The following is a 111951-nucleotide window of genomic DNA, read 5'->3' as shown; positions in this document are numbered from 1 at the left end:
CTGTCCCGCCAAATAAGGGACGCTTGACAGCTATGCACCCCTAACTCGAAGCTGCCTTTAACAGATTCAGGTTAGAAACATGTAGTTAGTTCCCCTTGTTCCTACCCTAATTTACACCATCAGCTATGAATAAGTGCTTGACCTGCAATTCGCCTTGAAATACAGTACAGCATGATTTCTGTTACAAGAATTTTAAGATCATATATAAAAAAATTAAATGTTCATAACTGTATATATAAACCACATGTCTGAAACCACACAGAAAAGGTCCTGAACAAATTGCCCTCAAATATTTCTCTGTGAAGGGACTAAGGTGGCACTGTGGGTAAAAGGCTCAGCCCCTAGGGCTTGCCGATCGAAAGGTCGGCGGTTCGAATCCCCGCGGCGGGGTGCGCTCCCGCTGCTTGGTCCCAGCGCCTGCCAACCTAGCAGTTCGAAAGCACCCTCGGGTGCAAGTAGATAAATAGGGACCGCTTACTAGCAGGAAGGTAAACAGCGTTCCGTGTGCTGTGCTGGCTCGCCAGATGCAGCTTGTCATGCTGGCCACGTGACCTGGAAGTGTCTGCGACAGCGCTGGCTCCTGGCCTATAGAGTGAGATGAGCGCACAACCCTAGAGTCTGTCAAGACTGGCCCGTACGGGCAGGGGTACCTTTACCTTTACCTTTATTTCTCTGCGAGGTCAAAGTGGGAAACCTCCCCATGGTCTCTTTCCTCACAAACCTGCCCTCACAAACCCTGTCTTAAGGGCACATTCAAGATATAAAATAAAAAAATTCCTTCCAGTAGCACCTTAGAGACCAACTAAGTTTGTTATTGGTATGAGCTTTTGTGTGCATGCACACTTCTTCAGATACAAGATATGAATAGGGTGCGAGCTCATACCAAGCTCACACGAAAGCTCATACCAAGAACTGACTTAGTTGGTCTTTAAGGTGCTACTGGAAGGAATTTGTTTTGTTTTGACTATGGCAGACTAACACGGCTACCTATCTGTATCAGGAATTAAGTAGTTATAACAACAAAAGAGTGGCCAAAACCCAGATAATGCAATCAGGTAACTTGCCAGACAGGAGATAAACAATGCACTCAGATTTCTGTTGTAGACCGCCTTTTCTGTGATGTATGTATGATGTTTCTGAGGGTGGTCTTGGACTCCAGGGTGGGCAATTTAAAAATGTCTATATATAGGCTTGCATGCATGGCTCTGGGTCGTCCTCATCTCTCCTGCGTTTGGGGGAGCACCCTGTTGCAACAGTTAATAAATATCAGGCTTACTAGCTGCTTTGCTTCTCAGTATTCTCTGGTTGGCCTCTGTTATTTTCTCCTACCGATAGAGAACTGAAAAAGAGGACTCTATATGGGCTCTTGGGTACCCCATAAGGGAAAAAGAGCAGTTTTTTTCTTATATTATTTCCATCTCCTGAAACACTGCTTGCTCACTCCTTTTCGAACCCGTCAAATATGGCCTCATTTTCTTTCCACTTAGCAGCTTCTCTTCAAGACAACTTAATTGAACCATTTAACTATTCTGGTCTCTCCCTATGCTCCCTATAACCAGCAATGTGTCTGCAGCTCTTTGGGCCAGTTGAGATCCCTGCGCGCTTTTCAAAGGATAGCCCCAAGCACAGCACATTGCAGTAGTCCAAATGGGATGACTAAGGCGTGCGTCACTGGGGCCAGACCAGAAACCCACAGCCCTACTGAGGATTGCAAAGGGCTGTTGCTGCTGGAGGTGCTCATTTCAAGAGTCTGTGGTTGGGAAATCTTTTTATCCTTTACCCCTCCCTTCCCAGGCCTTTCCTTCTTTGGTTCCCTGGGTCTAGTTTGAGCTTGCAAGCCCCCACGGGCTACAGGTTTGCCAAACCAGTTATTCGCAATTTCGCAAAGCACCACATCCATGAATGGGTCTGTAGAAATTAAAGGTGTGGAGGCCTGGGGGGGGGGACTGGGGAAATGGTGGGGGACCTTTTCACCCCCAGATCCATATATATTATTGTATATTTATTTATACCCCACTCTTGCTGTGCTCAGGCCCTGCTTTTGGGCCTTACTGCCATTCTCCATGTTATAAGAATTTAAGGTCTCAAATATATCAATTAAATGTTCATAAATGTACAAGACAAGCAGGTACATAACTATGTAAACCACGTGCCTGAAATAGTACAGGAGAACAATCGGGAAGCCATTTTGACTCTCCCAAATTGATCTCAAATATTTCTCTGTAAGGAGGAAGGAAATGGGAAAAGCCTCCCCGTTGTCTCCTTGCTCACAAATCCTGTCTTAAGGGCGTATCTGTGTATGAATAGGGTGAACCTGTGACCTGGATTCAGGAACTGAGTACAGTGGTACCTCGGGTTACAAACTTGATTCGTTCTGGAGGTCGAGTTAGTAACCTGAAGTGTTTGTAACCCGAGGTACCACAGTATTTACCATCACAAAAGAATGCCCAGGATGCCCAGGTAAAAGCAGTCATTGACCATTATCAGGTATCCTGGCAGACAAGATTTCTGCGGTAGACCACCCCTTCTGTGATGTATGTATGATGCATTGGGGTTTGGCCTTGAGCTACAGGGTTCCAATTTCAAAAGTCTATTTAAGAGCTTGCACATCATTGTTCAGGGTTCCTCCTCCCTCCTGCATGTGACGAGTCAACACCCTGTTGCAACAGTTTAATAAAGATCAGGCTTACGAGCTGCTTTGCTACTCAACATACAGTGGTGCCCCGCAAGACGAACGCCTCGCAAGACGGAAAACCCGCTAGACGAAGGGGTTTTCCGTTTTGGAGGCACTTCGCTAAACGAATTTCTCTATGTGCTTGCTTTGCAAGACAAAAATGTCTTGCGAGTTCCTGCGGGGTTTTTTCCCTCTCCCCCCCTTTTCCTAAGCCGCTAATCAGCTGATCCGCTGATAAGCTGCTTAACAGCTGATCGCTAAAAGCCGCTAAACCGCTAATAGCGCTAATCCGCTAAGCTGTCAATGGGCTTGCTTCGCAAGATGAAAAAACCGCTATACGAAGAGCCTCACGGAACGGATTAATTTCGTCTTGTGAGGCACCACTGTACTTTGGTTGGCCTCTGTTATTTTCTCCTACCAATAGGGAACCCACTTAAGGACTCTACGATCATCTTCCAAAGCAACTACAGTGTACACCCGGGTTGTGAACGTGATCTGTGTGGGATGCACGTTCACAACCCGCAGCATTCGCAACCCGCAGTGGCGTGTCTCTGCACGTGCAGGTTGCAATTTGGTGCTTCTGCGCTTGTGCAAAGTGTGATTTAGTGCTTCCGTTTTGGAGGCACTTCGCTAAACGAATTTCTCTATGTGCTTGCTTTGCAAGACAAAAATGTCTTGCGAGTTCCTGCGGGGTTTTTTCCCTCTCCCCCCCTTTTCCTAAGCCGCTAATCAGCTGATCCGCTGATAAGCTGCTTAACAGCTGATCGCTAAAAGCCGCCAAAAGAATTCTTGCTGCTGTTGTTGCGTACATAAAGAATGTTCTATCTTTCTTTGGAACCATTTGGCCTACCATGCCCAAGAGAAAAGCCTCTGGTTTCTTTACAAATGTCCACTTAAGGATTTTCTTAATTTCATTATAGATCATTTCCCAGTAGGCCTTAATCTTCGGGCAGGTCCACCAAAGATGATAAAAAGTTCCTTCGCATTCATTACACTTCCAGCAATTGTTATTGGGCAGATGATATATCTTTGCAAGCTTGACGCCAGGCACTCCTATCTTCTACTGCCTCCTGCAGTTTGGTCAGGCTCATGTTTGTAGCTTCGAGAACACTGTCCAACCATCTCGTCCTCTGTCATCCCCATCTCCTTGTGCCCTCCATCTTTCTCAACATCAGGGTCTTTTCCAGGGAGTCTTCTCTTCTCATGAGGTGGCCAAAGTCTTGGAGCCTCAGCTTCAGGATCTGTCCTTCCAGTGAGCACTCAGGGCTGATTTCCTTAAGAATGGATACGTTTGATCTTCTTGCAGTCCATGGGACTCTCAAGAGTCTCCTCCAGCACCATAATTCAAAAGCATCCATTCTTCGGCGATCAGCCTTCTTGATGGTCCAGCGCTCACTTCCATACATCACTACTGGGAAAACCAGAGCTTTAACTATACAGACCTTTGTTGGCAAGGTGATGTCTCTGCTTTTTAACATGTAGTATAAACACCAACTGTTCTTAACCTGAAGCACCACTTTAGCTAATGGGGCCTCCTGCCACCACCGCACCACCGTAGCACGATTTCTGTTCTCATCCTGAAGCAAAGTTCTTAACCTGAAGCACTATTTCCGGGTTAGCGGAGTCTGTAACCTGAAGTTTATGTAACCTGAAGCGTATGTAACCTGAGGTACCACTGTACTCTGAACTTAAAATGCTGGTGGTCAACAAAAGAGGTTTAAAGACTGTCTCAAGGCAAATCTGAAAAAATGTAGTATAAACACTGACAACTGGAAAACACTGGCCTGCGAGTGCTCCAGTTGGAGAACAGCCTTTCCCAAAGGTGTCCTGGGCTTTGAAGACGCTCGAACTCAGGACGCAAGGGAGAAACATGCCAAGAGGAAGGCACGCTTGGCAAACCCTCACCGGGATCAACTCCCGCCCGGAAACCAATGTCCCCACTGTGGAAGGACGTGTGGGTCCAGAACTGGCCTCCACACTTACGGACTCATTGTTAAAACCGTGTTTATGGAAGACAATCTTACTCGGCTACGAGGGATCGCAGAAGAAGAAGCACGGGCTCTTGGATACCCCATAAGAGAAAAGGAGCAGTTTTTTCTTTTAGCCCTGCCTTGCAACTTGCCCAGCCTCAAGCCTAACCTACAGGGCTGTTGTGCGAGGATAAAATAGGGAGGAAGAGAACCTTGCGGGAAAGGTGGGACACTATAAATGCAGTTGCAGATAGGTAGCCGTGTTGGTCTGCCATAGTCAAAACAAAATAATAATAAAAAAAAATCTGAAGAAGTGTGCATGCACACGAAAGCTCATACCTAGAACTAACTTAGTTGGTCTTTAAGGTGCTACTGGAAGGAATTTTTTTATTTTGTTTTGACTATAAATGCAATCCATCCATCCATCAATCAATCAATCAAAGAAGCAAGCAAGCAAGCTTTATTATTCATGGTTTTTAGCATCCCTGCAACCAGAGCCATCCCTATTTCTGGGCTCGACTACTTCAGCCTTCAACCGGTACGTACGATTAGGTCTCGAGCGGCTTACGATGCCTTTTCACAGCGCAGCCGAACTCCCTTCGGGGTAGGCGGTAAGCACTGACTTGACTGTGGGGCGGAGCTTTATTCATCTTAGCCAACCAGAAGCGCGACCCGACGGGTCGTTCCGACCAATAGAGCGCAGCGGGGAAGGCATGCGCAGAAGAAGAAAAAGCTTACCTAGAGTGGACCGACGTGAGCAGCTGCAGCGGCCAATGGGATTGGAGGCAGGGAGAGACCATGAAGTAAGTGGGGGGGAGGGGAGACCTGGGAAATACCACTAGGGCAACAGGGAGGGGGGAGTGTTATTGGGGACAGATATAGACTAAGGGGGCATTATTAAAAAGAGGGGCTATTGTCGGGGGGGGAATACCTGGAGGCGTTTGGAAATCATTGCTTGGGTTAAAGGGGGGGCATTTGCTGTGGTCATTGACATGACTAATTCCACACTCTCTGTGGGTGCAATATTTGGGGGGACTTTTTTGGGGGGTGGGGGTGCAAAAGCAACCCTTTTCCACCAGCCAGAGAACCGTGCACCCCCATATCTTTGCATGCAGCCCCCCCTTTCCCATGCATTCATTCCATAACTCTGCCCATCTACCTCAATATTCCCAACACTGACTGGCAGCAGTGGCTCTCGAGGGTTTCAGCCAGGGGGCAGTCCCAACCCCACCTGGAGATGCTGCCTGCGGGGACTGAACCTGGGACACCGCCTGCATGCGAAGCGGGTGCTGCCCCCCTGAGCTGTGGCCCATTAATAATAATAATTATTATTATTTATTATTTATACCCCGCCCATCTGGCTGGGTTTCCCCACCCACTCTGGGAGGCTTCCAACTAAACACTAAAAATACAATAACCTATTAAACATTAAAAGCTTCCCTAAGCAGGGCTGCCTGTTTTTCCCTGCCTGTTTTTCCCTTAAAACAAGCTAAGATTCCCTTAAAACGAGCTAAGATTCCAGTCTTCATGATTCTTTGGAGAAACATATGATTAGATAGGAGCTGGTCTGTAGCAACTTCAATCCTAAAAAAAGCTCAGCAACTTTGGGGTAAATTGTAAAAAAAAAAAAGCTGAACAACTTCAATTTGAAAAATTGAAATGGTCGGCCCTCATGCATGTTCACTTTAAAAAAAAAAAATATTTATTAAAGTTTTGAAACATGCATGTTCACTTTTGATGATTGGTCTGGCCCTCTTTGAAAAAAGTTTTGACACCCCTGTATGGAGTATCTAAGAGCCCATATAGAGTCCTTACGTGGGTTCTCTATTGGTAGGAGAAAAGAACAGAGGCCAACCAGAGAATATTGAGAAGCAAAGCAGCTAGTAAGCCCGATCTTTATAAAACTGTTTCAGCAGGGTTCCCACCACCACATGCAGAGAGGGAGAAGAGGAACCCAGAACATTGGTGTGCAAGATCTTATATAGACTTTTGAAATTGCCCACCCGGTAGCTCAAGATCACCCCCAAAACATCATACATGCATCACAGAAAGAGGTGGTCCCCAGCAGAAATTTGAGTGTGTTGCCTATCTCCTGTCTGCATCCCTCCGAGCATGCCCGCAATTTTTGGCGTCTGTGCAGATGTGATTTTCGGCGTCTGTGCATGCGCCGTGGAACCGAGTCCCTGTGCCGCGCTGCGCCACTTTAGCGCAGCGTGCAAGTGGGCAGCTCAATTCAGGGGCATCTTGGTCATGGGCCTTAGGTTGCTGACCCCTGCCTTATCTGATTGCCTTTTCTGGGTAAATACTTAGTTCCTGAATCTCTTTCGCATCTTGTTAGTGTGCTCATCTTAACCGATACTTGCCAGACTGTATTTACAGGGAGGTGTAAGCCCCCACAATCCAAAGACTAGAATGCTTTTCCCATTTCCTTCCTCCTTGCAGAGAAATATTTGAGGTCAATTTGGGAGAGTCAAAATGGCTTCTGGGTTGTTCTCCTGTACTATTTCAGACACGTAGTTTATATACTTATGTGTGTTTGCCTTGTGCATTTATGTACATTTATATATATATATAAAAGACCTTAGAATTCCTATGGTCCCCTCAGTACTGCCTACACTGACTGGCAGTTCAAAACCTAAGGACTAGGAGCTTGGCTTTGAGTCAAGCACCTCCTTATGGGCAATTCTTTTCCCAGGACATTTCTCTGATGCCTCTCTCTCTTTCCCTTCTTTCAGGCTGAACATAGATGGACTCCTTGTTTATTTCCCCTATGATTACATCTACCCGGAGCAGTATTCTTACATGCTGGAGCTGAAGAGGACATTGGATGCCAAGGTTTGACCAGAGGCTGGGTTTGTTTGGGGTGCCGGTTTAGGAGGAGGAGGTGGGTGTTGCTGCGCTTAACCTCAGTGCAAATCAGTTTCTTGTTTCAAGAGGCGAGGTGGAATAATGTGATGTACCAGCAAAAAAATAGTTGATGCTGTTCTAGGTTTCATCAACAGACGTCTAGAGCATGAGTAGGCAAACTAAGGCCTGGGGGCCGGATCTGGCCCAATCACCTTCTCAATACAGCCCATGCACTGTCCGGGAATCAGTGTGTTTTTACACGAGTAGAATGTGTCCTTTTATTTTAAAATGCACCTCTGGGTTATTTGTGGGGCATAGGAATTCATTCTCCGTCCCCCCCCAAATATAGTCTGGCCCCCCCACAAGGTCTGAGGGACAGTGGACCGGCCCCCTGCTGAAAAAGTTTGCTGACCCCTGGTCTAGAGTCTAGACTTGATAGCAGAGCTTTTACATCACCAGCATCCCAACGATCGAATGGAGAACAGCCTGTTTTAAATTGCGTGAATGCATACTTTTCCCACTTTGAGATTTGATGTAAGCCGCATTGCAGTATTGCCGCTAATTCATACCGTCTCTCCGCTAGGGTCATGGCGTTCTGGAAATGCCATCGGGCACCGGCAAGACAATCTCCCTCCTGTCTCTGATCGTGGCCTACCAACGGGTGAGTCGCCTTGCCTCAGCTTCCATAAAAGATGGCCTGGCTTATTCTGCTGTCAGCCCCTCGTGCAAATAACAACACCTGGCCTACCTTGCAGGCTTGATGTAACGATTGGCGGGAGAACGTGAAACACTTTGAACACCCCAAGGGGCTACATGAAGATGAAGTATTATTCCAGCTGGACTACAGCTCCCTTGATCACCAGAACCATTGGCCATTTGGGCTGATGGGAGTCCAGCAACATTGGGGAGGGGGGCACCGGTTCTGCGGCCTTCCATTAATAGTACTTTGTCTGCAGAAACATCAATAAGAGAACCAGTGGTTAGAGTGTTGGACTAGGACCTGGGAAAGAGCAGGGTTAGAAACCCCACATGGCCATGAAGCTTGCTTGGGTTGATCACTGCCTCTCAGTCTTGTTGTTGTTTAGTTGTTTAGTCATGTCCGACTCTTTGTGACCCCCTGGACCAGAGCATGCCAGGCACTCCTGTCTTCCACTGCCTCCCGCAGTTTGGTCTAGCCTACCTCAAGAGTTTTTGAATTCTGGTGCTGGAGGAGACTCTTGAGAGTCCCATGGACTGCAAGAAGATCCAACCTCTCCATTCTGAAGGAAATCAGCCCTGAGTGCTCACTGGAAGGACAGATCCTGAAGCTGAGGCTCCAAGACTTTGGCCACCTCATGAGAAGAGAAGACTCCCTGGAAAAGACCCTGATGTTGGGAAAGATGGAGGGCGCAAGGAGAAGGGGACGCCAGAGGACGAGATGGTGGGACAGTGTTCTCAAAGCTGCCAGCATGAGTTTGACCAAACTGCGGGAGGCAGTGGAAGACAGGAGTGCCTGGTGTGCTCTGGTCCAGGGGGTCACGAAGAGGCAGACACGACTAAACGACTAAACAACAACAACACCTCAAGAGTTCTTGAGATTAAATACACATATGAATTTAAAATATTCCCCCATTCCCGTGTCCTTATGATTTATTTTCTGTGTACCCCTGAAGAACACAAGCGTCTAGATAGGAAGCTAACTTCTCTCTATCAAACTGGGCACCAAAGTTAATCCCCTAGTAGTACAATAAAATAAAAAATAGATCTATCCTTTAAAACGGGGCGTTGGATGTACTGGTTTCTGTTATCCGTTTGAGCAGAAATTACTGTTTTTTAAAGTGAAAGAACCTGGCTTCCTATTAAAAAAAAAGTAAAGCACCCCTGACAGTTAAGTCCTGTATGACTCTGGGGTTGTGGCGCTCATCTCGCTTTTCAGGCCGAGGGAGCTGGCGTTTGTCCGCAGACAGTTTTTCTTGGTCATGTGGCCAGCAGCTAAATTTAGTCAATTCCTTTATGGCCTGCATTGTAACGAAGATGACTTACGTTAAGCCAGTATAATAAAAGCAAGTGTTTTAAAAATGCAAGATAAAATACATTGCTATGTATATTTACAAATAAAGCTGTATTCGATGGATGAAAGGATATATGATTTTTGACATGACTGAGAATCGCATAGCCAGGGACGGAGAACTTTAAAATGTTAAGATCAGAAGGCGGAAAATATGAGAGCAACGAGAAGAGGCAGGAATGAAGATTTGGAGATATGCTTCAGAGGTCCAGACTATGGGGAGCCCGGAAAAATTAATAATTACAATTTGGACTATAATTTGGTCATTTTTTATTTTAGTTTATTGTTTTTAATTGGAATATGATGCGGATATGTTGATTGGCTGTTTTTATGGAAAATCAATAAAAATGATATTTTAAAAAAGATAAAATATATTGCTTTCTGGACCCCGCCCCCCCCCCCCGTGTGACTGGCCACTCTTCCCATCCCCTCCTGTCAATTGGGCACCTCTTTTGGCCGATGTCCACCCACCCACCCAAAAAGCTCTTTCTAAGTAAACCCGTTTTCCCTTTCCCTACTCAGGCTCATCCCCTGGAAGTGACCAAGCTCATTTACTGCTCCCGAACGGTGCCAGAGATTGAAAAGGTAACTGGGACATGGTTGGGTTTGTTGGAATCCATGATCTGCAGGCAGCTTAGCAAGTTTAGAATCTCCACAGCGTGGGAATACAGAACATGAAAGGAATCTGCCCAGAAATAAGGAGACCCAGCAACAAGCAAGTGATTGGCTGAGTTCCTTATATAGGCATGACCTACCGTATTTTTCGCACCATAGGGCGCACCGGACCATAGGGCGCACCCAGTTTTTAGGGGGGGAAATCAAGAAAAAAAATCCCCCCCCCAGCCCCAAAGAGCAGCGTACAGGCTGCGCGCAACCTCTCCCTGCTGGAGGGGTTGCGCGCGGCTATGGCACAAGCCAAGGCAGCGAACAGGATGGATCCCGCTCACTGTTTTGGCTTCCCCTTTAGCCCCATGCAGCCTCTCCCTCCCGGAAGAGGCTGTGTGGGGCTAAAGACTCCATAGCCCCGTGCAGCCTCTCCTTGCCGGAGAGGCTGCGCAGGGCTTTCCTGGCTTTACTGGGAGGTGGGGGGATTCACCCACCTCCCGCAAAACCGGCAGAAGCCGCGCAACTCCTTTAAAGAGATCGCGGCTTCTCCTGGCTTTTCTGGGAGGTGGGAGAAGGGACTGATGCGGCCAGTCAGTCCCTTCTCCCTCCTGTGGAAAAGCCCGCAAGAGCGCACGGAGCATGTGTGCGGCTCTTGGGGGCTTTTCCCGCCTGCCTCCCCCCTGCATTCGCTCCATAGGACGCACACACATTTTCACTTGCTTTTTAGGAGGGGAAAAGTGCGTCCTATGGTGCGAAAAATATGGTATAACACTGATAGGGACGCGGGTGGCGCTGTGGGTTAAACCATAGAGCCTAGGGCTTGCCGATCAGAAGGTCGGCGGTTCAAATCCCCGCGACGGGGTGAGCTCCCATTGCTATGTCCCTGCTCCTGCCAAACTAGCAGTTCGAAAGCACGTCAAAGTGCAAGTAGATAAATAGGTACCACTCCGGTGGGAAGGTAAATGGCATTTCCGTGCGCTGCTCTGGTTCGCCAGAAGCGGCTTAGTCCTGCTGGCCACATGACCCGGAAGCTGTACGCCGGCTCCCTCGGCCAGTAAAGCGAGATGAGCGCCGCAACCCCAGAGTCGGCCACGACTGGACCTAATGGTCAGGGGTCCCCTTTACCTGTGTGTGTTGGAGACTGTTAGTGTGGTGTGGTTAGTTCTGAGAGTGCGAAGTTGGAGAATGATGGGAACTGGAGTCCAGCCCGCGCCTCTGTCCCTGACCCATCGACTTGCCTCCATCCTCCGTGGCTCGCAGAGAGAGAGAGAGAGGACCAAGGTGTCTTTGGTGTGAGTGCTCTGCTTTTCCCCCAGGTAATCGAGGAACTGCGCAAACTCCTGGATTTCCACGAGAAGCAAACAGGAGACAAGCTGCCTTTCCTGGGCTTGGCGCTCAGCTCCAGGAAGAACCTCTGCATCCACCCGGAGGTTTGCCCGTTGTTTTGATTAGCGCCGTTCTGCCCAATGGGCTTACTTGGGAGTCGCCCACGTCGCTGCCTTTCAGGGCGTTCAGACACCTTGGGGTCAGCCCCTCTGTGCTCACCCACTTGCTGTGGGGGCCCCTTATCCCAGTTTACCCCCAACCTGGCACCAACTGTGGGTGCTGGAGGTGATGGGAGCTGTAGTCCATCGCCCTTGGGGTCTCTGCCAGCTCTACAGTTCTAATAATCGTTATTCCTCCCTGCAGGTGAGCGCCTTTCGCTTCGGGAAGGAGGTGGACGGGAAATGCTTCAGCCTGACTGCTTCCTACGTCCGGGCTCAGCAGCAGCAGGACAGCAGCGTCCCCTCTTGCCGCTTCTTTGAGGTATCGCGATAATAATCGCTGTTTCATTTAGAGTAGGTGTCCCCCAACCTGCGGCCCTCCAGATATTTTGGCCTACAACTCCCATGATCCCTAGCTAACAGGACCAGTGGTCAGGGATGATGGGAATTGTAGTCCAAAACATCTGGAGGGGCAAAGGTTGGGGATGGCTGATTTTTGTTGTTTAGTTGTGTCCGCCTCTTCGTGACCCCCTGGACCAGAGCACGCCAGGCCCTCCTGTTTTCCACTGTCTTCCGCAGTTTGGTTAAACTCATGTTCACAGCTTCAAGAACACTGTCACACCATCTCGTCCTCTGTCGTCCCCTTCTCCTCCATCTTTCCCAACATCAGGGTCTTTTCCAGGGAGTCTTCTCTTCTCATGAGGTGGCCAAAGTATTGGAGCCTCAGCTTCAGGATCTGTCCTTCCAGTGAGCACTCAGGGCTGATTTCCTTCAGAATGGAGAGGTTTGCTCTTCTTGCAGTCCATGGGACTCTCAAGAGTCTCCTCCAGCACCAGAATTCAAAAGCATCCATTCTTCGGCGATCAGCCTTCTTTATGGTCCAGCTCTCACTTCCATACATCACTACTGGGAAAACCATAGCTTTAACTATGTCTGATATAATAATAATAATAATAATAATAATAATAATAATAATAATAATAATAATACCTTTATTGTCAATTTACAACCTGTGTACAATGAAATTAACCGAGCCTCTCTCCCACCCCAAACACCCAATCTCATTGCACTCTGTGCTTGTCGCACAACACACCCACCCCGAAAGTCAATTGCACTATATTCTTTTCCGTTCAGCAGCCTAACAGCCCACGGATAGAAATTGTTTTTTAGCCTGTTGGTATGACTGATTATGGGACGTGGGTGGTGCTGTGGGTTAAACCACAGAGCCTAGGACTTGCCGATCAGAAGGTTTGTGGTTCGAATCCCCACGACGGGGTGAGCTCCCGTTGCTCAGTCCCAGCTCCTGCCAACCTAACAGTTCGAAAGCACGTCAAAGTGTAAGTAGATAAATAGGTACCGCTCCAGCGGGAAGGTAAACGGCGTTTCTGTGCGCTGCTTTGGTTTGCCAGAAGTGGCTTAGTCATGCTGGCCACATGACCCGGAAGCTGTACGCCGGCTCCCTCGGCCAGTAAAGCGAGATGAGCGCCACAACCCCAGAGTCAACTTTATCTGGATTTAACTGTCCAGTTGTCCCTTTACCTATTAGATCCATCATAACTTATTTACACTGTTGAATTTATCTCAACACTGCCAGCGTTTTCAGCTGTACACAGTTGTATCAATACACATTTTCCAATTTTCTCTAGACGTATGTGTGATGTTAACATATATGAGAGAGTGCTGGAGGAGAAATAGTTAAACAGGTTGCACAGTCAGGACCCAGGGGGCTGGAGTGAGTGAGACTATAAAACAAGTTCTGGGAGGAGTCTGTTGGGAGTTGTTGGTGGGTAGTTGGTTGGATTTCATGGGTTGGCTGGTTGGGAAAGGCAGTTGGTAATAGAGAGACAGGGCAGTGGGTTCTTGAGTGTGGGGAGGTAGAAGAGATAGAGGGAGGAAAATAAGACTAAGAAAGTAAAGAGCAACAACGTTTGGAATGCCGTAAAAGTTTGTTTGTGTCTGAAATAAAATACACTCTTCTTTATTAATTGAGAACCTGACTGAGTGATTTTACCAGGGAGGGCCTGGTTGGTGGCAGCGGATTAGTGGTGTACGGGTTAATAGTCCGTGAGACGACCGGGGGCTCCGTATGAACGCCACAGTATATTCTTCTTGTTCTCTTATTCTATATGATAGAACTGACATCAACTTTCTAAGCATCTCGTCTTAGAAAGTGATGTTTTTGTTGTTGTTTAGTCGTTTAGTCGTGTCCGACTCTTCGTGACCCCCTGGACCAGAGGACGCCAGGCACTCCTGTCTTCCACTGCCTCCCACAGTTTGGTCAGACTCATGTTTGTAGCTTCGAGAACACTATCCAACCATCTCGTCCTCTGTCGTCCCCTTCTCCTTGGGCCTTCCATCTTTCCCAACATCAGGGTCTTTTCCAGGGAGTCTTCACTTCCCCTGAGGTGGCCAAAGTCTTGGAGCCTCAGCTTCAGGATCTGTCCTTCCAGTGAGCACTCAGGGCTGATTTCCTTCAGAATGGAGAGGTTTGATCTTCTTGCAGTCCATGGGACTCTCAAGAGTCTCCTCCAGCACCAGAATTCAAAAGCATCAATTCTTCGGCGATCAGCCTTCTTGATGGTCCAGCTCTCACTTCCATACATTTTAGCAGGTGACAAAAATAATAGCTGGGCCTCGAGGGCCCCTGCCAAGTCTGTGATTCAAATTGCAGCTCGCCATGTGCTTTTCCCTTCTTTGGCAGGAATTTGATGCCCACGGCCGGATGGTGCCTCTCCCATACGGCGTGTACAATCTCGACGACCTGAAGGCCTTTGGTCGACAGAAAGGATGGTGCCCCTACTTCCTTGCACGATACTCGGTAATGTGGCTGTGATCACCTAGCTGTCTTTTTTTGTGCATAATAGGTAACAATGTATATTTTGTTTGGGTCCCCTTCCTGTTCTGAAAGGGCTCTGGCTCCGTGTGACTGGCATCATAAATTTCTGGAGCGGGGAAAAAACAGCCCAAATGGCCATGGCATAAAATATAATAAAATTTATACACTGCTTGATTTGAAAAACAAAACAAAACACAAACTAAAGCAGTTTACGAAAGATAAAACAGTAAAATCAAGAAAGATTTGCAGCCCTTTTATAAAACACGCAAAAGTTAATAATAATAATAATAGTAATAATGATAGTGATAGTAATATTAATAATAATAGTAATAGTAATAGTAATAGTAATAATTTATTATTTATACCCCGCCCATGGTGGCGCTGTGGGTAAAACCTCAGCGCCTAGGACTTGCCGATCGTATGGTCGGCGGTTCGAATCCCCGCGGCGGGGTGAGCTCCCGTCGTTTGATCCCTGCCCACCTAGCAGTTCGAAAGCACCCTTAAGTGCAAGTAGATAAATAGGTACCGCTTTATAGCGGGAAGGTAAACGGCGTTTCCGTGTGCTGCGCTGGTGCTGGCTTGCCAGAGCAGCTTCATCACGCTGGCCACGTGACCCGGAAGTGTCTTCGGACAGCGCTGGCTCCCGGCCTCTTAAGCGAGATGGGCGCGCAACCCCAGAGTCGGACACGACTGGCCCATATGGGCAGGGGTACCGTTACCTTTACCTTTACCCCGCCCATCTGGCTGAGTTTCCCCAGCCACTCTGGGTGGCTCCCAACCGAGTGTTAAAAACAATACAGCATTAAATATTGAAAACTTCCCTAATAATACTAATAATCCTAAAACAGATTAAAAATACTGTTCAGCTTCTTAAGAACCTCAATAATAATAATAATAATAATAATAATAATAATAATAATAATTATTTATTTATACCCCGCCAGCCACTCTGGACGGCTTTAAAGGTGCCAAGTTCCTGACCTCATAGCTCAAAGAGTGCAAGGCCTGCTGGAATATCTGAGGCCAGAGAGCCAAGTACAAACTAATGAATGCAAATAATTTTGTTTGAAGCATATTGATGGGCTCTTTAGTTGAAAACCCGCTCAGAAACACAATATCGGCAGCTAGAGATTGCTGCTCCCGGGCTTAGAATGGAAAGGAAACGGCATGCAAGGAAAAAGGGATGGGGAGGGAAGAGGATGGGGGAAGCTCAGGCACCTGTTCTTGAACATTATGGTTCTTCTCATGACCAGCTGGGAGGGAAGCTGGTAGCCTGATGGAACGCCTGCTATGAGGAGAGAGGGTGTCAGAGCTGATGGAGATGAGTCCTGTTTGCTTCTTCCCCTCTGCAGCTGGCATTTTCTGCTTAAATTTCCAATAATTGCGGGGCGGGGGACTTCAGTGCCTTCTCACCACCCATTACTCACTAAATTAGAATAAATGTGCAAAGTAAGGTTGTGTTTGTTTCCCCCCCCCCCAAATTTTTTAATTAGTTTTCCAAGTTTAAAACAGACCACTGTATTCTGCTCTGGTCAGACGTCACCTGGAGTACTGTGTCCAGTTCTGGGCACCACAGTTCAAGAAGGACACTGACAAACTGGAACGTGTCCAGAGGAGGGCAACCAAAATGGTCCAAGGCCTGGAAACGATGCCTTATGAGGAACGGCTAAGGGAGCTGGGCATGTTTAGCCTGGAGAAGAGGAGGTTAAGGGGTGATATGATAGCCATGTTCAAATATATAAAAGGATGTCACATAGAGGAGGGAGAAAGGTTGTTTTCTGCTGCTCCAGAGAAGCGGACACGGAGCAATGGTTCCAAACTACAAGAAAGAAGATTCCACCTAAACATTAGGAAGAACTTCCTGACAGTAAGAGCTGTTGGACAGTGGAATTTGCTGCCAAGGAGTGTGGTGGAGTCTCCTTCTGTGGAGGTCTTTAAGCAGAGGCTTGACAACCATATGTCAGGAGTGCTCTGATGGTGTTTCCTGCTTGGCAGGGGGTTGGACTCAATGGCCCTTGTGGTCTCTTCCAACTCTATGATTCTATTCTATATCAACAAACGTAAAAAGAAAACATCAAAAAACAAGCAAACAAACAAGCATATATCCTAACTGTAGAAAATCCACTTTTGTTAGCATTGTTAAGTGACTTCCTGAAATCTCCCTGGCTGAGTTTCCATATAAATCATTGTAGCAGTTTTCCAAAACTAATTTCACATAAAATTTACATAGTCCTATTGGCATCTTTCTTTCTTTTCATTTTGACTTTTATCCATAGTATTCTACAACATCACATATTTAAATCCTAGGCCAATTTGGTGCTCGCAAGTAATTCTGTTTAAATTATCTTAACATATATAACTAAATATTCTTTAAATTTCCTCCATTCCTCTTGATACTCCTCCACCTTCTGGTCGCGGACTATTCTGGTCAGGTTGGCTAGCTCCAAAAAATCCATCATCTTCACCTGCCATTCCTCTACTGTTGGTACTTCTTGTGATTTCCAATTTTGGGCCAGCAAAATTCTAGCAGCAGTTGTGGCATACAAAAACAATCTAACATCTTTCTTGGGCAATACCAAACCCATTATTCCAAGAAGAAAGGCCTCTGGTTTCTTAACAAATATATATTTCAACATTTTTTTCAATTCATTATAAATCTTTTCCCAAAAGTCTTTCACCTTAGGACAAGTCTACCACATATGAAGTAAGGTTGGGTTTTTGGTTTTTTTTAAGGGTACACCTCAGATTTCATTACCTCCATTCCCTACCTGCCTGAAGTTTTCTGTGTACAGTGGTACCTCGCAAGACGAATGCCTCGCAAGACGAAAAATGCGCAAGACGAAAGAGTTTTCCGTTTTTTGAGTCGTTCCGCAAGATGAATTTCCCTATGGGCTTGCTTCGCAAGACGAAACGTCTTGCGAGTTCTTGCAAGTTTGTTTCCTTTTTCTTAAAGCCGCTAAGCCACTAAGCTGTTAATAGCCGCTAAGCCGCTAATAGCCGTGCTTCGCAAGACGAAAATACTGCAAGACGAAGAGACTCGCAGAACGGATTAATTTTGTCTTGCGAGGCACCACCACTGTAGCTTGAAAGCTTGCACAGGTGCTGTTCCTAATTTTTTTTTTTTTAAGAGCACATCTCTTTACATGTTTTGAGCATCTATGGATACCTTTTAATGTCACTGTCCTTTTGAGAGGGTTCCCCCCTCCCTCCACCCCAAGAGGACTGGAAAACGGATATTACTGGCCCAGCGATGAGAAGGAGATAAAGTTCCTACCAGAGAAGAATACCAGATGAAGTTAGTGGACTGTGCTGAAATGGCTAAAATGACCGGAAGAATCAGAAGTCCGGAAGACCAAAATTTTAATAAGGAGTGGGGGAAATTGATAACTTAGCTTAAAGAACACTGTAAACAGTTAAAATTGTTAATAGGACTGGAATATCACTTGTAGTGATGTAAGATTGATTCTGGACCTAATGGAAGAAGTAAAGGGTTTGGATTATCATAAAAGATGCGGGAGGAACTGATTAATAATAATAATAATAATAATAATAATAATAATTTTTATTATTATTATTATTATTATTATTATTATTATTATTATTATTATTATTATTATTAATTCACACCCCGCCCATCTGGCTGGGCTTCCCCAGCCACCCTGGGCAGCATCCAGCAAAATATCAAAATACAGTAATGCATCAAACATTAAAAGCTTCCCTAAACAGGGCTGCCTTCAGATGTCTTCTCAAAGTCCAGTAGTTGTTGTTCTCTTTGACACCTGGTGGGAGGGCGTTCCACAGGGCGGGTGCCACCACCGAGAAGCCCCTCTGCCTGGTTCCCTGTAACTTGGCTTCTCGCAGTGAGGGAACCGCCAGAAGGCCCTTGGAGCTGGACCTCAGTGTCCGGGCAGAACGATGGAGGTGGGGGACCCACAAAGGGGAGGACAGAAGTCCAGGATATTCCTTGGAATCTGGTTTTTATAATTTGTGTTTGATACATCTCTGTAAAACTTTTAAGTTGAAAAATCAAATGAATTATTTTATTTCATTTTTTCAAAAAAAGGAAAATTAGAGTTCTCTGGATGTGATACCTTGGTCCAATACAGTACAGTGATACCTCGGGTTAAGAACTTAATTCGTTCTGGAGGTCCGTTCTTAACCTGAAACTGTTCTTAACCTGAAGCACCCCTTTAGCTAATGGGGCCTCCCGCTGCCACCACGCCGCCAGAGCACGATTTCTGTTCTCATCCTGAAGCAAAGTTCTTAACCTGAAGCACTATTTCTGGGTTAGCGGAGTCTGTAACCTGAAGCGTATGTAACCTGAGGTACCACTGTACAGATTTTCATGCCACGCGTGTCCTTGTTCTGCTGTTTCTCTCCATGCTGGACCAGATCCTTCACGCCAACATTGTGGTATACAGCTACCACTATCTCCTGGACCCCAAGATCGCTGACCTGGTGTCTAAAGAACTGGCCAAGAAATCCGTCGTCGTCTTCGACGAGGCTCACAATATCGGTATGCAAGAGCACCTCTTGCCTGTCTTGGACATCTGCAAGCACATACCTAGAATCGTAGAATTGTTGAGTTGGGCGGGGACCCAAATGCCATCTAGTCCAACCCCCTGCAATGTGGGGGGGGGGATAATGTGACTGTCCCTTTAGGGCCAAGCGTGGCAGAGGAGCGACTGCCTTTCCTGAGCCAATGGGGTGAGGGTGGTGGTTCACGTAGCGCACGCAGAGCCTGCGGAACTCACCGCTACATGGTGCCGCGATGGTTATCAGCGCAGAGTGCGTTAACGTTCGAGGAGGTGTTGTGAGAAGAAGATACTCTCATGACAAGCGCGGTGGCTCAATAGCAGTTCCAGAAAACTGTCAGTCTGTCTTCACCTGACTAGAAAGTCACATACTCCAGCTGGCCGTCCTCTTCTCCCACAGACAACGTCTGCATCGATTCCATGGGTGTCAACATCACGCGCAAGATGCTGGATCGGTGCCAGGGAAACGTGGCCACGCTCCAAGCCAGCATCCAGAAGTAAGTGAGGAGACCCTCTTATTTCCCCATAATTTTTTAATTAAATTTTCACTTTTACAATATGGAATACAGTGGTGCCCCGCAAGACGAACGCCTCACAAAACGGAAAACCCGCTAGACGAAAGGGTTTTCCGTTTTGGAGGCGCTTCGCAAAACGAATTTCCCTATGGGCTTGCTTCGCAAGACGAAAATTTCTTGTGAGTTCCTGCGGGTTTTTTCCCCTTTCCCCCCCTTTTCCTAAGCCGCTTATCAGCTGATCCGCTAAAAGTCGCTAGACCGCTAATAGCGCTAATCCGCTAAGCTGTCAATGGGCTTGCTTCGCAAGACGAAAAAACCGCTATACGAAGAGCCTCACAGAACGGATTAATTTCGTCTTGCGAGGCACCACTGTATTCATTTAGACAACCTTAAACTATCAGTGACTTCCCTTCTCTTTCCATGGTTCATTTTGCATAGCATAAGTCCCTGCAATTTGTATATAAACTAAACCATTCAGTATTTCATTATTACTTCCATCAAAACTGTTGAATTTATCTGGCCCCCGGTGGAGTATCGGGTCAGGTTTAAGGTGCTGGTTTTGACCTTTAAAGCCCTTTGTGGCTTAGGGCCCTCGTATTTACAGGACCGCCTCTCCTGGTCTGCCCCGCAGAGGACCTTAAGGTCCGTGAATAATCATAGTCTAGAGGTCCCGGGCCCTAAGGAAGTCAGACTATCCTCCACCAGGGCCAGGGCCTTCTCAGTGATGGCTCCGACCTGGTGGAACACTCTGTCCCATGAGACCAGGGCCCTGCAGGATTTAACCTCCTCCCGCTGGGCCTGTAAGACACAGCTATTCTGCCTGGCTTTCAACTTGAATTTAGCCTGATCTTTTATTCCCCTTCCTTCCCTCCACCTCCCCTTTTTATGAAGATTTCCCGCTTTGGGATCCCACAGCTAATTCTCCCCTGGCCTCCTCGCTGGCCCAAGTAGGACTAATTCAGCCAGCTAGCCCTGGTGATCATCTAACGTTTATTGGATGGATTTTCCTCCTAAATTGATTTTTGAATTCTGAATTTATTGTTATTCACGTATTATACTGTATTTTATGCTGTTTTTGTTGCAACAATTAAGTGTTTTAAATCTGTTGTTAGCCACCCTGAGCCCGGTTTTTTGAACCGGGAAGGGCGGGGTATAAAAAAAATTTATTATTATTATTATTATTATTATTATTATGATAAATTAAGATAAGACCCTCTTATTTTCCCACCCGGCAGCCTTGACTCAGCAAATGCCCATGAGCACGATGTGAAAATCCTGAACTAAGATCACCCCCTGATTCTATGGGACGTCCTGCATGCATAATTCCAGTTATAGAATTGTAGAGTTGGAAGGGGACCCTAAGGGTCATCTAGCCCAACCCCCCGCAACTCAGGAATCACAGCTTGTTGGATCATGAAGCGGGTGTGGCAAGGAGCCGCTGGAAAGCCCTGGAGACCCTCCTTGGGGCAGGGGGAGACCTTTTCCAACCACCCTGGCCTTCATGAGAGCTAGAAACTTGGCTTGTATGCTTTTAACAGCTAGAAACTTGGTCCATTTCTAATACTGATAGCTGAAATTCTCAGGGAACTGAATTAGGAACATGGGAAGGTGTTTCCTACTGAGTCAGACTGCCACTGGGATCCACTCTGTACTCTCTGTGGGGGTCGGAGGCGTTCCGTACATGGATGGATTGCTTACCCATTTGTTTGTTTGAGGGCCACATCCTGCAGGTCCCATGCACCCTCCTGGGATTGTGCACAGCCCTGGCTGCTCATGACCCACAGGTATAATAATAATAATAATAATAATAATAATAATAATAATAATATAGTTATAGCCCGCCCATCTGGCTGAGTTTCCCCAGCCACTCTGGGCGGCTTCCAATAAAGTGTTAAAAACAATACAGCATTAAATACTAAAAACTCCCCTAAACAGGGCTGCCTTCAGATGTCTTTTAAAGATAGCTACTTATTTCCTTCACGTCTGAAGGGAGGGTGTTCCACAGGGCGGGCGCCACTACTGAGAAGGCCCTCTGCCTGGTTCCCTGTAGCTTTGCTTCTCGCAGGGAGGGAACCTCCAGAAGGCCCTCAGCGCTGGATCTCAGTGTCCGGGCAGAACGATGGGGGTGGAGATGCTCCTTCAGGTATAGAACCCCCTTCTCCCTGTTTCCTCAAGGATCAAGGAGACGGATGCTCAGAAGCTGAAGGAGGAATACCGGCGCCTGGTGGAAGGTCTGCGGGAGGCGAATGTTGCCCGCGAAACGGACGTCTATTTGGCCAACCCGGTGCTGCCCGACGAAGTCCTCCAAGGTGCTTGGGCCTCTTTCTGCAGCGGGAGGTGGTTAGCCTGTGATGGTTGTCCCCCATTTAAGACAAGACTCCAGGCGAGGTGTTGGGACGCGGGTGGCGCTGTGGGTTAAACCACAGAGCCTAGGGCTTGCCGATCAGAAGGTCGGCAGTTCAAATCCCCGCGACGGGGTGAGCTCCCGTTGCTCAGTCCCTGCTCCTGCCAACCTAGCAGTTCGAAAGCACACCAGTGCAAGTAGATAAATAGGTACCGCTCTGGCGGGAAGGTAAACGACGTTTCCGTGCGCTGTTCTGGTTCGCCAGAAGCGGCTTAGTCCTGCTGGCCACATGACCCGGAAGCTGTACGCCGGCTCCCTCGGCCAATAAAGCGAGATGAGCGCCGCAACCCCAGAGTCGGCCACGACTGGACCTAATGGTCAGGGGTCCCTTTAGCTTTACCTACTCCAGGTGAGGTGCACCCTTGGTTTCATCCAGCATTCACCCATTTCTCATTCTTGAAGAGGGTGGGGAGTGATTTGTTCTCGCTGCCCTGGGGCCTCCTGCAGCTGGACTGGGCTGCCCCACAAAGGTAGCGGCAAAGGCCTGACCTGCCTCTTATCCCCTCTTGGCAGAGGCCGTCCCAGGCAACATCCGGACCGCGGAGCACTTTGTGGGCTTCCTGAAATGCTTCCTGGAGTACTTGAAGTCCCGCTTGCGGGTTCATCACGTGGTCCAGGAAAGCCCCCCCTCTTTTCTGAAGGACATCTTCGAGAAGGTCTGCATTGAGCGCAAGCCCCTTCGGTAAGTGGGGGGTCAGGAAGGAGAATCTCCCACCCCCAAAAGCCAACCCCACCCTTCGTACCCTTGCTTACACCCCAACCTGGGAGTGGCGTTCGACTCCAGGGCAGAGAGGGCGGTGTCTTCAGCTTCTGTTTCCAGTTGTTTTACTGACGATTTGTTAATTCTTTGATACGATTTATGTTTCAACGGTGAAGTTCTGCTGTGCTACTATTTATTGTGTGTAAGCCACCTTGTCGACAAAGGTCCGTATAGTTAAAGCTATGGCTTTCCCAGTAGTGATGTATGGAAGTGAAAGCTGGACCATAAAGAAGGCTGATTGCCAAAGAATGGATGCTTTGAATTCTGGTGCTGGAGGAGACTCTGGAGAGTCCCATGGACTGCAAGAAGATCTAACCTCTCCATTCTGAAGTTAATCAGCTCTGAGTGCTCACTGGAAGGACAGACCCTGAAGCTGAGGCTCCAAGACTTTGGCCACCTCAGGAGAAGAGAAGCCTCCCTGGAAAAGACCCTGATGCTGGGAAAGATAGAGGGCACAAGGGGAAGGGGGCGATAGAGGACGAGATGGTGGGACAGTGTTCAGAGTCTTCCACTGCCTCCCACTGTTTGGTCAAACTCATGCTGGTAGCTTTGAGAACACTTCCTTAAGAATGGATAGGTTTGATCTTCTTGCAGTCCATGGGACTCTCAAGAGTCTCCTCCAGCACCATAATTCAAAAGCATCCATTCTTCGGCGATCAGCCTTCTTTATGGTCCAGCTTTCACTTCCATACATCACTACTGGGAAAGCCATAGCTTTAACTATACGGACCTTTGTTGGCAAGTGATGTCTCTGCTTTTTAAGATGCTGTCTGGGTTTGTCATCGCCTTTCTCCCAAGAAGCAGGCGTCTTTTAATTTCGTGACTGCTGTCCCCATCTGCAGTGATCATGGAGCCCAAGAAAGTAAAATCTCTCACTGCATCCATTTCTTCCCCTTCTATTTGCCAGGAGGTGATGGGCCCAGTGGCCATGATCTTCGTTTTTTTGATGTTGAGCTTCACTTTAAAACTACAAAAAGTTAAAATAGGGACCTGTATGTTTTTACAACACATTTCATTTTTATGATTGTAAGTTGTGTTAAAAAATATTTTTTTTTTAATTGTGTTTTAGTGCTTTGACTCCCCTAGGATCCTAGGGTGAAAATAAAGTAATAATAATAAAAAGCTTTGGCCAATTGTTCTGTATGCTAGGATGGCTTGGCATTCAGCCAGCTGAGGTGGGAAAAGGCCATCCCATTTGTCTCTATAGCAATGAGGCAACCTCTTTGGACATGGAAATGGAGGTACTTAACTGGTTAGCTCGCTTCCCCCCACCCCAGGTATCTGTGAGCATTTGTGAATGGCGGAGACACCCGCTCTCATTCTGATTGCCAAGCAGAAATCCTTCCCCGCCATTGTTCCTTCACACAAACCTTCTCCCCCGAAGGCAACACCTGCCTTACTGCAAACTCGGGGTTTCCTTCCTTTTGCAGATTCTGTGCAGAGCGCCTCCGCTCCCTTCTTCGAACACTGGAAATCGCCGACATCTCCGATTTCTCCCCCATCACGCTGATTTCCAATTTCGCCACTCTGGTTAGCACTTACTCCAAAGGTAAGGGAGACTTTCTGCATCTGAAAGGGTAAAAGGTAAAGGGACCCCTGACCATTAGGTCCAGTCGTGACAGACTCTGGGGTTGCGGCGCTCATCTTGCTTTATTGGCCGAGGGAGCCGGCGTACAGCTTCTGAGTCATGTGGCCAGCATTACTAAGCCGCAACGGAAACACCGTTTACCTTCCCGCCGGATCGGTACCTATTTATCTACTTGCACTTTGACGTGCTTTCAAACTGCTAGATTGGCAGGAGCAGGGACCGAGCAATGGGAGCTCACCCCGTCACGGGGATTCGAACCACCGACTTTCTGATCAGCAAGTCCTAGGCTCTGTGGTTTAACCCACAGCGCCACCCGTGTCCCATCTGATAGGGTAGTTCACGCCTTACAAAAAACCAAAACCCTTAGCTCTCTGGCAGTGGCTGTGTCAGAAAAAGTTAAGAAAGCAGCACAGGCAACAACTGATTTGCGCAAGGCTTATGTTCCAGACCCTTGTGGACGTTTGCGGGGCCTGTGTAAGCCCCTTTTTGTGACTTTTTGAGTCGCTTGGGGGTTTGGCGCATTTCCACAGTCGTGCACAAATCGGCCGCGGCCTGTAGACTAATATTAAAACTCTCATCGACTTTCTAAACAGCTGGACAGGATGACTATGTTTTTGAATATATACAATCTGATATATTTGAACAGGTAATGACGGAGGATACATGGGAAAACAAATGTCAAAAGATTTTGAATAAATGGACAAGTTATAGGAATTGGATAGCACAGGGGGAAGCCAACCCAAGCATCCAAATTACAGTGGTGCCTCGCAAGACGAAATTAATCCGTTCCGCGATTCTCTTCGTCTAGCGGTTTTTTCGTCTTGCGAAGCAAGCCCATTGACAGCTTAGCGGATTAGCGCTATTAGCGGTTTAGCGGCTTATCAGCGATCAGCTGTTAAGCGGCTTATCAGCGGATCAGCTGATAAGTGGCTTAGCGGCTTAGGAAAAGGGGGGAAAGGGGGGGAAAACCCGCGGGAACTCGCAAGACTTTTCGTCTTGCGAAGCAAACCCATAGGGAAATTCGTTTTGTGAAGCGCCTCCAAAACGGAAAACCCTTTCGTCTAGCGGGTTTTCCGTCTTGCGAGGCGTTCGTCTTGCGGGGCACCACTGTAGTATGAATAATCTGTGCACATGGTTAAAGAATTGAAGAGAGAACAAGTTTTGGAGGGAGGGGTTACAGGGGAGGGAGGAAAAAGAAAATTAGGATAAATGAGAAGGGACAAAAGTATATACTGTTATGTATAATTAATAGGAGGAGGATTTTGATGCATGTCATTGTTAGATTTTCGACTGAATGATTTTTTCTGTAAGTTATAGAAGATAAGATAAACTTTATTCGCATTAGCCAACAGCCATAGCAACATAAAACAAGCAATATATACAAATAAAAGATATATAAATAAAAAAGACAGGAAGTGGCCCTTAATCTCATTGCACCCTCGATAAACCTAGCAACCTTTGCTGTTGTCTGATCATTTTGTTTTTTGTGAGTTATTTGGCATCCCTGGATGAAAGTGTGATTATAAAGAATGGGGAAAATAAATATAAAAATAAGTAAGTAAACAAATACGTTCGGCACCAGCCACAGCTTCGGGATCAAGGGCAAGGGAAGTTCCACAGAGAGCGCATTGCACTCATCCAGTCCTGAAGTCACCCGTGCCTGAACTGCTGTATCCAGGCCTTGAAGCCACCAGGGGGCTCTGCTCTGTGCCACAGCCCGGAGGTGCGCTGGAGCCAAGCACGATGGTGCTCTCATGCGCTGAGGACTGCTGCACCATCTCCTCAAGCCGAGAGGAGAAGGGGACGGGCTCCGTGTGTTTGTCTGACGTTGCCACGGCATATAAATACCTCCTAAGTCTCTTAAGTTCTTAGCCCTGAGGATGAGTCAGTCCACCCGCCTTTAAGAAGCTTAATTCTTCCTCCTCGGCTCTCGGAAGGAAAGGTTTCTGGTGTCCTAGAAGCTTGGGCCTCGACCGGCTTGCAGGCCCACGGCAAGAAATATTCCAGCCTGCAACGCTTTCTGCATAAATCATAGATCTGGAAGGGACCCCAAGGGTCATCCAGCCCAACCCCAGGAATCGCAGCTAACCCTGGAGTGTCAGTCACCCCTGGGTTAGATTTTCAGGCTGCTTCTTCTGCAGTGAAAAGCTTAAAACAAAAAAAAACTGAGTAACATACAGTTTGTAAGAACATGGGAGATAAAACAACAGTTCATTTAAAGTAGGTAAAATGAACACTTGAAATTTCAAGCCCGGAAGCCTGAAATATGTTAGCAAAGTACAGTGGTGCCTCGCAAGACGAAATTAATTCGTTCCGCGAGTTGCTTCGCCTTGCGATTTTTTCATCTTGCGGAGCGCGGATTCCCCGGGTATTAACGGCCTTAAGAAAAAGGAAGCAAACCCGACGTTTTCGTCTTGCGAAGCATGCCCATAGGGAAATTCGTCTTGCGAAGCACCTCGAAAAATGGAAAACCCTTTCATCTAGCGAGTTTTTTGTCTTGCAAGGCATCGTCTTGCGGGGCACCACTGTACTGCCTGGCTCTCAAACTCCTCCCTGTAACAACAACAACAACAACAACAACAACAACAACAACAACAAATTTTATTTATACCCCGCCCTCCCCGGCCAGAGCCGGGTTCAGGGTGGCTAACACCAGTAAAATTACAGTAAAAACATAATAGGGGGGAAAAACACAATTTAAAACACGGGATAAAATGCAATTTAAAATGCAGCCTCATTTTAAAAGTAGCCCATAGATCAAAACCATAAAGGGAGGGAAACATAAGGGTCAGACTGAGTCCAAACCAAAGGCCAGGCGGAACAGCTCCGTCTTGCAGGCCCTGCGGAAAGATGTCAAATCCTGCAGGGCCCTGGTCTCTTTGTGACAGAGCATTCCACCAAGTCGGGGCCAGTACTGAAAAGGCCCTGGCCCTAGTTGAAGCCAGCCTAACCACCTTGCGACCTGGGACCTCCAAAATGTTTTCATTTGTGGACCTTAAGGTCCTCCGCGGGGCATACCAGGAGAGGCGGTCCCGTGGGTACGAGGGTCCTAGGCCGCATAGGGCTTTAAAGGTCAAAACCAGCACTTTAAATCTGACTCTGTACTCCACCAGTGCAGTTAGTAAAGCACTGGATGAATGTGATCCCGTGGCAAGGATCCCGTAAGGAGGGCTAGAAGCTTGCATCCCTCCTTTATTCAAAGGAAAGCTGAGCTCTCTCTGGAACGGCCTTAGGGAGATCAGCATCCTGATTTTCTACATACCTGTATTTTTCACTCTATAAGACGCACCTAGTTTTTGGAGGAGGAAAATAAGAAAAAAATATTCTAAATCCCAGAAGCCAGAACAGCAAGAGGGATCGCTGCGCAACGAAAGCAGCTATCCCTCTTGCTGTTCTGGCTTCTGGGATAGCTGCGCAGCCTGCATTCGCTCCATAAGACGCACACACACATTTCCCCTTACTTTTTAGGAGGGAAAAAGTGAGTCTTATAGAGCAAAAAATACAGTATTTTTTTGTTGATGGTGTGGGTGGGTGGGTGTGCTCGTGCCAGATACCCAAACGTCTTTGTTTAATTATCCCACCGCAGGTTTTACTATAATCATTGAACCATTTGATGACCGAACTCCCACCATCACCAACCCCATCCTGCACTTCAGGTGAGGGCACCCCGGGAAATCTAGAGGGCACCCAATTTTGGGGGGGGGGATCCTTGGGTCCCTTTCTTCTCTAAAAAGATGCACAGCTGGAGGAGGGGCAGTGGTCAGTCTTGATGGGTGACAGGGTGACCCCAGGAGCCAACCACCTGTCAGCTGGAAGGTCATATCTATTTAATTTATTTATTTCATAAAATTTGTACACTGCTTGAATATTTCTTTAAAAAACACACCTCAAAGCAGTTTTTAAAGGCAAGACGGCAGAATCTACCTCGTTTCCCTGTCTCAGTTTCTCTTGGAATCTTCCCCAATCCTGCACCTTCCCGAGATGTTCTGAACCAGAACTCCCCGTGCGACGCTGGGGCTGACGGGAGTTATAGAATCCTAGAGTTGGAAGAGACCACAAGGGCCATCGAGTCCAACCCCCTGCCAAGCAGGAAACACCATCAGAGCACTCCTGACATATGGTTGTCAAGCCTCTGCTTAAAGACCTCCAAAGAAGGAGACTCCACCACACTCCTTGGCAGCAAATTCCACTGTCGAACAGCTCTTACTGTCAGGAAGTTCTTCCTAATGTTTAGGTGGAATCTTCTTTCTTGTAGTTTGGAGCCATTGCTCCGTGTCCGCTTCTCTGGAGCAGCAGAAAACAACCTTTCTCCCTCCTCTATATGACATCCTTTTATATATTTGAACATGGCTGTCATATCACACCTTAACCTAGTTTGACAACATCTGGATGGCAGCAGATTGGGGAAGGCTGTAGCATCCTTTCGAGGCCAGAGCTATGTTTGCAAAATGTTGTGTTTTGGGGGGGGGGGCAGGCAGCCTGGGTGTGTTGCGAGGGGGTGGACCAGATGTCCCTTGGGTGTCCCGTCCAACCATTCTGTGATTCTCCCCAGCTGCATGGACGCCTCCATCGCTATCAAGCCGGTCTTTGAGAGGTTCCAGTCAGTCATTATCACCTCAGGAGTAAGTGTGGCCTTTTTACTGGGTCCAGGAGGGTCCTCTTCCTGCAGGCCCAAACTGGTGTGAGTTTGTGTGTGGGAGAGAGAAAAAAGTGTGATTTGTGGCCACATTTTCCACCCCAATTTCCTCCTCATTCGGGCGCAGACCCTTTCGCCGCTGGACATCTACCCCAAAATCCTGGACTTCAGGCCCGTCACCATGGCAACGTTCACCATGACCCTCGCCAGGACCTGTCTTTGCCCGATGGTGAGTGCGAGGAGACAGGGCGGTCGGCAGAGGGCTCTCCCCGCACTGCCAGGGCCACCGAAGTAAAGGGTTGAGAGGCTGGCTGCTTTTTTTAAGGGTGGCAAATGTCAGGACGCAGCCCCTCAACCTCCAAGCCTTCGGGACCGGTCACTGCCTCTCGGCCCAACCTTACAGGGTTGTTGTTGTGAAAAGGGAGGGAGAGCCCCATATGCCCCCTATGAGATCCCTGGAGGAAAAAGCAGGGTACAAAGGCAATAAAATGCCTTTTCGTCGGGCGTTCCACCCCTAAATGATTTTTTTTAGGTTCCCTTTCCTTCTGCAAAAAGAGGGGTGTTTGACTAATCAACCACCCAACTTTTCCCATTTCCTTGCCCCCCTCCAAACGGGCAGTTTCTCCAAATCCCCTTTCCCGTTTCAGATTGTGGGGAGAGGGAACGACCAGGTGACCATCAGCTCCAAGTTCGAGACGCGCGAAGACATTGGTAAGGAGGGGGAGCAGAATATTTGCCTTGCGTGGACTTTTCACCCCACCCCTTCTTGCATAAAATGCAAATGAACACCAAGCATTTTTAAAGGGCTTCAAACAGCCGTGGTTTCACCCCCAAAGCATTCTGGGAATTGTAGTTTGTTAAGGACGCTGAAGCTCAACATCAAAAGAACAAAGATCATGGCCACTGGTCCCATCACTTCCTGGCAAATAGAAGGGGAAGAAATGGATGCAGTGAGAGATTTTACTTTCTTGGGCTCCATGATCACTGCAGATGGTGACAGCAGCCACGAAATTAAAGGACGCCTGCTTCTTGGGAGAAAAGCAATGACAAACTTAGACAGCATCTTAAAAAGCAGAGACATCACTTTCTGACAAAGGTCTGTATAGTTAAAGCTCTGGTTTTCCCAGTAGTGATGTATGGAAGTGAGAGCTGGACCGTAAAGAAGGCTGATCGCCGAAGAATGGATGCTTTTGAATTCTGGTGCTGGAGGAGACACCTGAGAGTCCCATGGACTGCAAGAAGATCTAAGATTCTGAAGGAAATCAGCCCTGAGTGCTCACTGGAAGGACAGATCCTGAAGCTGAGGCTCCAAGACTTTGGCCACCTCATGAGAAGAGAAGACTTCCTGGAAAAGACCCTGATGCTGGGAAAGATGGAGGGCCCAAGGAGAAGGGGACGACAGAGGACGAGATGGTGGGACAGTGTTCTCGAAGCTACCAGCATGAGTTTGACCCAACTGCAGGAGGCAGTAGAAGACAGGAGTGCCTGGCGTGCTCTGGTCCAGGGGGTCACAAAGAGGCGGACACGACTAAACGACTAAACAACAGGGCGCTGTGAGTTCTAAGGCTCCCCTCGCAGAGCTACAGGGTGGTTTTAACAATCCGTCCCCATTCCTCACAGGGAGCTTTGGGAATTGTAGTTCCCAGAGGGTCTCCTAACAAATCTCAGCGCCTTTCGCAAACTACAATTTCCAGGATTCTTTAGGGGAAAGATGCAGCTGTTTAAAGGGCTTTAAATTCCTGGCGCAGGAGCGGCCAGGAGTGAGAACGTGGTTGGGTCATGGGTCTCCTCTACCCTCCTTCGCGGCAGGGGTTGACGGAGGGAAGGCTGCCTTGTGGCTCTCTCCCCAAAACGGTCCTTGATTTTCTCGCAGCCGTAATCCGCAACTACGGGAATCTGCTGCTGGAGATGTCAGCCATCGTCCCAGACGGCATCGTGGCCTTTTTCACTAGCTACCAGTACATGGAGAACATTGTGGCCTCGTGGTATGAGCAGGTACGTGCGAGTGTGCGCACACGCATGTTTGGGGATCGGGTCCGGGTATTTGCTACCGGCTGGGAGGGTCCTGAGAGTGACCTTTAGAGGGTGGTCATTGGAAAATTGGGGGCAGAAAAAAGGAAGGAACTTCTTCACGCAGTGCCAAGTTAAACTGTGGAACTCCCTGCCACAAGGATGGCCTCTGACCGAATCCTCTGTTCAAGCCGTCTCTAGGGCCCTTACAGCTTCTTGTGGGAGGGAGTTCCACAGTCGAACCACCTGCTGTGTGAAGAAGCCTTGTGACTTTTTGAATTTCATGCACCCGCCACCCCCACCCCACCCCCCGGTTTTTCTCTCTGGCCACTGCAGGGGATCCTAGAGAACATCCAGCGCAACAAACTCATCTTCATTGAGACGCAGGACGGAGCGGAGACGAGCATGGCCCTCGAGAAGTACCAGGAGGTGAGCCGCCAGTCGGGACGCGGTGGCAGGTAGTTCCCCTGGTGAACAGTGGGGCAGGGCAAATAAGCAGTGGCCGCAAAGTACTCACCAATACTGAATGAAATCCCCACCCCCACCCCGTTCGTTTTACCAGCCCAGCTTATTTATTTCAAATGTTTGAAAACTTTATTTTTGAAGAAATCTCTGAGCAGTGTAAAACATTAGAACAGTTAACAGTACCGTTAAAATAGGATTCATTGCGGATTAAGTGAATTAAGAAGAATGGAAATACAGGTGTAATTGATGATGGAGTCATCTGTTTTGATTGTAACTTACAGAAAACAACGAATGCCGTAAGGGGAAAAATAAGAGTTAAATTTATTGTGCTTTAAAGAAGTTAATCTGAATCCTGAAATACTGTTCCTGACCAGGGTGTGTTTAGTAATTTACATCAATACTCTAACGAGTGAAACTTTGGGAGCAGAGTTTGGTATGGAATATCTGTCTTACCTAGCTAAACAATATCCTCAAACAAAAATATAAAACCAGTAAAACAGTAATATAAAATCGTATAAAAATGGGGATTGACGAAATCCAATCTTACGGCTAAGGGAAAGTCTGGGCAAGAAGATTCAGGTGTGGCAGAATATTCATTCTGCCTTTATAATAAATTGATTTTTCAGCGTGGCAGGAACCAAACTGTGGAACTCCCTGCTGATGTTAGGCTGGCACCATCACTGAACTGTTTTTGGTGCCTGATATAAACACTGTTTTCGTTCTGGCAAGCCTGCCCAGATATATAGAATGCTGACATAAATCCAGGAGGAAAGTCAGGGCAAAATTATTCCCCCCTCGAGTGATCGCCCCCATGTGGAGGAACTGGCCGGATTCTGCAATGTTGTGTCTTGTCTCTTCCTTGCCAGGCCTGCGAAAACGGACGGGGAGCCATTTTGCTGTCTGTGGCCAGGGGGAAGGTCTCTGAAGGGATCGACTTCGGTGAGTACTTCTGCCTGCCCTCTCCTAATTTTCTCATGCAATTTCTCTCATCTCTGACCCTTTCCTTAAGCATGTGGACTAGAAACTTAGAACATGGGTAGGCAAACTAAGGCCCAGGGGCCAGATCCAGCCCATATCGCCTTCCAAATCCGGCACACGGATGGTCCGGGAATCAGCATGTTTTTACAGGAGTAGAATGTGTGCTTTTATTTAAAATGCATCTCTGGGTTATTTGTGGGGGCTGCCTGGTGTTTTTACAGGAGTAGAATGTGTGCTTTTATTTAAAATGCATCTCTGGGTTATTTGTGGGGCCTGCCTGGTGTTTTTTACAGGAGTAGAATGTGTGCTTTTGTTTCAAATGCATCTCTGGGTTATTTGTGGGGCATAGGAATTCGTTAATTTTTCCCCCCTTCAAAATATAGTCCGGCCCCCCACAAGGTTCGAGGGACAGTGGACTGGCCCCCTGCTGAAAAAGTTTGCTGACCCCTGACTTAGAAGATGACACACACACAGGGAAACACAGCAGATATTAGGTTCAGGGAGGCAAGACGCCACTGTGAGTGTGGTTACTGGGGCCCAACAACCGAAGATGCTTGCTGCCTTCACACCCTCCAGGATGCAGGACCAGATGAGCCAGGGGCCTCATCCAGCAGGGATCTTGTTGGAATCATAGAATTGTATAGTTGTAAGGGACACGGGTAGCGCTGTGGGTTAAACCACAGAGCCTAGGACTTGCCGATCAGAAGGTCGACGGTTCGAATCCCCGCCACGGGGTGAGCTCCCGTTGCTCGGTCCCTGCTCCTGCCAACCTAGCAGTTCGAAAGCACACCAGTGCAAGTAGATAAATAGGTACCACTCTGGCGGGAAGGTAAACGGCGTTTCCATGTGCTGCTCTGGTTCGCCAGAAGCGGCTTAGTCATGCTGGCCACATGACCCGGAAGCTGTACACCGGCTCCCTCGGCCAATAAAGCGAGATGAGCGCTGCAACCCCAGAGTCGGCCACGACTGGACCTGATGGTCAGGGGTCCCTTTACCTTTTAAGGGACCCTAAGGAGTCATCTAGCCCAACCCCACGCAATCAATGACGCAAGAATCGCAGCTAAAGGATCCCTGGCAGGTGGCCGTCTACCTCCCTGCTGTACAACCTCCAAGGGACGATGGAATCATAGCATTGTAGCGTTGGAAGGGACCCCCAGAGCCCATCTAGTCCACACCCCCCCCCGGAATCTCAGCCACTGCATTTCATTCAACCCGGTTTAGATTTGTGTCCTTCTCCGCAGTCCACCACTACGGGAGAGCCGTGATCATGTTTGGCGTGCCCTACGTCTACACCCAGAGCCGAATCCTGAAGGTGAGTCAGCCTTCTCCTCTCTGCCTATGCATCCAGGCTGGGCTCTCTGCCTCCTTCCTCCGTCTTGGCTCCAGAGCAGGTGATTCCCAGGAGCCTCCTCTCGAGGCTGCGGGACTCTCCTGGGGCTCCACCGGCGCAAAACAAACTTTGACGTCTCCTGGATACAGGAAGGGCGAAGAGGATGTCTCTTCCCAGCTCCTCTTCTGCTGAGCTGGAGGTGGGAATTTCTGTACAGCAAGCAAGGAGGGCAAACTGTTGTGAGACACACACACACACACACACACACACACACACACACACAACTTCAGATATGCAGAAAGAACCTTTTATTGAGGGTGAAAGAGGAGAGCGCAAAATATGGTCTGAAGCTCAACATAAAAAAAAACAAAGATCATGGCCACTGGTCCCATCACCTCCTGGCAAATAGAAGGGGAAGAAATGGAGGCAGTTAAGAGATTTTACTTTCTGGGGCTGCATGATCACTGCAGATGGTGACAGCAGCCACGAAATTAAAAGACACCTGCTTCTTGGGAGAAAAGTATTGACAAACCTAGACAGCATCTTAAAAAGCAGAGACATCACCTTACCAACAAAGGTCTGTATAGTTCAAGCCATGGTTTTCCCAGTAGTGATGTATGGAAGTGAGAGCTGGACCGTGAAGAAGGCTGATTGCCGGAGAATGGGTGCTTTTGAATTCTGGTGCTGGAGGAGACTCTTGAGAGTCCCATGGACTGCAAGAAGATCAAACCGATCCATTCTGAAGGAAATCAGCCCTGAGTGCTCACTGGAAGGACAGATCCTGAAGCTGAGGCTCCAATACTTTGGTCACCTCCTAAGAGAAGACTCCCTGGAAAAGATCCTTCAGAATGGAGAGGTTTGATCTTCTTGCAGTCCGTGGGACTCTCAAGAGTCTCCTCCAGCAGCAGAATTCAAAAGCATCCATTCTTCGGCAATCAGCCTTCTTTATGGTCCAGCTCTCACTTCCATACATCACTACGGGGAGAAGCATAACTTTAACTATACAGACCTTTGAACTACATACTGCTTAAAGAAGAGCTTTGAAGGCAGCCTAGACCAGGAAGGGGCTGGTGGGAGTTGTAGTCCGAAAGAGCCAGAGGGTGCCTGGTTGGCAAGGCTGTGTACATGTTGGGATGTTGCCCAGCGCTAAAACGCCTGGCAGAGAGTCTGGGATTTGAACTGGCTTACTTGATCCCAATTAAGTCAGATTAAGGACCTGCCAGCCTGCTTCCAGGAAAGACATAAGCTTTCAGGAGAGACCTAGCGCTGTCAAAATCCCAGCCCAGGATTTTGCTGAATTTTCCTTTGTTGTATTTAAACGGCTTCTTGGAGAAGGGTTAGGCCACTGGTTCACAAAGATTTGGGCGGGACCCTGCCCCCTTGGTTCCATACACTCATCTCCTGTGCCCCCAACGCTGTAAAAATGCACTGGGGATACCAGCAAATGGAGGTGGGGAGAGTAGCTCTTGGGCCTGGATCCTGCTCACTGGTTTTCCATGTTGGGCATCTTCTGGTCGCCCCCCCCCCCCCCGTGAGCACATGATGCTGAACTAATGATAAAATAACAACAACAACAACAACATTTTATTTATACCCCGCCCTCCCCAGCCAAGACCAGGCTCAGGGCGGCTAACACCAGGTATAAAAACAATTGATTAAAATACAGCTTAAAAACAAGATTAAAATGCAGCCTCATTTCAGTAGAAACTCAAATCAAAAACTTTGGGGGGGATGAAATCCAGACTGGTCCTACATGGGCCAGAAAAAAGCCAGGGAAGTCCCCAAATAGGAGTTCCATCACAGAAGGAAAAAGGAAAGAGGGAAAGAGGATCAAGTTGATTCCAAGCCAAAGGCCAGTTGGAACAACTCTGTCTTGCAGGCCTTGCGGAAAGAAATCAGATCCTGCAGGGCCCTGGTTTCATGAGACAGAGCGTTCCACCAGGCCGGAGCCAGTGTTGAAAAGGCCCTGGCTCTGGTTGAGGCTAATCTGACTTCCTTAGGGTCCGGGACCTCTAGGGTGTTGCTATTTATGGACCTTAACGTCCTCTGCGGGGCATACCAGGAGAGGCGGTCCCATAGGTCATTATAACTAGATGGGTCATTGGCTTCTTACAGCTTTATTTAGGTCTGCATGACCTACGAAGGAAGACAACAGCACAGCAAAATTCAAAACCATTGCAATGAGCTGCACTTATATTCTGACGTCAACAAACACCATACAGTGGGCCCTCTGGATAGAAATTTAATTCGTTCCGGGGGTCAATGTGCACCCTGAAAAATCTGTATCCAGAGGCACCGCTTCTGCGCATGCGCAAGCGGCAAAATCTGGAAAAATACTTCCGGGTTTGCCGCTTTCGCAACCCAAAGTTTATGTTACTCGAGAGTAACCTAACCCGAGGGTCTGCTGTACAGCGGAATCTGTTCAACAAGACATGCCACGGTGCCAAGTTTTCAAAGTCTGAAAGTCCTTTGCAGTTCCGGCGCCTCCCCCCCCTGTGTCTTATCAATATCCTTCTTAAATTGTGGCACCTAGAATTGGACACAGTATTCCAGGTGTGAGTCTGACCAAGGTGGAATAGAGCCTATTGCTTTCCTTGACCTGGACACGGATGCAGCCGAGAATAGCTGGATAGTTAGCCATGGTGAAGACCTGATGTTTTCATCCTCCAAAAAGTTTTTGATTTGAGTTTCCATTGAAACGAGGCTGCGTTTTAATGTTGTATTTTAATCAATTTGTTTTTATATCGGTTGTTAGCTGCCCTGAGCCCTGTCTTGGCTGGGGAGGGCAGAGTATAAATTTTATTATTTTATTATTATTATTATTATTACTATTTGCATTAGCGTTCTTTGCTGCTAATTTTCGTGTTCAGATCAGTGGATTTTTGCATGCAGGGAAATGTATTTGTGTGTGTGTGTGTGTGTTTTTCTCACTGGGAGTGGGGAGGAGATCCGAAAAAGGACACACAAACACACACAGAGACCTCCATGGCAGCCCCCTTTCCCCAGGCCCGTCTAGACTACCTGCGGGACCAGTTCCAGATCCGCGAAAACGACTTCCTGACCTTCGACGCCATGCGCCACGCAGCCCAGTGCGTGGGGAGAGCCATTCGCGGCAAGACCGACTACGGCCTGATGGTCTTCGCTGACAAGGTTTGCCGGCTGGTGGGGAAGAAATCCTGAGCAGTGGCGCACTGTTCCGCAGACTAAGAGGGGGGAGGTGGGCGTGTGGGCAATGGCGGGCACCCATTCTCCCCAGGTAACACGCCCCACGACTCTCGGCAGCGCTTTGCGAGGGCGGACAAACGAGGCAAACTCCCCCGCTGGATCCAGGAGCACATCACGGACGCCAACCTCAACTTGACGGTGGACGAGGCCGTGCAGGTGTCAAAGTTCTTCTTGCGACAAATGGCCCAGCCGTTCCGCAAGGTGAGTGGCGGGAGAGGAGGTTCCGGGTTGGCCGACTTTTAACTGGGCTGGAGGAAGGGACTCGGGGAGTGCCAACGGTCCACAGGTTAGCGGGAACAATACTTGCCTTGCCCCGGGTACAGGCAACCCACGCTATGTCACTGCTGGGATAAACGGCATTTCCGTGCGCTGCTCTGGTTCGCCAGATGTGGCTTGGTCATGCTGTACGCCGGCTCCCTCGGCCAATAAAGCGAGATGAGCGCCGCAACCCCAGAGTCGGTCACGACTGGACCTAATGGTCCGGGGTCCCTTTACCTTTTTACCTTAGGACTGGAGGGGGTGGCAGGGATGAGGACGAGCCCTTCCTACTCTTGACCCCAGATCCCGTCTTCTCTTTCGCCAGGAGGACCAGCTGGGTCTGTCTCTCCTCACCTTCGAGCAGCTGCAGTCGGAGGAGACGCTACGCAAGGTGCAGGAAATTGCCCACCAGGTGTGAGGCAAGCAGGAAGAGGAAGCAGAAAGCACAAATTTGGGTTCTCCCCACAGCTCCTGCCTCAGCCTGGCCCACCGGCGGAGACAAAATCAGAGGGGCCAAACTCACATGGATTTCATACCCCCCACACCCAAAAAGACTCTGCTTGCCAGTTCCAGATTTTGGACTCTGGTTGCAATAAAATAGTTTTTTGGTTTTTCTTAAGTGCTGAGTGTTATTCATTCTGCTTTGCTATCCTGCCATAATATATATACCGTGTGTGTGTGTATATTTTATCTGGGCGGCTTCCAACAGAACACTAAAATACAATAACCTATTCAACATTAAAAACTTCCCTAAACAGGGCCGCCTTCAGATGTCTTCTAAAAGTCTGGGAGTTGTTCTTCTCTTTGACATCTGGTGGGAGGGCGTTCCACAGGGAGGGCGCCACCACCGAGAAGGCCCTCTGCCTGGTTCCCTGCAACTTGGCTTCTTGCAGTGAGGGAACCGCCAGAAGGCCCTCGGAGCTGGACCTCAGTGTCCGGGCAGAACGATGGGGGTGGAAATGCTCCTTCAGATATACTGGACCGAGGCCGTTTAGGGCTTTCAAGGTCAGCACCAACACTTTGAATTGTGCTCAGAAACATACTGGGAGCCAATGCAGATCTTTCAAGACTGGTGTTATGTGGTCTCGGCGGCCGCCCCCAGTCACCAGTTTAGTTGCCACATTCTGAATTAGTTGTAGTTTCTGGGTCACCTTCAAAGGTAGCCCCACGTAGAGCGTGTTGCAGTAGTCCAGGCGAGAGATAACTAGAGCATGCACCATTCTGGCAAGACAGTCTGCGGGCAGGGAGGGTCTCATCCTGCATGCCAGATGAAGCTGGTAGATAGCTGCCCTGGACACAGAATGGACCTGTGCCTCCATGGACAGCTGTGAGTCCAGAATGACTCCCAGACGGCACACCTGGTCCTTCAGGGGCACAGTTGCCCCATTCAGGACCAGGGAGTCCTCCACACCCGTCCGCCCCCTGTCCCCCCAAAACAGTACTTCTGTCTTGTCAGGATTCAATCTCAACCTACTAGCCGCCATCCATCCTCCAACCACCTCCAGGCACTCGCACAGGGCTCTTCCCCTTTTCCCCGTCCACTAAATTAATGAAGCAGACAACATTCACCAGTCCCTGGTCCAGTATCCACTTGCAACCATTTATTTGGGACAGAGAGATATGCTTCCTGTTGCATAAATACAATAAATATTGTGACTTTGGCTGGAGGGAAATAGCAGCATTTTTTTTCCACTGGGCGGGGGGGGGGGAGAGGAGTGCAACTTTACCTGGTTGTACGCAAAGAGTTAAGGCAGCAGCAGAGTGGGGGGGCAGACACCCTCCTGTCCAGCTGCTTTGGAAAGGGCCACCCACTGACCCCCCCAAAGGTCCTGAGAAATAACAGCCTGTTTGTCCTGATTGCAGGGGGTCCGGACCTGATCTCCATCCCAGCCCACCTCTTGCAGGGAAGACCCCTCATGCAGCCACACAGGCACCAGGGAACAGGGGCGTTCCAGGTGTGGGATGGGGGGGTCTCCACTTGGTGCAGGACCCCCCCGCCCTGGTTCCAACAGCCCCACAAGCTCAGCTGAAGGCTGGCCGAGGGGAGGAGAGAGAGAGGCTCAAGCTTCGGCCCAGCCTAAAGGCAGCAGCGAGGGAAGTGCGGCAGGAGGAAGGGGCCGGGCCAGGCTTAAGTGGAGCCGCTTTGCATGAGGTCCTGGGAGCTGGAGCTCAGCGTCCGGGCGCCAGTCAGGGTCCTGCTGCTGGGCTGCTGCAAAACAAACAGACAAGGCTACAGCACTGCAGCAAAAGCCAAGTTTCTAGTTCTCATTTCTTTGGTTTTCAACCCCTTCCTTTGAGGCTCTGCCTAAAAGAGCATAAACATAAGAACCCAGTTACAGATAGGTAGCCGTGTTGGTCTGCCATAGTCAAAACAAAAAATTCCTTCCAGTAGCACCTTAAAGACCAACTAAGTTAGTTCTAGGTATGAGCTTTCGCGTGCATGCACACTTCTTCAGATACACTGAAACAGAAGTCACCAGACCCTTCTATATAGTGAGAAGGTGGGGAGGGGTATTACTCAGAAGGGTGGTGGGAATGGGTGATTGGCAGATAGCTGTGATGAGCCTGTTGACGACTTAACACGGACACTGGCACCAGAGCCTGCAATAAACCCAGATGCCAACTTTGCTGCCACATACACCCGGACAACACCATTACTGGCCCCAACAACATCACACATACCATCTCGGGACTATTTAATTGCTCATCGTCTAACATTGTGTATGCCATCAAATGCCAACAGTGTCCTTCAGCTCTCTATATTGGACAAACAGGCCAAACCTTACGCCAAAGGATAAACGGACATAAATCTGACATCAGGAATCACAAGACAGAGAAACCAGTAGGAGAACACTTCAATCTCCCAGGACATTCTATACAAGATCTCAAAGTAGCTGTTCTATTACAAAGGAATTTCAGAAATAGACTGGAAAGAGAAGCTGCTGAATTGCAACTTATTACCAAACTTAAAACCATGGAGAGACCTGGTCTGAACAAAGACATTGGATTCTTATCTCATTATACATGACAAAGCCATTTTTCACCTTTTCACCCCTTGCTTTTTCCTGTAAGACCTATTGCAGTCGTTAAGAGTCGTCAACAGGCTCATCACAGCTATCTGCCAATCACCCATTCCCACCACCCTACTGAGTAATACCCCTCCCCACCTTCTCACTATATAGAAGGGTCTGGTGACTTCTGTTTCAGAACTAACTTAGTTGGTCTTTAAGGTGCTACTGGAAGGAATTTTTTGTTCTGTTTCAGTGTATCTGAAGAAGTGTGCATGCACACGAAAGCTCATACCTAGAACTAACTTAGTTGGTCTTTAAGGTGCTACTGGAAGGAATTATAAGAACCCAGATTCCTGTTCTCACAGCGGCCAACCGGGTGCCCATCACGGAAAACCCACAAGCAGGACCCGAGTGCGAGAGCAACTCTTGCCTGCTGTGGTATCAAGCCACTGGCATTCAGAAGGCCTTTGACCCTAGAGCCCAGCCAGCATGGCTAGTAGCCATGAATTTATCTTTGCAGTTCTTTCTAGGAAGTACCATAATAATCATGATTATTTGTCGGCAGTTTGCAGAAATCAATTATCTCCAAATGTGGCGGCTTTGAATTTAGGGAGCATTTTGGAGACTCTGTAGCTGCCACCTGGGCTCGCTCGTCAACAGTTTGGATCATCAAGTTGTTTCTCTTCCTTAATTTATAACTAGTATCTTGTAAACTTTGGCTTGACTTTGCGTTTGGCACTGCCTAGCAAAGTGCTCAGCACAGCCCAGCTTCACGCAGACTCGCAGTTTAGGGGAGTTAGAACAATAAAACCATGAGATGAAACAATAAATTAAAACAAAAAAAGAAGCACTAAAGAAATAAAATGGAAGAGGATAAAGACAAATGCTAAGAGTTGGTTATAGAGCAGAAACTGGCCTTGGAGCTGGCCTTAGAGCTCAAAACCCCGTTTCAAGCATTCAGCAGCCATCTTAAAACCCTCTATCTCATCCTCATTTAAAGCCACCCAATTTGGGTTTCCTGTGGCAGTGAGTTACACAGATGCACTTCTAAGGGGCTGTACGCCAGTATCTTCCAAACTGACTGGCAGGCCAGCAACGCCAGGAGGCACATGCCAGGGCAGGGAGTGGCAACGCACAGCCTTTGCTAGCTGGGCTGCCAGGGCCCCCTTCCACCAGCCACAAAGGAAACTGACCCCCCCAGGATTTCCTGCATGTGAGGCAGGGCTCTGCCCCCGCAGCCCTGGCACCTTGCCCCTCCTCTCCCCTGCCACAGACTCACCGTCGGGGACGCAGCAGCCGCTCTCTCGCCCACGTGCAAGACGTTCAATGAAGTGGCTCTTTTCATTCTGTCCCAAAAGACAAACGCCTGTCAAGTTTTGATGCACCTGTACATGCCTGGTTTCTGAGCATAATTCAAAGTGTTGGTGCTGACCTTGAAAGCCCTAAACGGCCTCAAAGGCCCTGTATTCCTGAAGGAGTATCTCCACTCCCATCGTTCACTCCCACTGAGGTCCAGCTCCGAGGGCCTTCTGGCGGTTCCCTCCCTCCCTGCGAGAAGTGGGCCTTTTCGGTAGTGGCACCCGCCCTGTGGAATGCCTTCCAGTCAGATGTCAAGGAAATAAACAACTCTCTGACTTTTAGAAGACTTCTCAAGGCAGCCCTGTTTAGGGAAGTTTTAAATGTTTGATATTTGATCAGGTTTTTAGGACAGTGGACACTCGGGTTGCAACGTGATCCGTGCGGGATGCATGTTCACAACCCGCAGCAACGTGTCTGCGCACATGTGGGTTGCGATTCGGTGCTTATGCGCATGTGCAAAGCGCGATTTACCACTTCTGCGCATGCGCAACCCCCGAACCCGGAAGTAACCCGTTCTGGTACTTCTGGGTTTCGGCGGGTCTGTAATCCGAAAAAACACAAACTGAAGCATCTGTAACCCGAGGTATGACTGTATTCTGTTGGGAGCTGGCCAGAGTGGCTGGGGAAACCCAGCCAGACGAACAGGGTATAAATAATAAAATTATTATTATTATTATTATTGGCTTTTTAAAGAATCATAGAATTGGAAAGTTGGAAACAGCGCTCCCCGGGCCCCGTAATCTAGCGCAACCTCCTGCAAGGCAGTAATCGCAGCTCAAGAATCCCTGACCGATGGCTGTCCAACTGCCAGTGAATCATGAAGTTAGAAGGGACCCCCAAAGGTCATCTGTACCAGCCCTCTGCAACAATGCAGCTAAATCGTCCAAGACAGATAGCTATCCAACCTCTGCTTAAAAACCTCCAAAGTCGGGAAGAGGGGACCACCTTCCCAGGGAGCCTCTTCTACTGTTAGAGTTCTTCCCCTTAAATATTTAGTCAGAATATCCTTTCTTGTAACGTGAAGCCATTGTTTCGGTTCCTGCCCCTCCAGAGCAGGAGAAAAACAAGCTTGCTCCATCAGCCCTTCAGATATTTGAAGATGGCTGTCATCTCACCCTCTCCGTCTAAACACCCCCAACTCCCTCCACCATTCCTTGAGAGAACGGCGTTTGTGTGAGACTTGCTTGCTTGGAGTCAAACATTCCTGCCACCAGATTCCAGGGAGACCCAGACTCACCCAGGGGCCGAGGCTGCAATAGGTCGCCGTCCGCCTTCCCCTTTGAGTTTGGAGACGAGTTTCTCGCTGCCTCGCTTGAGGGACTCGCGGAAGCGGGAAAAGGAGCTGCTGCGCCTCAGGTTCCCGAGGGAGTCCTGGCAAAAAGGGAGGGATCACAGAATTGTGTAAAGGTAAAGGGACCCCTGGACGGTTAAGTCCACTCAAAGGCAACTGGGGTTGTGGCGCTCATCTTGCTTTCAGGCCGAGGGAGCCAGCGTTTGTCCAAAGACAGCTTTCCAGGTCATGTGGCCAGCAGGACTAAACTGCTTCTGGCGCAACTAGACACTGTGATGGAAACCAGAACGCACAGAAACACCGTTTACCTTCCTGCCAGAGCGGTACCTATTTATCTACTTGCACTGGCGTGCTTTCGAACTGCTAGGTTGGCAGAAGCTGGGACAGAGCAACGGGAGCTCATTCCGTCGCAGGGTTTCGAACCGCCGACCTTCTGATTGGCAAGACCAAGAGGCTCAGTGGTTTAGACCACACCGCCACCTGTGTCCCTCTACAGAATTGTAGAGTTGGAAGGGACCCAAAGGATCGTCTAGTCCAACCCCCTGAAATGCAGGTAAAAAGGTAAAGGTAAAGGGAGCCCTGACCATTAGGTCTAGTTGTGGCCGACTCTGGGGTTGTGGCGCTCATCTCGCTTTATTGGCCGAGGGATCCGGCGTACAGCTTCCGGGTCATGTGGCCAGCAGGACTAAGCCGCTTCTGGTGAACCAGAGCAGCGCACGGAAACGCCCTTTACCTTCCCGCCGGAGTGGTACCTATTTATCTACTTGCACTTTGATGTGCTTTCGAACTGCTAGGTTGGCAGGAGCAGGGACAGAGCAAGGGGAGCTCATTCTGTCGCGGGGATTCGAACCGCCGACCTTCTGATCGGCAAGTCCTAGGCTCTGTGGTTTAACCCACAGCACCACCTGCGTCCCTCTGAAATGCAGGAGCCACAGTTAAATCCTGCTGCGGGTGCAAAGGGTACCGCAATCTTTCTGCAGACTAGGGTGGGGAGGTGGGGTCAAGACCTAAAAACAGAGAAGAGGGAGGGAAGCTCCCCACAGTAGCCCCAACACAAACCTGGCTATACAGAGCGCCTCTTCCGGGTCCCGTTCTGCTCTCATCTGAAAGATGCAGGGGAAAGGATGGAGAGAATAAGAAAAGGTTGCCAGACATCCCCGTTTCCTGGGGACAGTCCCCCAGATTTACAAATCAGCCCCCTGACAAAATCCATCTATTTAGCAGGAAGTTGAAAAGTGTCCCCGGATTCATTGAAAAAAATCTGGTAACCTTAGAATAAGATGCTCCTTACCTCTCTCGCCCTGACCGAGCCACAGTGATCCACACTACGGTCACCTCCAGACTGGATTATTGTAACTCGCTCTATGTGGGGCTGCCCTTGAGACTGACCCAGAAACTCCAGCGGGTGCAGAATGCCGAGGCGAAACTCCTTACGGGGTCCTCGCTGCGAGATCACATTCACCCGGTGCTATACCAGCTGCACTGGCTCCCGGTGGAGTACAGGGTCAGGTTTAAGGTGCTGGTTTTACCCTTTAAAGCCCTATACGGCCTAGGACCCTTGTACCTACAGGACCGCCTCTCCTGGTATGTCCCAAAGAGGACCTTGCGGTCTTCAAACAAAAACATCCTGAAGGTCCCGGGCCACAGAGAGGTTAGGCTGGCCTCAACTAGAGCCAGGGCTTTTTCGGCTGTGGCTCCAATCTGGTGGAACGCTCTGTCACAAGAGACTAGGGCCCTGGGGGACTTGACATCTTTCCGCAGGGCCTGCAAGACAGAGCTGTTCCGCCTGGCCTTTGGTTTGGACTCGGTCTGACCCCCTCCTTTCATAATCCTCATAGAACTCTTGCCCAATGGTTGCCATTAATTTGATTCTGAATTAGTTTTAGAATGAATTGATTTTAGAATGCTGTGTTACTTTGATTGTTGTTAGCTGTTCTGAGCCCAGCTTCAGCTGGGGGGGGTGGGATATAAATAAAATAAATTATTATTATTATTATTATTATTATTATTATTATTATGCATGGTTTGCCGCTACATCACCCTTCCCCAAGCTTCCCTCTCCATACACTGTTGCAGAGAAACACAACTGCAAGCTGGCTGCTCACCGCCTCTGCTGACGCCCAAATCCTGGTCATGTGTGGACAGAATTTCTTTGTAGAGCTCCTCAGCCTGTTGGTACTTGCCCTGCTTCAGGTAAGACGATGCCTGGGCGAGAAGAGAGGAAGGCAGTTTTATTTTTTTTATATATAAATATTTATTAAAATTTTTAAATATAAATGCACAAATAATAAACAATCTTACTTCTGTCACAAACATAGTTTCATCACTTCTTTGGACTCCCTCACGTCTCCCGCTCCCATTTACATCATTAAAAGTTTTTTTTCCAAACAAATTATCAACTTGTTTACAATCTCATATCCACTCATTCAAATAATCTAGCAATTCTTTCAAATAAAATTTTATATTTTCTTTAGTCTCACTTATCATCAAATTTAAATCTAATTTAGTGGTGGCCAATTTTTTATAATCTAGCATCCTTCTTAACGTTCAACCAAATTACAATGTTTTTGTAGATACATCTTAAATTTCTTCCAGTCTTCCTCCAGAGAGGAAGGCAGTTTTAGCTGGGTGGCTCCATACCCGATGACATTAATTGTTTTTTCAGTAGGGAAACAGTTAACTAGAAAGGAGATTTTTTTTATCTCATGTGGTGGTCTTCAAGTAAGGTTAAGGCTTACTGGGAAATGATATATAATGAAATGAAAGGGAAGAGGAGGTTAAGGGGTGATATGATAGCCATGTTCAAATATATAAAAGGATGCCACATAGAGGAGGGAGAAAGGTTGTTTTCTGCTGCTCCAGAGAAGCGGACACGGAGCAATGGTTCCAAACTACAAGAAAGAAGATTCCACCTAAACATTAGGAAGAACTTCCTGACAGTAAGAGCTGTTCGACAGTGGAATTTGCTGCCAAGGAGTGTGGTGGAGTCTCCTTCTTTGGAGGTCTTGAAGCAGAGGCTTGACAACCATATGTCAGGAGTGCTCTGATGGTGTTTCCTGCTTGGCAGGGGGTTGGACTCAATGGCCCTTGTGGTCTCTTCCAACTCTATGATTCTATGATTCTATGGATGTTTAAAATAAGGTTTGTAAAAAATACAACCCAGAAGCTTTCCTTTGGGGAATTATAGGGACAGAACTACCCAAACTGTATAGAGATTTATTCATGTATGCGACTACTGTGGAAAGAATGTTACTTGCCCCAAAATGGAAAGAAGCAGAAGTTCCAGCAAAGGAAGAATGGATACAAAAACTTACAGATAAACTGTAAACAGATAAGAAAAATTGGCAGGATTATTGTAATAACCTGCCGTTTCATAAGAGTTTATACTTAAAGAAGATGAATAAATAAGCGAATTAAGCTAATTTGGATACGCAGAAAGTATTAAAAATAAATTTAAGGAACCGCAGAAAGAGGGGGAAGGAAGTCGAGTTTTGAAATGTCAAAATGATTGCGAAATCAGTGAAATGTATAAACCTGAAAAGTACAAAAAAATGAAAAAACAATTAACTAGCTTTTATATCATTCTAATTTTATGTACTGGCAATGAAACCCTTTCTACAGGGCCTGTTCCCCTGTAGGTCTAAGTTGCACTTTGCACTTTGATAACCTAGGTTGAATTTTAGCTGGTTGACATTTTTCACTGACAGCTGGCTACCTCCAGCCGAGCTTTTTTTCACCTGCAAGAGCAGCCTAACCTTTATAACCTAGGAAATCTTGCTTGCAGATTTTTCCATTCTTCCGTAGTCAAATTGCATGCATGTATATTATGGCTGATCTTTGCAATCAGTGGCTTGTTCCCAAGCTGCACCGATGCAGCAAAGCCATTGCAAAAACAAATAAAAGATAAAGCTTTAAAGTGGCTGTTGTGAAATGCTGCAAATATTGAAATCTGTGTTGCTTGTGCCCAAGAACACCTCATCGCTACTGTTACTCTACTCTACATTAAAAACAGCACAAATACTGAATCATTATGAACCATTTCTAAATGAAACACCAGCACCGAGGGAGTCAAAAGGAACCCAAAAGTGTTAACAGTCCTGCAATGAGCAGGGCGGTCGTGTTGCTGAATAGTCATCTTCAATAGTAGATCCTGTCCAAAGTCATCTTCTATAGTAGATCCTGTCTGTGAAACACCCACCCAACTGAGAAGTCTGCCTGGCAACAACCTTGTCATCGTTTGGGCTGCACCAATCATGGGATGCTTTTTCTCTGATTTCTGTGTATTTTTTTTTCTACTGTACAGTCATACCTCGGGTTGAATATGCTTCAGGTTGAGTGTTTTTGGGTTGCGCTCCGCAGCGACCCGGAAGTAACAGAGCGCGTTACTTCTGGGTTTCGCTGCTTGCGCATGCGCTCAAAATGACATCATACGCATGTGTGCAAGCAGCAAATCGCGACCTGCACACATGCAGACGCGGGCTGCGTTCGCTTCAGGATGCGAACGGGGCTCTGGAACGGATCCTGTTCGTATCCAGAGGTACCACTGTATTTTATTCTTGTAAATAATTTTGGGACCTTTTGATTATTGAGAAAGTCAAAAATAAACTGATGGAGGAGAGGTCTACTGATGGCAACCAACCACAATGACCATGTTCTGCCTCTGGCAGTTGGGAGGCAGCAATGCTTCTGAATGGCAGTTCTTAGGTTCTTGTGGAGCCTCCAGCTCCAGAGGCAGTCTACCTTGTTTCCTAGGTTCTTAGGATTATTTGGCCACTGCAAGAACAGGATGTTGGACTACGTGGTCCTTTAGTGGCCAGGCTCTTCTGATGTCCTGAAAACTAAACTTCCTCTGTATTGCACTAAAGTATTGCACTTGGGCAAAAAAAATGAGAGGCACAAATACAAGATGGGTGACACCTGGCTTGAGAGCAGTACATGTGAAAAGGATCTAGGAGTCTTGGTTGACCACAAACTTGACATGAGCCAACAGTGTGATGCGGCAGCTAAAAAAGCCAATGCAGTTCTGGGCTGCATCAATAGGAGTATAGCATCTAGATCAAGGGAAGTAATAGTGCCACTGTATTCTGCTCTGATCAGACCTCACCTGGAGTACTGTGTCGAGTTCTGGGCACCACAGTTCAAGAAGGACACTGACAAACTGGAACGGGTCCAGAGGAGGGCAACCAAAATGGGCAAAGGCCTGGAAACGATGCCTTATGAAGAACGGCTAAGGGAGCTGGGCATGTTTAGCCTGGAGAAGAGGAGGTTAAGGGGTGATATGATAGCCTTGTTCAAATATATAAAAGGATGTCACATAGAGGAGGGAGAAGGTTGTTTTCTGCTGCTCCAGAGAAGCGGACACGGAGCAATGGTTCCAAACTACAAGAAAGAAGATTCCACCTAAACATTAGGAAGAACTTCCTGACAGTAAGAGCTGTTCAACAGTGGAATTTGCTGCCAAGGAGTGTGGTGGAGTCTCCTTCTTTGGAGGTCTTTAAGCAGAGGCTTGACAACCATATGTCAGGAGTGCTCTGATGGTGTTTCCTGCTTGGCAGGGGGTTGGACTCGATGGCCCTTGTGGTCTCTTCCAACTCTAGGATTCTAGGATTCTCTGGCTGACACACACACACACACACACACACACACAAGTCTCCCCATCGTTTACCAGGTTGTTCTTCGTCTTGGCCACGTTTGGGTCGTCAGGCCCCAGCCGGGTCTGGTAGATGCAGAGAGCCCTCTGGTAGTACTGCTCCACCTCCTCAAACTTCCCTTGGTTCTGGCACAGGAGCGCCAGGTTGTTCAGCTGCTTGGCCACGTCTGGGTGATCGGTGCCCAACACCTAAAAAAACAAGAGTGGGTAAGAGATTCTAGCATTAGGACCTGGGAGAGACCAGGGTTCTGATCCCGCCACTGGGCGTCACTGCCTCTCTCAGCCTGGCCTACCTTGCAGGGGTGTTGTGATGGGGATTAAATGAAGGAGGGGGGGAACCAGGCATATACTATCTATTTTATTTTTAAATAATATTTATTCAGCTTTTAAAGATCACAAAGAGAAAAAAAAAGAAAACACAGAAAAAATGCAAGCAATTAAAAATAAAAAACACAGATCAAACCTTTACATAACTTTCTTTCCTTTGCTTATTTCCTTGACCTCCTCACACCTCCCTTTTTTGTATTCTAGTTCAATTAGTTATTTCAGCAAATCCTTTCCAGCTTTGTTTTTATCCTATTAATTTATCTTAATATACTGTAATTTTACATTCTCGTCTTTCACCAATTAACAAATCCATTTTTACCTAATCCTTTATATCATTCCTGCTAAAAGCACATTACTTCATTCCAACATCCTTCTAACATTCCTTAATTTTGCAATGTTTCTGTAGATAAACTTTAAACAGGCATATACTATCTAGAGCTCGGGGGGTGGGGCGTGAGATATAAATGCATTCATTCTCGAAGTTTTGGGAGAAAAGAAATGTGAGTTTTCTTTTTAAAAATGCAGATTGATGCAGTGCACACACACACAAAGACACTGCTTTAACTGCAGAGACCAGAAAGAGGTTGATTTCGCCAGCCATATTGTCAGACCACCCTACTGCTAAAATGTGAATTTGAAAGAGGGCTTCGTGTATTCCACAATTCTGGGTCCGGTGCTCAGTGCTGAGATCAGCATAATCGGAACCTTGTCTGTCTGTCTGGTTTGTTTTTTAAATGAACTTAAGTTTCTAGTCCTTAAGACAGGTTGAATACAGTTTTTCTTTGGGCCTCCGGTAAAGCCTGTACCTTCTCTCGGATCTCTAAGGCTCTCTTGCAGAGCGGCTCAGCTTCCGTGTATTTCCCCCTCTTGCCATAGAGGACGGCCAGGTTATTAAGAGTTGCAGCCACCTGTCAGAAACAGGAGGAAAGGTTTGATTATTTCTTTATTATTATTTTTTTAAATTTTTTATTAAGCATTCAACACAAATTTGCACAACAATACACCATGTTACATTTTCTACAAACTACATGCACGTACATTATGTAGAAAAAGAAGAAAAGAAAAAAAGAGAGAAAATAAAAGATAAAGGGTGGATTAAATAAAATAAAACAAACTTCTGATTATTCTCATTGTACTGTATCTCATTTATTATTTTATACACAGTATCTTATTGTTATTATTTGTTTTTCTGGTACCACTGTATATACAGGAGGTATCAGGGCGGTTCACAGAATAAAATCAAAATATAAAACCACAAAATGCAGAATCAAAATAAAAACAACAGTACAGTAGTATCTCGGGTTAAGAACTTAATTCGTTCCAAAGGTGCATTCTTAACCTGAAACTGTTCATAACCTGAAGCACCACTTTAGCTAATGGGGCCTCCTGCTGCCGCCGCGCGATTTCTGTTCTCATCTTGGAGCAAAGTTCTTAACCCGAGGTACTATTTCTGGGTAAGTGGAGTCTGTAACCTTAAGCGTATGTAACCTGAAGCGTATGTAACCTGAGGTAAAGGTAAAGGGACCCCTGACCATTAGGTCCAGTCGCGGACGACTCTGGTGTTGCGGCGCTCATCTTGCTCTATAGGCCAAGGTAGCCAGCGTACAGCTCCCGGGTCATGTGGCCAGCATGACTAAGCCGCTTCTGGCGAACCAGAGCAGCGCACGGAAACGCCCTTTACCTTCCCGCCGGAGCGGTACCTGTTTATCTACTTGCACTTTGACGTGCTTTCGAACTGCTAGGTTGGCAGGAACAGGGATAGAGCAACGGGAACTTACCCCGTCGAGGGGATTCGAACCACCAACCTTCTGATCGGCAAGTCCTAGGCTCAGTGGTTTAACCCACAGCGCCACCCACCTCCCTTGTAACCTGAGGTACTACTGTACTAATAGTGACACCCTGAGCTTGGGCAGGTAGCAAATTGGCAGTCAGTGAGCAGACCTCTGAGCCCAGGACTTCCATGCAGACAAGTCTTCAATGCTGTCAGCAATTGTGCTGCAGCATCTGGCACTAACTTCACCATTTGGGGAGGGGCATCGGCCAAGCTCTCCTCACTGCCCCCCCTCGAAGGCCTAGCACCTTTTAAACACCACATCTTTGGGAGCCTGGACCATAAAGAAGGCTAATCGCCGAAGAACGGGTGCTTTTGAATTCTGGTGCTGGAGGAGACTCTTGAGAGTCCCATGGACTGCAAGAAGATCAAACCTCTCCATTCTGAAGGAAATCAGCCCTGAGTGCTCACTGGAAGGACAGATCCTGAAGCTGAGGCTCCAGTACTTTGGCCACCTCATGAGAAGAGAAGACTCCCTGGAAAAGACCCTGATGTTGGGAAAGATGGAGGGCACAAGGAGAAGGGGACGACAGAGGACGAGATGGTGGGACAGTGTTCTCGAAGCTACCAGCATGAGTTTGACCAAACTGCGGGAGGCAGTGGAAGACAGGAGTGCCTGGCGTGCTCTGGTCCAGGGGTCACCAAGAGGCGGACACGACTAAACGACTAAACAACAACAAATCTTTGGGAGCACAAACGACTCTTCAAAACTTCCAAGGGCGTCCAGAAGAGTTGTATTTTTCCTAAGAGAGTGACCTGCCCCTCCGAAGAAAAATGGTGTGATGGCTTGGGATTCGGACTCGGATGCTGAACCTGAGGGAATCCCAGCCTGCACAGGAGTCCCCACTTCCAGAACTAGCTCAGCCAGGGCTGGGGCCTGAGCCTGAAGGGTCCTCACCTGTGCTGGATCCTCAGGTGCAGGCATCAGCTGAGTCTGCTCTGGCTCCGGAGGTGATGGAGGACCCACTGCCTGCAGGTGCTCCACTCTCAGCCCGGTCAGAGGAAACTGAGGTTGCCTCTGGGTCCAGTAACCCTCCAGCCTCTCCTGAGTTGCAGAGGCTCAGGGCAGAGAGGCGGAGGGAACTAAGTTCCCGCAGGAGGAGTGCTCGCCTCCAGGCCAGGAGAGGTGAGTCACCAGAGGATCGGGACCGCCCTAGGCCTCGGGGCAGATAAGAGCCGGCCAGCCCAGTCCCAAGTTGCGGAAGCAACACTGTTGGTCACCAGTTCCTGCCTTGCTCTTCTGCCAGAGTTCCTGACCTCACCTGACTCCCTGCCCTGCACCCAGCTTCAGCTTTTATGGACTGCCTCCGTATTGCTCCTTCAACCTCGGACTGGACTTGGACCTCACCTCTCGATTAACCCACGGGACCAGCACAAATGGTCTCTGCCCCCACCCATCCAAATACTGTATTTTTCGCCCTATAGGACGCACTTTTTCCCCTCCAAAAATGAAGGGGAAATCTGTGTGCGTCCTATGGGGCGAATGCAGGCTTTCGCTGAAGCTTGGAGAGTGAGAGGGGTCAGTGTGCTTCAGGAAGCTATCAGCAAGCCTGGGGAGCCCGCGGGAGTTCCTGCAGGGCTCCCTAGGTTGCGGATAGCAGTCTGCTGGCTGGAGCGCGGGGGGGGGGGGGGTGTCTTTATCCCCAGTGGCGTAGCGTGGGGTTGCAGGAGGGCCGGCCACACCAGGCGCAACATCTGGGGGTTAGGATTAGGGGGCGCAAATCCACGGATTAGGGGGCGCAAATTACTTGCCTTGCCCCGGGTGCTGACAACCCACGCTACGCCACTGTTTATCCTTCCCCCCCAAAAAACACTAGGTGCGTCCTATGGGCCAGTGCGTCCTATAGGGCAAAAAATACAGTACTCCCGGAGGAGAAAACACAAGGAAGAGAAGCCTTAACAGGACCTAAGCAGCATCACCCTCCACCGAGCCCCGGACGGACACTCACGGCGGGGTGTTCCACACCCAGAGTCTGCTCCCGGATATCGAGGGCATCGTTCAGCAGCTCTGTGGCCTCCTTGTACTTGTTCTGGTCCCTGCGGCAGAAGAAGTCGGCATGAAAAAAACACAGGAGATTGAAAAATGTTTACTGAATATATGAGAACAGCGTACAGCTGAAAACGCTGGCAGCACTGAGATAAATTCAACAGTGTAAATAAGTTTTGGTGGATGCAATAATGGAGTACTGAATGGCATAGTTTTTGTAAAATATGTAGGGATTTATTATATGTAACATGAACCATGGAAAAAGAAGGGAAGTCGCTGATAAGGATGTATAAATGAGGACTTTAAACTGTAAAATATAAATTTTAATTATAGATAGATAGACAGACAGACAGATAGATAGAGATAGATATGGCCTTCAATTTGAATTAGCCTGATCCTCTATTCCCTTTTCCCTTTCCTCTTCTATGAAGAAATCCTTTCTGGGACCCCACATTTAAATTCTTCCCTGGTCTCCTTGCTGCCCTAGTAGGACCAACTTGGCCAGTTAGCCCTGGTGATCATTCGATGTCTACTGACTGGGGCTCCCCCCCCCCCCAAAAAAATGACCCCTGAATTTTTGAATTTTATTGATATTGATGCTGCATTTTATGTTGTGTTTCATGCTGTTTTAAAGTCGCATTTTAACCAATGTTTTATATTTGCTGTTAGCCACCCTGAGCCTGGTTTTTAAACCGGGAAGGGTGGGGCTTAAATAAAAATTTATTATTATTATTATTATTATTCTATATATGTCATGCGAAAAGCATTGGCCATGTCATGCGAAAAGCATTGGCATTCTGCCACACCTGCAGAAGGAGTCGGCCAGCAGGTCTCGGCCAAACACGGTAGGACATCTCTAAAAGTTGCAACCTCAGGTTCCTGCAGAGGATGCTTATAGAATTGGGGAGTCGGCAGGGGCACCCAAAGGCCATCTAGCCCAGCCCCCTGCAATGCAGGAATCAAAGCTCTAAGTCTTCTCTTCCCAAGGCTCTTCTCAGCAGCCCTGGACCCTTTCCCACACAATGCCCCCCATGCCACCCCCCTTACCTATAGACCAAGGCTAAGATGTTCAGCATGGTGGCCACATCTGGGTGGCTGTGTCCAGAGCTCTTCTCTAGGTCTTCCAGCGCCTGTTTGCAGAGGGGGACGGCCACTTCGTAGCGCCCCTGGGAGGCGTACTGGATCACCAGGTTGTGGAGGGTGCGCAGCCGTGCTGGGATCTCGTAGCCCCCTTGCTGAGCGGCCGAAGCGGCTGCGCTCGGGCTCCCTCCTGCCACAGACAAGAGAGACAGGTAAGTCGGGCCCATTGCAGAAGGAGATTCCTGAACCCAGAACCCATCTGAAAATGTCGGGGGGTTAGAACAGTGCTTCTAATGTGGAAATATGGAAACGACGACGGGCGCCAGGATTGAGATTTGGAGCTATGCTTCAAGGTCCAGACTCTGGGAAGCCCGAAAAATTAATAATTGCACTTTGGAAGATAATTCAACCTTTCTTAATTTTAGTTTTTTATTGGATTATGATTTGATATGTTAATTGGATGTTTTTTATTGGAAAATTAATACAAATGATTTAAAAAACAAACAAACATTGCTTCCCAAACTTTTGAGAGCCACTGTCCCCTCGGTTCCAGAAACTCAGCGTTATTCAGAATAGCAGTTTGCACAACCCGCTAAGGAAGATAATGTCACAATAAAATTATAAGGTAAAGGTAAAGGGACCCCTGACTATTAGGTCCAGTTGTGGCCGACTCTGGGGTTGTGGCGCTCATTTCGCTTTACTGGCCGAGGGAGCCGGTGTACAGCTTCTGTGTCATGTGGCCAGCATAACTAAGCCACTTCTGGCGAACCAGAGCAGCGCATGGAAACGCCGTTTACCTTCCCGCTGGAGCGGTACCTATTTATCTCCTTGCACTTTGATGTGCTTTCGAACTGCTAGGTTGGAAGGAGCAGGGACCGAGCAACGGGAGCTCACCCCATCGCGGGGATTCGAACCGCCAACCTTCTTATCGGCAAGTCCTAGGCTCTGTGGTTTAACCCACAGCGCCACCCACGCCCCAATAAAATTATAATCGGGAATAATTAATTAATTGCACGTTTGTTCAAAACCCAATTAAACTATGGAGTTTAATTAGTTCAACAAAACTAATTGGTTTGATCCTGTGATGCCAGCTTTTCAAAGTCCGGATACTTGTTGGCACCTCTAAGCCCCCTCCCTTTGCCTATTAGCGCTGCCCCCAGGTCACCCCACGGCCCCCCACAAATGGGAGAAACCACCCACTGGGTTAGAATACGGCCTTCACTGGGGTGGGGTGAAGGTTAAACACAACCCCATGTAACCCAGCCGAAAACTGGCCCTACTGTCTCGCTGCCAGGAAGAAGACCAGTGGGGGTTTTAGGTTACTAACCAATCACTTAATTCCACTTTGCCAAGACATTCTATCTCTGACTGCGGGGTCACCACACCAGGGAAGGAAAATAAGAACGAACCCAAGAAGAGGGTGCTGGATCAGGCCAAGGGCCCGTCTAGTCCAGCATCCTGGAACGTGTCCAGAGGAGGGCAACCAAAATGGTCAAAGGCCTGGAAACGATGCCTTATGAGGAACAGCTAAGGGAGCTGGGCATGTTTAGCCTGGAGAAGAGGAGGTTAAGGGGTGATATGATAGCCATGTTCAAATATATAAAAGGATGTCACATAGAGGAGGGAGAAAGGTTGTTTTCTGCTGCTCCAGAGAAGCGGACACGGAGCAATGGTTCCAAACTCCAAGAAAGAAGATTCCACCTAAACATTAGGAAGAACTTCCTGACAGTAAGAGCTGTTTGACAGTGGAATTTGCTGCCCAGGAGTGTGGTGGAGTCTCCTTCTTTGGAGGTCTTTAAGCAGAGGCTTGACAACCATATGTCAGGAGTGCTCTGATGGTGTTTCCTGCTTGGCAGGGGGTTGGACTCGATGGCCCTTGTGGTCTCTTCCAACTCTAGGATTCTATGATTCTATGATCCTGCCTTCACAGGGGCCAGCCAGCTGCCTGCGCAAAACCAGCAAAGCAGAATTCAGGCACAAGAGCGACTCTCCCCTCCTGCTGTTTCCATCAACTGGGATTCAGAATCATTGCTGCAACCAACTTTGGAGACAAAGCACAGCTAGTATCCATTGGCAGCCCTTTCCTCCTCCATGAATTGTTCTCGCTTTCTCTTAAAACCATGTAAGTTGGCATTGAAATAAAAAAATAATAATAAGGCCTTATATAGATAATAAATGTTCCTAAAGGTACCAAGCAAACATGTACATAAATATATAAACCACATGTCTGAAGCAGCACAGGAACAGCCATGGCTCCCAAACTGACCAAATGTTTTCTCTGCAAGGTCAGAGGAAAATGGAAAAGCCTCCCCATTGTCTTTCCCTTCACAAATCCTGTCTTGAGGGTATGCCTGTGTATGAATTGGGTGAGCCTGTGACCTGGCTCAGGAACTAAGTATTTATCATTACAATAGACTGGCCAAGCTCCCCAGGATATCCAATCAAGTGAGCATTAACAGGTGACCTGCCAGACAGGAGATAAACTATGCACTCAGATTTCTGCTGTAGACCGCCTCTTCTGTGAAGTAGATATGATGTATCGGGGTGGGGTGGTATTGAGCTACACCCCTTCTGTGATGTAGGTATGATGTTTCTGGGGGTGGTCTTGAACTCCAGGGTGGGCAATTTAAAATGTCTATATAAGGGCAGACACACCTGTGTTCTGGGTTCCTCCTCCTTTCCTGCATGTGGGGGGAGCACCCTGTTGCAACAGATCAATAAAGATCAGGCTTACGAGCTGCTTTGCTTCTCAATATTCTCTGGTTGGCCTCTGTTCTTTTCTCCGACCGATGGAGAACCTACAAAGGACTCTATAAGGGTTCTTGTGTCCCCCATAAGGGCAGATTTTCATTTATTACAGCAGTCACCACTGCCTCCCTGTGGCAGGGAGTTCCACAGTTTAACTCTGTGCTGCGTGAAGAAAGACTTCCCCAGATCATAAAAAGGAATCCTTTTCCTGCTGGGTTTTTGAGCAGCTGGAGAAGTAGGCACGCTTAGATACTTTAGTAAAATATTTATTCATTTCCATTCCACGTTTCTCACTCAGCAAAGTGGGATCAAAATGTCTGCATGCATCCATCCTCTTTCTACCATTGTTCCCTTTTTAACCTCAGCCATACCCAACAGGTGCACAGGTGAAGCACCCATCACCTGGCCTGCATTCAATGGAGCCCTTCCTCTGAAACTCAGGCTATTCCTCTGAAACTCAGTAAGTCTCTCCAAGGCAGCCTCTCCCCAACTACAACTCCCTTGTACTATAACTCCCATCCACTCCAACCAGCATGACTGTCCACTATCATGGAAGTTGTACAGTAGTTCCTTGGTTCTCAAACGTAATCTGTTCTGGAAGTCCATTCCAAAACCAAAGGTGCGTTTTCCCATAATGCAAAATGAATTACAGTGGTGCCTCGCAAGACGAAATTAATCCGTTCCGCGAGTCTCTTCGTCTAGCGGTTTTTTCGTCTTGCGAAGCACGGCTATTAGTGGCTTAGCAGCTATTAACAGCTTAGCGGTTTAGCAGCTATTAGCGGCTTAGCGGCTTTAAGAAAAAGGAAACAAACTTGCAAGAACTCGCAAGACGTTTCGTCTTGCGAAGCAAGCCCATAGGGAAATTCGTCTTGCGGAACGACTCAAAAAACGGAAAACTCTTTCGTCTAGCGAGTTTTTCATCTTGCAAGGCATTCGTCTTGCGGGGCACCACTGTAATCTGTTCCAGACTTTTAAAAACAAACCCCTAAAACAGCAATTTAACATGAATTTTGCGATCTAACACAAGCTTCCTCAAACTCAGCCCCCCTAGATGTTTTTTGCCTACAACTCCCATGATCCCTAGCTAGCAGAACCAGCGGTCAGGGATGATGGGAATTGTAGTCTCAAAACATCTGGAGGGCCGAGTTAGAGGAAGCCTGATCTAACAAGACCATTGATCCATAAAATGAAAGCAATAAACAATGTACTGCAATCACACAATCAATCAATCAATCAATCAATCAATCAGTAGCTGAACTGGGTTCCTCACCGTCGCAAAAACAAAACAAAAAGAGCTGCAAAAACGCCAAATAAATAGCAAAAGCAGATGGACCTCAGCGTAACACTCAAAACGGAAGTGTGGCACTCCAATCGGAAGCATAACACTCAAATCGGAGAACGTTCAGCTTCCGAAAAAAGTTCGCGAACCAGAACACCTACTTCCTTCTTTGCAGTGTTTGGGTTCCAAGTTGTTTGAGTACCAAGGCATTTGAGAACCAAGGGACCACTGTAGTCCCGCCCGCCTCCCAAATGGAGGGCATCCGCTTGGGTAATGCCGGCCTGAGGTGCTGCTTTTGTGCAACTGGAAACAGAAAGTTGACCTGCGGCCAGAACTGAGCTCCCACTGAACCTCTGGACAGGCCTCGGTTGGGGTTAAGCCTCAAAAGACATGCGCAGGTTAACGCGCATCATCGGCCCATGTACGCACCCTGCCTCTGCTCATCGTCATCGTTGGGGAACAGAGAAGACAGGCTGTCCTTCCTCTGCTCCGAGTCGTCTTTCCCCACCTGCAAAGAGAGTAAACGCAAGGCCTGCATATCCCGGCTTAGAAATAAATAATAATAATAATAATAATAATAATAATAATAATAATAATAATTTATTATTTGTACCCCACCCATCTGGCTGGGTTTCCCCAGCCACTCTGGGCGGCTTCCACAGAGACCAAAAATACACTAAAATGCCACACATTAAAAACTCAGGGCTGAACAGGGCTGCCTTAAGATGTCTTCTGAATGTCAGGTAGTTGTTTATTGCTTTGACATCTGGTGGGAGGGCGTTCCACAGGGCGGGCGCCACTACCGAAAAGGCCCTCTGCCTGGTTCCCTGTAACTTGGCATCTCGCAGTGAGGGAACCGCCAGAAGGCCCTCGTGCTGGACCTCAGCGTCCGGGCAGAACGATGGGGGTGAAGATGCTCCTTCAGGTATACTGGGCCAAGGCCGTTTAGGGCTTTCAAGGTCAGCACCAACACTTTAAATTGTGCTCGGAAACGTACTGGGAGCCAATGTAGGTCTTTCAAGACCGGTGTTATGTGGTCTCGGCGGCCACTTCCAGTCTAGCTGCCGCATTCTGGATTAGTTGTAGTTTCCGGGTCACCTTCAAAGGTAGCCCCACGTAGAGCGCATTGCAGTAGTCCAAGCGGGAGATAACTAGAGCTTGCACCACTCTGGCGAGACATTCCGCGGGCAGGGAGGGTCTCATCCTGCATACCAGATGGAGCTGGCAGACAGCTGCCCTGGACACAGAATTGACCTTCGCCTCCATGGACAGCTGTGAGTCCAGAATGACTCCCAGGCTGCGCACCTGGTCTTTCAGGGGCACAGTTACCCCATTCAGGACCAGGGAGTCCTCCACACCAGCCCGCCCCCTGTCCCCCAAAAACAGTACTTCTGTCTTGTCAGGATTCAACCTCAATCCATTAGCCATCATCCATCCTCCACAAAGCACAAATTGCAAAGTCAAAGCAGGTGGGAGTTTTTGCTGTGTTCGCCAAGAAATACAGGGAAGATTTATAGCACCAGGTACCATAATGGCATTTTACGAGACGGACAGATTGTGCAGAATCATTCATGACATGCAAAGTACCGTTCTGCTGGGGGATGGTTATTAAGAAATTAAATGAGAGCATGAAAGTATTTGGACGACAATGACCACTGGCTTCACAAATCCATCACGTGAGAATTTCCCATTAGCGCTAAGTTCCAAGCTCACGTTGCATTCAAAAGAATCATAAGAATCATATTTCTAGGCCTTATGGAGCAAGGCTTTGACTCACACGGGTGGAATGTTTCTGACCTTGCAAAAATGAACCTGTGCTGCAGACTTGCAGCATGAGCACACAGGATCTTCGGGAGAGAGAAACCCCAGACAGCCCTTAGCCCATAAATGAAACACTAGGACTATAGAGAGAGGATAGCAAGGGAAGCTTTGGGGACTTGAATGCAGAAGGTCCCGAGTTCAGCCCCTGAAGGGAACTTCAGTCCCTGAAGGGAAAGACTCTGCAGAGTTCTGCAGAGCCATTGTTGTCCATCAGTGTGGGCAACATTGAGCAACAGGTGTGGGCAGGTGTGGGGGACTCCCTGGTCCTGAATGGGGCAATTGTGCCCCTGAAGGACCAGGTGCGCAGCCTGGGAGTCATTTTGGACTCACAGATGTCCATGGAGGCGAAGGTCCATTCTGTGTCCAGGGCAGCTTTCTACCAGCTCCATCTGGTACGCAGGATGAGACCCTCCCTGCCCACAGACTGTCTGGCCAGAGTGGTGCATGCTCTGGTTATCTCCCGCTTGGACTACTGCAATGCCCTCTATGTGGGGCTACCTTTGAAGGTGACCCGGAAACTGCAATTAATGCAGAATGCAGCAGCTAGACTGGGGACTGGGAGCGGCCGCCAGGACCACATAACACCGGTCTTGAAAGACCTACATTGGCTCCCAGTACGTTTCCAAGCCCAATTGAAAGTGTTGGTGCTGACCTTGAAAGCCCTAAACGGCCTTGGCCCAGTATACCTGAAGGAGCGTCTCCACCCCCGTCGTCCAGCTCCGAGGGCCTTCTGGCGGTTCCCTCCCTCCGAGAAGAGAGGTTACAGGGAGCCAAGCAAAGGGCCTTCTTGGTGGTGGTGCCCGCCCTGGGGAACGCCCTCCCATCAGATGCCAAGGAAATAAACAACTATCTGACTTTTAGAAGACATCTGAAGGCAGCCTTGTTTAGGGAAGTTTTTAATCTCTGGTGTTTTATCTTTTTAAACTATTATTATCCATTAGTTCTGTTGGGAGCCGCCAAGCATGGCTGGGGAAACCCAGCCAGATGGGCAGGGTATAAATTATAAATTATTATTATTACTACTACTACTGCTACTACTACCACATGGACCAGGTGGTCTGGCCTGGGTATACAGCAGCTGCATAATCAAAATACTGCATTCCTGAAAACCAAGGGAGATTGGAAATGTGATTCGGGGAGGTTTGCAGGACAAGCGTTTCAAACATCTCCTTTTGGGTGGGGTTTGAGGATCTGCTCCAATAATAATAATAATTTATTATTTATATCCTGCCCATCTGGCTGCGTTTCCCCAGCCACTCTGGGCGGCTTCCAACAGAATATTAAAATACAATAATCTATAAAACATTGAAAGCTTCCCTAAATAGGGCTGCCTTCGGATGTCTTCTAAAAGTCTGGTAGTTGTTTATCGCTTTGACATCTGGTGGGAGGGTGTTCCACAGGGCGGGCGCCACCACCGAGAAGGCCCTCTGCCTGATTCCCTGTTCACCAAGGCTGGGAGTAAGGACAAGGCACTTTGTGCATGCTTAGAGAGCTCTGTTCAGCATTACAGATTCAGTAGAAGGCAGCTTCGGGTGTCCCCGCGATTCTTAGTTTGGGGACTGAATGCCCACCACATCCCCTTGTCTGTACCTGGTCATCCCTCGGGTCATATTGCCTGAGCTGGTTGAGGAATTCAAGGTGCTTCTTTTCCTCCTCCAACTGCGCCACCGACTCCTCGCTGTGCTGAAGGCGCAGTTGGGTGAGCGCCAGTTCGTCCCGCAGCCAGAGGTTCTCCTGGCAGAGGCGCTTCACCTGAGCCCGCAGCTTCTGTTTCTCCGCCTCCAGCGACCCGATGTGAGAGGACAGAGCCACCATCATCTGTGGGGCAGGGCGAGATGGAGAAAGGAAACTGGGTTTGTAGGTGGACTCTTTGCAAACTCTAAACTTCTGCAGCCCCCACCACAACAACTGCCCCCCCTGCCTGATTTAAGAACTTGGTTTAAAAGCCTGGTGGCTGGATCAAGCCAAATAGCCCACTTTCCTTTTCTTACAGTGGCCAAATGCTCCATAGAACCCAGATAGACTGCCTCTGAACCTGGAGGTTCCATAAAAATATCAGGAGAGCCTGGCTACTGAATCAGTCCAAGCTACGAAGATGCTGTTGCAGTTCTGTATATTTTCTCTCGTGCTCCATCTGCAGCTCTCAGTTCCATCAGGCGGGGCGGGAGGAAGCGGGGAGGAAATAGCACCCGAAATAAACCCGCAGATCAGACCATCTATGCTAGTCTACCACTACAAATCTATGTGAGAAGCGCTTGCGGTCCTTCCCTTGTAGCCCTTGGAACACCTGTCCGCGCCTCCGCCTCCGCCTCCTCCTCTCCCGGAACTGCTTTCTCTATGGTTGCCCTCGCTCTCCTCTCAAGGCTCCTCAGCAATTCATAGGCCATACCAGGCTGCCCATCTCATCCGGGTCCTTCGGTGGCATAGCAGCAGTACTAACGGGAGCGGTGGCGATGGGTAGAGGGGAGGCCCCAGGCAGAGACACTCAGTTCGGCGGCCGTGAAGAGGATGGCGGCAGAAGGGCCCGAGGCTCCCACCAGTCCTGGCAGGGAGGGGCTCCCGGGGGCCGAGGCTGGTCAGAGGAGGCCAGAGGGGGGGCGTGGCGGGCAGCCAAGCAACACAGTTGGAGCCTCCCTCCTCCTTGGCCGGGAGGGAGAAGAGCTGCTTCCTTTGAAACCCGGGAAATTTAAGGGACATCCATCAATAAGGGACAGCAGCAGGACATGGCACTGGGATAAGGGACCGTCCCTCCAAATAAGGGAGACTTGACAGCTATGAGTGGGAGGGAGTTCCGTAGGTTAACTACAAGCTGCATGAAGAAGTCCTTGCTTTTATCAAAAGCATAAATTGTTATACAATGCACCAGGAGTTGCCAATTCTCTTTGTAGGCTGCACACACTAATTACGGCAACCTTTTCTATTAGCTACAACATAATGCTCTTTTCGAGCCTAATTTCAGCAGCGGGGAAAGGCAGGGTTGTGGATGCCATGGGTACCAGGGAAGGCTTTTGCAGGAAAATCTCGGCCCGTGGGCACCATCTCCGTAACCCCTGGGCCAAAGGAGAAAGGCTCCAGAAAACCAAACCACCCTCATTCAAAACTATGTGCAAAAGTTGAATTTAGTATATACCAAATAAACTTAAGTGTTGGAATTCAATTAATTATATTGCATTAAGTTTCAGGTGTACCACCATCTTGAGTTTGATGGGAAGGTGGGTTTAAATAAAGCAAAATGTGTTTTAAAAAAAGAAAGAAGTCCTTGCTTTTATCAGCCCTGAACCTCCCAAAATTCAACTTCATCCCATGTTCACGAGCTCTCGCGTTACAACACAGAGAAAAACTTTTCTCTAGCTGCATTCCTCATGCCATGCATAATTTTACAATCATCTATCCTACGGCCCCTTCCTCGCTTTTTCTCCAAACTGAAAACCCTCAAACGCTGCAGCTTTTGCAATCGCTCCATCCCCTTGATCATTTTGGTCACCCTTTTCGGAAGCTTTCCCAACTCTACCGTATCGTTTTGCAGGTGAGGTGGCCACGATCCCACCATCACCACCCCAGCCTGCCTCTCTGGCACCTCTTTCCCCACTTTCTTATGTGGGGGGAGGGCCTCGCCCCCACAGATTCCCCAAACACAAAACCCCCCTCCTGTCAGGTTCTCCCCACAACTCCCAGCTGAACCCAAATTTCGGTTCCTTCCCAGAAATTGTGAACATCCGCCACCCTCCGAAGCTGGAACTCTGGCAGACATTCTGTGACATCACAGCAGCCCAGCCAATGGCTTCGCTGCAGCATACCTGGGCCTCCGCAATGCCCAGCTCAATCCCTTCCAGACTTTTATAGACGAGGTCGTGCTTTTCCTCGAGCAGCTCCAGCGCCTGGATGTCCACGGCCTCCGCATCTGCCTCCACAGCCTCCTCTCTCTCGTCCAGCAGCTGCCTGTCCCTCAGCAAAGCCTCCTGCAGCCGGTGATGGATGCTCTTGTTCTCGCTGCGCAGAGCCTCCAGCCCTTTCATCACCTGCCGCGTGTGGACGATGATGTCGTCGGCTGTCATCCTCTCCGATTGGTTGTCGCCAATCTCCACCAGGACCGACATGGCGGGGTCAAGTCAGCTGGGGAGGAGAGGGAAAGAGGAGCCCAAAGGTGGTGTCTCCGCCCTTTGGGCGATGCTCAGCTTCTGGAAAAAAGAAAAAGGTCAAGGCCCGAGTTGCGGCTTTCGAGAATGTAGCTTCTCCTCCGATCCCAGCAGTGAGGGCTGCTCGGCACTCTGCGCAGACTCAGAAACCCAGCCAAGTGGGCAGGGTATAAGTCATAATAATCATAATACAGTGGTACCACAGGTTACAGGCGCTTCAGGTTACCTACGCTTCAGGTTACAGACTCCGCTAACCCAGAAATAGTGCTTCAGGTTAAGAACTTTGCTTCAGGGTGAGAACAGAAATCGTGCTGCGGCAGTGGGAGGCCCCATTAGCTAAAGTGCTGCTTCAGGTTAAGAACAGTTTCAGGTTAAGAACAGACCTCCGGAACAAATTAAGTACTTAACCCAAGGTACCACTGTATATACCGGAGGTATCAGGGTGGTTCACAGAATAAAATCAAAATATAAAACCACAAAATGCAGAATCAAAATAAAAGCAACAGTACAGTGCTACCTCGGGTTACCTGTTGCCGTGCCGCTGGAGCACGATTTCTGTTCTCAACCTGAAGCAAAGTTCTTAACCCGAGGTACTATTTCTGGGTTAGCAGAGTCTGTAATCTGAAGTGTCTGTAACTTGAAGCATTCTTACCTCAGGTTAAGAACTTTGCTTCAAGATGAGAACAGAAATCATGCTCCGGTGGTGCGGCGGCGGCAGGAGACCCCATTAGGTAAAGTGGTGCTTCAGATTAAGAACAGTTTCAGGTTAAGAATGGACCTCCAGAACGAATTAAGTACTTAACCCAGGGTACCACTGTAATCATAATAAATTTTATTTATACCCTGCCCTCCCCAACCAAAACTGGGCTCAGGGCGGCTAACACCTGGTATAAAAACAATTGATTAAAATACAACTTAAAAACAAGATTAAAATACAACATTAAAATGCAGCCTCATTTCAGTAGAAACTCAAATCAAAAACTTTTTGGGGGATGAAACGTCAAGTCTTCACCAAGGCCAACTATCCAGACTGGTCCTACGTGGACCAGAAAAAAGCCAGGGAAGTCCCCAAATAGGAGTTCCATCACAGAAGAAGAAAGGAAAAAGGAAAGAGGGGGAGGGGATCAAGTTGATTCCAAGCCAAAGGCCAGTAATGAAATTATAATTATTTCAAGGCCAGTTCCAAGCCCTACTCTCTTTTTGCTCTGTATCCGCTAAGCCAGAATCCATCGCTTATTTTATTTTTATTCGACAGGATTTATATATTACATAAATCATCCCTTAAACAGTTTGCACATTGGAATATAAAATGTTCATCATTATTATAAGATTGAATGCTAAAAAGCAAATTAAGCTAAAAATGATCAATATATGATTTCGGTTAAAAAATATACGCTACCAAATAAAACTCTAAAATTCTAAAGGAATAACTGGGAGCTGGGAATCAGATTTTTCCAATGCTTTTTACTAAAAGAACCCAAATTCAGAAATGTTATGGGGAGGAAAATTAACAACTGCAATATTTTGTGGCACTGGGTGCAAAGTTTGCTCTAAGTTTGGGATTTAGCAATACAAAGTAAAAACCCCACCCGAAAAAAGGTTGGTGATCTCACCAGCCAGACAGGAGACAAACTGCATCAGACAAGCTGAGCTTAGTCCAAGGTTTGGCGGACCCCCACGTGAGACGGTTTGGCCGGCTCCCTTCTCACCACTTGTGAAGGTTTCGCCCCACAGCTTCCCTTCCTCACCTCGGCTCTCGCCAGAACAGGTCCTGCCAGCGGACGCGCCCGCGAGAACAAGCCGGGACGTGTTTGCTGGCGGAGAGTTCTCTACCTCCGTGCAAAAAACACTTCGTGCGTGCGTAAGAAGGTGAGAAAACACGCCGGATCATCGACTCAGGGCAGCCTTTCCCAGGTAGAGATCTTCCAGATGTTTAGGACTACAACAGAACATAAGAAGAGGTTGCAGGATCAGGCCAAAGAGGGAACCATCTGGTCCAGCATCCTCTTTCAAAGTAGCCAACCAGATGAGATGCCCATTATGGGAAACCTGCAAGCAGGATTCGAACACAGAGCCCTCTCCTTCTGGTTTTCAGACGTTTTGCTGCCTCCAACTGTGAAGAGCAGAGCTAATAGCCATCGATAGGAGCCCTCTCCTCCTCTAGGTAAAAGTAAAGGTACCCCTGCCCGTACGGGCCAGTCTTGACAGACTCTGGGGTTGGTGCGCCCATCTCACTCTAGAGGCCGGGAGCCAGCGCTGTCCGCAGACACTTCCAGGTCACGTGGCCAGCGTGACGAAGCTGCTCCAGCGAACCGGCACCAGCACAGCACACGGAACGCCGTTTACCTTCCCGCTAGAAGCGGTCCCTATTTATCTACTTGCACCCGGGGGTGCTTTCGAACTGCTAGGTGGGCAGGCGCTGGGACCGAACGACGGGAGCTCACCCCGCCGCGGGGATTCGAACCGCCGACCATGCGATCGGCAAGTCCTAGGCACTGAGGTCTTACCCATAGCGCCGCCCGCATCCGTCTCCTCCTCTATTAATTGTCAAATCCTTTTTCAAAGCCATCCAAGTTGGCAGCCATCTGTGCCTCCAGTGGGAGGGAGTTTCATAGGCTAACTAGGCAGTGCATGAAGAAGGACTTTGTTTTCTCCATCCTGAATCTTCAGTCAACTTCCCTGGCTGCCCACGAGTCGTGAGGGAGGAGGATAACCTTTCTCTAGGCAACTTCTCTATGCCGTGCCTTATCTTATAAGCTTCCATCATGTTATGCCTTACAAGAGAATATTATGAAAATGATTTATAGGTGGTACATGACCCCAGTCAAGCTTGCAACAATCTATCATTTGCCCGATAACAAATGTTGGAAATGTAAGGAGACTGAAGGTACATTCTTTCACCTTTGGTGGACGTGCCCAAGGATTAAGGTTTTCTGGGAAATGATTTATAATGAAATGAAAAAGGTATTTAAGTACACCTTCCTGAAAAAAACAGAGGCCTTTCTCCTGGGCATGGTTGGCCAATTGGTGCCAAAGAAGGACAGAACTTTCTTTATGTATGCGACAACTGCAGCAAGAATTCTTATCGCAAAATTCTGGAAGACACAAGATTTACCCACTCTGGAAGAATGGCAGACGAAGATGATCGATTATATGGGATTGGCAGAAATGACCGGCAGAATCCGAGACCAGGGAGAAGAGTCGACGGAAGAGGATTGGAGGAAATTAAAAGATTACTTACAGAAATATTGTAAAATTAAGGAATGTTAGAATGATGTTGGACAGAAATTAAGTGGTTACCAGCTATAATGCAAAGGTTGAGTAATAAGTTAAAATAAGTTACATTAAGTTACAATAAGGATTTGCTGAATTAAGAATTTGAACTGGAATACAAAGGGGGGAGGTGAGAAGAGGTCCGGGATACAAGGTAATGGAAATAAGTAATGGGAATTATATTTGTTTTGTTTTGTTTTAATTGTGTATTTTTGTATTTTTGTTATTTTTTGTGCATTATTTGTTTTTTGCTGTTTTTCTTTGTGTATTAAATTGGAAACTTTAATAGATATCTTTAAAAATATATATATATATAAGCTTCCATCATGTTGCTTTGTTACTCGCCTTTTCTCTAAACTAAACAGTCCAAAATGTTGCAACCGTTCTTCACATGGGAGTGGCCCTTATTTTGGTTGCCCTTTTCTAACCATATAATGCCCTTTTTGAAACAAGGCAACCAGTTGGAAAAGGCTGACTTAATGTGTAGAACATTAAGAACATCACTTACGCGGCACAGGAACAAAATAATCGCCGTAATAGCCCCCCACCCCAGTTTTAACAGGCCATAGATTATTTAACGGCTCAAGACCCCAGGGTAAAGAGGACTGCTTTCGCCTGGCACCTGAAGACACGGAATGAAGGCTCCAAGCGAGCCTCTCTGGGGAGAGCCTTCCACAGACAGGGAGCCACCACTGACAAGGCCCTGCTTTTGTGTTGCCGCCCTCCAAACCTCTCATGAAGGGCCTCAGGAGAGGCGGTCCTTAAGGTATTGAGGTCCTGAGGTGTGTAAGGCTTCATAGGTCAGCACCGGTACTTTAAATTGGGCCCAGACACTAACTGGAAGGCTTGGGAGAGCTCCTGTCCACAGACACCCATCCCCACTCCATCGGATCTAGGCTCCGCGACTCTGCCCCAACTGCTACACTAGCTTTTCCCATCCTTGGGTCCCCAGAGGTTGCTAGACTACAACTCCCATCATTCCCATCCAGCATGGCAATCGTCAAGGATGATGGGAGTTGTAGTCCAACAGCACCTGGGGGACGTCGATTAAACCCCAATGATTTTCTAGGTGTTGTTCTACCTGGAAAGGAGAAGCAGAGGCCTTTTGGGTAGGACCAAAGGCCTCTCCAGGCCAGCATTCTGTTTCTGGAGAGCACCTAACCTCACCTTCCGGGGGAGCCCAAAAGCAGCCAGGCCCTCTCTGGTTTAGAATGCACACTCGCCTGGGGCGACTCGAAAGCTTTTCCTTTTTTTAAAAAAAAAAATATTATTAAGTTTTGCACAAATATCGCCAAATAAACAATTTCCCACTTAACATATTTTCATCTTTTGGACTTTCCTCCGCTTCTCTGACAATCATCCGTGTTTGAATTTTTCCTACGCATTCCCCAAATTTAGTATTGCCTTTTAAAATACCTTTACAAACATGTTTACATTCTTGCCATATTCCTTATTTTTTCACAAAGCTTCTTTAAAACCCACTAGCGTTGTTTGCTCATCACATACACTCTTCAAATACTCTGAAAATTTTCCCCAGTCCTCAATGAACTTGTGATCTTGTTGATATCTTATTTTTCCCGTTAGTTTGTCCAGTTCTGCATAGTCCGTTAGCTTCATTCTTCATTCCTCAAGAGTCGGTAGTTCTTCCTGCTTCCATTTTTGGGCCATTAATATTCTCGCTGCAGTTGTTGCATACTGAAAAAGTTATAGTCCTTTCTGTTGATTTCATTTCTTGTTATTCCTAGAAGAAAGGCTTCTGGTTTCTTTACAAAACTATATCTCAACATCTTCTTTAACGCATTATATATCATCTCCCAGAACCCCTTCACTTTCTTGCATTCCCACCACATATGAAAAAAAGTTCCTTCTTTCTCTTTACATTTCCAACACTTATTACAAGTTTTGAACATTTTTGCTAATTTAACCGGTGTAATATACCATCTATATACCATTTTCATAACATTTTCCTTTAACGTGGTGCATGCTGTAAACTTCAAATTATCATTCCATACTTTAACCCCATCTTCAAAATATATATTATAACCGAAATCTCTGACCCAGTGAATCATTACCGACTTAACTTCCTCATCCATCGTATACCATTCTAATAACATTTTATACATTTTAGAGATTATCTTACAATCATTATTTACTATTTCCATTTGGAATTTTGATTCTTTTTCTATATAGCCCTTCTCTTTCAAGTCTTTTTTGAACATATCATTTATCTGATAGTAGTGCAACCAATCAAATACATATTCTGTTACTTGTTCATATGGCTTCATTTTCCATTTCTCTCCTTCTTTAACCACTAATTCGCCATATGTGATCCAATTCCCTCTCATATTAATTTTCTTGACACTCATAACCTCCAAAGGAGACAACCAGTGTGGAACTCCTGATTCCAGTAAATTTTTATATCTGTCCCATACTTCAATTAACGATCTCTGAAAGATGTGGTTTTCAAAAGCTTTATGACTCTTCTTCTTCTCCTGCCATAGATACGCGTGCCACCCAAAGTCCAACAATTTTGTATTCTTAAGTTTTATCCATTCTTTTAACCAACAGAGACATGATGCTTCATAATATAATTTCAAGTCTGGCAGTGCAAAGCCTCCTCTTTCTTTTGCATCTATTAATAACTTATATTGGATTCTCGGCTTTTTGCCCTGCCAGATATATCTTGAAATCACTCTTTGCCACCCTCTAAAAATCATTGTCCCCTTTAGTATCAGAATCATTTGAAATAAAAATAACGTCTTTTGGGAGCACACACATCTTAATTGATGAGATTCTACCCCAAAAGGATAGTTTCAGCCTGGGGCGACTTGGAAGCTTTTCTAGGCAACCCAACAGGGGACCTTTCCTGAGGCAGAACAAAAAGTGACTCTCCTATCCCTCAGTTCTGAATAAGACAAATGACGAATGCCAGCCCATCCAGGCCCGTCAATTTCACGAAGTTTTGCAGAGCGGGTGGCGCTGTGGGTTAAACCACTGAGCCTCTTGGGCTTGCCGATCAGAAGGTCGGCGGTTCGAATCCTCGTGACGGGGTGACCTCCCGTTGCTCAGTCCCTGCCCCTGCCAACCTAGCAGTTCGAAAGCACGTCAAAAGTGAAAGTACAGTGGTACATCAGGTTAAGTACTTAATTCGTTCCGGAGGTCCGTTCTTAACCTGAAACTGTTCTTAACCTGAAGCACCACTTTAGCTAATGGGGCCTCCAGCTGCCGCTGCGCCGCCGGAGCACGACTTCTGTTCTAACCCTGAAGCAAAGTTCTTAACCCAAGGTACTATTTCTGGTTTAGCGGAGTCTGTAACCTGAAGCGTATGTAACCTGAAGTGTAAGTAACCCAAGGTACCACTGTAGATTAATAGGTACCGCTCCAGCGGGAACGTAAATGGCGTTTCCGTGCGCTGCTCTGGTTCGCCAGAAGTGGCTTAGTCATGCTGGCCACATGACCTGGAAGCTGTACGCCGGCTCCCTCGGCCAATAAAGCGAGATGAGCGCCGCAACCCCAGAGTCGCCCGTGACTAGACCTAATGGTCAGGGGTCCCTTTACCTTTACACACATTGCACCCAGGGAGCCAGGGGTCTCTCAGCTCCAAGTCCCGAGAAGGATGCACGCAGGCTGGCTTGCAATGCGCAAAGAGAAAGCCAGGATCTGGCGCATGGATTGTGTGCAGCGCAGCCTCGCCTGTGCATGGTCCAAGACTCTGCGTGAGCCACTCCTACCTGCTTTCGTCAACTCACTTTGAAATATCACACACACACACACACACACACACACACCCAGCATCCTCCTGGATTGCTTGTGCAATGGGATGGGCTCAGTTTGCAAGCAATATGTCTGCCCCGGCCAGGGAGCGGGGAGGGCATGGAAATGCAGGAATGATGACCTCAAGCCTTACAACAGCCTTCCCCAACCCGGCGCCCCCCACTCCGACATTTCAGACTAGAACTCCCACCAGCTCCAGCCAGCACCTGACGGGAACTGTAGTCCGAAGCATCCGAGGACCTCCTGGAAGTTGCTGACTCTGAGCCGGAGGTTCGAGACCCACCTCGGCACACTTTCAAAAACAACATTTTATTTTTATTATTTATTCCAATTTATTTACACACACACACCCTTTACAACAAGGTCCCTGGGCTGGGTTACAACAACCACAACCCTAACATTAAAACAACAACAACAACAACCAACAGTTTAAAACAAGCTAAAATGGCAGAACCAAAGGTGGGGATTAACTCCGAGGAACTAATTCCCTGGGAATTAGCTCCCAGGAACGAAAGGGCGCTGACTTCTGAGAGGCGCTCAAGTCTTCCCAGATCTGGAGGCGCTTCCCAGCCTACTTTTCATGAAATCTCCTCGCAGCGCCTCGGGTACTTCATCGTAAACAACAAGAAAAAAATGATATTTTTTTAAAAACCCACAGACCGCCAACAGTGGGAGGAGCAGCAAGCTTCAGAACAAAAGTCCGGCGGGGAGAAAGAGGGTCTTTTATTTTCTCCTTACCTGGCTCAGAAGGAGGGAGAAGGGCGCGCTTTGGGGCGGGTAGAATCCAGCCCCCTTTTTATTCTGCCCCTCCTGGAAGAAAAGCGCCCGCAGCTGGCGCGCAAGGCGGGTGGGGCAGCTGGAAACCGACGCTGCTAAATCCTTGGATGTGTCTCCAAGGCGAGCTGGGGTTTTTTTTTGGGGGGGGGAGCTTAGATCTGCGCCCCACTCGAGAAAAGAGCACCCCGGGTCATGCTCTGGTGGGGAGAAGGGGGCGTCCGAGCCGGAGATTGCAAGAAAGGAGAGTTGCGGGATGGCGAGGCGCCGCTTGCAAGAAGAGCCGAGGATGGCGAGGGAGGCGCGTCGCCAGCTGCGCGCCCCGATCCGCGCACCTGCCCGCCGGAGCAGCTTCGGCCTCGCCCCTCCCGGCCGCCCTGCCTCCCCGGCGGCTCCTCCCCGCCCCGCTGGGCCGGCTCACCTGCCTGCTCCGCCTCGCGCAGCGCCGGCCCCCGGGGCTCCCCCATCCGGCCCCCGCGCGCCTCTGCTGCTTCTCCTTCTTTTGCGCGCCCGGGGCGCGGCAGGCAGGCAGGGCATCGCTGGGCTGCGCAGCAGGCGGACGGGGCCAGCCGGTCCTGGGCAGTAGCTGGCGCCCAGCTGGCGGGGGGGGGGCTGGGGGGGTCGGAGATGGCGAGGTCCCGGGGCCGATGGGAGTTGTAGTGCAGCACATCTGGCGGGCCGCTGGGAGTCGTAGTGAGATGCGCCACCGGCGGCGGCAGGTCCCGGGAGGAGCGAAGCCAGGGGCGTTCTGCATGCGGAGCAGGTGTCCGAGGAAGGAGCAGAGGGCAAGATGAGTTGCAGGCAGAACGAAGCCCGTGCAAACGACTCCTTTTGTTTAAACAACAACAACAACAACAACAACAACAACAACAACAACAACAACAACAACAACAACAACAACAACAATTTATTATTTGTACCCCGCCCATCTGGCTGGGTTTCCCCAGCCCCCAGCCACTCTGGGTGGCTTCCAACAAAGACCAAAAATACACAAAATACATGCAATGCGCTCCCAGTGCAATAATTAAGGAAAAATATCTTCCCAGCCTTGACTTAAGGAGGCTTTTTTTCCTGGGGCTGGATTATTTATTTATTGCCTGTATATTCCACTTTAATAATAATAATAATAATAATAATAATAATAATAATAATAATATACCCCACCCATCTGGCTGAGTTTCCCCAGCCATGCTGGGCAGCTCCCAACAGAATGTTAAAATACAATAACCTAATAAACATTAAAAACTTCCCTAAACAGGGCTGCCTTCAGATGTCTTCTAAATGTCAGGTAGTTGTTTATCTCTTTGACATCTGGTGGGAGGGTGTTCCACAGGGCGGTGCCACTACCGAGAAGGCCCTCTGCCTGGTTCCCTGTAACTTGGCTTCTTGCAATGAGGGAACTGCCAGAAGGCCCCCAGTGCTGGACCTCAGTGTCCGGGTAGAACGATGGAGGTGGAGACGCTCCTTCAGGTATACTGGACCGAGGCTGTTTAGGGCTTGAAAGGTCAGCACCAACACTTTGAATTCTGCTTGGAAACGTACTGGGAGCCAATGCAGATCTCTCAGGACCGGTGTTATGTGGTTCCGGCGGCCAAGGAGCTCAAGTTGGCAGGCATGAGTTTCCCCTGCCGTCATCTAATTCTCACAACAACCCTGCAGGGTAGGTCAGGCAGAGAGAGAGTGACTGGCCCCCAAGGTCAACCCAGTGAGCTTCATGGCCAAGTGGGGGATTTGCACCCTGGTCTCTCTCCCAGATCATGGACTCTAACCACTGTACAACACTGCCTTGGTGTATGTGTGTATGTGACTTCATTGAGGGTCCCAATGTCACCAGGATGGCAGGTGAGAGGGGTAGACTTGGGAACAAGTTTTTCAGTCACCTCACCTGTCAGAAATCCATTTTACCCTATCTTAGACATTTATATACTAAGCACCACGCAGAAATGGCAGGCCTGTTCTCTGATGCTAGCTGCATAGTATATCTGTGTGCTTATTTATTTATGCCTCAGCTCAGAAAGGATATTGCAGAGTTTAAAATGTTCCAAAAAGGGCAGCTAAAATGATCCAGGGAATGGAGTTATTTCCCTAGTAGGAAAACTTACGGTGTTTGGTCCTTTTTAGTTTAGAGAAAATCTGAGAGGTGACACGACAGAAGTTTATAAAATGATGCCAAACATGGAGAAAGTGGAAAGGAAACAGCTTCACCCCACCCCTCTCTTGTAATACTAGAATTGCTGGGCAGACAGATCCAGGAATCGTAGAATTATAAGATTTGTAGAGTCAGAAGGGACCCCTAAAGTCATCTAGACCAACCCCTTGCAATGCAAGAATCTCAGCTAAAGCATCCGTGACGGAAGGCTGATAAAAGAAAGGACTTCTTCACATAGTAAAACTATGGATTTCTTTCCCACCAGAGACAATGACAGTCACCAACTTGGCTTCCAAGATGATCATCATCATCATTTTATATTTGTATACCGTCTTTCTATCTTACAATACTCAAGGCAGTTTACAAGCTGAAGAAACAAAAACTGTGCATCTTATAACCATCTAATGCAATACAAAAATGTGATAATAAAACATAACTTTAAGCAACCAACAATGAAAGAAAGAAACATTCAACAATCATTAGAATAGCATAAAATAACAATATCAGCATATAAAAGTTAAACAGAGGTTCACTCTTCACAGTTACAATAAATACGGTAATTTCTAAACTACAATAAATAAAACAATGACAAGCCACAGTACATCAAAGAACACAATACAAATCGAGAAGCAGAGACTAGAGGGGGGAGCAAGGCAGGGGGAAGGAAGCCTTGCCTGATGAAGTCTCTCCCCTCAGGCAAATTCATGGAGGAGAGGCCTGCACTGCAGGGGTTGGACTAGATGACCTCTGGGGGTGCCCCTTCCAACTCAGAAATTCTATAATTCTGTGGTGGCTACTGGCTACAAAGGCTCTGCTCTGCCTCCGCAGCTGGAGGCAGCAATGCTTCTGAACAGCAGTTACTGGGAGCCACAGGATGGGAGAGCGCTCCTGTGTTTGAATCCTGCTTGCATAATGGGCATCTGGCGGGACACTGTGAGAACAGTTTCCCGCAGGAGGTTGCGGACTCTGCATCCTTAGAGGTCTTTAAGCAGAGGTTGGGTGGCCATCTGTCATGGATGTTTTAGCAGCGATTCCTGCATTGCCAGGGGGGTGGCAGTGCTGTTTTTCTGGGGGTACTCGAGGGTACGCAGTAGCAGCACCTCTTTTTTTAGGGGGGGGGTTAAACAGTGTGACGTTTACTGTAACAACTTCAAGGTGAGTACCGGCATTGATTTTTCTAGGGAAAATGAAATCTACTCGGAGTCGAGTGTGGATTTCATGCTCTTTATTCAGCTCCTAGTGGTGAGGAGGAATGGAAGTTCCCTCAGAATGTCTGCTTTATATACATTATTTAGACAATGGGCCCCACGTGATTGGCTAATTCCGGGATTCTCCTGTAGGCCAATCAGGTTGCGGATTCACTTCCACCTGGAGCTGGATTGGGTGGCTCCTGCGAACCAATCAGACTGCTGCATTCTGAATCCTATTGTTCTAGGACCAATCAGACTGCTGCAGTTTGGATCCTATTCAACTCTACTGAGAACAACTCTTCTGTTATGTACTCATAAAAGAAAAAGCACTGGTTTTGGACTAGATTACTCTTGAGGTCCCTATGATTCTACAGTATGCCTAGATGGGCCCCCACTGATCTGATCCAGCAGAGATCTTATGCTCTTATGACAGGCATGTTATTGGTATGAGCTTTCGTGTGCATGCACACTTCTTCAGATACACACTTCTGCATGCACACAAAAGCTCATACCAATAACAAACTGAGTTGGTCTCTAAGGTGCTACTGGAAGGAATTTTCTTTTGTTTTGTTTCGACTACGGCAGACCAACACGGCTACCGATGTGAAAGTAGAACGAGAAGAAAACTTATTTTCCCTCAGGATGAGGTCCAGCTACCAACCTGCAGCCTGGCCTCCTGCCTTCTACAGATAGTTCTGGATCCCTCCGAGGATCCCTTCCCACTGCTGCCTTCCTGGATCCCCAAGGCCTCTCTCTGCCTGTGGGCAATCTTCAGGCACCGACAGAGCTCTGTGAAAAGTGAAAGATAGACTTATCCCAAAGCTACTTCAACCCGAAGTATGACTGTACTTAGCTTTATGAATTCCTAGAAAATCCATACTTTAACCGACTCTGCTCATTCCAACGCCATTTTAACCTGGCTCCGACCCACAAGACTAGGGCCCTGCAGGACTTGATCTCCTTCCACCGGGCGTGTAAGACAGAGCTATTCTGCCTGACCTTCAATTTGAATTAGCCTGATCCTCTACAGTCATACCTCGGGTTACAGACACTTCAGGTTGCGTTTTTTTGGGTTGTGCACTGCGCCGAACCAGGAAGTACCGGAACAGGTTACTTCTGGGTTTCAGTGCTCACATATGTGCAGAGGTGTTAAATCACACTTTGCACATGCGCAGAAGTGCTGAATTGCAACCCGTGCATGCTGCGGGTTGCGAACATGCCTCCCACATGGATCACGTTCGCAACCCAAGTGTCCACTGTACACTTAAATCCGGCACTGCCCTCGCCTTCTGCCCCACTGACTGAGCAAGGCATTGTGGGAATCCCTGTGGGCGAAGAAAAATCAAAGCCCGTTTCTGTGACTGGTGTTGAGTTTGCCCTACGATGTGCTGCCGTCCTCTGCCTTCCGGGCCCCTTCGGCTCAATCTCTCCCCTCCACAACCGCAGTCCTTGTTGGCACCACAGACGTCACTGGGGAGGAACAAAGGCTGCCCCAGTGCCAGGCTGGGGAGCCACTCCCTGCCCCCCGGAGGCAAGAAGCGAAGGCGGGCGGCTGACATCACAGCGCTGGCAGGGCAAGAGAGGGGCTGACTCAGCGGGAGATCTGAAGAAGCTCTGTAGGGTGGAGCCCCTGGCAGAAGGGGCAGCTGGCAAGGGGCCTGGGGGGGCCCTCAGGGACTGCATCTCTCCCTTCTGCTTTGCAGTCTGGACTTTCAGATGCTTCTTCACTCAGAGCAGAATTTCATTTTTTTAAATGTATTTTTATTAAAGATTTTCTTAGTTTACAAAAGTATGTGCAATGTCTCTCTCTCTCTCTTTTCTTCTCCAAGTAACATTTTTTACAGATCAGTTTCATTTCTTGAGATATTTGGGAGAAGGGGTGGGGGAAAGATGGGTGGGGTTGGGGTCAGGTGCCAATGTTTCTATTATACTTACTATATGAAGGGTTTTGTGTCAGCGTTGCTTGTGCAGGTTCTTTGCTGTTCGCTTGTGTTCCTTTGGTGGTGAGAGAGGTTGGGGTTGGCCTAGGGTGTGGTTGTTCATTTGTGGTTGGCTGTGGTGGTCTTTGTTTTCACGTGTGAGTGGGGTGGGTGGGTGTTTTTGGATTAGGTTAGCCATATTGATTTGTATGCCGTTAGTGGATTCTTGTCATTGTCTTGTTGGGCTGTGTATGTGATAAAGGGGAGCCATACCGGGGTGAAGGTGTCTTCTTCTATTTCTCCCTGTGTCAGTTTCAGTTTATTGGTTAATTTGTCTAATAAGGCTGTTTCCCATACTATTTGGTACCATTGGTCCATGCTTACTCCTGACAGGTCTGGCTATTGTGTTTCTGGCTGCTGAAAGTAAGTGGGTTATGCGTTCTTTGTGGTGTCAGTGGGCATTATTGTCTTGGAAGATGTTTAGTAGGACCAATTCTGAGGTGATTGCTCATACGCGCTTAGTTATTTTATATATTTCTCGTATGGCTGTTGTCCAGAATTGTTGGATTTGGGGGCACTCCCACCACATGTGGAGGTATGTGCCTGTGGAGGTGCACCCTCTCCAGCATTTTGGTGAGGTTCCTGGGCGTAGTAGTCCTAGTTTTCACTCAGAGCAGAATTGAACTGCGGAACTCCCTCCTGCAGGAGGCAGTGATGGCCGTGAAATAAAAAAAAAATAAGGTCTTGTATATAAAATAAATGTTCATAAATGTACCAAGCAAACACGTACATAAATATACAGTATAAACCACATGTCTGAAGGAGCACAGGAAAACAGCCCTGAAACCATTTTGACTCCCAAACTGACCAAATGTTTTCCCTGCAAAGTCAAAGCCTCCCCATTGTCTTTTCCTTCACAAATCCTGTCATAAGGGTATGTCTGTCTGTGTTTGAATAGGGTGAGCCTGTGACCTGGCTCAGGAACTAAGTATTTATCATTACAATAGACTGGCCAGGCTCCCCAGGGTATCCAATCAAATGAGCATTAACAGGTAACCTGCCAAACAGGAGAAAAACAACGCATTCAGATTTCTGCTGTAGACCGCCTCTTCTGTGATGTAGGTATGATGTATCTTTTTTTAAAAAAATAAATATTTATTAAAGTTTTTAAATATAAATGCACAAATAATAAACAATCTTACTTCTGTCACAAACATAGTTTCATCACTTCTTTGGACTCCCTCGCGTCTCCCGCTCCCATTTACATCGTTAAAAGTTTTTTTCCAAACAAATTATCAACTTGTTTACAATCTCATATCCACTCATTCAAATATAATCTAGCAATTCTTCCAAAAAATTTTATATTTTCTTTAGTCTCACTTATCATCAAATTTAAATCTAATTTAGTGGTGGCCAATTTTTTATAATCTAGCATCCTTCTTAACATTCAACCAAATTACAATGTTTTTGTAGATACATCTTAAATTTCTTCCAGTCTTCCTCCATCTTCTCTTCTCCCAGGTCTCGGATTCTGCCAGTCATCTCGGCCAGTTGCATATAGTCCATCAGCTGCATCTGCCACTCTTCCAGTGTGGGTAGATCTTGAGTTTTCCAGTTTTTTGCGATGAGTATCCTTGCTGCCGTTGTTGCATACATAAAGAATGTTCGGTCCTTCTTTAACACCTTCTGGCCGACAATACCCAGAAGGAAGGCCTCTGGTTTCTTAGTGAAGGTATACTTAAATACCTTTTTCAGCTCATTATATATCATTTCCCAGAAGGCCTTCACCCTAGGGCATGTCCACCAGAGGTGAAAGAATGTTCCTTCATTTTCTTTACATTGATGTAGGTATGATGTATCTGGGGTGGTGGTCTTGAGCTACATCCCTTCTGTGATGTAGGTATGATATTTCTGGGGGTGGTCTGGGACTCCAAGGCGGGCAAATTAAAATGTCTATATAAGGACGGGCACACCTAGGTTCTGGGTTCCTCCGCCTTTCCTGCATGTGAAGGGGGCACCCTGTTGCAGCAGTTCAATAAAGATCAGGCTTACCAGCTGCTTTGCTTCTCCATATTCTCTGGTTGGCCTCTGTTATTTTCTCCTACCGATGGAGAACCTGCAAAGGACTCTATAAGGGCTCTTGTGTTCCCCATAAGGGAATAAGGGCAGATTTTCGTTTCATAGAATCCTAGAATCATAGAGTTGGAAGAGACCACAAGGGCCATCGAGTCCAACCCCCTGCCAAGCAGGAAACACCATCAGAGCACTCCTGACATATGGTTGTCAAGCCTCTGCTTAAAGACCTCCAAAGAAGGAGACTCCACCACACTCCTTGGCAGCAAATTCCACTGTCAAACAGCTCTTACTGTCAGGAAGTTCTTCCTAATGTTTAGGTGAAATCTTCTTTCTTGTAGTTTGGAACCATTGCTCCGTGTCCGCTTCTCTGGAGCAGCAGAAAACAACCTTTCTCCCTCCTCTATGTGACATCCTTTTATATATTTGAACATGGCTATCATATCACCCCTTAACCTCCTCTTCTCCAGGCTAAACATGCCCAGCTCCCTTAGCCGTTCCTCATAAGGCATCGTTTCCAGGCCTTTGACCATTTTGGTTGCCCTCCTCTGGACACGTTCCAGTTTATTACAGCCACCAACCTAGATGCCTTTAAGAGAGGATTAATGGAGAAGAAGCTACTAGCTCTGCTCTGCCAACATGGGGGGAGTTCTCCTGTGCTTGTTACAGAAATGATGGGGGGGGGCATATCTTAAAAGTTGTTACAGTGTTAGAGATATTATACCTAAATGTATCCTTTCGGCTTGACAGTTCAGGGAAGACACAGTTCCTAGCTTTATAAATTTGTAGAAAATCCATACTTCAACCGACTCTCCTCATTCCAATCCCATTTTAACCCTTAAAGAAAGGTGAATTTGGGCTTCACCTCCCTCCATGAACCAAGAAGCAGGCAGCAGGAACAGGGCATCCTGCCATAATTCCCCAAGCATGAGAGCACAGACACGGCCCCCCACCCAGGGAGTGACCAAGGGGGCAACACTAGGCATCCACAGAGGCAGTTGAGCAAGTCAGGTGTTCTGAAAGCCCATCTCCAGACCAGTCCCGAGGGCAAGGAGATGTCAAGAGTTTTATTGTTCTTTCAGTGATGGGTACTTAAGAGGTCCGTGTTGTTAAAGCTCTGGTTTTCCCAGTAGTGATGTATGGAAGTGAGAACTGGACCATAAAGAAGGCTGATCGCCGAAGAATGGATGCTTTTGAATTCTGGTGCTGGAGGAGACTCTTGAGAGTCCCATGGACTGCAAGAAGATCCAACCTCTCCATTCTGAAGGAAATCAGCCCTGAGTGCTCCCTGGAAGGACAGATCCTGAAGCTGAGGCTCCGGAGGCGGCGCGAAACAGCGATGGCGGTCCTCTTCACTCTCTGAAGAGGGGCTCCGCAGGAAAGGGTCGTTCGCTGCGGCATAGCGACGACCCGTTAGGAAAAACCACGGGCAGAGGGAGCCCGTGGCCGTGGGACTCGGCGGGCGCCAGGAACTCCCCCAGAAGTGTTGAAGGGACCCCGTAAGGGGCTCCGGAGCGCGAAAGGGGGAGCGGCGCTGTGAGTTCATCGCTCTTTCTGCGGGAGGCGAAGCCGCGCAGCTGCTGCTGATGAGCGCCGACCTTTCTTCCTGTGAACATCAATTTGGCAAGTAACATACCCGTGAGTAAAGTGAACTACAATTTGGACTTAAAATATCTCTTTTCCGGGTTTGAAAACGGGAGACGAGTAAAAGGAAGTCCGTCTCCCGATACTGCTTACAAGATCAAAGCATAGACACAGAGAAGCGCTGAGGCGTTTAATGGGAACTTTGTAAAGTGGAACCATTGTGCATTTACAGAATTTGCAGTCTTCTTATTTAAAAGACCAAGAGAGATCTTATTTCTGCCTATGGGACTTGTATTTGGGACTTTGTTTTAAGAACGCAAGTCGTCGGGCTGTCAGTGCGTAACTGAGCTGTCAAACTGCGGACTATAGTAACAAGATTTTAAGTTGCTACATATATTGAGACTTTAAATGTTTAAAACACTGTTGCAATTACCACTCTGGCTCCTAGCGGCTTTAGTTTAAAAAGTAGAGGACTCTGCGAACCTTCCTTTTGTCTTGGAATTACAAATTAAAAAAGAGATCACAGAAACTTTAAATGGCGGAAAAATTCTCTCCTTCCCTGAAACTTTAAGATACTCCCCCTAGAGGATTGTGGAGTTACAGAGGCCTGGGAAACATACTTTGTTTGGAATTTCTGTGGTTTAATTGTTTGTACTCTGGACTTGCTTTCTCATGGAATAAAGGATAACTTGACCTTGAACAAGAGGCAGGTGTGGAATGAGTGGCACAGGGAAAACAAGAGCAGCCAAAGCTAAAGAAAGAGAAAAAGAAAAAGAAAAAGAAAGGAAGCCTGTGCAACTTGTCCAAACAACTTTAGCTCATCATCGCAGATCATCTGTTCCAACCGTCCTGACAGCACAGGAGGTGGAGGCCGAACAGCCTGCTGAAGAGGACATGGCAACAGGAGGATCTGACACAGTTTTGAAACAAATTTTAGAACAATTAGCAATTTTAAATCAAAAAGTGGACAATCAATCATTAAAAATAGACCAAGCAACATCTACTATTGGTGCATTATCTGAAAAGGTCTCTCAGAATACACAGGCAATTGAGAATTTACAAGGAGCTACAGCTGAAAATCATAAATTAGCTGTGGAAGCCTATCAAAAAGCGGAGCAAGCAAGTAAAAAAGTTGATGAGATTAAAGGTGAAATCAAGCCTCTGCAAAGACAGGTAGGGGAACAACAGGCCTACCTGTCGATGGTGGAATTGAGAAACAAGGAGAATAACCTTAGGTTGAGAGCTGTCCCAGAATTGGAGGAAGGCAACTTGGAGGGATTTTTGACACTTGTATTCTCCAAATTTTGGGGAATAGAAGAGGATAAAGACTTTAAAATTGTGACTGCATTTAGACTGGGCAGATCGGTGAAGAAAGACAAGTCCAGAGACTGTTTGGTTATTTTGAGATCAAGAGAAGAAAGAGACAAGATACTAGGCCTACATTTCAAAAAATCTCTAGAGATAGAAGGTAAAAAGGCTGAAATTTACAGAGATATACCCAAATTGTTATTGGATCTTAGAGCCTCATACATAGAACTGGCAAAGCTGTTGAGAAACAACACAATCCCTTATAGGTGGGAGTTCCCGCAAGGACTATCATTTAGCTATAAAGGAAGGAAAATAAGAATCAGAACACCAGAGGACCAGCAGAAGTTTCTTCACGACAACGGGGAAGACCTCCAGAAAGGAGCAGTTGCGTCTTGGCCACCTCCACTACCAGAAACCAAACAGCCTGGAGCTGGACCATCACTGCCACCGCCGGGAACGGGGGACCTAGACACCCCATTGTAAGGCCTATAAACTGATTCAGGATGTCTCTGCAACTTCTTAGTTGGAATATAAATGGCGGAAATTCTCCAGAAAAAAGAAGGAAAGTATTTCACATTTTGAAGAAAGAACAATTGGACATTATTTGCCTGCAAGAAACACATGTGACAAGGCTCCATCGGAAAGTGCTAATTAACAAAAGGCTAGGCCAAGAATTTATTTCTTCGGACAGAGTTAAGAAAAGAGGAGTAGTGATATATGCAAAGGAGAGCCTGTCACCGAAATTTCTATTTAAAGATGAACAAGGCAGAATCTTGGCTATTGAAATTTATACACATGGAGAAAAATTTTTGATATTAGGAATCTACGCACCAAATGATGGAAAATCGGAATTTTTTAAGAAGCTGCATGAGACTTTACTGGACTATCTAGACTATAACAACATTATTATGTTGGGAGATATGAATGGGGTTGTCTCTGTAAATATGGATAAGTCGCAGAGTGCAAATATAACAAAAGAAGGCAGACTACCTAAAACTTTTTTTGAAATGACAGACAATATGGATTTGATTGATATATGGAGAGTCAAGAACCCCCTAGGAAAAGAAGGAACTTTCTTTTCTGAAGCTCATCTGTCATGGACACGAATCGACCAAATATGGACAACTAAAGGACTGGCACCTAAAACTAGAAAAGTGGAAATTTGCCCAAAAACTTGCTCCGACCATAATGCTTTGAAAATGGAATTGAGACTAAACATAACCGGATCCTTCCGATGGAAAATGAATGACACTTTATTTAGAGATCAGGAGATTGTGAAGAAGGCCCAAAAAACTTTGAAAGACTACTTTGAGATAAATCTAAACACTACGGTGGAAAAAAGAACAATCTGGGACGCAAGCAAAGCGGTCATGAGAGGGTTTCTAATACAACAAAACACCGTAAAGAAAAGACTCTGGAATGAAAAGAAGCAGAAGATACTGGAGAGAATAAGTGAAGGAGAAAGGAAATTAAGATCCAGGCCCAAGTCTAAGGAAGTGCTGAGAGAAGTGAAATTTTTCCAGGCCCAATACATGAAACTGATAAACCAAGAAGTGGAGTGGAAAATTAAACAAATGAGACAAAGATCTTTCGAATCAGCTAACAAGTGTGGGAAACTGCTAGCATGGCAGTTGAAAAAAAGACAAAAACTAAATACAGTCACAAATCTAGAGATTGAAGGGAGAATGGTTCAGAAGCCTGAAGAAATTAGGAAATGTTTCCAGAGATATTTCAAAGATCTTTATGCACAAGGGCCGCAGAAAGAATCTGAGATGGATCAATTTATTAAAACTAACGGATTACAAAAAATTTCCCAGGAAATGAGAACAATCCTGAATGTTAAAGTTTCACAGCAGGAAATCGAGAGTGCCATACAGAACCTCCAACTAGGCAAATCTCCAGGCCCTGATGGACTTACCTCCAAATACTATAAGGTTTTGAAGGACTATTTGATACAACCCTTGATGGAGGTATGTAACCAGATCATGGAGGGTAAGAAGGCACCAGAAACGTGGAAAGAAGCTTTCATCACATTGATTCCTAAAACAGAAACTGAAAAGACTCAACTTAAGAACTACCGTCCCATCTCACTCCTAAATGTGGATTACAAAATTTTTGCAGATATTTTGGCTAATAGATTTAAAAAAGTATTGAACGAAGTGATTCATAAAGACCAAGCAGGCTTTCTCCCGGGTAGGCATTTGTTTGACAACACGAGAAACATTATTGACATTTTGGAACTCTTACAAACAAATATTAACACTAGAGCGGTGTTAATTTTTATTGATGCGAAGAAAGCCTTTGACAACATTTCTTGGATGTTCATGAAGAAAAATTTGGAAGGGATGGGAGTGGGACGGGGGTTTGAAAATGGTATAGAAGCAATATATTCAGATCAAAAAGCTAAATTGATAGTAAACAATGTGGTGACGGAGGAATTCAATATTGAAAAAGGGACACGACAAGGGTGCCCTCTATCCCCATTATTGTTCATCTCAGTCCTGGAGGTGCTTTTGAACATGATTAGAAGGGACCGGTCAGTTCGGGGCATTGAGGTTGGAGTGAAACAATACAAATTGAAAGCATTCGCAGATGATTTGGTATTAACATTACAGGAGCCAGTTCCTAGCACAAAAAGAGTTTTGGATTTAATTTCTGATTATGGTCGGGTGGCGGGATTTAAGTTGAATAAGCAAAAGACTAAGGTCTTAGCAAAGAACCTAACGTCTACAGAAGCAGATGAGTTTTTGAAAGAGACAGGATTAAATGTGGTTAAAAAGGTAAAATACCTAGGGGTGTACCTGACTTCTAAAAACTTGAATTTGTTTAAGGACAACTATGAGAAATGTTGGTCAGAAATTAAAAGGGATTTGGAAATTTGGACAAGACTAAAACTTTCCTTGTTAGGCCGAATAGCAGCTATAAAGATGAATGTTTTGCCGAAAATGTTATTCTTGTTTCAGACCCTGCAGATTGTGGACAAAGTGGTATGTTTTGGAAAGTGGCAGAAGGATATCTCTAAGTTCGTTTGGCAGGGCAAAAAGCCCCGAATTAAGTTTAAAATACTAACAGATGCGAAAGAAAGGGGGGGATTTGCCCTGCCAGACTTGAGGTTATATTATGAATCTACAGCCTTCTGCTGGATGAAAGATTGGTTTTTGTTAGAGAACACCGATGTCCTAGATCTGGAAGGGTTTGATAATGCTTTTGGGTGGCATGCGTATTTGTGGTATGACAAGGTTAAAGTTCATAAAATGTTCAAAAACCATATTGTTAGAAGAGCAATTTTTATGGTCTGGACAAAATATAAAGACTTATTGGAGAGCAAAACACCAAGGTGGCTTTCACCGGCGGAGGCCAAGGCACGTAAGAGACTTAACATGGAGGCCTACTGGCCAAAATATTGGGAATTAATTGAAAAAGATGGTGACAATTGGAAGCTGCAGAGTTTTGAAAGTGTAAAAAGCAAGGTGCGAGACTGGTTGCATTATGCTCAAATTCGGGAAATTTTCAAAACAGATAAAAAGGTTGGGTTTCAGGTGGAAAAATCGAAATTAGAGACAGAATTGTTAGAACCTAAAGACAAATTACTTTCAAGAATGTATAACTTGCTGCTTAAATGGAATACACAGGATGAGACAGTCAAATCCGCCATGATAAAGTGGGCACAGGATATTGGACATAACATTATGTTTGAGGACTGGGAAAGGCTATGGACCACCGGATTGAAATTCACGGCATGTAGTGCCCTGAAAGAAAATATTATGAAAATGATATACCGGTGGTACATGACCCCAGTCAAGCTTGCTAAGATATATCACCTGTCTGATAATAAATGCTGGAAGTGTAAAGAGGCGGAAGGGACGTTCTTTCATCTCTGGTGGACATGTCCGAAAGTGAAGGCCTTTTGGGAAATGATCTATAATGAGTTAAAAAAGGTTTTCAGATATACCTTGCCTAAGAAACCGGAGGCCTTCCTTCTGGGCATTGTAGACCAGAATGTGTTAAAGAAGGATAGAACTTTTTTTATGTATGCTACAGCAGCAGCAAGAATTCTCATCGCAAAGTGTTGGAAGACACAAGATTTACCCACACTGGAGGAATGGCAGACGCAGTTGATGGACTATATGGAACTGGCTGAAATGACTGGCAGAATCCAAGACTTGGGAGAAGAAACAATGGAAGAGGACTGGAAAAAATTTAAGGACTATTTGCAAAAATATTATAAGTTGTATGAATGTTAAGAAAATGCACTTTTTAGGAAATATTAGCCCCAGCAATGGTAATCAGGTGAAATGAAAACTAAGGCACAAGAAGATAGAGGTGAAATTAAGAAAAATTTTTATTGCATTATGTTTTAATCACAATACACAAGATTATGGTTATAATAATTTTGACTTTGGTAACATGATGAATTGAAAGATACAATAAGTAATGAAATAAGATAATAAATAGCTGAAGACTTTGTATTATGAACATTGGGTTACAAATATACTGAAATGGGTAATATGACAAAATGAAAGATACAATAAGTGATGAAATAAGATAACAAAATGCTGAAGTTGGTATTATAAATAATGCAGATTCGGGAAGATGTGGGGAAGTCCAAAAGATTCTGTAAAAGAAATATGATTTATGAAACTCTTGTATTTTATTTTTTTTTGTTCTTCTTCTTATTCTGTAAAATTAATAAAAAAAATTTTTAAAAAAAATATGTGACATCCTTTTATATATTTGAACATGGCTATCATATCACCCCTTAACCTCCTCTTCTCCAGGCTAAACATGCCCAGCTCCCTTAGCCGTTCCTCATAAGGCATCGTTTCCAGGCCTTTGACCATTTTGGTTGCCCTCCTCTGGACACGTTCCAGTTTATTACAGCCACCAACCTAGATGCCTTTAAGAGAGGATTAATGGAGAAGAAGCTACTAGCTCTGCTCTGCCAACATGGGGGGAGTTCTCCTGTGCTTGTTACAGAAATGATGGGGGGGGGCATATCTTAAAAGTTGTTACAGTGTTAGAGATATTATACCTAAATGTATCCTTTCGGCTTGACAGTTCAGGGAAGACACAGTTCCTAGCTTTATAAATTTGTAGAAAATCCATACTTCAACCGACTCTCCTCATTCCAATCCCATTTTAACCCTTAAAGAAAGGTGAATTTGGGCTTCACCTCCCTCCATGAACCAAGAAGCAGGCAGCAGGAACAGGGCATCCTGCCATAATTCCCCAAGCATGAGAGCACAGACACGGCCCCCCACCCAGGGAGTGACCAAGGGGGCAACACTAGACATCCACAGAGGCAGTTGAGCAAGTCAGGTGTTCTGAAAGCCCATCTCCAGACCAGTCCCGAGGGCAAGGAGATGTCAAGAGTTTTATTGTTCTTTCAGTGATGGGTACTTAAGAGGTCCGTGTTGTTAAAGCTCTGGTTTTCCCAGTAGTGATGTATGGAAGTGAGAACTGGACCATAAAGAAGGCTGATCGCCGAAGAATGGATGCTTTTGAATTCTGGTGCTGGAGGAGACTCTTGAGAGTCCCATGGACTGCAAGAAGATCCAACCTCTCCATTCTGAAGGAAATCAGCCCTGAGTGCTCCCTGGAAGGACAGATCCTGAAGCTGAGGCTCCAAGACTTTGGCCACCTCGTGAGAAGAGAAGACTCCCTGGAAAAGACCCTGATGTTGGGAAAGATGGAGGGCACAAGGAGAAGGGGACGGCAGAGGACGAGATGGTGGGACAGTGTTCTGGAAGCTACCAGCATGATTCTGACCCAACTGCGGGAGGCAGTGGAAGACAGGAGTGCCTGGCGTGCTCTGGTCCAGGGGGTCACGAAGAGGCGGACACAACTAAATGACAACACTTAAAAGGTGTTGGGAAAGGTGTCTGATCAACTGGCCTAATGTTGAACTTGTGTAACCATAGGCGCCGACTCCATGGGGCTTGAGGGGGCCCGAGCCCCCTCAAAAATTCGTTTGGGGGGGCTCCGCCCCCCCAATAATCTCCGGCGCCCCTCCAGCAGAGCGCCATCGCCGCCCCTCCCCCAGCCCAAAATGCACAGGGAGGGGCGGGCTGCATGCCTCCTGCCCTCCCTCCCGAGCAAAAGCTCCACCCAATTTCCTTTGGAGCTGATTAATAGGCGCAGCACGCTCTCCCCTATTCGCTCACGAGGAGGCGGCGCCACTTTATTTGCATATTCATGAGCTTATTTATTATTCATGAGCTTTCCCGGGCCCCCCCAATATTTTTTATAAGTCCGCGTCCCTGTGTGTAACCCTTGTATACCCCTCCCCATTTGTGACATGCTAGTGATGTAGTGATGATGTATCAATGCTGCTGCTTGAAGTGTATTCTGGGGGAAAGAGGGAAGTTTTGAAAGAGGATGTGACCCTGTGTTCGGGGTTCTTACTCCTGTGGGGACCTGTCATGCAACGATAAAGATCGTGGTCAACTGACTGCTGTTTTGCTCCAAATTACTTGGCTGGAATTTCCTTCTTTTACTGATTGCATGGACCTGCGGGGGACTTGCACCCCAACGAGCTGGGCTGTTGAGCAGCCTCTCACCCCAAATTTTTTTCCATAACATGCTTGGGGGTTTCCCGCAGGCATCTGACAGGGCCAAGGCAGGAAACCAGGCAAGGACAGGCACAGGATCTCAGGCAGGATCTGGCATACAGCAATGTTGCTCCCGCAACCTGGGGCAAGGTCTGACAGCCTTTTATCTTTGTTGGGGTAACGGCCGGTCCTGATCCCCCGGCGACTCACCTCCCTGTTTCACCCGAAGGTGAGCACTCCTCCTGCGAGTACTCAGGTCTCTCCTTCTCTCAGACCTGAGTCTCTGCAGCTCGGGAGACGTCGGTGGGTGACTAGACCCAGGGGCCGCCTCAGCCTCCCCTGACCCAACTGGTAGTGGAGCAGCTGTAAGTGATGGCCCAGCTGGAGGCAACGAGGTAATCCCCACATCTGGAGCCAGGGCAGGCTCAGGCCCCTGACTCGGCCCAGCTGGGGTTTGCTGCAGGGGAACCTGGGACTCTTCAGGATCAGGCCCCAGACTTGGTTCAGATGCCGCCTGAGGCAAAGGATCCGGTGCAGACTGAGTCTCCTCTGGTTCCGAACCCAAGTCCCAGGCCATCACACCGACTCTACTCATGTTCTGATGTAGACCATCTTCTGAGGGCCACAGGCAGATGTGGGTGATGAATGTGATGATTATTTTTTAACCTGTGCAATAAACCAGGTTCTTCACACTCACACAACCCCTTCTGTCCTAGATCCAGACAAAGAAGCAGTGTGAGGGGAGTTGCAGGATGATCTGCAGACAAGCAGAAGCCCTCAAGGGCGCTGCAAATCAAGACTGGCGAGGGAAGAGTGCAGTATAGCCTGGAGAGAGTCCTGTGGGCCAGATTGTGGGGTGCAAAGGGCCACATTTGCCCCCCGAGACCTGAACACACACCCCTATCCCTCATTCAGACTCTGCTTCAGGGAAGAGATTACCTGCTGTTGTGCAGGAGGCAAAGGGGGGCTTGGCAGCCTTTTTGCCTGGCCTGCAGACATCCCCGCTGAATATTGCATGGAAAGTGCTCCCATCTCCCTGCTCAGCCCATAAAGAGCTGTGCTGGCAAGAGGCCAGACAAGCTCCCAGCCTTGCTCTCCAGTGGAAGGTGGAGTGGATGGGGAGCACAGAGGGGAAATAAATATGATGGATGCCCAGTGTGGATGCTGAGCGGGCAGAAGCTGTCTCGGATCGATGAGGGAGGCGGGAGGCGCAGGCAGTAAAAGGCTGGCTGAGTGCATGGGGGTGGGCGGAGGCCAAGCCAGGCACCCCCTTGGCAGAAACCAGAGCCTGCGCTGCACTTTCTGCCTTGTTCCCGGCCGACGGGAACCGGAAAGCCGATCTGTTTTATTGGACCAGAACTGTTATGTTCTACAAACGGTGTTGGTACAATAAGAAAGAATCCTTTCCTGAGTTTCTGCCCCTTGATCCGGCTCCACGTTGGTGCCTCAATTTGCTCCAAACGGCCTGCCTGTTTTTCCTGAACTATATTTATTGATTTTCGTCCCTATGACCCAAATAACAAAACAGAACTTCATGAGACCAACACATAAAAAAGCAAACCGATCCAAACCAAGCCTGGAGTGGGATGCTGGATTTGCCGGAAGAAATGATGAAGCAGGTTATCCGGATATTTGCGATGAGATAACAGGCAGGTTAAGGGATGCGGGTGGCGCTGTGGGTTACACCACAGAGCCCAGGACTTGCCAATCAGAAGGTCGGCGGTTCAAATCCCCGTGACAGGGTGAGCTCCCGTTGCTCAGTCCCTGCTCCTGCCAATCTAGCAGTTCAAAAGCACATCAAAGTGCAAGTAGATAAATAGGTACCACTCCAGCGGGAAGGTAAACAGCGTTTCCGTGCGCTGCTCTGGTTCGCCAGAAGCGGCTTAGTCATGCTGGCCACACGACCCGGAAGCTGTATGCCGGCTCCCACGGCCAGTAAAGTGAGATGAGCCCCACAACCCCAGAGTTGGTCACGACTGGACCTAATGGTCAGGGGTCCCTTTACCTTTACCTTTAACAGGCAGGTACAAGTGGAGAGAGATTTTGTAAAAATCGAGAGAGCAAGAGCCCACCTGACTCGCAAGATATATGTAAGCCTAGGGCTGAAACCCTCAGAGGCACAAGGTGTATGCAGAATAAAAGGCTCCATGTTACATCAGTAAATTTTCAGCCAATTAGATGTAACTTATCCCAAATTTCTTGAGAGACTTGTGGAAGAGACAAATATAATCTCTTTATGCATTTGATAACATCCCACCAAACTCGGATGAAACAGGTTAACTTTGTTTATACAGCAAGAGTAATAAAAATAAATTGTAATTTAGGGGATTTGAATTTAATTCTAAATTATATACCAGAAAGGTGGGAGATTACAAGGGGTCAAAAAAAATGGATGTACCGTGCCATATTAGAAGCAAAAAAACTTGTTTTGATGAACTGAATGAGCCACAAAAAGATTCCATTTAGCACATGGATTCAGCACAGACTAGCTACATACGAACGAATTGCATGTTGACGCAAATTAAGAACGGATAAATATGAAGAAATCTAGAAGGAATACTTAAGCGATAAGGCGGACAATGGTGGGAAGTAGGGGGAGGAGAGGTGGGGAAATATTGTTTAAAAGGTGTAGTTATAGGTATGTTGTTGTTGTTTAGTCGTGTCCGGCTCTTTGTGACCCCCTGGACCAGAGCACGCCAGGCACTCCTGTCTTCCACTGCCTCCCGCAGTTTGGTCAAACTCATGCTGGTAGCTTCGAGAACACTGTCCCACCATCTCGTCCTCCGTCGTCCCCTTCTCCTTGTGCCCTCCATCTTTCCCAACATCAGGGTCTTTTCCAGGGAGTCTTCTCTTCTCACGAGGTGGCCAAAGTCTTGGAGCCTCAGCTTCAGGATCTGTCCTTCCAGGGAGCACTCAGGGCTGATTTCCTTCAGAATGGAGAGGTTTGATCTTCTTGCAGTCCATGGGACTCTCAAGAGTCTCCTCCAGCACCAGAATTCAAAAGCATCCATTCTTCGGCAATCAGCCTTCTTTGTGGTCCAGCTCTCACTTCCATACATCACTACTGGGAAAACCAGAGCTTGAACTATGCGGACCTTTGTTGGCAAGGTGATGTCTCTGCTTTTTAAGATGCTGTCCAGGTTTGTCATTGCAGTTATAGGTATATCTGTACTCAAATCTGAATTGTTAAATTGTGTTATTAGTGTTATTGTGGTTTTTGTTGTATGTGTCTTTTGTGGTTGCTGTTTGTATTGAAAAATGATTATTTTTTTTAAAAAAACCCACTTTGTTTTTACTTTAAAAAAGGTGACGCAGTTAAGTTTTTCATGAAATGCAGTCAATGAAAGGTTCATTTAAATATCAATGAGCAACAAAGCAGAAAAAATGTGATGCGTCTTAAGGTGCCCAGGAACCCCTGCTTAATCGATGAGCAGGTGGGTGATTTTCTGCTCTTATCTTTGCCTGGAAAGCCCACTTCACCCTGCAGTTAGGATTCCCTTCTTTTGCAGCCCAAAAGAGTGGCGTTTGCAACCGGCCACGAGAGGACAGCATCTCACTATTTTTACTCGCCTGCCAAGACTCCTCCAGCCCGTTCCTCAAAGGCCCTGAGAAACCCCCGGCAGCAATGCCAACTGGGCGGTGAATGTTTGCAAGCGGTTGCTGGAGGAACCAGCCTGGGCCCCTTGATCCCATATGCAAGTCTTTGCAGTTCCCCGACAAAGTTCTGGACCTGTTTCTGCAGGACAGAATCGTCTGCTGTTTTCCCAGTAGCTTCATGAACTGTCAGGGCTGGTTTGAAGACAGCTGCCTTCAGTAGAGCAACTCTTCTCATGCTTCTTATTCTTCTGCAATCCCTCGTAGCTGAGTAAGATTGTCTTCCATAAACACAGTTTTAACAATGAGTCTGTAAGTGTGGAGGCCAGTTCTGGATCCACACGTCCTTCCACAGTGGGGACATGGGTTTCTGGGCGGGAGTTAATCCCGGTGAGGATTTGCCAAGCATGCCTTCCTCTTGGCATGTTTCTCCCTTGTGTCCTGAGTTCAAGTGTCTTCAAAGCCCAGGACACCTTTGGGAAAGGCTGTTCTCCAACTGGAGCGCTCACAGGCCAGTGTTTCCCAGTTGTCAGTGTTTATACTACATTTTTTCAGATTTGCCTTGAGAGAGTCTTTAAACCTCTTTTGTTGACCACCAGCATTTTAAGTTCAGAGTACAGTGGCACCTCGGGTTACATACGCTTCAGGTTACATAAACTTCATGTTACAGACTCCGCTAACCTGGAAATAGTGCTTCAGGTTAAGAACTTTGCTTCAGGATGAGAACAGAAATCGTGCTCCGGTGGTGCGGAGGCGGCAGGAGGCCCCATTAGCTAAAGTGGTGCTTCAGGTTAAGAACAGTTTCATGTTAAGAACAGACCTCCGAAACGAATTGTTGTTGCTTTGGAAGACGATCATCAGGCATCCGCACAACATGACCAGTCCAAAGAAGTTGATGTTGAAGAATCATTGCTTCAACACTGGTGATCTTTGCTTCATCCAGTACACTGATATTCGTTCGCCTGTCTTCCCAAGTGATGTGTAAGCACAGCGATCCTGGAAAGGGAGGCGTCAAGGATTACACCCAAACCCTTAACTAATTGGGCCCCTGCAAGAGAAGGGAATTGGTCCCTCGTCCCCATGCCATCCCGACCCAGCCAGAGGACCTCTGTCTTTGAAGGATTTAATTTCAATCGGCTCCCACAAAACCATCCAGCCACAGCCTCCAAGCATCTGGTCAGTGTGTCCGGGGCCGAGTCAGTGTATATATCTCAGTATACACACTGCTCGGTCAGCAGATAGAGCTGAGTTTCATCAGCATACAGCCATACCTCATGTTACGTCCGCTTCATGTTCCGTTCTTTCAGGTTACGTCCCGCGGCGACCTGGAAGTACCGGAAAGGGTTACTTCTGGGCTTTGTCGCTTGCACATGCGCAGAATGACATCATGCGCATGCGCAGAAGCAGCAAATCGCAACTCGCGCATGCGCAGACGCGCCACTGCAGGTTGCGCTCAATTCATGTTGCGAATGTGCCTCTGGAACAGATCCTGTTCGCAACCAGAGGTACCACTGCATTGGTGACAACCCAGTCCAAAGCTCCAGACAATCTGGGCAAGGGGTGTGTGCCTCTGTGCATGTGCAGAAAGCACACCACTAAGGAACCACAGTCAGTCATCCCCATCCCCCCCAGTTATCAGGGGCTGGGTTTTCTCATTGGAGGGCTCCTGGCAGCCCCCCCCCCCGGTGCTTTTCAGAAAACTGCTGCCAGCTGCGTCTCCTGAGCCAGAATGTGTGGCAGGAGCAGTTCTGGCAGACAGGTTCCCCCCACAGGGACCAAACTGTGCTTAAGTCACAGAAAGTGTGTTAATCACCGGCTGGCCTCTGGGGGTGGCCTGAGCTAATGAGCTGCGCTTTTTCTCTCCCCCCCCTCAAAAATATGGGTCACATCCAAGCTCCCTTATTGCTGGCACATGGATTGATGAGCAAGATGCAAGTTGCTAGCGCAGAACCCCACTTGGCTGCGAAGCTCGCTGGCTGTGACTTTGGGCCTTGTCGCAAGGTCGCAGGTTTGATCCCCCTGTGGGACAGCTGCTTATTCCTGCATTTCAGGGAGTCGGACTAGATTATCCTCAGGGTCCCAGGATCCATTCGAACTCTGTGATTTATTTATTTATTTATTTGAATTTGAATTTTATTTATTTGTTAGCATTCTGATATTACATCGGTAAACGCTGTCATGTTACATTACAGGACTTACTATAATATAATTTCCAACATGTATACAAAAATTATATACAAATTTTATATACCTAGAAACAAAAACAAATCCCCCCCACAAAAACAACTTATACATGCCAACACACTAGACATCCTGTCTTTCCTGTTGTATATTCCTTTTTCTTACAAATGAATGTACTCTTCTTATTGTGTATTTCTTTACATATTATCTAATACATGATGTCTCTAAAGTAGAGACATCACCTTGCCAACAAAGGTCCGTATAGTGAAAGCTATGGTTTTCCCAGTAGTGATGTATGGAAGTGAGAGCTGGACCACAAAGAAGGCTGATCGCCGAAGAATGGATGCTTTTGAATTCTGGTGCTGGAGGAGACTCTTGAGAGTCCCATGGACTGCAAGAAGATCCAACCTCTCCATTCTGAAGGAAATCAGCCCTGAGTGCTCCCTAGAAGGACAGATCCTGAAGCTGAGGCTCCAAGACTTTGGCCACCTCATGAGAAGAGAAGACTCTCTGGAAAAGACCCTGATGTTGGGAAAGATGGAGGGCACAAGGAGAAGGGGACGACAGAGGACGAGATGGTGGGACAGTGTTCTCGAAGCTACCAGCATGAGTCTGACCAAACTGCGGGAGGCAGTGGAAGACAGGAGTGCCTGGCGTGCTCTGGTCCAGGGGGTCACGAAGAGGCAGACACGATGAAACGACTAAACAACAACAACAAATGGAACCTCCAGCTCCAGAGACAGTCTATCCAGATTCCCAGGTTCTTAGGGGTATTAGGCCTCTGTGAGAACAGGATTCTGGAGGACTGGGTGGGAGCCTTTGGCCTGATCCAACAGCACTTCTTTTGCTCTTTAATTACATAAGAAGAGCCAGGTCCTGGTCCTGACACATTGTGAAGGAGCACCCTTGGGCCTGATCCTGCAGGCTCTTCTTATGTTCTTAAGGGGCTGGGCTGGGCTTCTGAGGAATGCACCAGCAATATACCAGCAGCCTCCTTGGGAGGGAATTTTTCTGGGTGTGTGTGCAAGGAGAGTGTGTGGGGCAGGGCATGCCACCCACAACCCCTGCCCGATTTTTCATCCGTTGGTATGGATGGCCTCATGCTGCGACCCATTAATGAGCTCTGCATCCCATAATCTCTCCCCACAGGTGCAAGGAAGAGCCCTGCGACAGGTGCGGCAGGCGACACGGGGAGCCCCAGCGAACCTGTGAGCCTTGGAATGCCACAGGAGGGAGGCCGTGGGGTGTGTGTGTGTGTGTCAGTGTGCGAGTGTGCATGTGTGGGTCAGCTGATAAATGAATGCTGGGCCAGAGACAGCTGCTACTGGCAGGCGATTCTGAAACCTTGCAGGAGCCGGCGCCACTTTCTGCAGCAAGCAGCTTTCCTTCTTTGGTTCCCAAGGAGGAAAAAGGCAAGCGGACCCTCCACACCCCGCCCCTGGTCCGCACATGGAGCGCACTTCTCCTCTGGAAGCCTCGGTGCAGAAGCCTCCTGAACATGGCTGCCGGTGTTGGCTTGTCGCAGATGTGGGTCAAGGCAGGCGGTGGCTCCCCGCAAGAGACCCGAATCGCAGAGTTCAGAATTCGAAGCGTCCCCCAAAGGTCATCCAGACCAACCCACCTGCAGCACAGGAATGCACTTGCACCCAAGCAGGGAGGTGCTGCTCACAGGCAATGGCCAAACGGTCCAGTGCAAAGGTGTTTCGCCCCATGCCCTAACCCCAGAAAAGCAGGGTGTGTTTCAGACCACAACTCTCCCCTCCTCCGCTTTCCATAGTATTGTAGGGCTGGGAGGGTTCCCAAGGGATCATTTAGTCTCACCCCGTGGACCGTGGGAATCGCAACGAAAGGATCCCTGCCAGGGAGCCATCCGACCTCCACTTAAAAACCGTAAGACCTTAAAAAACATTCTAAATATTTAAAAGCTCCAGCCCTACGCTTTCCGTGTGTCAGGATTTGCACCCCCAGCCTGAGAATGCTGGCTGCTTCCCTGAGGAGCCCGGGACAGGGGGAAAGTTTTCTGCACCCTCCTTTCCAAAACCTGCCTCTCTTTGGCGTGAAACTGGAGATGGGACTTGCAGCTGGAGAAGTCTCTAAAAATACGCTGCCCAGCCCAGTTCTGACCGTCTGCCAGGATTGAATTCCCATGAGTGAGCCGATTTATTGGGGTGTGGAGGCAAACAGCAGCCCCACAAGGCACCCAGTCCTTCACTCTCCTTGCAAAATATGTAGAGAGACAACTCCCCACCTTCTAAGACCAGGTATCCTGTGTTAGGTACCCCCCCTTCCCATTAGCGAAAGGGCTAATTGGGAAAATTAACGGTGGCCTGGAATCTGGATTTGGGGTTTTTATTTTTCTGCCAGAGAGACTGTATAGAGGTTGTTGTTGTTGTTGTTGTTGTTTTGCCCTGACACTGCAGATATGTGTGTCCAACTCCCCCTCCACAATTCACCTGGGCCTCAGTTTCCAAAATGTCTGATTTGACATGCTTATCGCTCGCCCCCCTGGCCCGCAAGGAGACGCAGCTCGAGGTCTAGATTTCTGCCGCCTCAGCTATCACATACGAGGAAACTGATCCGATGTCCCTGGGACAGCTTGTTCCAACCAAGTCATACGTCAGGCCTAGAGGCGGGGGGAAGAGAGAGACGCCAAACGCGGATTTTCCCAAAAGAATCAAATCCTGAAAAATGCAAAGAGGGTATGTTTGGCAGAGGGTGCCTCTGAGCATACGCCGAGTGCCCCAGTCCCTAGGATTCTGGATTCCCGTGTCTCTCTCTCCCGATGCTGCATTACTTTTTAAAACCCAAATACAGGGGAGAATACAGTGGATCTGGCCAATTTTGCGCTCTCTGGGATGCATGGGAACCCAGAAGGAAGGGGGCCCCACTGCAGGCCTGGTGGGCTGCTGCACCGATGAAGATACTAATCAGCCGTTTGTGCGTGTTCTTAAAAAGGAGCGTGAGGTCCTGTTACACGCTTCAGCCAAATGGTTTCACCTTTCTCTTGGTCCTGATCCATATTCCGGCCTGCTAAAGCATCCATTTCCACACCCCACCCGCTCAGCAAAAAGGCTCGAGGCCAGATATGCTCTTTCTGGAGGGAAAGAATCACTGAACTTGGAAGGGTACCCAAAGGTCATTCAGTCCAACCCCCCATCCAGTGCAGAGCTCAGGCCCAAATTCTTCAAGTGCATGGAGGCACTTCCTTCCCCAAAGCTTCAGGGCCCCAGTGCCTCCCCCACGTTCCCATGTAGGGCGTTTGTTTCACTCTGCGTGTGCTCAGGGACTCCCTTTCCCACCTCTCCAAGCAAACCAGAGCCAAAGAATGGGTCCCAGGGCTGGTGTTCTCTTCCCGGTCTCCATCTGCTCGGGTCGCAAAGGTTGCTGGGAGCTGGCCGCTGGATCACCAAGGTTGGCCAAGAGGAGAAAGACAAGATGGGGCAGTGTCCCTGGGCCCCACGCAGCAGCCAGCGAGACTGCCAAATGCTCCAACTTTTCTCGGATGAAAGTACAGTCATACCTCGCGTTGAATGTGCTTCGAGTTGAGCGCATTCAAGTTGTGCTCCACGGCAACCCGGAAGTAATGGAGCGCGTTACTTCCGGGTTTCGCCGCTCGCGCATGCGCAGTCGCTCAAAGCGACGTCGCGTGCATGCGCAGAAGTGGCGAAACGCGTCCTGCGCATGCGCAGATGCGCCGTCGCGTCTTGCGTTCTGTTCGGGATGTGAACGGGGCTCCAAAATGGATCCCTTTCACATCCCAAGGTACTGCTGTATTTTTTAGCCCAGAAATGGAAGCAAGAAGAAATACCGACACAAGAAGAATGGCAGACAAAATGAATGGACTATGCAGAACTGGATAAAATGACAGGAAGGATTCGAAACCTGCGGGACCAGAGATTCACAGAAGATTGGAAGAAATATACGAACTATTTGAAGAGCAGCTGTAATGAACAAATTACGTTAGTAGGACTACAAAGAAGTTTTGTAAGGAGGAATATATGAAACATTGCAAAGTAGAAAAAGGATAGAGATATCAGTTATGAGATTTAAAGGTAATAGTGAAAGTAAGAAATGTATAGGTAAAGGTAAAGGGACCCCTGACCGTTAGGTCCAGTCATGGCTGACTCTGGGGTTGCGGCGCTCATCTCGCTTTATTGGTACAGCTTCCGGGTCATGTGGCCAGCATGATTAAGCCGCTTCTGGCGAACCAGAGCAGCGCACAGAAACGCCATTTAGCTTCCTGCCAGAGTGGTACCTATTTATCTACTTGCACTTTGACGTGCTTTCGAACTGCTAGGTTGGCAGGAGCAGGGAGCGAGCAATGGGAGCTCACCCCGTTACGGGGATTCGAACCACTGACCTTCTGATCGGCAAGCCCTAGGCTCTGTGGTTTAACCCACAAGAAATGTATATTAAGTGATTAGATTGAAAAATTTTCAGATGTGATTGATCATATAAGATGTAAAAGTATGTTTAATCACTGTTGAAAATGATATGTTAAAAAACTTACTGTATTTTTCGCTCTGTTAGACACACCAGACCACAAGACGCACCTAGTTTTTGGAGGAGGGAAACAAGAAAAAAAATATTCTGAATCTCAGAAGCCTGAACAAGAGGGATCGCTGCGCAGCGAAAGCAGCAATCCCTCTTGCTGTGCTGGCTTCTGGGATAGCTGCGCAGCCTGCATTCGCTCCATAAGACGCACACACATTTCCCCTTACTTTTTAGGAGGGAAAAAGTGAGCCTTATAGAGCAAAAAATACAGTGTGTGTGTGTGTGTGTGTGTGTAAAACATTTCTCGGATGAAAGCAGGGACGTTGTCCTAAGGAAAAGTGGGGCATTCTGGGACCAAATCCGGGAGTCTGCATGGAAAATAGGTACACTTGGAGGGTCTGGACTCCTGGCTTGGCTGAAGTCTGCTCACCTGAACTCTCGCCGGCAGGGAGAGGGGTGAGGCGAGGGCAGCAAGGTGCAAACCCAGCACCTAGGGAGCGGCCAGCTGGCTCTGCACCAATCTCACCACCTCTTTGCTTCTTGACCTGCTGGTCAGCGGCCAGTCACAGGGCAGAGTCAGCTCAGGAAGGATATTGGACAGTTCAGAGAAGGGCAAACAAGATGGTCGAAGGGATGGAGGTTGCAGTGTTTGGGACTTCCAGTTTAGAGAAAAGCAGAGGGAGCGCTGACATGATAGGAATTTATAAAATGGCATGGAGTGTGTGGCTTGGGAAAAGCTTGCGCCCTCTCTCAGAACACTGGGATTCACTGGAAGATGCAGGACAGATCAAAGAACATTTGATCTCTTGAACGTTTCGGCCTCTGACCTTGGAGCACAGCCACCGACAGCCCTCTCCTCCATGAATTTGTCTCATTCTCTTTTAAAGAGAATTGGTGGATTGGTGGCCGCCACTGCCTACTGTGCAATGACAAACCTAGACAGCATCTTAAAAAGCAGAGACATCACCTTGCCAACAAAGGTCCGCATAGTTAAAGCTCTGGTTTTCCCAGTAGTGATGTATGGAAGTGAGAGCTGGACCACAAAGAAGGCTGATTGCCGAAGAATGGATGCTTTTGAATTCTGGTGCTGGAGGAGACTCTTGAGAGTCCCATGGACTGCAAGAAGATCAAACCTCTCCATTCTGAAGGAAATCAGCCCTGAGTGCTCACTGGAAGGACAGATCCTGAAGCTGAGGCTCCAAGACTTTGGCCACCTCATGAGAAGAGAAGACTCCCTGGAAAAGACCCTGATGTTGGGAAAGATGGAGGGCCCAAGGAGAAGGGGACGATGGAGGATGAGATGGTTGGACAGTGTTCTCGAAGAGACCAGCATGAGTTTGACCAAACTGCGGGAGGCAGTGGAAGACAGGAGTGCCTGGCGTGCTCTGGTCCGGGGGGTCACAAAGAGGCGGACACAACTAAATGACTAAACAACAACAACAACAACAACTGCCTACTGTGGCAGGGAGTTCCATAGTTCAACTCTGCGCCATATTTTGTGTTTTTTTTCTCCTTGTATTTTTATGTTGCAAACCACCCTGAGATCTATAGAAGATAATTTTTAAAAGGACTTTCTTTTCTCTGCCCTCGATCTTCCAGCAGTGTTCAGGATCACGGGACATCCACGAGTTCCTAGTGTTACGAAAGGATTGGGGACTGTGCTCTAACTACAGTGGTACCTCAGGTCACATACGCTTCAGGTTACATGCGCTTCAGGTTACAGACTCCGCTAACCCAGAAATAGTGCTTCAGGTTAAGAACTTTTGCTTCAGGATGAGAACAAAAATCATGGGGCAGGAGGCCCCATTAGCTAAAGTGGTGCTTCAGGTTAAGAACAGTTTCAGGTTAAGAACGGAGCTCCGGAACGAATTAAGTACTTAACCTGAGGTACCACTGTAGTAGCAAACAGGTCAGGGACAGGAGAATGCAGGAACTTTGCCTTATCCTGACCCAAACCCATTGGTCCATCTAGCGCAGGGCTGTCTAGACACCATGGGTAGGCAAACTAAGGCCCGAGGGCCGGATTCGGCCCAATTGCCTTCTAAATCCGCCTGTGGACGGTCCAGGAACCAGCGTGTTTTAACATGAGTAGAATGTGTGCTTTTATTTAAAATGCATCTCTGGGTTATTTGTGGGGCATAGGAATTTGTCCATTAATTTTTTCCAAAATATATGTTAACGGAAAAATCTGAGGGCTCCCTTGGACAAAAAACAAAGACACCAACCAGGATAACTTGGAGCAAAACAGCAGCCTGTAGGCTTGGCCTTTATTGATGTGTTGCAACAGGGTGCTCCCCTCACCCGCAGGAGAGAGGAGGGACCCAGAAAAATGGTGCGCAAGACCTTATAAAGACTTTTGAAATTGCCACCCTGTAGATCGAGACCACTCCCAGAAACATCATACATACTTCACAGAAGGGGTGTAACCTAAGACCACCCCCCAGATACATCATACCTGCATCACAGAAAAGGCGGTCTAAAACAGAAATTTTAATATTGTTTTTCTCCTGTTGTTGTTGATCTCCTGTCTGGCAGGTCACCTATTAATGCTCACTTGATTGGATACCCTGGGGAGCCTGGCCAGTCTTTTGTAATGATAAATACTTAGTTCCTGGGCCATGTCACAGGCTCACACCCTATTCAAAACAAAAAATTCCTTCCAGTAGCACCTTAAAGACCAACTAAGTTAGTTCTTGGTATGAGCTTTCGTGTGCATGCACACTTCTTCAGATACACTGAAACAGAAGTCACCAGACCCTTCTATATAGTGAGAAGGTGGGGAGGGGTATTACTCAGAAGGGTGGTGGGAATGGGTGATTGGCAGATAGCTGTGATGAGCCTGTTGACGACTCTTAACAACTGCAATAGGTTTTACAATAGGTCTTATGGAAGGCACCACATTGAGCCGCATGAAATGGAAGTCCATCAACCTCACCAAGACCTATTGCAGTCGTTAAGAGTCGTCAACAGGCTCATCACAGCTATCTGCCTATCACCCATTCCCACCACCCTTCTGAGTAATACCCCTCCCCACCTTCTCACTATATAGAAGGGTCTGGTGACTTCTGTTTCAGTGTATCTGAAGAAGTGTGCATGCACACGAAAGCTCATACCTAGAACTAACTTAGTTGGTCTTTAAGGTGCTACTGGAAGGAATTTTTTTATTTTGTTTTGACTATGGCAGACCAACATGGCTACCTATCTGTAACTGACCCTATTCAGTTATAGATAGGTAGCCATGTTGGTCTGCCATAGTCAAAACAAAATAAAAAAAATCCTTCTGACATCAGGAATCACAAGACAGAGAAACCAGTAGGAGAACACTTCAATCTCTCAGGACATTCTATACAAGATCTCAAAGTAGCTGTTCTATTACAAAGGAATTTCAGAAATAGACTGGAAAGAGAAGCTGCTGAATTGCAACTTATTACCAAACTTAAAACCATGGAGAGACCTGGTCTGAACAAAGACATTGGATTCTTATCTCATTATACATGACAAAGCCATTTTTCACCTTCTCACCCCTTGCTTTTTCCTGTAAGACCTATTGCAGTCGTTAAGAGTCGTCAACAGGCTCATCACAGCTATCTGCCAATCACCCATTCCCACCACCCTTCTGAGTAATACCCCTCCCCACCTTCTCACTATATAGAAGGGTCTGGTGACTTCTGTTTCAGTGTATCTGAAGAAGTGTGCATGCACACAAAAGCTCATACCTAGAACTAACTTAGTTGGTCTTTAAGGTGCTACTGGAAGGAATTTTTTTATTTTGTTTTGACCCTATTCAAACGCAGACATACCCTTAAGACAGGATTTGTGAAGGAAAAGACAATGGGGAGGCTTTTCCATTTTGACCTTGCAGAGAAAACATTTGGTCAGTTGAGGAATCAAAATGGTTCCAGGTTGGCCTTCCTGTGCTGATCTATGTATGTGCTTGGTTGGTACACTTATGAACATTACCATATATCATAAGACCATAATATTCCTATCACATATAGTCCGGCCCCTAACAAGGTCTGAGGGACAGTGGACCGGCTTCCTGCCGAAAAAGCTTGCTGACCCCTGGTCTACACTGCCCTCTGGGTTTTCAGGCAGCGGAGGGGGAAATAGCCAGCCTTACCTGGAGAAGCCGTTCAGGCATTGAACCCTGTGACATTCTGCCTGCAAAGCAGAAGTTCTGCTCTTTGAGCAACGGCCTCTCCCTAGATGACCCTTGATCCCGCTGCGTTGCAACGGGTTGGGATGGATGGCCTCTGGGATCCCTTCCGGTCACGCTACAGTTCTGTGATTCTATGACCCCCCCAGCCAGCATATCAGCTCTGCAAAATGCTTTCACCCTCCAAAGCCCACACCTCTAATCGCTCTGCCCCACTCCCCCAAGGCCCTTCCCCTTCCTTCGCAGGCCTCAAGGTCGATCGAGTGGGCAGTCCTTTGCCAGGAGGCAGCAGGCATGCCAACCTGGCGGGGGGGGGGGGGCTGTGCGAGATGATGAGATCAGGTTCCCACAAATCACTGGTGAGAAGCAGCTGCTGTCAGGCCCCCCCGTCCTCCTTTCGCTGCCCCTTTATAAAGGGGGCTGGGAGGGCGAAACCCAATCGCCCGGCTGTTTTGGGGGCCCAGGGTGCAGAGGTTGGGAAGGGGGCCAGCTGAGAAATTGCAGCCTATATAAAGCCCTGAGCTTAGAAATGTGCGCCTGGTGGGTGGCGGTGGCAGCAGCAAGGAAGACGACCCCGCGCCCTGGAAGGTTTTGGGCATGTCAAATTACATGCAGGAGGTGTCTTCCCTCTGTGCCCCCCCCCCAATAATCTAAGGAGACAACCCAAGAGGCATCCAGTCTTTAGGGGGGGCAGATGTCAAATAAGACGGAGGGGCACCTGGAGCACAAGCCCTCAGTCCCCCCCTCATCCCACCCCTTGCAATTCCCCAGCTGTGTTCAGAACGAAGGATGATATCTTTCACCTGTTCCTGCTTGCCCCCACATCCCACCCTCCTTCCTCTGCCATCATATATTTCAATTAATTGATCGTGATTTTATGTAAACTGTGTTACTTTTATTGTTGTTAGCCGCTCTGAGCCTGGCTTCAGCTGGGGAGGGCGGGATATGAATAAAATTTATTATTATTATTATTATTATTATTATTATTATTATTATTATTATCATCATCATCTCCCAAGGCTGGCATCAGCACCAAGCATCTGTGGACAGCTGGTGGTGCTCTACTGCCCTGCAAGGACTCGCTTTTCTTCATGTGGCGCAGAGTTGAGACTGTGGAACTCCCTGCCACTTTAGGCAGCAATAGCCACCGACTCAGAAGGCTTTAGAAGAGGCCTGGAGAAATTCACAGAGGAGGAGAGAGCTATTAGTGGCTGCTACTAACCGCAATGGCTATGTTCTGTCTCCACAGTCAGAGACAGCAATGCTTCTGAATACCAGTTGCAGGAAATGGCAGGAGGGGAGGTGGTTATTGTGCTTGAATGCTGCTTGTGGGTTCCCCATGGAGGCATCTGGGCGGCCGCTATGAGAACAGGATTCTGGACTAGAAAGGCCACCAAGCTCCAGTTAGATTCTCAATTTTCAGCCATGTTATTTATTTACTTTTTGTTTACTGAACTTAAGGTAAAGGTAAAGGGACCCCAGACCATTAGGTCTAGTTGTGGCCGACTCTGGGGTTGCGGTGCTCATCTCGCTTTCTTGGCCGAGGGAGCCGGTGTACAGCTTCCGGGTCATGTGGCCAGCAGGACTAAGCCGCTTCTGGCTTAGGACTAAACGCCGCTTACCTTCCTGCCGGAGTGGTACCTATTTATCTACTTGCACTCTGACGTGCTTTCGAACTGCTAGGTTGGCAGGAGCAGGGACCGAGCAACGGGTGGTCACACTGTTACGGGGATTCGAACCGCCGACCTTCTTATCGGCAAGTCCTAGGCTCTGTGGTTTAACCCACAGTGCCACCCACGTCCCTTTTACTGAAGTTATATCCCATCTAATTTATCCAAGGTGTCCTAGGTGGTTTGCATGATTCTCCCCTTCCTCATTTAATCCCCACAGCGAAACCCTGTGAGATAAGGTTAGGCAGAGAGAGAGAGAGAGAGAGAGAGAGAGAGAGAGAGAGAGAGAGAGAGAGAGAGACTGGTCCTCAAGGTCACATGTGAAAGGGGGCATTTGAACCCAGATCTCGCCCAGGTCCTAGTCCGACACTCTAACCCAGAGGTTCTCAAAGGGTGGGGCAGGAGAGGGAGCTAAAACAGGAAGATTCCAGGATGATCCAAGAAACATTTAAACATTTCAGTACAGTATTTTATCAAAATATTTTTTGTTATTTGCAGAATATGGGTATCTTCTCAGAATGAGAGCAAGGGCATTGGTAGAGCACGAGACTCTTAATTGTGGGTTTGAACCCCACGTTGGGCAAAGAATACCTGCATTCCTGGGGGTTGGACTAGATGATCCTCGCGGTCCCAACTCCACAATTCTATGGAGGACAATCCCTGTTGCGTTTCCCAACACATTTCTTAATCAGTAAAATAAACTGGCGTGACGGCGGCATTTTTTTCTTCTGAAAGTGTGGCTCGGGGACAAAAGTCCGAGAACCGCTGCTGTAACCACTACGCCCCACTGCCTCCTCTAGCCTGTTGATGCTACGATGAGAGCGGTAGCTGCAAATTAAAAATGGCAGGCGTCAAATAGCTTTGCCCTCCATGAATTCGTCCGGTCCGCTGTTCTAATCCAACGGACGCGCCCTGGGGGGATTCCCTCGTGCCCAAGAAGGGAGGGGGCGGCAGGAGATCAACCCCCCCCGATGCATCTGTCAGGGTTCCAGTTACCACCAGTGTCATCTGCAGATGGGCCCCCACTTTCCCTGCAGCTGTCAGCAGTGCAGAGGGGGTCTCCTCCATTTGGATAAAGCATACCAGTCCTGGAATGGTGTTTGTGCGTTGAGCATCTTACAGCCCCCAGCAGGTGCAACATGCCACTTGGAGGTGGGGTGGAGGCTGTCTAGTTGGGGGCTGCGATGTTCGGGGAGGGGGGCCCCTTTGGCACGGCCAAAAGGAAAGACCCTGGAGAAGAAATGCCTTGCGGCTCTCCCAGGCCTGCGAATCCGGGAAGGGCAAGAATTTCTACAGCTTCCACCAGCTTTTGCTGCCAAGCGGGGTGGGAATCTTTCAGGGCCAAACCAACCCCCTCTTTGCCCGCTGGATGAGACCCACTGGATTTAGGGGGCGGGGAGAGCAATTAGCAGGCTCAACCTTATGGCTCAACCTTATGCAAATGATAAGACGGTTTTGCACCCAAACAATATAATGCAGAAACAATGGAAATGCTTAAATGATTATTTATGTAGACAGAGATTAAACATAAGGTACTGGTTGTGTTTAGAATAGGTTTATGAAAGGTTTAGAAAACTTATCGGTTGGAATATTTGTATGAGATTGTGTGGAGAAAATACGGAATAACAGATAAGTTTTTGCTTAAAATGTATATAGGAAGTGCAGTGTAAGCGATGGAAGTCAGTCAATGAAATTTTATTATTGAGATATCTGTAGAATAAATTGGGAAGAAATTCTTCCAACTTTTCTTCTTCTTTTTCTCCTTTTTTCTTTTCTTCCTTTTTTCTTTTTGTTCTTAATTTATATATGTGGGTGCTTATCAGAAATATATGTGTATGCATGTATTTGCAATATTTTGCTTATATTTTGTAATAATTATGTTAAATAAAAATCACAAAAAAACCCAGAAACAAATGATAGGCGGTTTTGCAATTGCTTGCCAAAGGACAGCCGAAAACAGAAGGCCCTTCTGCCCATGACAAATGATTGGCACCTGTTGGCGCAGAGGGTGATAATGGTCTCTGACTCAGAGGATCCTCGGGGAGGGCGAGAGCAATTGGATGGAGGCAGAAGGGGTCTAGTCTGGACCTCTTTGGCAGGGCAGCTCAAAAGGCTTCCCAGGTGCAGCAGCTGTGCAAAAAGGCACACATCCTGCCAGGAATCATTAGAGAAGAATCTGAAAACAAAACTGCCAATTAACGTAAGGCCACTCTGCAAATAGGGAATCATCGAATCCTAGCATTGTCGAACTGGAAGAGAGTCATCTGGTCAACTAAAGAGTCATCTGGTCCAAACCCTTGCAATGCCCTGCATAGCGTTCTGGCTGCCTCACCTCAAAAAGGATGTTGTACAGTTAGTAACGTGGGTGACGCTGTGGGTTAAACCACAGAGCCTAGGGCTTGCCGATCAGAAGGTCGGTGGTTCGAATCCCTGCGACGGGGTGAGCTCCTGTTGCTCGGTCCCTGCTCCTGCCAACCTAGCAGTTTGAAAGCACGTCAAAGTGCAAGGAGATAAATAGGTACCACTCCGGTGGGAAGGCAAACGTCGTTTCCGTGCGCTGCTCTGGTTCGCCAGAAGCGGCTTAGTCATGCTGGCCACATAACCCGGAAGCTGTACGCCGGTTCCCTCGGCCAATAAAGCGAGATGAGCACTGCAACCCCAGAGTCGGCCACGACTGGACCTAATGGTCAGGGGTCCCTTTACCTTTACCTTTACAGTTAGGAAAGGGTCAGAAAGGGGCCACGAAAAGTATCAGAGGGATGGAGCCTGCAGTTTAGGGGAAAGCTGAGGAAAAGGCAGCGTGATAGAAGTTTATAAAATTAGGCATGCCATGGAGAAATTGGAGAGAGAAAGGCCTTTCTCTGTCTCGCCTAACACCAGAACCCACGGACACCCAAAAAAGGTGAATGTTGGGAGGTTCAGGACAAAGACAGTTTTTCTTCTTGCAGCAGAGTTTTGTCTTTAAATATACGTATTTCCATTTCATTTTCAATAAGGTACACAGACATGTTTGTAACTTAAAGAAGGCAGTAAAGAAATTCAAGTGAAAGGAGAAGGAAAAGAGGTAAGGAAAAGAGGTAAGATACCGCTCTAAGAGACTCACTTTTTCCCTCCTAAAAAGTAAGGGGAAATGTGTGTGCGTCTTATGGAGCGAATGCAGGCTGCGCAGCTATCCCAGAAGCCAGAACAGCAAGAGGGATTGCGGCTTTCACTGCGCAGCGATCCCTCTTGCTGTTCTGGCTTCTGAGATTCAGAATATGCGTCTTATAGAGCGGAAAATACGGTAGCAACCTGCCACAGAAACTCTGCCGTGGCCTTAAATTAAAACTTGCCCAGTTCTGTGCATTCACAGCTTCCGTTTCCAGGATCCAAAGGTTCGTCCTCAACCGCCAGCGCTCTTTGGCAGGAGTCGAGCTGGCATCTCTCACCGGAACACTTTGGATGTTCTTGATGTCGTTTACGTAAAAAAATAAAAGACTGCCAAACTTTTTTTTTTAAACACTTTACAAAAAATTATCCTTGACTCAACCTCATTTCAACTTGTTCATAACTGTTAGAAATCACACAGTACAGAGTTAAACGGTGGAACTCCCTGCTGCAGGAGCGCGTACGGCTTTAAAAGATGATTGGACCAATTTACGGCGGAGAAAAGAGCTATTGAAGGCTACTAGGCAGCGTCTTAAAAAGCAGAGACATCACCTTGCCAACAAAGGTCAGTATAGTTCAAGCTCTGGTTTTCCCAGTAGTGATGTATGGAAGTGAGAGCTGGACCATCAAGAAGGCTGATCACCGAAGAATGGATGCTTTTGAATTCTGGTGCTGGAGGAGACTCTGGAGAGTCCCATGGACTGCAAGAAGATTAAACGTATCCATTCTTAAGGAAATTAGCCCTGAGTGCTCCCTGGAAGGACAGATCCTGAAGTTGAGGCTCCAAGACTTTGGCCACCTCATGAGAAGAGAAGACTCCCTGGAAAAGACCCTGATGTTGGGAAAGATGGAGGGCCCAAGGAGAAGGGGACGACAGAGGACGAGATGGTGGGACAGTGTTCTCGAAGCTACCAGCATGAGTTTGACCAAACTGTGGGAGGCAGTGGAAGACAGGAGTGCCTGGCGTGCTCTGGTCCAGGGGGTCACGAAGAGGCGGACACGACTAAACGACTAAACAACAACAACAGGCAGGATGGCTGTGTTCAGAGTAGGCACGCCTCTGAATACCCACTGAGGGGTCTCAGAAGTGGGGAGAGGGCTGCAGATCTACTCAGGCCCCATTGGTGGATTTCCCGTTGGAATATTGGAATATCTGGCCGGCCACTATGAGAACAGAGTGCAGGATCAGACGCAGGCCTCTTTGCATGCTCAGAGGCAGTCTAGTTCTGAATACCAGTTCCTAGGGATGGGTGGGCACTTGTCACCATTGTGTTCTGAACTTCATAGAAGCATCTGGATAGCAGAAGCAGGACGCCAGGATGAATCCATTTGTCTGATTTGTCAGCAGGGTTTGGCCCAGGGAGAGGGTTCTTGTGCTTGAATCCTGCTCGCGAGGATCCAGGCATCTGGGTGGCCCCTGAGAGAACAGGATCCTGGACTAGATGGGCGATTGGCCTGATCCAGCAGCCAAGCTCATCCTATGTTCTTGTGGATGGTGGCTAACAGATTGTGGTTGAATCCTGACAAGACTGAGGTACTGTTTTTGGGGGGACAGGGGGTGGGCGGGGGTGGCGGACTCCCTGGTCCTGAATGGGGCAACTGTGCCCCTGAAGGACCAGGTGTGCCGTCTGGGAGTCATTTTGGACTCACAGATGTCCATGGAGGTGCAGGTCCATTCTGTGTCCAGGGCAGCTGTTTACCAGCTCCACCTGGTATGCAGGCTGAGACCTTACCTGCCTGCGGACTGTCTCGCCAGAGTGGTGCATGCTCTGGTTATCTCCCGCTTGGACTACTGCAATGCGCTCTATGTGGGGCTCCCTTTGAAGGTGACCCGGAAACTACAATTAATCCAGAATGCGGCAGCTAGACTGGTGACTGGGAGTGGCCGCCAGGACCACATAACACCGGTCCTGAGAGATCTGCATTGGCTCCCAGTACGTTTCCAAGCACAATTCAAAGTGTTGGTGCTGACCTTGAAAGCCCTAAATGGCCTCAAAGGCCCAGGATACCTGAAGGAGCGTCTCCACCCCCATCGTTCTGCCCAGACACTGAGGTCCAGCGCCGAGGGCCTTCTGGCGGTTTCCTCATTGCGAGAAGTGAGGTTGCAGGGAACCAGACAGAGGGCCTTCTCGGTGGTGGCGCCCACCCTGTGGAACACCCTTCCTTCACATGTGAAAGAAATAAGCAGCTATCTTCTTTTTAAAATACACCTGAAGGCAGCCCTGATCAGGGAAGTTTTTAATATTTAATGCTGTATTGTTTGTAACACTTGGTTGGAAGCCGCCCAGAGTGGCTGGGAAAACTCAGCCAGATGGGCGGGGTATAAATAATAAATTATTATTAAATTATTATTATTATAACCTCCAGCTCCAGAGAGCGTCTACCCAGATTCCCAGGTTCTTAGGGGTATTATGTGAGAACAGGATTCTGGAGGACTAGATGGGCCTGATCCAGCAACCTCTTCTTTTGCACTTTAATTACATAAGAAGAGCCAGGTCCTGGTCCCGACACATTGTGAAGGAGCACTCTGCACATGCTCCAGTCCACTCGCTTCACGTATTTTTGGGCCCTGCATTGCGGAAGCAGAACCTTGGGGCTGAGCTTTGCCTCTGGGGGGGAAAGGAGAGCCCTGCAGGAGACGCTTGTGCTCCATCAGGGGACGGAGGCGAAGAAAGCTCCCGACCCAAATTTCAAGCGTGGACGGGGAAGCAATGCCCAATCAGAGGCTGGCTGCTTGTCAGCGTTCGGCCAATGGCAGTGAGGCACAGGGTATATATGTCTAGGTCCTTGAGCCAGGCTTTCGGGTCACCTGTTGTGCTGGAGTGAGACAAGGCAGCGCCAAGCCCCAGGGGATTTTGCAGGATTTGATTCTCTCTGTCAGGTAACAGCCGTCTCTGGTTCCCAGATTTGGGCGTGTGGGGTAGGAGAAGGGAGGACAGAGAAACGGGCAGCAACAGCTGCAGGTGCCTCACCTACAAAGCATTCCAGATTTTTTAAAATCTGGAATTTGATCTATGAAGTGGATGGGGAGTGTGGGTGGCAGTCCAGAGAATTTGGGGCGCCAGCAGGGACCCCCTACTCCAGCAATCTGCTTCGGTGCTTCACCCCCTAGAATGGCCAAGTATAGGGTTGCCAGGCTCCTAGAGCTGCCCTTCTTTTCGGACGGCCCCAAATGGCGCCAGTGACCCCAAACCTTGCAATGACCTTGCTGAGTGCCCTAGACGGGCGTCCTTGCTGTTTGTGAGCTGGAGAGGAGGTCCAGGAAGACCCTGGCATTCGCCCACTGGCCAGCCCTCCTGCAAGCGCCTGCCAAACTCTCCCCCTCTCTCCTTCGTTGCTGCATGCAGAGTGCTTTCCCCGCTTCCCTCCCCACCCCCCTCACCCCGCCTGGAGATTGGATTCCTTGCTGGGCACTTGGATCCGGGGACCGCTGACACTTTGCAAAAGTAGCCGCTGGAATGCAAGCTGAGCTGGCAGCCAAAATGTTCTTCCACGCCATCGGGGGCCCTTTTGTGGACAAGAAAGTCGGCTATAAATAAACCGGTTTCCGAGGGGCCGAGGGCTAAAATTATCCCTGGCTCTCCACTGGCGGCAACTAGATAGGAGTGCTGGAGCCTGCACGCCCCCCCTGCCCCACACCTCCCCACCCACTTGGCATACAGGGGGGCCCCTCTTGACCTCTCCATATGGGTTCCATACAGACAGGCCGCAGAGCTGGGAATGGGATTCCTCGCCACCTTGGGAACTCTCCACTCCCCAGCAGAGAGGCTGGGCGCAAGGGGAATAAATAATAATAATCTAGAATAAGCTCAGACCCATGGAACAGCCCTTGCCACAGGGGCTGCCAGTGTGCTTTGCACGCTTCAAGTTCCCGGATCTCAGGATCTCAAGAAAAACGGCTGGGCAAATTAAGAAGGAGGTGGAGAAAGTGGATAGGCCCCTCATTAAAAACCTCGGAAGAGCCTGGCTGCTGGTTCAGGCCAACAGCCCAACAAGTCCAGCATCCCAGATGCTTCTTCTGGGGAACCTGCAAACAGGATTCGAACGCAGAGCCCTCTCCTCTCCTCCTATGGTTTCCAGCAGCTGGGATTTAGGAGCACTGCTGCCTCCAACGGTGGAGGCAGAGCAATAACCGTTATGGCTAATAGATAGCAATAGGCATTTCCTCCTCCATGAATTTTCCCCATCCTCTTTTAATGCCATCCAGGTTCATGGCTGTCGCTGTTTCCTTCAGCAGCGAGTTCCATAGTTTAACTATGTGCTGTACGAAGGACGACTTTCTTTCCTCCGTTCCAAATCATCCAACGCTCAGTCTCATTGCCTTATGGAGAGAGGATGCAGATGGCACTGTGGTCTAAGCCACAGAGCCTAGGGCTTGCCGATCAGAAGGCTGGCGGTTCGAATCCCCGCGACGGGGTGAGCTCCC

The 111951-nt window shown here is 47.9% G+C and overlaps 3 protein-coding genes across 7 annotated transcripts in view; 2 read left to right on the top strand and 1 right to left on the bottom strand.

Moving 5' to 3' along the window:
- The first annotated feature begins 5313 nt into the window (after nucleotides 1-5313).
- Nucleotides 5314-37787, top strand: ERCC2 (ERCC excision repair 2, TFIIH core complex helicase subunit). The gene is made up of 23 exons (XM_081868894.1): nucleotides 5314-5447; nucleotides 7380-7479; nucleotides 8075-8152; nucleotides 10061-10123; nucleotides 11461-11574; nucleotides 11834-11950; nucleotides 14330-14446; nucleotides 18857-18980; nucleotides 19400-19496; nucleotides 21690-21823; nucleotides 22432-22600; nucleotides 24109-24227; nucleotides 27853-27922; nucleotides 28819-28888; nucleotides 29030-29131; nucleotides 29550-29613; nucleotides 30776-30897; nucleotides 31249-31341; nucleotides 32244-32316; nucleotides 33597-33667; nucleotides 36692-36835; nucleotides 36968-37111; nucleotides 37494-37787. Exons 1-23 carry the CDS (start codon nucleotides 5443-5445, stop codon nucleotides 37584-37586), a joined length of 2283 nt encoding a protein of 760 aa, XP_081725020.1. The 5' UTR covers nucleotides 5314-5442; the 3' UTR covers nucleotides 37587-37787.
- A 967-nt stretch (nucleotides 37788-38754) lies between these two features.
- On the bottom strand, nucleotides 38755-72061 carry KLC3 (kinesin light chain 3). 5 transcript variants are annotated; one of them, XM_081869147.1, is made up of 13 exons: nucleotides 71931-72061; nucleotides 63350-63730; nucleotides 61143-61370; nucleotides 58161-58239; nucleotides 53672-53894; nucleotides 52587-52674; nucleotides 49613-49714; nucleotides 48495-48668; nucleotides 44935-45034; nucleotides 43889-43932; nucleotides 42776-42909; nucleotides 41459-41525; nucleotides 38755-39377 (listed from the first exon to the last, which is right to left on the bottom strand). In XM_081869147.1, exons 2-13 carry the CDS (start codon nucleotides 63647-63649, stop codon nucleotides 39297-39299), a joined length of 1620 nt encoding a protein of 539 aa, XP_081725273.1. In that variant the 5' UTR covers nucleotides 63650-63730; nucleotides 71931-72061; the 3' UTR covers nucleotides 38755-39296. The 5 variants fall into 5 exon arrangements, with proteins under 5 accessions (XP_081725273.1, XP_081725271.1, XP_081725275.1 ...); XM_081869145.1 differs by lacking the exon at nucleotides 71931-72061 and adding an exon at nucleotides 71474-71855; XM_081869149.1 differs by lacking the exon at nucleotides 71931-72061 and adding an exon at nucleotides 71474-71855 and having other exon boundaries at nucleotides 38755-39374.
- A 38192-nt stretch (nucleotides 72062-110253) lies between these two features.
- CKM (creatine kinase, M-type) overlaps nucleotides 110254-111951 on the top strand; it is a 17781-nt gene continuing 16083 nt past the window's right edge. Inside the window, exon 1 of the mRNA XM_081869341.1 lies at nucleotides 110254-110406. The gene's annotated coding sequence lies outside the window, so the exon portion shown is untranslated. The remainder of the gene's footprint in view (nucleotides 110407-111951) is intronic.

This window comes from Podarcis erhardii, assembly GCF_964252035.2.
Source record: "Podarcis erhardii genome assembly, chromosome: 7".
NCBI lineage: Eukaryota > Metazoa > Chordata > Lepidosauria > Squamata > Lacertidae > Podarcis > Podarcis erhardii.
The sequence above is the reverse complement of the archived record's forward strand: the minus strand, read 5'-3'. Positions and strand labels throughout refer to the sequence as shown.

Coding starts and splice junctions, on each gene's coding strand:
- ERCC2 (XM_081868894.1), top strand. Junction 10,124..11,460: donor CGGTGCCAGAGATTGAAAAG/GTAACTGGGACA, acceptor CTTTTCCCCCAG/GTAATCGAGGAACTGCGCAA. Junction 36,836..36,967: donor TGATGGTCTTCGCTGACAAG/GTTTGCCGGCTG, acceptor GACTCTCGGCAG/CGCTTTGCGAGGGCGGACAA.
- KLC3 (XM_081869147.1), bottom strand. CDS start 63,649: ATGTCGGTCCTGGTGGAGATTGGCGACAACCAATCGGAGAGGATGACA. Junction 53,895..58,160: donor TGACGATGAGCAGAGGCAGG/GTGCGTACATGG, acceptor TGTCTGTGGCAG/GAGGGAGCCCGAGCGCAGCC. Junction 42,910..43,888: donor GAGGCGCTCTGTATAGCCAG/GTTTGTGTTGGG, acceptor CCTTTTTGCCAG/GACTCCCTCGGGAACCTGAG.